This window comes from Muntiacus reevesi, chromosome 17, assembly GCF_963930625.1.
Source record: "Muntiacus reevesi chromosome 17, mMunRee1.1, whole genome shotgun sequence".
NCBI classification, from domain to species: domain Eukaryota; kingdom Metazoa; phylum Chordata; class Mammalia; order Artiodactyla; family Cervidae; genus Muntiacus; species Muntiacus reevesi.
This window is the reverse complement of record NC_089265.1, coordinates 59,836,745-59,980,923: the sequence shown is the minus strand read 5'-3', so window position 1 is coordinate 59,980,923 and position 144,179 is coordinate 59,836,745. Positions and strand designations below refer to the sequence as shown.

General features: G+C 43.0%; 1 protein-coding gene across 2 annotated transcripts; it reads right to left on the bottom strand.

The window, feature by feature from the left end:
- Positions 1–68,211: 68,211 nt before the first annotated feature.
- TGFBR1 (transforming growth factor beta receptor 1) lies at positions 68,212–139,342 on the bottom strand. 2 transcript variants are annotated; one of them, XM_065908392.1, is made up of 9 exons: positions 139,170–139,342; positions 105,916–106,161; positions 102,653–102,895; positions 97,189–97,419; positions 92,204–92,371; positions 89,336–89,492; positions 78,350–78,474; positions 77,236–77,366; positions 68,212–72,460 (listed from the first exon to the last, which is right to left on the bottom strand). In XM_065908392.1, exons 1-9 carry the CDS (start codon positions 139,252–139,254, stop codon positions 72,335–72,337), a joined length of 1,512 nt encoding a protein of 503 aa, XP_065764464.1. In that variant the 5' UTR covers positions 139,255–139,342; the 3' UTR covers positions 68,212–72,334. The 2 variants fall into 2 exon arrangements, with proteins under 2 accessions (XP_065764464.1, XP_065764465.1); XM_065908393.1 differs by having other exon boundaries at positions 102,653–102,883.
- Positions 139,343–144,179: the final 4,837 nt, after the last annotated feature.

The following is a 144,179-nucleotide window of genomic DNA, read 5'->3' as shown; positions in this document are numbered from 1 at the left end:
GGTCAGGAGTCCTCTACCCTGCTGCAGGCACAGCCGTTCAGTCCGCAGGTTTAGGAAGGCTTTGTCGCTCATCTTCCCTTTTCAGGGCAGTCTTGTAAGGTGGATGTGATTGTCCGTCATTTTATACACGAGGAAGCTCGGAGAGATGAAAGACTTGCTGAAAGGCACAATTGAAAAGTGAGTAGACCGATTCGACCCTGATTACCTGATCCACCCAGGATGGCACTGTACCAGAATCTCTCAGCCAACTCCCCTTTGACAAGCATGAATATCGTATCACCTTTAATACTTCATGAAATTCAGAATAAGTACAGAATTCTTTGACTCAAAGCAAAGCTGGGGGACAGGATACTCTGTCTTCAGACTGGTGCTCTGAACCTAAGAGAGGTCCTGGCGTCCCACGCGCACCCCGTTGCCAGCCCCATGAGGAACCCTGCTCAGTAGCCCTCACGGACTGACACTGGGTCATTCACAGTCCTAGTGGAGTTATCAGGGTCATTTGCTTTCCCAAAGCAGAAATCCAAGCTGGTATAACTCAGAAGATTTGGGGTCTTTTGGTTTGTTTTTTTAATATTTTTTACTTATTTGCTTGTGTCAGCCCTTACTTGCATCATGCGGGATGGTTTCTGCAAGGGCACAGACTCTCTAGTTGTGGACTCCAGAGCGCCGGCTTCAGCAGTTACCACGGGGACTTGGCAGCCCCACAGCATGTGGGCTCTTAGTTCCCCAGCCAGGGGTGGAAGCCACATCCTGGGCATTGCAATCCTGTGCAGACTCTCAGCCACTGAACCACCAGCGAGGTCACTCAGAGGGTTTTAAGAGTTGGGTGTTTGAAAGAATCCATGCCAGAAAATACTGTCATGCCGTCCCCTTGCTCCCCGAGCCTAGGTGAGCTGCAGATGGGAGATGAGAGGTTCTTTCTCAGGCACTCTCTTTCAGAGAGGTGACTGTTCTCCCATGTCGGCTCATTCCCATATGCACGTGGATGCAACTCTTGACCCCTATTGCCCTTCATGGATCTCTACCAGTTAGCTCAGAGTCTACACACACACACGCAAGTTGGAGGTGGGTGTCCAGTCATGTACATAGAGAAGATAACCACTCGGTCAGCTAAGGGGGAGCAGTATTATGGTTCTTCCTGTTTGGAAAGGATCTAATGACTAAGGATACTGAAGTCCTGTTAGGGAAGGCTTTTGAGTTGGCAGAGCTCTCTCTTTTTTTTTTGTAAGTTTATTTATTTTAATTGGAGGCTAAGACTTGAGGGTCCCTTGGACTGCAAGGAGATCCAACCAGTCCATCCTAAAGGAGATCAGTCCTGGGGTGTTCATTGGAAGGACTGATGCTGCAGCTGAAACTCCAACACTTTGGCCACCTAATGCAAAGAGTTGACTCATTGGAAAAGACCCTGATGCTGGGAAAGATTGAGGGCAGGAGGAGAAGGGGATGACAGAGGATGAGATGGCTGGATGGCATCCCCAACTCCATGGACATGAGTTTGAGTAAACTCTGGGAGATGGTGTGGTAGACAGGGAGGCCTGGCGTGCTGTGATTCGTGGGGTCGCAAAGAGTCGGACACGACTGAGCAACTGAACTGAACTGCTTATAGAACATGGAAAAATAGAATTTAAGATGCTTAGTTATAGAGTATTTGTGTGCTTAAGGATACTGTGTTTGTGGGGTTAGGTTGTGGCAGAGCTCTTCTGAGCATCATTCCAGGTGAATATTGTAGCCTTGCTCACTGTGGAGAAGCTGAGGCTTGCAGCTCTGAAGCCCTGGGCCAGGTCGAGAATTCTTTCAGCTGTGCTATGGGTGCCTCATCAGTAGATGCCTTGCCACCTTCTGCCCAGCCCAGGATGCCAGTTTCACTTTCACCGTCTTCTTCCTTGAAGGAAATGAGGCAGTTGTACACCTCCCTGCCCTGCGTTCTGCTCATCCCCCGTCCCTGTTGATCATCAACCCTTCTCCCTCCTCCTCGACCAGCATCACTGTTGTGGGACCTTGTTTCTTTGCATATCCAGGTCCCAGAATCACGTCCACTCAGAGCCGACTAGGACCCCAGAAGTCCCCCAACCTAACGTGCTCTTCCGTGGGTGGAAATACCGGCCCCCAGAGCACGGGACCTGCCTGAAGTCACGCGGGGACGGTTGAAGCCCTCCTCTAAGTTCATTCTGCCGCGCCTCCCGCCACGTCCGCCGTCAGAAGCCCCTTACTCAGATCACTCTGAACTCCGTACTCCTTCATGCCCAGCCTCAGTCCCCCGCAGCCGTAGCCCCAGCGGCTTGCGAGGCTGCCACCGTCCCGACACCAGAGCTCCCGTGCCTGCTCGCTGAGCTGTGGGGGGCTGAGCTCGTGACAGCTTTCCTCTGGTTAGACAGAAGCCCTGGAGGGCGGGGATGGGCAGAGATGTTACCAGCGCCAATGGCTGCCAGAGCCAGCACTGTCCTTGCCCAGAGGACGGGCATTGGGTGGAGCTCACAGTAAGGGTCAGCCAGCCTGGTGATCCAGAGACAGGGCCAGAAGCAAGTGCTGAACTGTTCTCTTGGCCAGCCGCTGATGTCTTCTGAGACAAACACAGCCTAGACGTCTCTCGGGCGCTGTGTGTGTGTATGTGTGTATCTGTGTGTGTTGGGGTTTGGTGGGGGGCTGGCGGGGGGCAGGCATAGCACAGTTGTGATTTACCTTTGTGACCTATATCACTCACCCAGGAAGTGGACAGGAGAGTTAGAACCGACTGCTAAGTTGATGATTCCAGGTCAGCCTTTACTTTTCTGTATTAATAAAGCCAGGATTTCAGGGTTCCACAGCTATTGAGAAGGTGTCCTGAGGTGGCAGTCCTCAAGTCCAGGTTTCTTTATCTGTAAAATGGGTATAATCAGGTCTCAGAAGCCCACCCCATAAGGTGCTTGTGAAGAGTCAGAGGACTGAATGAAATGATTCAGCGACACTCAGGATGTGAAGCTGACATGTAAATTGTAGAGTGCCATAGAATAGAGTTCTAAAATATATTTGCACCTGGGGTCAGTTAATTTCTGCCAAGAACCATTACCTCATACTACATGCAGAAACGAACCTGAAGCGGATCATAGGCCTAAACATAAAAGCCAGACTGAAGAAGTTGGAAAAGAAAATCTCCACAGCCTTTGGGGTAGGCAAAGATTTCTTTGATAGGATACAAGAAGCATAAACCATAAAAGGGAAAATTGGTAAGTTGATTTCATCAAAGTTAAAAACTGCTTTTCGAAGGACACTGATGTACAAAAAATTAAAAAGTCACAGGCTCGAAGAAAATATTTTCTATATCTGGTAAAGACCTGCACCCAGGATATGTAAAGTAATCTCACAACAAGAGAACAAATAACCCACATGTTTTTATCGGGGAAAGGTTTGAAGGGCCATTTCACAGAAGCTCTACAAATGGGCAATAAGCACATGATGAGATGTTCAACATCAGTGGTTCTAAAAGAAGTGTAAAAAAATAAAATAAGTGCAAATCAAAACCACAGTGAGATATCAGTGCGCACCCATAAAATTGAAGACTCAGTAAAAATGCTGGTGAGAGTGTGGAGCACCTGGGCTTCTCACATATTGGTGTGAGAAGAAATAGAAAATGGAATCAGCTCAGAACAACAGTTTGGAAGTTCTGTACAAAGTTAAACGTGACACCATACAACCCGTCAATTCCACTTCTAGAAATTTTGTCTAAAATAAGTGAAAACGTATTTAAACAAAGACTTACTCAAACATTCATAGCAGCTTTTTTCATTAATAGTCAAAAACTGAAGAAGTGTCCATCAGCAGGCTAACAGGTAAACAAATTGTGGTACGTTCATGGGATGGGCTATTTCTCAGCAATAAAGAAGGAACGAAATGCTGATGAGCCCAGCGATGTGGATGAATCTCGGAAGTATGCTAAGTGGAAGTCAGACACAGAAAGAGTTTGTATTGTATAATTCCATGAATGTGAAACCTTAAGCAAAGAAAAAGCCCAAAGTTAATCTATGGTGACAGAAAGCTGATTACTGCCTGTGGCCCAGGACGAGAGATTAACTAGGAAAGGGCACAGAGGAGCTTTTTGATGTGATGGAAATGTCCTGTGTCTTTATTATGGTGGTGGTTATAAGGGTCTGTAAATTTATCAGAATTAATCAACTGTATGCTTAAAATGAGTACATGTTATTGCATGTCAGTTAGACATCATTAAGTTGCTCTTTTTTTTAAAAAGCACATGTGAGGTCCCGTTTTTTTTGTAGAAAATAAAAGCCTTGTAAATGAATAAATGTGAGAATGCATATGTATGTGTTATTTATATTGTTGTTCAATTGCTAAGTTCTGTCCAAGTCTTTGTGACCCCATGAACTATAGCATGCCAAGCTTCCCTGTCCTTACTATCTATGGAATTCGCTCAGACTCATTCCATTGAGTCAGTGAGGCTGCCTGACCATCTCATCCTCTGTCACCCCCTTCTGCTCTCGCCCTCAATCTTTCCCAGCATCAGGGTCTTTTCCAGTGAATCAACTCTTCACATGAGCTGGCCAAAGTATTGGAGTTTTAGCTTCAGCACCAGTCCTTCCAGTGAATATTCAGGGTTGATTTCCTTTGGGAGTGACTGGTTTGATCTTGCAGTTCAGTCTATTCTCAAGAGTCTTCTCCAGCACCACAATTCAAAAGCATTAATTTTTCAGCACTCAGCCTTCTTTATGGTCCAACTTTCACATCTCTACATGACTTCTGGAAAGACCATAGCTTTGACTATAGGGACCTTTGTTGGCAAAGTGACATCTCTGCTTCTTAATCCACTGCCTAGGTTTGTCATAGCTTTTCTGCCAAGGAGCAGGTGTCTTTTAATTTCATGCCTGCAGTCACTGTCCGCAGTGATTTTAGAGTCCAAGAAAATAAAACCTGTCACTGTTTCTACTTTTTCCTTATCTATTCGCCATGACGTGATGGGACTGGATGCCATGATCTTAGTTTTTTGAATGTTGAGTTTTAAGTCAGCTTTTTTACTCTCCTCTTTAACCCTCATCAAGAGGCTCTTTAGTTCCTCTTCATTTCCTGCCATAAGGGTGGTGCCATCTGCATATTTGAGGTTGTTTATATTTTTCCCAGCAATCAGATGGGTGTGATTAATCAGTAGGCATTAAAATCTTATTTTGTTTGCTTATATTTTCTGATACTTCATAAGCTGATTTTCTCATAAAATTAAAAATTCAAATATAAAAGAAAACATAAAATCTTATTGGTCACTTATGTTCTTACAGTATATTTTTAGACATTTGTGTTTCCAACTGTTGCCCTATTTGGGATGTATCCTTTGCCCTGATTAATTTCTTACTATTGGGATTGCTCCAGTTGTTTGCTACTGTAAGCAACCTAGCAGGAAAATTATTAACTTTAAATTCTAAAGGCAAATATTAAATTTTTAAAAGCAAAAACAAGGAAAATCAGAAAAAAGTAGGCATGTGAAAAGGTTGCAAAACTTCAGTAATACAAAAAGATAAAAATTTTCAAAAACAAAATCACTAACTGCTGATGTTTATTTTCAAACTGAGTTACCTTGTTGTCCACCTTGCTTTCAGCCAAATTATATGTTCCCTTTCACTGTGGGACCTGGACACCTAAGTTAGCAATTCAGTAACTAATACTAAAAAGCAGAGACATTACTTTGTCAACAAAGGTCCGTCTTGTCAAGACTATAGTTTTTTCAGTGGTCATGTATAGATATGAGAGTTGAACTATAAAGAAAGCTGAGTGCTGAAGAATTGATGCTTTTGAACTGTGGTGTTGGAGAAGACTCTTGAGAGTCCCTTGGACTGCAAGGAGATCCAGCCAGTCCATCCTAAAGGAGATCAGTCCTGAATGATCATTGGAAGGACTGATGCTGAAGCTGAAACTCCAATACTTTCGGCACCTGATGCAAAGAGCTGACTCAATGGAAAATACCCTGATGCTGGGAAAGACTGAAGTGAGGAGGAGAAGGGGACGACAGAGGATGAGATGGTTGGATGGCACCACCGACTCAGTGGACATGAGTTTGAGTAGTCTCCAGAAGTTGGTGATGAACAGGAAGGCCTGGCACGCTGCAGTCAATGGGGTGGCAAAGAGTCTGACACGACTGAGCGTCTGAACTGAACTGAACTGAACTAGTACGATATCATACGTCAGGACATACCACTCGATGTCTTTTTAACACAGATAAACTTTAACAAGGTGACTGTGTTAGGGCTCTTTCTTTTTTTTTTTTTTTTTTTGTATTAGAACTCTTGCTTGCAAGTGACAGAAACCCAATTGTAGCTAATGCAGAAAAAGGGAATTTATTTAGGAAGGGATAGATGATTCAAGGAAAAAATTGCATAAGTGAAGTGGGAAATGGTAGGCCTGAGGTTCAGATGGAACTAGGAATTCACGTGCTATCAGAAAACCAGTTTTGACATAATAGATGACATCACTGTCTTTCGTTGTAGGCTAGTTTCTCAAGGCAGGAAACACGACCACCAACAGCAGTGGAGAACCTCCGTCTTACTGTTTGCATCACCAAAGAGGAACCAGCCTTCTTTATCAGCATGTGAAAGGACAGCATCAAAGGACAATGATGGGGCCTTCTTGATTCAGGTGTCTTCCCCAAAAGTGAGGAAGCCAGTCGGGAGGCAAGGTACTGTCGTTTGCTGGGCTCAGGTGGGCTCCCGTCCACCGGGGGCAGGACCTGTCACAGTGGGAGGAATCACATAGCTGGGAGAAAGGGGTCCAAGGGGGTCCAGAGGAAGGAGGAGGAAGCAGTTCCCAGGAGAAGATGAGCTGGGAAGATAAAATAGGTGCAGAAAAGATGAAGATCTTACACTCAAGGAGCCCTGGCAGACAAACTATCCCTCCCATATACCTTTAGCCCTTTGCTTCCGCTTCCACAACACATCTGGCTAATATCTGTTCACAACCAACCACGCGCAGGGACCTGGGGACAAAGAAATGAAGTTAACAGTTGCATACTCTTTGACTCTACATTGCTTGATTATTAATGTTGCCAGACCTGACTTTATTTTACTCATTTCAATTTTGAATATTCCACTTTTTATTTTTATTTACCTAATAAGCAGAGAAACATTGTATTTAAGGGTTTTTTACCTCAGATCTAAGAGTATTGGCCTTTAATGATTTATTATATATATTTTTTAAGTCGTTAAGGATGACTGGGGTAATTTTTATTATACCTTCATTAAACAGAAGGGCATCATCCTCTGTACCTTCTTTTTCTGTTTCTTAATAAAAGACACTTGCTTTTCCTTTCCCCTTCTTCATTCTTTTGATCTGCATTGATGTATGCTAGTAGCCCATTATTTTAGTAAAATAATTTCTTCCAAATATTTTAATCTTTTGATGTCAGTTTTGACGAGATACTTGCTGCAGTTGTTTAGAATTATTTCAATACAATCAACTGGTCTCACCACTTCCTACAAGTTCTTGTCTGCCATTCTTGAGTTCCTGCTTCAGAGCTATCATCCTCTTCCTAAGAATACACTTTGAGTACTATTTTTTTTTCCAGAGAGAATATATGTATTTGCATAATTAATCCCCATTGTCTTCACATATGAATAACTTGATTTTATATACAATTCCCGAATCATGTGTTTTTTTTTTTTAAACCTTTTCAACTGTTGTGTTAACATCTTCTAGGTAGATTTTCCTATAGTGTGTTCTAGGCAAAGTCAGGTATAAAAGATGCTCCAGAGAAAAGGCTTTCATGGTCCAATACGTGTGGGAAATGTCCCATACAGTTGTGAATGTACGAGGCAAAGGAGCATGGTGAGGGCCAGGAGACGTCTTGAGATACTGAAGGTGGTTTACTTTTATTTCCAGTGTACCCAACCTATTTGATCACAGTAATCTCAAGAGCAAGCAAGTGACCAATAATATGCTTATAGTTAGTATTTGTTAAGCACTTACTATGAGCCAGGCACTATTCTAGGACTTACTGTATGGGTATCAATTCTTGAGTTCTCATGGCAGCTCTATACGGTTGATAGACTTTTTCAACCCATTTTAACAGGTGAAAAAACTGAGGCACACCAAACTTGAGAAAACAGGCTCAAAAATGGCCAATTCAAACTCAGGCAGTCAGTTGCATATTACTCACAGCCCTAACAGTTAGCAAGTAAGGACAGAAGGCAACTTCTATATGTGTCCCATGTCCGAAAAACATAACAAAACATCTAATTTCGCCAAAAAGGAAAAAAACTTCCCACCAAACAGCTTCTGTAACAGAATTTACCGCTGAATTACTGCAAAGGCACTTTGGGGGGTAATCTGATTATCTCCAGACCAAGTGCTCAAACTCTGCTATTGGCCAATGTCCAAGACCCATCATTGAATACTCATCACCTCATCAATTCAGCCTCCTAGAATGATGGGCAAAACAACATCCAAATATTCATTGCACATCTGTGCTGGGCAGATTATACATTAGCAATTCAAATCCAGCCAGTGTACTGGCGTTCCTGCAAATGTGTCTGTTTGGGTGAGATGCCTTGTTGTCTGGGACGGATAATAAGGCACTTCGGTCTAATCTTGAAGAACAATCAGCCCATCTTGCGAAGGTGACTGTCTGTGTGTGTTCTTGCCCTGGCAGCGACGGAACAATGGCCCCACCACGCACTCGACTCAGCTGGCAGTGAAGTCCCATCCTGATTAGGGGCCGTGGCTGGTGTCAATCACCGCGGGATGCACCATTGTCCCCTGGTCCCCAACACAGTTTATTTACCGGAAAACAAAGGCTTTGGGGGGCTGTGGCTGCTTCCCAGAGATTGCAAAATAGATTGAGCTGTCAAGCGCACAAAGTAGATGAAGATTAATGAGTTGTGTGGACAATAAATATGACGAGATGACCATGAATATGCTAATGGGCATTATCCATATACACCGTAATTGCTACCAAAATTAAAAGGTAGCATGAAGAAGACGGGTCACTAGGTGACGGGGAGATAATCTTAGATGCTTGAGACGCTCACCCCAGAAAAGACCCTCTACAGGTTTCCTTACCCCCGATTAAACCATCCCGAAGCAGCATTGTTCACAAGCTGTCTGAATAGGCTCCTTTTAAACAGGGGATATAAGGAGTGGGGTGAAAGAGTAAGCCGGAAAAGTTACTTTAGGGAAAGGTGTAATTAGAATAAGAAAGGTGTTTATCAAAGGCAAGACGTGCTCAGCTGTCAGGCTCCCTCCTCATCCCCAGGGACAGAACTGATGAGGATGTCACTTGATGCTTCAGCCTCCCACCACCCTAGAGCCACAGAGACTATTATAACTACAAAAATGTTGTTTAGATCGCCTTTTAAGGAGGAGTAGGTGATCTTTCAGAGTATTCCAATACTCTGATGACTTTTAAAAAATACACATATTAGAGACCTTTGAAGTACAAAATGTTTAAAGGCAAATGAAATTCTGTTTCCATGAATGACTTGATTTTGGAAATCTGGGTCCTGTGAAACTGCGGCATGGCTGTGGCATGGCTGATTCCCACCCAGCCTCTCAGCCTGTCTTCACAGTCCTGCATGTGGCAGGTGTTCTCTGACCCTACTCACCCCATCTTCCTGTCCACCCCCGCTGTCTGTGGATGGTGATTAAGTTAGCACCTAGTTTCTATCCTCTGGAGGACCTAGGACAATGGACCTCATCCCCTGGAGATCCATGGAGCATCACCACCAATTGTAAGAACTCACCTTTGCTCCTAAAGATAGAATCTGAATATGTATTTCTTGGCCCACACCAGGTGAAGGGGAGCAGGATGAAATCAGGGTCCAAGAAGAGGCAGAAGGGTGGAAGAGAAGAAGGGAAGTCAGGAGAAAAATGCAGTCCCAGAGACGGTCTGAGGCTGACTACATGGACTGAAGTCTGCCTACCAGGGGAAAAGGGAGATTTGTACAAATAGGTGAAGCAACCGCTCTGAAGGGGTGGGGGAAAAAGACTGTTGTCCTGTTGTCCAGCCGCTAAGTCCTGTCCGACTCTCTGTGACCCCATGGACTGCAGCACACCAGGCTTCCCTGTCCTTCACCATCTCCCAGAGTTTGCTCAAACTCTTGTCCATTGAGTCAGTGATGCCATCCAACCATCTCATCCTCTGTCGTCCCCTTATCCTCCTGACTTCAGTCTTTCCCAGCATCAGGGTCTTTTCCATTGAGTCAGCCAGGTAAATCTGGAAATCATGGAGTCTACAGAACCAAAGGCACACAGGCATTTCACCCTGGTTGACAGTCATTTCTGTGTGCATACAGGTTAACAATTTTGAAACCACTGGAATGGAACAAATGAGTCTATAGATGGCAGATGGTGGAGCCAGGCATCTCATTGTTGAAGTGGAAGTTTTCAGGTAAGCAAGGGGAGATGGCTTTGAATGATCAACGTGGTGATGTGGTTGGAGATATTAGTTTGAATTCATGTTTAATGCAATATAGACACAGATGGTTACACAAGAAGCCTCCATGGATGTGTGTGTACACAGGTTGGTGTACACACATATAATGTAATACAGACACAGATGGTTACACAAGAAACCTCCATGGATGTGTGTGTGCACAGGTTGGTGCACACACACATATATTACCTTGTGTCTCAGCTGGCAAGGCGACAATGGCAACAAGTGACGCAGCAGCAAAAAGCAAAAGAAAAGTGAAATGTCAGTCATTCAGTCGTGTCCGAGCCTCTGCAACCCCAGGTACTGTAGCCAACCTGGGTCCTCTGTCCAGGCAAGAACACTGGAGTGGATGGCCATCCCCTTCTCCACGGGATCTTCCTAACCCAGGGATCAAACCCAGGTCTCCTGTATTGCAGGCAGATTCTTTACTGTCTGATCACCAGGAAGGCCCAGGAAATAGGAAAACCTGGTACCAGCTCTTGGTTCCTAATACCAGATTCCAGTAAAAGAAAGGATTCATGTAGAAATGCCTTAGCCTAGGAGGGTGTGGAAAATATACAAGATAAGCCTAGAGCTTCTTATAATGCCAAAAAGTAAGAAATTGCAAAAAAAAAAATTTTTTTTAAACCCACATTGATGGGGAGTATATCGGTGGAGAGAGGAGCAAGAAAATAAAGTAGTATTGGATTATAACCCAAAATATAAAATCAATATCCATGAGTCCAGACTGAGATAGATAAATGATTGAATAAATAAGTAGGAAAATAGAATAGACAAATTACCCATGCAGAAGAATTCCCAAGTAATTTATGTAGACGCCCCACCCTTAACAGGTGGAGTATAACTTCTCTTTGTTAGTTTTAGGGCCTCCCATAAAGAGTGCAATGTGAAAAGGGAGGAAAAGAGAAAGTTGACAGTGGGGAGATCTGAGAAACACTGCTTCAGCCAGCTGGTCAAGGTCAGCGTCAGTAGTGATAGGTCATGTCGCTGGGATGCACTCTTGATATAACGTGATGAGAGAGGCAGTTTGCATCTGTGGCCTTCCTCCCCCAAACCCGTAAACTCAATGTGTCAGGCAAGTTTCTATAAGACATGCTGCAAAATACCTGACCAGCATTCCTCAAAACAGATCATCAAAAATAAAGACACTCTAATGTTAGCTATCTCAATTTTTTTAAAATACAAATTAAAAAACAACAGCAGCAACAAGAAAAGCCTGAGAATGTCATAGCTGTCCCAGCTTTCCCGATACCACTTGCTGAGAAACTTTTTCCCACTGTGTATTCTTGCCTTCTTTGTCAAAGATTAACTAGCCATAGGTGTGTGGGTTTGGTTCTGGGCTCTCTATTGTCTTCCATTCATCCGTATGTCTGTTTTTGTGCTGATACCATGCTGTTTTGATTACTGTAGCTTTGTAGTATTGTCTGAAGTCTGAGAGGATCATGCTTTCTGCTTTGCTCATTTTCTTCAAGATCACTTTGGCAGTTCCGGGTCTTTCGTTACTTCACATGGATTTTCTTTAGTTTTGTTTGTCTGTGTCAGCGCTGCGGGCTTGCGGTTGCCGTGTGCGGGCCTTCTCAGCCGTGACGAGTGGGGGCTGCCCTCCAGTTGCAGCTCACGGCTCTCGTTGCCGCGGCCCGTCTTGCTGTGCAGCGGGAGTCCTGGGGTGTGTGGGCTTCAGCAGTTGAGGCTTGTCTGCGTAGTCGCCCCGAGGTATGTGGGGATCTTCCGGGCCCAGAACTCGAACCGGTGTCCTTTCCATCGGCAGGCAGGTGCTTACCCCTGGACCACCGGGGAAGCCCCATATGAATTTTAGGATTATTTGTTCTAGTTCTGTGAAAAATATCATGAGTAGTTTGATAAGGATTGCATTATATCTGTATATGGCTTTGGGTAGGATGGCTTTTTAACAATATTAATTCTTCTAATCCAAGAGCATGGGATATTTTTCCATTTGAATCATCTTCAGTTCCCTTTGTTAATGTTTTATAGTTTTCAGTGTAGAAGTCTTTCACCTCCTTGATCAGGTTTATTCCTAAACTTTTTATTTTGAGGAGTTCAATTTTAAAAGGTATTCTTTTTCTTTTAACATGCCCTGTCTGATATTTCATTGTTGGTATAAAGAAGTGCAACTGATTTCTTGTATTAATCTTGTATCCTGCTGCCTTGCTGAATTTGTTTATCGGTTCCAGTAGTTTTTGTATGGAGTCTTTAGGCTTTTCCACACATCATGTCATATGTGATGGGCTATAAACAGGGAAAAAACCTGACCAAGTCTAACAGGCAAGAAGCAAACCTGGGCCTTCTCTCTCCCAAAGCCGTGCTCCCACCTGAGGACCCCCACCCTATTCTGAGTCACACAGGCCCCCAAAGCCAGAGCACCCTCCTCTGCCTCTGCTGTGTGGGGTACCACTGAAGGGTGAGGGGACCCCTTCTGATGACCCTGGAAAAAGGAACTGCTTCATTTCATATGACCTACTTACAGACCCTGGTGACTATAGACCATCGATATAAATTCCTAGTTTCTATCATATTTATTTTAGTTGGTGACTATGTTTGAACAGCATAGAGATTTATGGTCAGAAAATATTAGCTCCTAAACACTGCAACCCTGCCCCCCAGTCACCTCTTTAAATTCAGATTGTTTCCCCCATTCCATCATTTGTGATCAGACTTGTACAGGTCGGCCCTAGACTGGGGATTTATTTCTGTCCATAAACAAAACCCTGATATTAGTCACAAACTATTTCTGATTCTCAGTTAACATTCTTAAACATCTTGTGTCCCAGGGGACTCTTTTCCCTATCATATGAAGATGATGTTTCAAGATTTATATCTCCCCAAAGAAGCGAGTGGATCATAAAACCTAATGTATTCCGTGGTTTGGAATGATAATTTTGCAGAGAGGTGAGGGAATATTTCACTGTGGATCATTACAATATCCGTGTAAGTTGTTAATATACTACTTACTACTTCCCTTTAAATATTCATCCAGCTCGCGTTTATGAACTGCTCCTGTGTCCCCAGGTTGGGCTGCGAGGGGGCCATGTAATGGTGGGGGGGGCAACGCTGGGGACACCTCCCTGACTTGGGTGGGGGGACTGTGGGTGGGGACAGAGGAGAAGCTGACAGAGGCAAAATGACCAGTTGTGGGGAGCACGCTGGAGACCGCAGGGAGAGAGAGCTTTGGCAAGGGGAGCGGGCGACATCAGAGTCCAGGCAGGACCCTGTACATGGACACGAGGATGTCTGTCCCTAGAGACTCGGGCAGAGGCACATGCAGAGCCCAAATGCAGAGAGGATGAGGAAGCGGGTAGGAAGGTGTATGATCCAGGGAACCTACCCTGGAGACTCGGGCAGAGGCACATGCAGAGCCCAAACGCAGAGAGGATGAGGAAGCGGGTAAGAAAGGTGTATGATACCGGGAACCTACCAGGGCAGAGGAGGATTCAAGTTAACCAGTGTTTTCTGAGCATCTCTGCCTTCATCCTCTGCTTGAGTTGTTTCCAGTCTAGTAACAGGACAGAGAGGCACATGGCAAAATGTCTTTCCAGGGGGATCATAATGAGGAAACCTGGAGGCAAAGATAAAGACACTTTGAACTCTGTCCCCCAAGAGTAATCTCAGGAAGCTTCTCAAAACGATAAGATGGGATTGTACTGTGATAAGCAGCAGTCTTCCAAAACCGGATTCAAATGCCAGCACCATCCCTTCCGACTCGGTGACTTTGAGGTGGGCTCACTTCTCAGTGCCTCAGTTTTCCTATCTGCAAGAAGCGGATAATAACATGGCCCACCTCTTAAGATGGCTGTGAGGATGCAGGAAGTGGAATACGTCCAGCATTCAGCAGAGAGCCTGAAGTGCAGGAAGTACAGTGGGAGTTGATCTTTGCCATTTTTCTACGTGGCAGCAACCTAAGGACGGTGGCGCTGGGCTCACCTGGAGGCAGAGAGGGGCCACCTGTATCTCTCAGCAAGAGACGGATGGTCCAGTCTTCATCTCAGAAAGGAGCCTAGAGGAGGTTAACGCTGGTGTCACAGCCAGGGAGCGGGGAGCTGCTTCCTACCTCCTGCCCACTGTACGGATTGTGTCCTAATGTAAGCACAGCAGCAGAGCAAGGCTTGTTTGAAACTGGGAAGTAATGTGCCTTGTATAGAGCAAAGAGGATGGCGAGGGTAGAAATGCAGATCTTGGGGGTGGGGGAGGTAATCCTAGTTCCAAGTTGAGATTTGAGATGGATTCTCCTTTCCTACATTCCATAAACCTCAGTTGGCTTTACCTTTGACTGGAATTTAAAAATCAGTGGAAGCTCTAGAAGACAAGACTGAAGAAGCACGGGCCACACCATGTGACGGTGTTCCATGAGCCCCTGGAGCCACAAGAAGCCCAGGCGTCAACGTGGGGCTGACAGAGCCCCCGTCCGTTGGAAACAAGGACACCAGAGACTGGGCATGGGGCAGTCGTGGCGGCAGCTTGCAGGTGGGGCTCAGCGTCCGGGCCTGGAGCATCAGAAAGGCAGGTTATCCCATCGTCTAGAGGGACGCAGGGGTCCAGCATCTACCCTCTGATGATAGTGGCAGGAAGGACCCCAAGTGCACACGGAAACGTTCTCCAGCCTCCGCTCAGCTGGGACACTTCAGGGCACTCTCGAGGTCAGGACCAATCTGAAGGCAAAGTGTCTGCTTGCTTCTCTGTTTTCCTAATGGAATCACAATCAGGGAATTGTATAGAGTCCATATGGATTCTATGGGTATTTATTGAGACAGAATTGTGGGGAGATAGTGGTTGGAGTAGATCAACGAGCCCAGTCTGCCAGTTCCACAGATGAGAAGATCAAGGCCCAGAAGAAGGGAGGAGAAGTCCCAGGGTTCCCTGTGCATCAGGGGCTACTCTTCAGCCCTCGCCTCCGGCTCCCAGTACGAGCAGCCTTTCTCTCCCTGCGACTTCCCTGCTGTCATAGACTCAGGGGCGCTGAAGGCTGGGAGTAGCTGGAAGGGCAGAGAGGTCCTACTGCCCACTGCGTGGATGGCGAGAGTCGCCTTGAGTCACAAAGCGGGTCAGTGTGGGCCAGCGTCCGTGCGCTCGCCCTTCGTGTTTCAGATGCAGGGACAGCACTGAGCCACTAGCCGGAGCGGCCCGCTTCCAGGACACAGAGGCCGCTCGCTGCGAGCCGGAGCAAGCCGCAGGCTCCTCGGGCTCCCCTCCCTCTCCTGGCAGCAAACACAGCAGCTTTGAGCAAAATCTCTTGTCTTTGCAAGTCGTATCGCTCAGAGCTCCTTCCCTTCCTGTCTCTCGTTGAAACGTTGTGAGCGCCTGGGAAGACAGGTGGACAAGCAGTGTGACCCCCGCTTTGCAGACGAGGCAACCCAGGCTGGGGCTTAAACACGGCGTCTGAGCATCAGAGCTGGGGTCTGAGCCCAGCTTCTATTGTGCTCTCCCAAATCAAGCGTCTTTGAGCCTCAGGAACCGCTCTTAAACTAGACTGCTCCCCGAGATTGGGGTGCCGCCGCCATGAAGGTTTTCAGAGGCTCGGGGTGGAGGAAACCCCCAGCGTCAGCCCCCGTCTCCCGGGCGCGTGCTGCCTCTGCCCCGCAGGAATCTCTGACGTGCGGACGCCGTCGCCCCCTGGTGGTGACGGGCAGAGCGCCGCGGAGACCCCGCGGATCGAAGGCCCCTCGCTGGCCCGGCGGAAGCGGCCGTGGCAGCTTCTACTCTGGGGGCCCAGGTCTTCACCGTCTCAGCTTGGCCGACTCATGAGATGCACATCACCCCGTGAGGCGGCGGCGAGGGGCTGAGGGGCCGAGCCTGAGGGCTGGGGGGGGTGTGACTTCTGCCCGCCGCTTTGGCAGGCTTTTGGCGGAGAGGCCAGCAGCCACCGGGCTTGCTGCGGCGCTCGTGCGTGTGCATTCCGGCTCAGAGCCGCCCAGCTCGGCCCTGGCTGACCCCGGGACCCAGCTCCTGCGGGGACCGCGGCGCTCCCTCCCGCCCGCCGAGCGCGGGACGCCTGCACGGCTCTGGTCCCTCCGCCGCCGCGGGTCCGAGCCGCGGCCCGCCCGAGTCTGAGGCCTTTGCTCTGACGCCCCCAGCTCGGGCACGGCCTGTGTGTTCCACGTGCGGCACGCCTGAGACGGCGCATCGGGGAGGGTGGCGGCCGCGGCACGCAGGCCGCAGGGGGCTGGGGAACACAGGTCAAGAGGTGAGAGCCGCTCGGGAAAGTGAGCTCCCCCTGCACGACGATGCAGAAGCTGCGGCTTGCGGGCTGGCCTCCGCCTGGAATGGTGTGCCTCGGAGCTGGAGCTGAGCTGCCTTTTGTATGAAAATTGAGCTTTTTGATGCACACATTTGGTATAACCTTCTTCACCCTGTGGTCAGTATGCCCCTGATGTGAGAGGAAAGGCTGAGGAGGCCTTCAGGGCATTTGCTAGTCTAATATTTATTGATCAATGGGGTTCTTTCCTACATAGATTTGCACTACATGCATGGGTTTGTAAATTAGGAAATGGTAACCTACAACTGAAATACTGGGTGTGATCCAACCTGTAACTGTACGAAGCAGAGGCCAGTGGCAGATATGGAGGCCATACATCTACTTACAACCCTGAAGACCTTCGTACCAACCCAGGACCATTTAATATTTTCATTAATGACTTGAAGGATGGAATCGAGACCCAGCTAATCAGATCTCTGCATGATACAAAGCTGGAAGGGATCTTAGCTACTTTGGAGGACAAGATTAAAATACAATCCAAGCTTGACGAATTGCAGAGAAGAACCTAAATCAATAAAGAGACAGGCAATAAAGATAGATGCAAGTTGCTCTGAAGAGAGCTGAGAAAATTAGCCAGATACCAAATGGTGATGAGAGAAATGAGTTTTGAGGGGCCCAGGAGGAGCTACCTGGATGCAAATTTAAGTCATACTCTTTGTAAAGTGAGGGCTCAGCTCTGTCATCTGGTAGATCTCAAACTTCAGTGAGTATAAGAATTATCCAGGAAGCTTGGGAAAATGCAGGTTTCCAGGCCGAAGCCCTGAGACTGTGGTTCAGTGGGTCTGAAATGGGCTTATGCTGGTTCTGGGCTAAGTGCCTATGGGTGGCCCTTTGGGAAAGCCAGAGCCCAGCAGACAAGGCTGCAGCCTGCACCCACACCACTGTTTCCCCAGTATTTAATCTGGATGCACCCATGGGACCCTCTGCAAGAAGTGGCTTCCATGGTCAAACAAACTTGGAGATACTCTCTTTTAGGAAGAAAAGCAAAAAATCACAAGCTCAGTGAGCATGTTAATGATTCCAACATATTCCGCAGTGAAATAAACAGCTTCACTTAGGTTAATCCAGAGCTTCCCAAATGTTTTGACCCGGGATCCATTTCTTCATGTGTTAATGACTTCCAGTAGCCTCTTGTGACTCACACTTAAGATACTGTGATGCCACTCAAGCCCGCTCCGTCAGATTCTCCAGTATCTCTCAGTCCTGTCCCTGCCCTGTGTTAAAACCACCTAAGGGGTGAGAACCTGAAATCCCTTTAAATTATGCTCTATCTCCTCCGCTTCCCCAGGCCTGAACTTTCCTCTTACCTTTTAAGAAGATGGGAGCAGATTAGTTAGAGCTGCGAGTCTGGAGCCTTCTCTTGCCTGGTGACAGTGCTCCGTGCATCCTGGGTCGCGGGGAGAGGAAGAGCGCCTTGCCCTCTTTGTTTGCTGTCTTCCTTGAGCTTGCATCACAGATTGCTGCTCACCTGACCATCGTCTGTTCTCTCCTCTCCCCTTGTAACAGAATCCCCCCGATTGTTGAATGCGGCCTGCGCCACACTACAAAACTGGTATCTCAGCCTCCTTTCCTGAAGAAGGGAATGTCAGTCCACTCAGTGTTCTTGGAGAATTCTCCAGTGCCTGGAGAATTTCATGGACAGAGGAGCCTGGTGGGCTAAAGTCCATGAGGTCGCAAAGAGTCGGGCACGACTGAGCGAGCGACCCACACGCAGCCTCCTTTGCAGATGGGGTGGTCCATCAGAAGTGCGCAGAAGTCACTGGGCGAGCGGTGGGTTCTGGGGAACTGCTCTATGAAGGGCTCCCACAAACTTGGGAGGCACCCTTTGTGCTCTTCCCTGCTCCCTTCTTCTTCCCAGTAGGAGCACTGGCAGCCGCCACGGGCCATGAGGGGAACGTGCAGAGGGAAGCCACTTAGGAAGGATGGCAGAGCAGAAGGCAGAAGGTTGAGACGGCGTGGTAAGGCCGTGGAGCGGCCCTGCGCTGCCCATGGGGAAAAGTGCACCCCTGTTTCACTGAAGCCGTTGTTTCCCAGGTCACTGCTACCTGCTCTTAAATGCAGCTTCAGATTCACACAGAGCACAAAGCTTTTTGGCTTTGCTAATTAGCTCAGTTGGTAAAGAATCTGCCTGCAGTGCAGGAGACCCGGGTTTGATCCCTGGCTCAAGAAGATCTCCTGGAGAAGGAAATAGCAACCTACTCCAGTATTCTTGTCTGGAAAGGCCTATGGATAGAGGAGCCTGCTGGGCTCCAGTCCACGGGGTCACAGGAATCAGACACGACTGAGCAGACGTGTCCGCCACCAGGCAGCCCAGCCACGCCGGCTCCGTGCTGACCGCGGCCCCGCGGCCCTGCCGCACCTCCGGCAGCTCTGATGTGCACGTTCCTCCTGCATCTCTGGCCCAGGCAGACATGCTCCTCGAGCCTGGCACCACTTCCTGCCCAGCCATGCCTGTGCCTTCAGCTGCCTCTCTCTTTTCTCCTTTATTGGAATTAACTGTGGAATGAAATTGACCCAGAATGACAGTTTTGAGAGCTTCACATCCCTCCAGAATGAACTTCTCTGTTGAAATGTTTGTATGTAAAACAGTCTTTTCCCTAAAGTTGTACAACCTACATTCCTGTCAGTAACTAGTTAGCAACTCCAGAGAAGAAGTGGGGACTTCACTGACTGGGGGCAGGAGGAGAAGGGGATGACAGAGGATTAGACGGCCGGATGGCATCACTGACTCCATGGACATGGGTTTGGGTGGACTCCAGGAGTTGGTGATGGACAGGGAGGCCTGGCGTGCTGTGGTTCGAGGGGTCGCAAAGAGTCAGACACGACTGTGTGACTGAACTGAACTGAACAGGACAAGAAGATATCGCTGCAGCTCCCTTCTATTTCTGACCTCGATGCCTCAAAGCAACACAAAAGTCTGGACTTGTCCTCTCCTGTTCCTTGGGAAGCCCATCTGCATGGAGCTTTTATCCAAGTTCAGACCAAGTGAGGCTGTTGCAGTTCTGGGAGCTTCGTGTTGGAGAAGGAACTAGCGTCCACTGAATGCCTGTGGGCTGACTGGCGGATACTCATCACCTTTCCCCTTCAGTCCAACCTCCTCTCATCCTCTTCCAGATCCCTGAACCAGCCTCACTGACTTTGCTCCCTGCTCTCCGCAGATATTCATGTTGTGAACCCAAATGTGCATAACGTGAACCCTTGCAAAGCGTGTTTTCACTCAGTAATACAAGTGGCATGTACATGTCTTAAAACAGGCAGGAACCCCACATAATGCATTCTACATCCGCATTGCCTTCTGGTGATTGCATGGATGAGTGAACAAACAAATGAATGCTGAGTAAATACTTGGCAAATTAAATACTTATAAGCATGTGCAAACCATGTTACTTGCACGGTGAAGAAGTTTAAGGTGAAACTTGCAGGGTTTCACTGGAGGATAGTCGGACTCTCAGTCCGATTATTAGATACTCAAAACAAAATCTACCCCTGAGCTAGTCTTTCCTGAGTAGCTCGCAGATGATATCCTCTCCTTGTAAATGAATCTACTCCCTCTAAACATTTCATGAAGCAGAAGAGGTGGGCGTCTCTGGCTGGTAAGTCATTTTTTCAGTATGCTCACCAGGTTGCTTCTCGGATGTCTTGTGCTTCATCTTCAGCATCCTTTGGCCAAATAAACCAGTCAGTGCTCAATTCTCCAATTGACTGGATAGCTCAGGGAACAAACCCTCAAATCTGATTACAGGAAAATTCATTACTTTAAGTCCTCCCTCAGGGTTCGGAGCTCATAAAAGAAACCTCCAGAGGCCCCAGCTCAGGGGAAGAAAGGCTCTGGGCTGCGAATCTACAGATCGGCAATAATTAACCTGAACTAATTATGGTCAAGCCCCAGGTCAGTCTTCCCAGATCAAGACTGCCTCCTGACAAGTGGGCTTTCAGAGGAAGAACTTTTCACTCAAACACAAAAGGAACATTCAGCAGATTTTAATATACAAAGGCAAGACCCAAATGGCCTCCTCTACCAGGCAAAGACCAGCCAGGTCAGAGGTTCACTGGCAGGGAACATAGAGCGCCTAAAAAGCAAATACACAAGGATGCTGTCCCTGGCCCTGCATATGATCAGTTCAGTTCAGTCGCTCAGTTGTGTCTGACTCTTTGTGACCCCATGGACTGAAGCATGCCAGGCTTCCCTGTCCATCACCAACTCCCAGAGCTTACTCAAATTCATGTCCATCGTGTCAGTGATGCCATCCAACCATCTCATCCTCTGTCATCCCCTTCTCCTCCTGCCTTCAATCTTTCCCAGCATCAAGGTCCAATGAGTCAGTTCTTTGCATCAGGTGGCCAAAGTATTAGAGCTTCAGCTTCAGCATCAGTCCTTCCAATGAATATTCAGGACTGATTCCTTTAGGATGGACTGGTTGGATCTCCTTGCAGTCCAAGGGACTCTCAAGGGTTCAAAAGCATCAATTCTTCGGCGCTCAGCTTTCTTTATAGTCCAAGTCTCACATTCATACATGACTACTGGAAAAACCATAGCTTTGAATAGGTGGACATTTGTTGGAAAAGTAATGTCTCTCCTTTTTAATATGCTGTCTAGGTTGGTCATAGCTTTTCTTCCAAGGAGAAAACATCTTCTAATTTCATGGCTGCAGTCACCATCTGCAGTGATTTTGGAGCCCAGAAAAATAAAGTCTCTCGCTGTTTCCATTGTTTCCCCATCTATTTGCCATGAAGTGATGGGACCAGACACCATGATCTTAGTTTTCTGAATGTTTTTTAAGCCAACTTTTTCACTCTCTTCTTTCACTTTCATCAAGAGGCTCTTTAGTTCTTCTTCTCTTTCTGCCATAAGGGTGGTGTCATCTGCATATCTGAGATTATTGATATTTCTCCCAGCAATCTTGATTCCAGCTTGTGCTTCATCCAGCCCGGCATTTCACATGATATACTCTGCATAGAAGTTAAATAAGTAGAGTGACAATATATATCCTTGACGTACTCCTTTCCCGATTTGGAACCAGTCTGTTGTTCCATGTCCATTTCTAACTGTTGCTTCTTGACCTGCATACAGATTTCTCAGGAGGCAGGTCAGGTAGTCTGGTATTCCTGCCTCTTTAAGAATTTTCCACAGTTTGTTGGAAAAACATGTCATGTTACATATGATATTCCTAAGGATTTTAAAACAAATGCTACCATAGATCTCAAGGCAGAAAGACAAACACCAAGCTATGAAAGGGATGTACTTTTTATTTAATAAATTAAAAAATGACAGAAAAATAAGAAAAAGAATATTCCAAAAGAAAAAATGGTAAATTATAAGGAGAGATAGTTCACCACAGAAACTATAACCAATGAATACAATCAACATGGTATTTTTAATGTTCAGCTTTAGTAATAAAAAATCAAACAGAGAACTTTTGTCTTAATAAATTATTAAATGATGGGTATAATGCTCATATTTGTAGAGTGATGAATCGAGCACTCTCATACATTCTTGGAGTGTAAAGAGACAGACATGCAACTTTTGGAAGGCGATTTGGCGTAGGTAACAAAAGTCTTAAAATATGTATACCCTTTAACCTTTTGCTTTAGGAGTTTTTATCCTTCGGGCAGTGGTTCTCAAGCAGGGGCGTTTTCCAGCTGGGGACACTGGCAATCTGGAGATGATGATTGTCAGGATGGCAAAAGGGTTATGCTACCGCCACTGACATTTGTGCATGCATGTCAGCATCAATTTACGATAAAAACTCTCTAGGAAGGGGATAGAAGGAACCTACCTCAGCATAATAAAGGCTGTATACAACAAACCCACAGCAAACATTCTTGGTGAAAAACTGAAAGCGTTTCCTCTAACATCAGGAACAGGACAAAGATGTCCACTCTCGTCACTTTAATTCAACATAGTTTGGGAAGTCCTAGCCACGGCAATCAGAGAAGAAAAAGAAATAATGGGAATCCAAATTGGAAAAGAAGTGAAACTGTCACTGTTTGTGGATGACATGATACTATACTTTGAAAATCCTAAAGATACTACCCGAAAACTACTAGAGCTCGACAATGAATTTGGTGAAGTTGCAGGTTACAAAATTAATACACAGAGATCTCTTGCATTCCTGTACACTAACAATGAAAGATCAGGTTGACAAATTAAGGAAACAATCTCATTCACCATCACAACAAATGGAATAAAATGCCTAGGAATAAACCTAAGGAGGCAGAAGACGTGCACTCAGAATAAAACTGTAAGATAGTAATGAAAGAAATCAAAGGTGACACATTCTACGATGCACGGAACAGCCCTCTGAGGATAAGAATTATTGGTCCAAGAACATCAATCGTGTCATTGCTGAGAAACCCTGACTTAGGGGAGAAAACTCCAGTGAGTACACAGGGATATGTATTCAAGAACAGTCAGTGCAGCACTGTGTGAAAAGGTAAACATCAGAGGCAGAGCCCAGCCAGAGAGGACTAGGTAACTCACACCCACTGCGCATATGCCGCAGAGCCCTGAAAGGGAGATAACTCTGTGCTCATCGGTATGGAAATACATGGTGCTAGGCACCTGGTTTCAGAATCACACGCCTCATACGATACTGTTTCATGTTCATTCCCTGGTGGCTCAGCTGGTAAAGGATCTGCCTGCAATGCAGGAGACCCGGGTTCGATTCCTGAGTCGGGAAGATCCTCTGGAGAAGGGATAGGCTACCCACTCCAGTATTCTTGGGCTTCACTTGCAGTTCAGCTGGTAAATAATCTGCCCACAATGCAGGAGACCTGGGTTCGATCCCTGTTAGGAAGATCTCCTGGAGAAGGGATAGGCTACCCACTCCAGTATTCTTGGGATTCCCTGGTATCTCAGCTGGTAAAGAATCCGCCTGCAATGTGGGAGCCCAGGGATCAATCCCTGGGTTGGGACAATCTCCTGGAGAAGGGAAAGGCTACCCACTCCAGTATTCTTGGGATTCCCTGGTGGCTCAGCTGGTAAAGAGTCCGCCTGCAATGTGGGAGCCCAGGGATCAATTCCTGGGTTGGGACAATCTCCTGGAGAAGGGAAAGGCTACCCACTCCAGTATTCTGGCCTGGAGAATCCAATGGACTATATAGTCCCATGGGGTCACAAAAAGTCGGACACAACTGAGCGACTTTCACTTTTATGTGTATAGAGCAGGTCTGAGTGCTTTTAACCACCATGTCATTTATCTGACAGTGGTTTTCTCTAAGCGGAAACATGATGTGTGTGTGTGTGTGTGTGTGTGTGTGTGTGTGTGTGTGTGTGTGCGCGCGCGCGCATGCTCACTCGCTTGGTCACGTCCAACTCTGCAACCTCGTGAACTCTAGCCCACCAGGCTCCCTCGTCCACAGAATTTTCCAGGCAAGAATGCTGGAAACGTGGTGGGTGATTCTAACTGTTTATTTAGCTTATCAGTGTTTTCTCTTTTCCTTTCAACAACATGGCTAATGGAGACCTTGTGATGTAGCGTTTAGGACCCAGGACTTTAGAATCAGACGCCGAGAGGCCTGGCTTGGCCCCTTCCCCGCATGTGAGGACGCAAGCGACCTGGTACCAGGGAGCCTGCGGTCTACACGCCAACAAGCGGCTGGGGCGGCCCCACCACGCCTCAGCCCGGTCCCCATAAAGCCACCTCATGGCCTGGTGTCACCTTATCCCTTTTCTCTTCCTGAAAGTCATCCAGCACCAACAAGCTTTGTTGAAACTGGAGACCAAACTTTAAATTACCTGGAAGAACTGTCCAAAGCAGTCGAAATAGAGCAGGAGAATGAACAGGGGAGACTGTGAGGAGGTGAGAGGCTGCAGACCTCCAAGAAAGCCAGCCAACGTAATTCTGAAAGTGAGGGACACCCCCTGACGTGCAGAACTGGAGTAGCTTGTTTTTTGCAGTGGGAAGGTAGGAGTAATCAGTTAGCATGAGGATGCTTTCCAGATGGAGTTTGCTTTTAAGAAGCCAGGGGGTGGAGCTAAGTGAGGGATCACCCAAGCCAGTGGTATTTGCAGTCTTCCCCGAGAAGCTGTGAAGACGGAATCTGTATGGCAAAAACAAAACAAAAAATGAATTTAAAACCAGCTTCTTATCTCCACTAGCTTGGGAGCAATGCATTGCAGGAGACCCAGGTTTGATTCCTGGGTCACGAAGATCCGCTGAAGAAGGAAATGGCAACCCACTCCAGTATTCTTGCCTGAAAAATTCCATGGACAGAGGAGCCTGGCTGCTTACGGTCCATGGAGTCGCAAAAGTCAGACACGACTGAGCAGCTAAACCATCACCACCAATAAAAGTTAAACAAACTTCTGTGTAATACCTTGTATCATTTTTTAAAAATCATTGTGCTCAGGACATAGCGGTGAAGCAATCAAGCCTGCTCCGCATCTTTGCAGAGTTTACAGTCGGCTCAGGGAGCCACAAGTTGGTCAAATAATTCCACAAATTGCAAATGTGACATGGTGAGTCAGAGCTTGGACTTTGGAGGTAGACAAACCCAGGATCTCGGCCTTGCTCGCCCGTTTAACCTCTCAGAGAGTCGTTGCTCACCCGCCAAATGGACAAGTCCAATAGCCCCACCTCACAGGGCTGTTGTAAGGCATGCAAGACCCTTAGCTCGGTGCCCAGCATCCAGTGGGTGCTCCTAGATGTTGGGTTTGCTGTTACTGTTTGTACAACTGACCGTAGGTGCAACAAGATTGGTAGGAGCACAGTGACGGGAAGATGGCATTTGTAAGACCTTAAAATGGAACGGGGCCGGGGAGGTCTCATTGAGATGGTGGGTCGGGACAGCTTCCTTGGGGAAAAGCTAAAGGGGACAAAAAGAACATTCGTCTCCACGAATTTACCAAAGCCTTGGGAATGTTTCAGATTCTCCTGGTACAGGCACCGGTGTTCTAGCAAAGCTTAGGGGCCAGGAGACCCCGCCACCATGACACATGAAGCCCATGATAAAGCAGAGGCCCCTCACACACCCCGTTCTGCCTCTCCGTCAGCAGGTGCGAGCCGCCTGGCAGGAGCTAATGAAATGTTTACTGAAAAGATTAGCTTGTCAGTGGAGCCGGACAGATGGCTATTGATCCTTTGCTCATCCATCATTCCAGTCCCCTCTGAGACGAGGTGTGGAAGCAATTCTCTCTGACCCAGGGCTCAGGGCAAGACTCAGGCCCCAGGCTCAGGGCGACAGGAAGCACGGGCAACGTGAGACGGCCGCTCGGATCTGTGATGTGATCGGGGTGATCTCTGAGTCGCTGGGAGACCCCTGTTCTGCTCCCTTGGATTATTGACCTCTGGGATCATGGAAAAGGTAAGTCTCCTGCAGGAGTTTACATCCTGCCATAATTACTTTGGGACCTCAGACTCTGTGAGACTCAATTATTCTCATCTGTGAAATGGGGGCAGTAATGCCTACCTCATGGAAGTGTTTTCATGTCTTAAATCAGGAAACAGGTATCAAAGTTCTAAGACTGTTGCAGGGATGTTTGGTTTTTAAGAAGAGAAAATGGAGGCCGAGGGGAGAACACTTGTCCTAGTCCATAGACTGTTCCAGTGTGTGGTCTTGAAGAATCTGGCATTCTTCTAAAGAGCTTGACCCTTGACCTGGGGGCAGTCCCGAGCCACTGAAGGGTGCAACTGGATAAAACAGGGGTTTAGCAAGATCACCCTGGTAGCAGGGAGGTGAGACTGGAATTGTCACAACTCAAGTCATGGGAGCGGGGGTACAGAGGGCCCTCGGAGAGTGAGTATACAGGGCTTGATGATTAATTGCCTGGGCAGGAGAGGTGGGGGGAGGGGTGACCCCTGTGCAGGGCGGCACTTTCAATGACACGGGAAGCCCTCAGGGAGAAGCAGACAAAGGAAAGACGGCGAGCTCAGTTTGAACACGGCGAGTGTGAGATGCTTCTGAAAGTCCCAAGTGAGATGCCTGCCAGGTGGCTGGAGATGATCCTGATCCTCAGGAGTCAGATCTGGATGCATACCATCTGAGGGTCACTGCCGTCATCGTCAGCACCGCCTCCACCATCATCATCACCGATGTCATCACTGAGTTGGCAGTGGAAGCCACCCGTCTGGATGGGGCTGACCGTGGAGGATGTTTGAGGAAGGGGCAGATGGAAGAAGACCCCTGGAAGGTGAAAGGTGGTCCCATGGGAGCCAAGGACCATGAGGCTCGGGAAGGAGGGAGTCATCAGCAGGAGAAAATTCTAAAAAACGGGGTCATATTTAAAAAAGAAACTAAACGCACATCTCCTGATTTAGTAGCAAGGAGCTAGTTTTGAATTCAGGGAAGAACATTTCTGTAGGGCAATTGAGAGCGGGCAGGAGGCTGAGAATATACAGTGACGCTTGCAGAGGCTTCCGGTGTGGCGGAAGAATCCCCGGGAGAGGGAGGTGGTCAAGGCCAAGAGGCCAGAGAGGAGCGAGGGCCCAGAGGAGGCGCAGACCGGGCCCGGGTGGGGACGCGGGACCCCGGGTGGGGGACGCGGGACCCCGGGTGGGGGATGCGGGTGGGGGACGCGGGACCCCGGGTGGGGGCGCGGGACCCCGGGTGGGGGGCGCGGGACCGCTGCGGCTGCAGGGCGGCCCCGCAGGAGGGCAGGTGAGCCCCGGGAAGGAAGGGAGCGAGGCAGGGTCCCCGCCTCCACGGTGTCCACCTTCTTGAGGAGGGAGGGGCAGTCATCTGATGAGAACAGGCCGGGACGGGCGAGGGGCTTGAGGAAGGTCGGGAGCCTGTGTAACAGGCGCCGTGGAGAATGGAAGAGAGAGGTGACCCCGGGCACCGCCAGGCCAGGCCGGGAGGACGCCCAGCTGGGACGGAGACCGCGAGCCTCTGCAGGAAGGGAAGAGCTGGGTTTGCATGAAGCCAAGGATTCTAATGGACAGGACGTGGGAAGAGGGGAGAGAGAGAAGTGTCTGCAGGCCCCTCGGGTTGCTGGGCTGGGGGATGCTGGGTGCCCTTCAGCCCGGCTGCATCCCTGCGGAGGGGCCAGGGAGTGGGCCTGCGCGGGCGCTGGTTTTACAGCAGGCTGCCCTGAGACCCTGCCTGCGCCCCGACCTCGTCACCCCCACCTCTGTCTACCAGCATGAAAGGTACCAGACGTGAGCGATGCGGCTCCAGTGTCCGGGCGGCACACGGAGGGCCCCGCCAAGGAGGCGCTGCATGTGCGACCCCGGGCAGTCCTCTCCTCCTTTTTCCTCTGCCTCAGTTTCCCCAGCTAGACACTAAGGTTGTTTCCAGGAACCTGTAAGGACCCAGTCAATGTGGACATCCTTTAAAAAGAAGTTTCCCTTCTGAGAGTGTTTTTTATAACCCGAGGTACTAGAGGGGAGGGAGTGGGGAGACCAGAGCCGAGCTCAGAAACACAAACCCGTGTTAACAGCGAACCAGCCAAACAAGATCTGAATGTGCAGCGTTTCCTGTTAATTAATGGCTTCTTTTGAGGTTATTAAGTTAGACTGGCTAGGTGTGTGGCCTTTCTTTCTACTGCCCTTCCAATTAACAGGCACTTTGCTTGGTAAATGTTAATTTAGAGTAATTGGGCGTGCAGATGAGGGCGTGCGGGGGGACAATGCTCCCTTCACTGTAGGTTAATTGCTACTAAGTGTTCCTGCAGCCCTGGTCCCCCGTGATTAACCGCCTGGGAGTCCAGGCCGAAACCCCTGGGGGTCCGCAGAGGCTTAACCCCTCACTGACCGAGGTGAGAGCAGTCTTTCTGGGTTTGTAAACAAGGCCTGTGCCATATGCGTCTCACCTGTGAGGAGCTGACCCTCAGATCTCTTGCCACTGGTCTGTTCCGAAAGTCAGCTCTCTGTGAAGACATGTTGGCAAATTGCAGCAATGAGGACGGACCTAGAGATTATCACACTACAGGAAGGAAGTCAGACAGAAATACGTGATGTCACTTGCATACAGAAACTACAAACATGAACGTATTTACAAAGCAGAAGTAGATTCACAGACATAGACAACAAACATGGTCACCAAAGGTGAAGGGAGTGTTATTGGCTATAATTGCCGTGCTGTACATTAGGTCCCCAAACTTGTCAATCATGATGGAAGGTTACATCCTTTGTCCAGTATTTCCCCACAGCCCAGTCCCTTAACAACCATTCTATTGTGTTTCCATTGGTTTGGCTTTTTTAGATCACATTTACATGATGTATATTTGAAATACATGTCATACAGAACTTGTCTTTTTCTGCCTGCCTTGTTTCACTTAGCATAATGCCCTCAAGCTTCATCCAAACTGTTGCAAATAGCAGCAGGATTTTCTTCTGTTCTCAATTAGTAATACTCCATTGTATTAATGTGTGTGTGTACATGAATAACTTGAAAAGGCAAACAGATAGGACACTGAAAGAGGAACTCCCCAGGTCGGTAGGTGCCTGATGTGCTACTGTAGATCAGTGGAGAAATAACTCCAGAAAGAATGAATATTCAGAGCCAAAACAAAAACAACACCCAGTTGTAGATGTGACTGGTGATGGAAGTAAAGGCCAGTGCTGTAAAGAGGATTATTGCATAGGAACCTGGAATGTTAGAGCCATGAACCAAGGCAAATTGGAAGTGGTCAAACAGGAGATGGCAAGAGTGAACGTTGACATTTTAGGAATCAGTGAACTAAAATGGACTCGAATGAGTGAATTTAACTCAGATAACCATTATATCTACCACTGTGCGCAAGAATCCCATTGAAGAAATGGAGTAGCCACCATAGTAAACAAAAGAATCTGAAATGCAGTACTTGGATGCAATCTCAAAAACAGAATGATTTCTGTTCATTTCCAAGGCAACCATTCAATATCACAGTAATCCAAGTCTATGCCCCAACCAGTAATACAGAAGAAGCTGAAGTTCAATGGTTCTATGAAGACCTACGAGATTTTCTAGAACTAACACCCATAAAAGATGTCTTTTTCATTATAGGGGACTGGAATACAAAAGAAGGAAGTCAAGAGCTATCTGGAGTAACAGGCAAATTTGGCCTTGGAGTACAAAATGAAGTAGGTCAAAGGCTAACAGGGTTTTGCCAAGAGAATGCACTGGCCATGGCACACACCCTCTTCCAACAACACAAGAAAAGACTCTACACATGGACATCACCAGATGGTCAATACAGAAAATCAGACTGATTATATTCTTTGCAGCCAAAGATGGAGAAGCTCTGTATAGTCAGCAAAAACAAGACCGGGAGCTGACTGTGTCTCAGATCATGAACTCCTTATTTGCAAAATTCAGACTTAAATTGAAGAAAGTAGGGAAAACCACTAGACCATTCAGGTATGACCTTAATCAAAACCCTTATGATTATACAGTGGAACTGACAAATAGATTCAATGGATTAGATCTGATAGAGTACCTGAAAAACTATGGATGGAGGTTTGTCACATTGTATAGGAAGCAATGATCAAGACCATCCCCAAGAAAAAGAAATGCAAAAAGGCAAAATGGTTCTCTGAGGAGGCCTTACAAATAGCTGATAAAAGAAAAGAAGCTAAAGGCAAAGGAGAAAAGGAAAGATATACCCATTTGAATGCAGAGTTCCAGAGAATAGCAAGGAGAGATGAAAAAGCCTTCATAAGTGATCAATGCAAAGAAATAGAGGAAAATAATACAATGGGAAAGACTAGGAATTTCTTCAAGAAAATTAGAGATACCAAGGGAACATTTCATGCAAAGATGGGCGCAATAAAGAACAGAAATGGTAGGGCCCAACAGAAGCAGAAGATATTAAGAAGAGGTAGCAAGAATACAGAGAAGAACTGTGCAAAAAAGATCTTCATGACCCAGATAATCATGATGGTGTGATCACTCACCTAGAGCCAGACATCCCGGAATGTGAAGTCAGGTGGGCCTTAGGAAGCATCACTACGAACAAAGCTGGTGGAGGTAATGGAATTCCAGTTGAGCTATTTCAAATCCTAAAAGATGATGCTGTGAAAGTGCTGCACTCAATATGCCAGCAAATTTGGAAAACTCAGCAGTGGCCATAGGACTGGAAAAGGTCAGTTTTCATTCCAATCCCCACGAAAGGCAATGCCAAAGAATTTTCAAACTACTGCACATTTGCACTCATCTCACACACCAGCAAAGTAATACTCAAAATTCTCCAAGCTAGGCTTAAGTGTACATGAACCGTGAACTTTCAGATGTTCAAGCTGGATTTAGAAAAGATAGAGGAGCCAGAGATTAAATTGCCAGCATCTCTTGGATCATGAAAAAAGCAAGAGAGTTCCAGTAAAACATCTACTTCTGCTTTATTGACTACGCCAAAGCCTTTTACTGTGTGGAATACAGCAAACTGTGGAAAATTCTGAAAGAGATGGGAATAGCAGACTACCTGACCTGCCTCCTGAGAAATCTGTATGCAGGTCAGGAAGCAACAGTTAGAACTGGACATGGAACAACAGACTGGTTCCAAATCGGGAAAAGAATACATCAAGCCTGTATATTGTCACCCTGCTTATTTAACTTTTTTTTTTTTTTAAACTTCTATGCAGAGTACATCATGGAAAATGCCGGGCTGGATGAAGCACTAGCTGGAATCAAGATTGCTGGGAGAAATATCAATAACCTCAGATATGCAGATGACACCACCCTTATGGCAGAAAGTAAAGAAAAACTAAAGAGCCTCTTGATGAAAGTGAAAGAAGAGAGTGAAAAACTTGGCTTAAAACAACATTCAGAAAACTAAGATCATGATATCTGGTCCTATCACTTCATGGCAAATGGATGGGGAAACAATGGAAACAGAGACTTTATCTTTGGGGGCTCCAAAATCACTGCAGAGATGACTGCAGCCATGAATTTAAAAGATGCTTTCTCCTTGGAAGAAAAGCTATGACCAACCTAGACAGCATATTAAAAAGCAGAAACATTACTTTTCCAACAAAGGTCCATCTATTCAAAGCTATGATTTTTCCAGTAGTCATGTATAGATGTGAGAGTTGGACTATAAAGAAAGCTGAGTGCTAAAGAATTGATGCTTTTGAACTGTGATGTTGGAGAAGACTCTTGAGAGTCCCTTGGACTGCAAGGGATCTAACAAGTCCATCCTAAAGGAATCAGTCCTGAATATTCATTGGAAGGACTGATGCTGAAGCTGTAGCTCCAATACTTTGGCCACCTTATTCGAAGAACTGACTCACTGAAAAAGACCCTGATGCTGGGAAAGATTGGGGGCAGGAGGAGAAGGGGACGACAGAGGATGAGATGGTTGGATGGCATCACCAACTCGATGGACATGAGTTTGAGTAAGCTCCAAGAATTGGTGATAGACAGGAAAGCCTGGTGTGCTTCAGTCCATGGGGTCACAAGGAGTTGGACATGACTGAGGAATTGAACTGAACTGATGTGGCCTCCTGATGTGAAGAGCTGACTCATTTGAAAAGATCCTGATGCTGGGAAAGATTGAAGGCAGGAAGAGAAGGGGACGACAGAGGATGAGATGGTTGGATGACATCACCGACTCGATGGAGATGGGTTTGACTAAACTCCGGGAGTTGGTGATGGATAGGGAGGCCTGGCGTGCTGCGGTTCATGGGGTCGCAGAGAGTCGGACATGACTGAGCAACTGAACCGAACTTGTGTGTGTGTACATCACATCTTTGTCCATTCTTCCTCTGATGGACACTTGAGTTGTTTGCATATCTTGGCTGTTGTAAATACTGTGGCTATAAACATGGAATGGAAATATCTCCTCAAGATCCTCTTTTCATTTTCTTAGGGTATATACCCAGAAGTGAGATTGCTGGATCATATGATAATTCTGTTTTTAATTTTTTGAGGAACCTCCATACTGTTTTCCATTAGTAGCTGTACCATATGTGGATTCTTTGAGTATTATTTATTCAAAACACAAAAATTTTAAAATATCATTTGTCCCACAGGAATCTCCTAAGATCCTAAGCACCTCTGTGATGGACTCTGTAAACAGAGAAATAAATCAGAAACAGCCTCTGTGCACACACACACACACACACACACACACACACACACGTGTGTGTGTGTGTGTGTGTGTGTGTAAGACTGACAGACAAACATTGCTAGTTTGGAGACAGGCCTACCCGGAGTGGAGGATATGACTTCTGATCCTTTCTTGTAGAGCTGGTTTATTGGTTCTGAACTCTTCTGCCTGTTGCTTGCCCGTAAAACTCTCTCTCTCTGCTTCAGATCTGAATGACGGCTTGGCCGCGTATTCTTGGTTGCAGACCTTTTCCTTTCAGTACTTGAGTTACCGTGTTCCTCTCCCTTCTGGCCTGCAAAGATTTTTGCTGAGAAGTCTGCTACAGTCTTTGGGGGTTCCCTTGCTCACAGCGGGTTGCGTTCCCCGCGTTGCTTTTATAGTCTCCATCCCTCACTTTCGTCGTTTCAGCTCCGCAGTGTCTTGGTGTGGTCCTCCTCCCGTTGATCTTGCTCAGGGCTCTGCGTGCCTCCTGGGCTTGGCTGTCTGTTTCCTTTCCCAGGTTAGGGAAGTTTTCAGCTGTTACCACTTCAAGTAAGTTTTTTACTTCTTTCCCTCTCTCTCTTCTACTTCTGAGACCCCTATTATATGAATTTTATTATTCTTGATGCTGTCCTATAGGTCTCTTAGACTATCCTCATTTTTGAAAATTCTTCTTTCCGTTCAACTTAAGTGATTTCCATTGACTCTGTCTTCTAGTTCACTAATCCCTTTGTTTGTATGATCTAATCTACTGTTGATTCCCTCGGGTGTATTTTTCATTTCAGTTATTGTGTTCTTCAGCTCTGTTTGGCTATTTTTTATGAGCTGGGCAGAATTCAGACAGACCACAGCAGTAAGGAAAATCAGGAAGACACAAATTTGACAGTTCCACGGGAGCCAAAGCCACACAGGAAGCAGGCCCTGTAGATCACCTCTCTGCGCTGAGACTGACCCTGTCTACCCCCCACACCCTTTCCAACACACATACCTTTTTGCTTTTCCCACCAACCCGGCTGGATTCCTGACTTTTGCCATCTATTTAGAAAGGATAGGAAGTTGAGAGGAGATGCTCGCCAGTCTGCAGTACTTTCCCTCACCAGGTCGTTTCAGGGCACTGGAGTCCAGCATGGGGCATGGCAGTGGGGGAGAGGAAGTGGGCAGAGAGCAGACAGACCATTCAAGGAGCATCCAACAACGTGCTTCATTCTCCAGCAGAGACGCCTGCACGGAACGCTTCCACAGGCTGCTCTCGGGTTGGGATCATGGGCGGGGCCCCCGGGCAGCTACTGGAGCAGCAAAGCCAGACCTGCAAAAGCTCCAGAAGGGTTCAAGATGGGGAAAGGGGGATTTACTGGATGGAACTCCTCACGAGGAGATTATTCTGTGCGGTTGCAACATTTCAATAAATATTTTTAGGGAGAAAGAAGTAACGAGTCCTCTGAAGAACATGCTTGTAAGAAGAAACCGCCATGGAATGGAGTGAGTGGAGCTTCTCTTTTGTTGGGGGTGGTCCCGTGTGTGTGTGCGTATTTAGAAGCAGAGCTCAAATTGTCAGGACAGAAGAGGAAAAACTGAGCGAGGGCTTTCACTAGCAATCCTCCTTCTCTAACAAAGTTTGGCCTCTTCTTTCAATAACAGCTCTTTGGCACAGCGCCATTTAACTAAAAATGGAAAGGGGGCACTTGTATGTATGTACGTGCATGTGTATATGTATAATCTCATGCATGTGTGTACTAGTCCATGCGTGAAATATCCCTGGAAGGATTCAGCAACGTGTTCATGTTGGCTGGAGGAGATCTAGAAGGTCAACGCCCACTCATTCAATATAAGTTTGAGAAAGAACCAAGAAAAGGTGGGCAAGTAGCAGAATCAAAAACACAATAGAAAGTTTTTCTGAGCTGGGGGATAACATAAATCGACAGATTGAAAGAGCCCACCAGGTACCAAGCAGGTAAATATAGATATCCATACCCAGACACTTGCAGAAATTTCAGAACCCCAAGAACAATGAAAAAGTCTTAAAAGCTTCCAGATAGGGAAACAAACATCAATCTCAAAGGAATAAGAATCTAACATCAGATTTCCCATCAGAAACACTTTTAAACCATGTCTTTAAAACTCCAAGGGAATATGAATTTGAGCCTAAAAACTCCAGGCCAAATCAGCAATCAATGTGGAGAAGGTACTTTGAGTTCTGCAGAGAAAGCTTATAACAGATGTACTAATGTTTACCAATTACCCAGAGAGGTACTTGAACAGAGCAAAAGGGGCAGAAGAATGAGATTTCAAGAAACATGAGATTCAAACAAACTGATAAAAACCAGTGATAACTGAGTAAAAGTAAGGAAAATAAAAATGAAATTAAAACACAGCTTTGAACATTGACAGTTGTATGGTAAGGGTTAAGTACCTGTGATTCACTTTCCTTCTCTATAGATCTGATCACGTTTTGTATTGCAGTGATTAATATTTATATAACCACAATATGGTAAATGCTATTTTTATCGAGTATTCAGAAGTTCAAGCCTAGAAGACTTGACTGTAGTTCCAGAGCAGAATGTAAATGTTACAAACAATGAAAGTGTGAAAGAATGAAGATCCTATGTATTGACGTGAAGGAACCCGTGACATAAGAAGCGAGTTGTAGGATAGTATGACTAGTGTGAAGCTACACACATATATGTAATGTTACTAATATCTATTACATGCATAGGAAAACACATGGGAAACTTTTATTCAAGTTTATTTTCTACGTTGCTGTGTCTTTTGAATTTTTACAACCATGTCTAACTGTGGTAATTAAAACATGAATACTAGTTTGAAGACTTACTTATTAGCCTACCCAAAGGACTCAGGGTTTTTGGTAAGGTCCTGAACAAAAAGACTGATTGAGTAGAAAGAACTACATTTTGTGAAACCCACAATCTAAAGCTGGACAGAAACCTCAGCTGTTCTAAATCTTACAAAAACAAAAAACAACAGAAGAAACACCCCAGACCCAGAACCGATCAAAGAGCAACACTGCCATCTACTGACGACTTTTGGAGAATAAGTTGCCTTGAAAGGCTTGTTTTATAAATATAAAACAAACAAAATCCTTGTGAGACCTGCATAGACCCAAAATCTGGTTTACCTTCTCCAGGAGCATGAATTAGTAGCAATATGAGTAAGAAATCAGGATCATACAGAGAGACGCTTGGGAAAAGCATGGACAGCAGGTTCGGAAGTGGAGTTCATTCCCCCGAGTAAAGATCTGACACAAAGGACGTGGGCTCAACTTCTGACACGGCTCTTCTGGGGCAAAGGCTTGATGTGTGGGACCAATAAGAAGGAGTGACAGGGTACCAGAAAGACCTTTAAGAAACACGACTTCCTTAAAATAACTTCTGTTGCCCCATGAAATAGATGCACCCCTGCTCACTGCAAATGGGGGCCCAGAGAGGCAGGATCTCTGTCCTGGAAAGTGGGAATAGAGTGTCTGCATGTCTAAAGGGAAATTAGAGCACATGGTCTTGGCAGGCAAGCACGGGTGCAACAAATACTTATCAGGGTTCTATTATATGCCACATACTATGCAAGTCCCCTCACACCCTAAGGCACAGACCCTCAGCCTGACTTACCCGTGGACATTGATGCATAGCCAAAGCATCAAAGAGTCTAAGAGAACTCAAACTGTATCTGGTAAGCCACCCTGCCAAACCCAATCCAACCTGCATTTATCACGCTTACCCATGCCTGGGACACACGCCTTAAAAATCCAGGCTCTACAGTCTAATGAACCAAACTCCTGTTCCTTTTTGGGTTGAAAATATTAACACCCCCAATAAGATCAAAGCAGACTGCATTCACTTATTGGTTTAAGAAAGAAGGTAAAAACGTATATTAGAATCACAAAATATTAGAGCTGGAAAGGCTTCCAAAATCATCTGGTTCACTAAACTCATAAGCTGGCCTGGGATCAGGAATGCTGTAAATAAGAATTCTGGTTGCTTTTTAATTTGGAAGGGCAATAAGAAAAGAAATGGAAGGTGAATGATAGGTACACAGTTTGTTTTGTATGGTCCAGGGTCAGTAAATATTTATTTACGTTATAAATAAATACTAATAAATATTTATTGAGCATGTAAAAATATTCTTCACTTTAAATAATTTAAAATTTAAAACCAACTTAATTTAAAATTTGAAACCAAACTTCCATCTTACTAACAGTGCTGGATTCTAAGAAAAGCCCACTTTTTTGTTTTGTTTTGTTTTAATGACATCAAGTGTGAGAAAAAGAGAAAATAATAAAAGGGTAATGAAAGTAGTTGATGGAACTGGTAAACAGAATAGCGAGAGAAGCCACCCGGAGATGGGTCGGGTGGTGAGTAAGGAAAATAAGAAAGGTCTTCTCTAAGAGCACCTGCGAGGTCCTGGGGGTGGGGCTGGAACGCCTTTTTAAAAAGCTGGCACACGCTTCATGTGGGGACTCCCCAGGATGAAGGACTTTGCTTTTATAATATAAATATCCAGCTTATTGGATGGATTCCGTCAGATCAGTTATATTCTTTTAGGATTCCCTTAGCTGGATGATCATTCATTCAACAAATTCTCCTTGGGGTTTGCTCTGCTCTGGGCTACGCCAGAGGTTCACAGAAGTGAACGAGACAAGGTCCTCATCCTTGAGGTATTCCTATCTAGTTGGCAGAGATCTGCCTTGGAACCACTCGAGGACACAAAATTTATACAAGAGCTTAGAGGGCAGCATGGGACGGATGACATGGCTTCATAAACAGTGTGGTGGGAACATAAAGCAGACCCTCCCAGAAAGGGTACTGTGCTTCTGACAGGACACATCAAACTTAGGCCAGGCTCCTGCGAAGACAGGGTTCCCGCGGAGCTGGGGGTGAAGAGGGGAAGTGTTAGTCACTCAGTGTCCGAGCCCCTGTGACCCCGTGGACTGTGCCCGCCAGGCTCCTCTGTACATGGACTTCTCCAGGCAAGAATACTGAAGCGGGTAGCCGTCCCCTTCTGAAGGGGGTCTTCCCACCCCAGGGATCAGACCCGCATCTCCTGAACTGCAGGCAGATTGTTTACCATCTGAGTCACCAGCGAGTTAGCATCCAAACAATCCTGCATCTATTTTGTTAGTTCTCACGGGAGGTACTCGGAAAGGGACACGTGTGAACACCATCTTCTTGCTTCAGTGCGAAGAGGGAGAGCGTCCTAAATATCCCCAAGGGGCTTAAATCAGTAAAGAGGTGCAATTAGAAGTTAAACCAAATGACTTGGAAATACTGCCGAGGTCAGTGACCTACTAGCAGGCAGCGTGAGTGAATGCGGAGGAAATGACATCTGAGCTGGGCCTTGGGGATGATCCAGTTGGCAAGGCAGAGGAAGGGGCATCTGTGGTCCCAGCAGCCCAGCAGAGCCTGAGCAAAGAGGCAAAAAGCAGGGTGTGCTGGCGAACATGAGGGTGACTCCATAGGACTGGCACATAAAGTATGCTGGGGGGGTGGTGGGTAAGAGTGGCAGGAGAGTTTTTTAAAATAGATGTCTGCTTAGTCGCCTCCCACTCTTTTCGAGCCCGTGGACTGTGGCCCGCCAGGCTCCTCTGTCCATGGGGATTCTCCAGGCAAGAATACTGGAGCGGGTTGCCATGCCCTTTTCTAGGGGATCTTCCCAAACCAGGGATGGAACCCAGGTCTGCCTCATTGCAGGCGGATTCTTCACCATCTGAGCCATCAGAGAAGCCTCAATAAAAATAGATTTATTGAGGTATAATTTACACAGTATATAATCACCCACTATATGTGTATAATTAATGAATTTTACTTAATTTATAAAATAGTGAATTCATCACCTAAATCCAGTTTTAGAACATTCCTGTCATTGCAAAAAGTCCTCTGGTGCCCGTCTGCAGTCTTTTGGTCATGCGTATTTCACGAGCCATGATGGTGTTGAGGTCCATTCACGTTGCATCAGGTACCAGTGGTCCATCCCTTCTGATTACTACGTAGTAACCCTTTGAATAAATATAACACTTTAAAAAAAAATCAGTATCAGTGGTAGACATTTTGATTGCTTCTGTTTTGGGCTTATGATGCACAGTGCTGCTATGAACATTCACCTAGGATTCTTTGTGTGGATGTTTTCATTTTTCTTGAATTAGGGTGCCAGATTTAGCAAGTAAAGGCAGATGACGGAAAGTGTGAGTTAAATCCATTTCATCTGCCTTCTCTAATCAAGGTCATTTAAAGACGTGCATGTTTTCCACGTGGCAAGTGATCCAAAAGTGAGATGTTTGTCCGAGTTATTTTCTAGGAGCTTGTAGTCAGCAGCGTCCGGTTAAAGCTAAGCCCCTTTAAACTTAGTGGAGAAGCCAGCCTTTCCACTGAGCGTGAGCGAGCATGACGTTTGACCACGCAGAAGCTGACGTCATCACGCCCGCCTGCGCCGAACGGCACTACGGCTCCCGGGCCTCAGCCCCACAGCGACTTCTCCCTCAGTTCCACCTCCGGTTTCTTCCTCAGCCCCACGGCGGTTTCTCCCTCAGTTCCACCTCCGGTGTCTTCCTCAGCCCCACGGCGGTTTCTCCCTCAGTTCCACCTCCGGTGTCTTCCTCAGCCCCACGGCGGTTTCTCCCTCAGTTCCACCTCCGGTGTCTTCCTCAGCCCCACGGCGGTTTCTCCCTCAGTTCCACCTCCGGTGTCTTCCTCAGCCCCACGGCGGTTTCTCCCTCAGTTCCACCTCCGGTGTCTTCCTCAGCCCCACGGCGGTTTCTCCCTCAGTTCCACCTCCGGTGTCTTCCTCAGCCCCACGGCGGTTTCTCCCTCAGTTCCACCTCCGGTGTCTTCCTCAGCCCCACGGCGGTTTCTCCCTCAGTTCCACCTCCGGTGTCTTCCTCAGCCCCACGGCGGTTTCTCCCTCAGTTCCACCTCCGGTGTCTTCCTCAGCCCCACGGCGGTTTCTCCCTCAGTTCCACCTCCGGTGTCTTCCTCAGCCCCACAGCGGTTTCTTCCTCAGTTCCACCTCCAGATTCCCAGCCTCTTGCCTTTGGGAGGGCAGACGTGAGATTTGTCGTCCGACCTCCCTGCTCGGCTGCCTGCGAAGTAAGCCCTCTGCCCGCTGCAGGCCTCGGTGTCCCGGGAGTTTGGTTGGTTTCCTGCGCGTCCGGCAAGGTGAGCCAGCCGGGAGGTGAGTCGAATCGGAGCTTTGGCCCGCGGTTCGTCGGCCCCTCGCGGGGCCTGAGCGCCTGTGCGCGAGTCCAGGCGGCGGCCCGGCCCGCTCCGCTAGCGCCGGGGACTGCCCTCGGGAATCCCCAGGTGAGGTGCCGCTGATCTTCGGCGCCTAGGCTTTGCTTCGCAGCGAAAAGATGGTTTTCGGGGGTTGGCTGTGGAAGATGTGTTTCGGGTGAGTAGCCTCGGTGAAGAGGCGCCCCTGTGCACAGCTGTTTCGTGTGATCTTGACCGAATCGTGGCTGGCGGCCTACCCGGGGGGAAGTGGGCAGGCAACGCGGAAGGTTGCGGCTGCTGACCGAGGTACCTGAATTAAAGGCCCAGGGCTGTTTCTCCTCCTTTCTTGTTTGTTTGGGTGTTTTTGTTTTGTTTTTTCTCCCGGTCTGTTTGTTCTGCTCTTGTTTGCCCACGTCTGTCTAGGTTGGTCTGAGTTAATTGTTAATAATTGGCCATTAGGCATTGAGCTCCTCGGAGCCCAAGAAACACCAAGCAGAGAGGACCTGTAGAGAGATTTCTCCGCTATAACCACCTGGAAGCAGAGCCCCTTCCTAATGGAAAATGTTGGTTCAGCTCCTCTCACAGCCCTCTAACCGGTATTCTTTGGAGATAGGTGACCCTGGGTTATGAATCCCTAGAAGAGAAAGGAAGAGATGGTATTTTTTGTAACACTGTATATAACCACAATATCCTTTAGACTCCAGAGAAAAATGGCCTGAAAATGGATTCATAAATTACAATAAAATCTCACAACTTGATTTATTTTGTAAATGGGAAGGAAAACGAGATAAAGTATCTTTTATATAGTCTTAGGTTATTGTGTCAGAATAAACCTGTGCAAAGACAATGAAAGATTATGGCCCAACAGGAAGGGCAGGAAAAGAAACAAATCAAATTTCACTTGATTCTAAAGAAAAGGAGGAGGGCTAGCTGTTAATTCTAATACTTGGAGGGCTCCTTCCCCAGCCCCACACGCTGGTGCTGCTGCTGCCTCAGACTGCCCCCAATCCCCCTCTAGTCCCTGCTGGTGTTTGTGGGTAGAGAAATAGGAAGTAGGACTGGTCTTCCCCTGTCATACCTGCCAGGGTACTCCATTTGGCCAGGAAGCTACTCAAACTCAAGTGGGGCAAAATCCGTTAAGGCAAGTCTCCGTTGAGGGATGTGAGTGCTGAAACCGGGCAGCTTGGTGGGGTTGATCTTTGTCCATTCTCCTTTTTCAGCTTCAGATTTATTTAATTGGAAGAACAATATGCCAACTTAGATGACCTGAAGAGTTGGAAAATTTTTTTTCATTAATTTTTTGCAAGCTATTACCCAACCTAGGCTGATGTTCAAAATTTGTTAACCACCCTCCTCACTTCAGAATGCAAAAGGTGCTGGATAAAGCCTGGGAGGAGGCAGATGGACTTCCTTCAGAAACCCCTGGTAGCTAAATACAGGCTGCTACAAGCACAGCTGAACCCACAGTGGGTCCTGTGTGGGATGTGATGCTGAGGACAGGCCCAAACTTGGACGGTCATCAAGGCTGCATTGGTGCATGGTTGTGAAGAGGCGGCCAAAACAAAGACGCCTTAATAAAGCCCAGGAGGGAATACAGAAACCAAATGAAGATCATTCAGAATTTCCATTAAGCCTATAGGCATATACAGATGCAGTCCCTGAGGCACCAGAGAATTTGAAGATGGTTAATATGACTTTTATTGGTCAGAACATCCCTGACAGGAAAGTGTAAAAGGTGGAAGGGGCTTTAGGAATGCATATGTCTCAACTTGTTGAATTTACCTTCAGAAATTTTAACAGCAGGGACCAGGTTCCCCTCTCCACATCCTTTCCAACATTTGCTATTTGCAGACATTTTGATGATAACCATTCTGACAAATCCATGGGGTATCTTTCCATTTATTTGAATCATCTTCAGTTTCCTCTATCAATGTTTTATAATTTTCATAGTATGCATCTTTCACCTCTTTAGTTTATTTCTGTTTTTTTTAATGCAATTTTAAACAGGATTGTTTTACTTTCTCTTATTATTAGTGTATGGATATGCAACAAATTTCTGTATATTAACCATATATCCTGAAACCTTGCTGAATTAATTTATCCTAATAGTTTTGGTAGAGACTTTAAGGATCTTTATGTAAAGCATTATGTCATCTGCAAAGTAGTGACAGTTTTACCTCTTCCCTTGCTGTCTCTGTGTGGTTTTTGTTTTTTCTCATCTGATTGCTATGGCTAGGACTTCCAATACTATGTTAAGTAGAAGTAATGAGCCCTGTTGGGGATGTGAGTGAGTCCTGTTTGAGAGGAAGGTGGGAGAAGGGGTTCAGGATAGGGGAATACATGTATACCTACAACCAGTTCATGTTGATGTATGGCAAAAAAGCATCACAATATTGTAAATAAATATTAAAATAAATTTATCTTAAAATAAATTAATTAACTTTTTAAAAATGTAAATGCACACACACTTAAAAGAAGTAGTGAATGGACATCTTTTCCTGTTCCTGAATGTAGTGGGAAGACTTTTACTTTTCACTGTTAAGTATTATATTGATGTGGATTTGTCATAAACTGTTTATTATGGTGATGCCCCCTCTATACCCACTTTGAGAATTTTTATCATGAATGGATGTTGAATTTTGTCAAATGCTTTTTCTGCATCTATTGAGATGATCATATGATTTTTATTCTTTTGTTTATGTGGTATAAAATTGATCTTTTTGTTGTGATTGTTGAACCATCCTGAAATATTGACCTGAAATCTTGACCCTGAAATAAATCCAACTTGATCGTGGTGAACGATTCTTTCTATGTATTGTTGAAGTCAATTTGCTAATATTTTGAGGATTTTTTGCATCTATATTCATCAAGGATACTGACCTGTAATTTTTTTTGTACTGTGCTTGGTTTGGGTATCAGGATAAAGGTTTCCTTATATAATGATTTTGGAAGTATTCTCTCCTCCTCAGTTTTTTTTGGAATAGTTTGAGAAGGATAGATGTAAGTTCTCCATATGTTTGGTAGAATTTCCCAGTGAAGCAGTCCAGTCCTGGACTTTTGTTTATAGGGAGTTTTGTGTTGTTGTATTATTATTATTAGGGGTTCTGTTTCACTTCCAGTGGTTATTAGTCTGTTCAAATTATCTGTTTCTTCTGGGCTCAGTCTTGGCAGGCTGTTTGTTTCTATAAATTTGTCCATTTCTTCTAGGTCGTCCATTTTGTTGGCATGTAACTTAATAATATTTACTTAATGATTTTTAAAAATTTGTTTGGCATTGATATTTCTCCTCTTTATTATTTTATGTAAGTCTTCTCTCCTTGGTGAGTCTAGCAAAAGGTTGATCAATTTTGTTTCTTTTAAAAAAACTTTAGCTCTTGCAACTCGTTCTTAGGTTCATCTTTTCTATTTTTTTATCTCATTTTATTTTCTCTCTGATTTTTCCTTCTGCTGACTTTGGCATTTGTTCCCTTTCTAGTTCTTTTAGGTGGAAATTTATGCAGTTTGAGGATTTTCTTGTTTCTTGAGAAAGACGTATACCACTGTGTTTCTTCTCAGAATTACATTTGCTGCATCCCATAGATTTTGAAAAGTTGTGTTTTCATTTTCATCTTAAGATGTTTTCTGATTTCCTCTTTGATTTTATTGTTGAACAATTGGGGTTTTTCTTAGCAGCATGTTGGTTACTCTCCACATGTTTGTTCTTTTCTTGTCTTTCAGTTGATTTCTAGTTTCTTGCCATTGTGATTGGAAAAGATGCTTGATATGATTACTACCCTTAAACTTGTTGAGGTTTGTTTTCTGACCTTGTGTATGATTGATCCTGGAGAATGTTTCATGCACTCTTAAAAGAATATGGTGTCTTTTTTTTTTTTAGATATGACACCCTGTAGGTATCAATTAAGTCCAACCGGTCTATTATGTCATTTAGGATCTCTGTTACCTTATTGCTTTTTATCTGGATGGTCCATCCATTGATGTCAGTGAGATGTTAAAAGTCTCCTACTATTACTGTATTCATTTCTCCCTTTATGTCTGTTAGTATTTGTTTTGCATATTTAGGTTCTCCTGTATTGATTGCATGTATATTAATGAGCTTAATAGCCTCCTCTTGTATTAATCCCTTTATCATTTTATAATGCCGTTTATCTTTTCTGTAGCCTTTATTTTAAAGTCTATTTGGTCTGATATGAATATTGTTATCTCAGCTTTCTTACTGTTTCCATTTGCCTGGATATCTTTTTCCATTGTCTCACTTTTAACCTGTGTATATCTTACACCCTGAATTGAGTCTCTTGTAGACAGCATATTGATGGATCTTTTTTTAAATCCAATCCTATCTTTTGATTGAGCATTTAGTCCACTGGCACTTGAATTAAAGGTATATACTTATTGCCAGTTTATTCCTTGTTTTCCAGTTGTTCTGTTGTCCTTTTTTCTTCTTCCCCATCATGTTTTGATTATCTTTTGTAATATGTTTGAGTTCTTTCTTTGATTTTTGTGTATCTCTTGTAGGTTTTAGATTTTGTGGTCAACATGGTATTTGTGTATTTTGACCCAAAATTATATCTGTCTGCATCAAACTGATAGTTATTTAAGTTCAAACACATTCTGAAAGACCTACATTTTCTACTTCCCTCCCCAACATTGTCTTCATGTCATATTGTACATCTTCACGTATACCCCTTTATGTTTATTGTGGTCACAGTTGCTTTTTCAGTTTTTTGGTTTGTTTTTCAGTCAGTGCACTAGTGATCTTCAATCCCTACTATATATTGACCTTTTTTACTGGGATTTTTCCTTTTCTAAAGGTTCTTGCTTCTCCATTTAGAGAATATCCTTCAGGATTTCTTTTAGGGTGTGTTTCAGTCGCTCAGTTGTGTCTGACTCTTTGCGACCCCATGGACTGCAGCACACCAGACCTCCCTGTCCATCACCAACTCCCAAAGCTTACTTAAACTCATGTCCATAGAGTCGGTGATGCCATCTCATCCTCTGTCGTCCTCTTCTCTTCCTGCCTTCAATCTTTCCCAGCATCAGGGTCTTTTCCAATGAGTCAGTTCTTCATATCAGGTGGCCAAAGTATTGGAGCTTCAGCTTCAGCATCAGTCCTTCCAATGAAGATTCAGTTCTGACTTCCTTTAGTATGGATTGGTTGGATCTCCTTGCAGTCCAGGGGACTCTCAAGAGTCTTCTCCAACACCACAGTTCAAAAGCATCAATTCTTTGGCACTCAGCTTTCTTTACAGTCCAACTCTTACATCCATATATGAAAAATAGCTTTGCCTAGGTGAACATTTGTTGGCAAAGTAATGTCTCTGCTTTTTAATATGCTGTCTAGGTTGGTCATAGGTTTTCTTCCATGGAGAAAGCATCTTTTAATTTCATGGCTGCAGTCACCTCTGCAGTGATTGTGGAGCCCCCCAAAATAAAGTCTCTCACTGTTTCCATTGTTTCCCCATCTATTTGCCATGAAGTGATGGGACCAGATGCCATGATCTTAGTTTTCTGAATGTTGTTTTAAGCCAACCATTTCACTGTCCTCTTTCACTTTCATCAAGACACTCTTTAGTTCTTCTTCACTTTCTGCCATAAGGGTGGTGTCATCTGCATATCTGAGTCTATTGATATTTTTCCCGGCAGTCTTGATTCCAGCTTGTGCTTCATCCAGTCTGGTATTTCACATGATATACTCTGCATAGAAGTTAAATAAGCAGGGTGACAATACACAGTCTTGATGTACTCCTTTCCCGATTTGGAACCAGTCTGTTGTTCTATGTCCAGTTCTAACTTGCTGCTTGACCTGCCTACAGATTTCTCAGGAGGCAGGTCAGGTAGTCTGGTATTCCCATCTCTTTCAAAATTTTCCAATTTGTTGTGATCCACACAGTCAAAGGCTTTGGTGTAGTCTGTAAGGCAGAAGTAGATGTTTTCCTAGAACTCTCTTGCTTTTTCGTTGATCCAACGGATATTGGTACTTTGATCTCTGGTTTCAGCTTGAACATCTGGAATTTCATGCTTCATACTGTTGAAGCCTAGCTTAGAGAATTTTGAGCAGTACTTGCTAGTGTGTGAGACGAGGGCAGTTGTGCGGTAGTTTGGGCATTCTTTGGCATTGCCTTTCTTTGGGATTGGAATGAAAACTGACCTTTTCCAGTCCTGTGGCCACTGCTGAGTTTTCCAAATTTCCTGACATATTGAGTGCAGCACTTTCACAGCATCATCTTTTAGGATTTGAAATAGCTTAACTGGAATTCCATCACCTCCACTAGCTTTGTTCATAGTGATACTTCCTAATGCCCACTTGACTTTGCATTCCAGGATGTTTGACTCTAGGTGAGTGATCACACCATCATGATTATCTGGGACATGAAGATCTTTTTTGTACAGTTCTTCTGTGTATTCTTGCCACCTCTTCTTAATATCTTCTGCTTCTGTTAGGTCCCTACCATTTCTATCCTTTATTGTACCCATCTTTGCATGAAATGTTCCCTTGGTATCTCTAATTTTCTTGAAGAGATCTCTAGTCTTTCCCATTGTATTATTTTCTTCTATTTCTTTGCATTGATCACTTATGAAGGCTTTCTTATCTCTCCTTGCTATTCTCTGGAACTCTGCATTCAAATGGGTTTATCCTTCCTTTTCTCCTTTGCCTTTAGCTTCTTTTCTTTTTTCAGCTATTTGTAAGGCCTCCTCAGAGAACCATTTTGCCTTTTTGCATTTCTTTTTCTTGGGGATGGTCTTGATCACTGCCTCCTGTACAGTGTCATGAACCTCTGTCCATAGTTCTTCAGGCCGTCTGTCTATCAGATCTAATACCTTGAATCTATTTGTCAGTTCCACTGTATAATCATAAGGGTTTTGATTAAGGTCATACCTGAATGGTCTAGTGATTTTCCCTACTTTCTTCAATTTAAATCTGAATTTTGCAATAAGGAGTTCATGATCTGAGCCACAGTCAGCTCCCAGTCTTGTCTTTGCTGAGTGTATAAAACTTCTCCATCTTTGGCTGCAAAGAATATAATCAAACTGATTTTCTATATTGACCATCTGGTGATGTCCATGTGTAGAGTCTTCTCTTGTGTTGTTGGAAGAGGGTGTTTGCTATGACTCAGCCTTTGCCCTGCCTCATTTTGTACTCCAAGGCCATATTTGCCTGTTTACTCCTGGCAACCTAGGATATTCTAGCCATATTTGCCTGTAAGAATACTGAAGTCAAAGTATCTCTTGACTTTCTACTTTTGCATTTCAGTCCCCTATGATGAAAAGGACATCTTTTTTGGGTGTTAGTTCTAGAAGGTTTTGTAGTCTTCATAGAACCATTCAACTTCAATGTCTTCAGCATTACTGATCGGGGCATAGACTTGGATTACTGTGATATTGAATGGTTTGCCTTGGAAATGAATAGAGATTATTGTGTCATTTTTGAGATTGCATCCAAGTACTGCATTTCAGACTCTTGTTTACTATGATGGCTACTCCCATTTCTTCAAAGGGATTCTTATCCACAGTGGTAGATATAATGGTCATCTGAGTTAAATTCCCCCATTCCAGTCCATTTTAGTTCACTGATTCCTAAAGTGTCGATGTTCACTCTTGCCGTCTCCTGTTTGACCTCTTCCAATTTGCCTTGGTTCATGGCTCTAACATTCCAGGTTCCTATGCAATATTGCTCTTTACAGCACTGGACTTGACTTCCATCACCAGTCCCATCCACAACTGGGTGTTGTTCTGCTCTGGCTCCGTCTCTTCATTCTTTCTGGAGTTATTTCTCCACTGATCTCCAGTAGCATATTGGGCACCCACCGACCTGGGGAGTTCATCTTTCAGTGTCCTCTCTTTTTGCATTTTCATACTGTTCATGGGGTTCTCAAGGCAAGAATACTGAAGTGGTTTACCATTCCCTTCTCCAGTGGACCATGTTTAACAGAACTCTCTACCATGATCCAGCCATCTTGGGTGGCCCTACAGGGCATGTCACAGTTTCATTGAGTTAGACAAGGCTGTGGTCCATGTGATCAAGTTGGTTAGTTTTCCGTGATTGTGGTTTTCATTCTGTCTGCCCTCTGATGGAGAAGGATAAGAGGCTTGTGGAAGCTTCCTGATGGGAGAGACTGACTAAAGGGGAAAGTGGGTCTTGTTCTGATGGGTGGCTCCGTAAATCTTTAATCCAATTTTCTGTTGATGGGTGGGGCTGTGTTCCCTCCCTGTTGTTTGACATGAGGCAAAACTATGGTGGAGGTAATGAAGATAATGGCGACCTCCTTCAAAAGGTCCCTGCAGCAGGCCACCACCGATCCACACCACCACTGGAAACTCCTGGACACTCACGGACAAGTCAGGGTCAGTCTCTTGGGGTGTCACGGCTCCTTTCTCCTGGGTTCTGGTACACACAAGGTTTTGTTTGTGCCCTCCAAGAGTCTGTTTCCCCAGGCCTATTGCTGAATTCTTTTGTTTTTTGCGTGTCTGATAAATTCTTTGTCTCCCCTTCTATTCTAAATGATGATATCACTGAATAGAATATCCTAGGTTGCAGGTTTTTCCTTTTCAGGAGTTTGAATGGATCATACCACCACCTTCCAGCCTGTAAATTTCTGCAGAGAAATCAGCTGATAGCCTTATGGAGCTTCCCTTGTAATTAACTCTCTGTTTATCCCTTGCTACCTTTAGAATCCTCTCTTTAACTTTTCTGTTTTAATTATGCTATGTCTTGGTGTGGACCTGTTTGGGTTCATTTGTTACCTTCTGTGCTTCTTATTCCTGCATATCTGTTTCCTTTTTTAGGTTTGGGAATTTTTCAGTCAAAATTTCTTCAAACAGTTTTTTATCCTCTTCTTTCTCTCTCTCTTCTCCTTCTGGAACTCCTGTTAAGCATATGTTGGCACGTTTTATTTTACACCATAAATCTCATTTGTTGCTTTCATCTTTTCCCCACTTGTTTATCTACTGTTATAATTGGGTGATTTTCCTTTATTCTTTCTTCCTAAAAATGACTTGTGCATTCTTCTGTATCACTGAGTCAGCTCCTCATTACTTCTAGAGTGCTTTTATGTCAGAAACTAAATAACCTATTTTTGATTAGGTTGTCTTTATAGTTTCTAGTTCCTCATTAAAATGACCTGTGTTTATATAAATATTCCTAATTCCATTAGCATTTTTATTACTAATTTTTGTACACTCAAGGTGTCTGTTTTCTAGGGTTTTCCCTTGTTCTTTCTATTGGGAGTAGTTCCTCTGCCTTCTCATTTTATTCTCTCTGTGTCTGTGAATTTAGGTGAAACATTTATTGTGGTCTAAGGGTTCTTGTATGGGAACATTCCTCTGTAGACAGCATGTATCTAGTGTCAGTGGCGTGATGTCTTGATTCAGTGTGGACACAAGTCACGTCTTTCCTGGCCAGGATCTGCTAGCCGCTGTCACTTTGAGAGAGAGTGTGACTGGTGTTGGAGGAGCTAAATCCTGCTCGGGATATGAAGTGGGACTTCTCTGCCCAACGTCTCCTGCAGCCCTGCCAGGGGTCTGGGTCAACTCCCAAGCTGCTGGAATAGAAACTCTGAGGGTCAAACTCAGGTGGGATCTATTCCCTTTAAGTGTTTCTCCTTCTCCCCACACTGGGGCTTTGGTCCAAAGGAGGGGACCCGAGAACTCAGGGACGCCTATGTGCTTACAGAGGTGGGGTGTGCTGCCTGTGTAGGTATTTTAGACTCTGCTCAGTCATAGCTCAAAATCATGTCTTTTGCTCTTTGTGGTTTTCCCAGATTTAGTGCAAGGTCGTGTCAGGGAGTGAGCAGAGCCAGAGCATTCACCAGGCTGGGACTGGGGCTTGGGGCATTGTGGTTGCAGGAAAGCGGCTCACGCTGCCATTGGAGGTCAGCACTGCTTTCCTGGGGCTGTTTGAGTAATGGCCACCGCCTCCCTTCCTGGGCCACACCCCAGGCCACCTCTGTGTCACTAGATAAAGTATTTTCCCAGGACCTGGTCACCCTAGATACCCTGCTAAGCTATGTGTGGAGTGAGTAGGGCAAAGGTTTTTGCCCAGCTCAGACCGGGGAATGCAGAGAGGCAGCCACCACTAGGGCGGGGCGAGCCAGCATCTGCACTCCTCGCAAGGAGAGTCTATGTTTTCCAGCCTTTCTGTCTGTCCCAGTGGCCCTCTCATCAGTGAAGGGCGCTTGTCTCCTCTGTGTAGGACCCCAAGCCCAAGATTCCCAGACTGGCTCCACCCACTTGCTCTTCAGAACAAGAGTCTGCCTGTAGTCTTTCTTTTCCTCTTAGCCTCCTTTCAGAAGCATTGGTCGACCCCAGTGCTTCTTTTCTTGTCCTACCCAGTTATTGGGAATCTCCTTAAACCTTGGTCATGTAGTTCTTCTGCCAGTTTCTAGGTTGATTTCCATAAAAAATTCTATATATGTCAATGTATTTTTGATGTGTTCATGGGGGAAGGTGAGCTTTACATCATTTTACTCTATCTTGATCCTTATCCCATCCATCTATATTTAACTTTTGAAGAAACTGTTCTTCAAAAATGAAACTTTTCCAAAGGGACTGTGTACCATTTTACATTCTGTCAGTGTATTAATATTAAGATGCAAGGGACACAGGTTCAATCTCTGGGACAGGAAGATCCTCTGGAGTAGGAAATGGCAACCCACTCCAGTATCCTTGCTTTGAAAATTTCATGGATAGAGGAGACTGGCAGGCCATAGTCCATGGGGTTGCAAAGAGTTGGACATGACTGAGCACTCACTCATGCAGTGGATTAAGATTCTAGTATCTGATCCTCACCAACACTTACATTGTCTTTTAAAAAAAAAAAAACAACAAGCTATTATAGTCATTCTAGTGTGGAGTGGTTGTTTATTATGGTATTAACTTTATTGATAGTCATAAGAAATTGTTTATTAGCCATTCATGTATCTTGGGGTAAACATCAGATTTTTTTAAGACTTTTTAATTGGATCGTTTGTCTTGAGTTATAAGAATTCTCTTTTATCAGATACATGATTTGTAAACTTCTCTGCTCAATCTTTGGTTCATTTTTAACAGTAAGTTTTAAAAATTCTGTTGCAGTATAGTTGATTTACAATGTTGTATTTCAGATGTACAGCAAAGCAGTTCAGTAATGCGTATACATACAACTCATTCTTCTCCAGATTCTCTTCCCAAGTGAGTTATTACAGAATCACGAGCAGAGTTCCCTGTGCTATACAGCAGTAGGCCTGGCTGGTTATCTATTTTATGTGTAGTAATATGCAATGTTAATCCCAAACTCCTAGTTTGTGCCCCACCACCATGTTTCCCCTTTGGTAAGCATAAATTTGTTTTCAAAATCTGTAAGTCTATTTCTGTTTTATAAATAAGCTAATTTTATCATATTTTAAAATTAGATTCCACCTATGAATTATACTGTTACTGAAATCACAAATCCATGTGCTCAACACACAGTGAGACCCATCAATACTAAACATTATAGTTTGGAACAGAGAAAGATTTATTACACATTCATCCAAGGAGATGGGTGGCTCATCGCCTGAGAACCCCAAAGTTAATTACTAAATGCTTTCATCAAGTCCCTTTAAAAGCAAAAGGTGAGAGATGGACATGGTTAGTTGTTGCAGAATTCTTGGTATCAGATCCTTTGTTCTTGAGGTCCGGTCATGGTCAAATAACAATGTTCCTATAAATCTCTACCAGATAAATGTTATTCTCTGTCCTGATGAGAAAGAGCGAAGTCCCAAGGTGTGACTTTCACCCTCCAAGGTCCCAGCCCTGGCTAAGAGGAGGCAGAGCTCCGTCGGCAGCTCCTTCAGGGCCAGGTGCCCACGTCCTGCCCAGCTGTCATCCCCAAGGGAGACACGTACCCACCCCAGCTGACCCTCAGCCTCCTCAGGCCACCCAGATAGGGGAGACCGTGTCTCACAGACTGTGACCCAGACAGCCATTGCTGTTAGGTTGCAGAGACAGGGGTGCACGAGAGGTTCACCGCTACCACAAGGCCTGGGCCTCGGCCAGTAGCGGGCCTTCGTAAGGACCCTGGAGCCCTCAAGGACACAGTCCCCAGTCTGTTCCCTGGGCCCTCCAGCTCAGCCACTGGCCCAAGGCTGGGTAAGCAGGAGGGCCTCCAGGACAAGGCCTGAATCTACCTCTTACCTCATTCTCTACCTGATGACCCCCGCACCATCGACCCTTGACTGAATTACTTCCCCAGTGGTTCCTCATTGACAGTTGCCAGTGGGCAGGGCCCATTGCACCACTGTCCAATAGCTGAGCAAGACAAGTAATGGTCACTCATTGATGCTTGCTTGTGGACAGGGCCCATGGAGGCACTCAACAGTGGCTGAACAAGACCTGTTGCCTAGTTGCAGTGAGCAGAGTAACGAGGCACAGCAGTGGCTCTCACCTGCTAAGGACTGTGCTCATCCTGCCCTGTTGCAGTATCATATGTTTGACCTTGTCTGACTGACTTCACTTAGTATTACAATCTTCAGGTCCATCACTGTTGCTGCTAATGGTATTGTTTTGCTTTTTTATGGCTGAGTAATGCTCCGTTGCATATATGTACCACATCTTCTTTATCCAGTCATCTGTTGATGGACATTTAGATTGCTTCCATGTTTTGGCTGTTGTAAATAATGCTGCAGTGAACATTGGGGTGCATGTGTCTTTTAGAATTATGTTTTTTTTTTTCCAGATACATGCCCAGGAGTGGGACTGCAGGATTATATGGCAGTTCTATGTCTAGTTTTTCAAGGAACCTCTACGCTTTTTTCCACAGAAGTTTAACCAGTTTATCTTCCCACCAGTAGTGTAGGAGGTTTCTCTTTTCTCCACACCCTCTCCAGCATTTATTGTTTATAGACTTTTTGATGATGGCCATTCTGACTGGTGAGATGTAATACTTTATTGCAATTTTGATTTGCATTTCTCTAATTAGTGGTGTAGAGGCACCTTTTCATGTATATTTTGGCCATCTGTATGTCATCTTTGCAGAAATATCTATTTAGATCTTATGCCCATTTTTCAGTTGGTTTTTTTTTTTTTTTTTTTTTTACATATGGCTGTGTGAGATGTTTGTTTATTTTGGAGATTAATCCCTGTTGCCTGTTCATTTGCAAATATCTTCTTCCATTTTTTTCATTTTGTTTAGGTTTCACTTGCTGTGCAGAAACTTTTCAGTTTAATTAGGTACTATTTGTTTATTTTTATTTTCATTATTCTAGGAGGTGAACCAAGAAAGATCTTGCTGAGATTTATGTCAAAGAGTGTTCTGCCTATGTTTTCCTCTTAGTTTATAATGTCCAGCCTTACATTTAGGTGTTTAATCTATTCTGAGTATATTTTTGTGTAGTGTTAAGACAATGTTCTAATTTCATTCTTGTACATGTAGCTGTCCAGCTTTTGCATTACCACTTATTGAAGATACTGTCTCTTCTCCACTGTATGGTCTTGCCATCTTTGTCATAGATTAGTTGACCATAGATGCCTGGGTTTATTTCTGGACATTCTGTCCTGTTCCGTTGATTTATATTTCTGTTTTGATTCCTGCAGCTTTGTAGTATAGTCTGAAGTCGGGGAGCATGATTACTCCAACTCCATCTTTCTTCCTCAGGACTGTCTTGACTATTTGGGATGGGGGAGTTGTGTTTCCATACAAATTGTAAAATTTTTTGTTCAAGTTCTGTGAAAAATGTCATTGATAATTTGATACAGATTGCACTGAATCTGTAGATTGCCTTGGGTACTGTGGTCATTTTGATAACATCAATTTTTCCAATCCAAGAACATGGTATATCATTCCATCTATTTGTGTCATCTTTAATTTCTTTCATCCAGCATCTTATAGTTCTCAGAGTATAGGTCTTCTGCCTCCTTGGGTAGGTTTATTCCTGGGTATTTTATGTATTTATGTATTTATTTTGATGCAATGGTAAGTGGGATTGTTTCTTTAATTTCCCTTTATGATCTTTCATTGTTATTGTGTAGGAACACAAGAGATTTCTCTGTATTAATTTTGTAACCTGCAACTTTACCAAGTTCATAGAACTCTAATAGTTTTCTGATAGCATCTTTAGGATTTTCTTTGTATAGTGGCCTGTCTTCTGCAAACTGACAATTTCACTTTTCCAATTTGGATTCCTTTTGTTTCTTTTTCATGTCTTGTTTTCCATGACTAGGACTTCCAAAACTGTGTTGAATAAGAGCTGTGAGAGTGGGCATCCTTGTCTTGTTCCTGATCTTAGAGGGACTGCTTTCAGCTTTTCATCATTGATAAGGATGTTAGCTGTGAGTTTGTCATATATGGTCTTTATTATGTTGAGGTAAGTTCCCTCTGTGCTCACTTTTTGCAGAATTTTTATCCTAAATCAGTGCTGAATTTTACCAAAAGCTTCTTCTGCATCTATTGAGATGATCATATGTTCATATGGTTTTTGTTCTTTTGTTTGTTAATGTGGTATATCATACTGATTGATCTGCATTTATTGAAAAATCCTTGTATCTCTGGGATAAATCCCACTTGAACGTGGTATATGATCCTTTTAATGTATTAATATTGTTGGATTCAGGGTTTGCTAGTATCTTTTTGAGTATTTTTGCATCTATGTTCATCAGTGATATTGGCCTATAGTATTCTTTTTGTATCATCTTTGCTTGGTTTTGGTATCAGGGTAATGGTGGCCTCATAGGGTGAGGTAGGGAGTGTTCCTTTCTCTGCAATTTTTTGGAAGAGTTTCAGAACAATAGGTGTAACTCTTCCCTAAATATTTGATACAAGTTTCCTATGAAGCAATCTGGTCCTGGACTTTTGTTTGCTGAAAGTTTTTAAATCACTGTTTCAATTTCATTACTTGTGATTGATCGGTGCATATTTTTCATTTCTTCCTGGTTCAGCCTTGGAAGGTTGTACCATCTAAGAGTTGGTCCATTTTTTCCAAGTTGTCCATTTTATTGGTTTAATAGCTCTTTTAGTAGTTTCTTAACAGCCTTTGTATTTCTGTGGTGTCAGTTGTAACTTCTTTTTCATTTCTAATTTTATTAGTTTGAGCCCTCTCCTTTTTTTATTGTTGAGTCTGGCTAAAAGTTTATGAAATTTGTTTGCCTTTTTAAAGAACCAGCTTTTAGTCTCATTGATCTTTTCTGTTGTTTTCTTTCTCTATATTGCATTGGTTTCTACTCTGATCTTTGATTTATTTCCTTCTACTAACTTTGGGTTTGGTTTGTTCTTTCTCTGGTTGCTTTAGGTGTAAAGCTGATTTGTTTATTTGAGATTTTTCTTCTTTCCTGAGATATGGTTGTATTATTTACTTCTCTCTTAGAACTGCTCTTGCTGCATCCCATAGATTTTGAATTGTCTTTTCATTGTCATATAGTTTTCAGAGTACAGATCTTTTGCCTCCTTAGGTAGTTTTATTCCTAGGTATTTTATTCTTTTTGTTGTGATGGTCAGTGGGATTGTTTCCATAATGTCTGTTTCTGATCTTTCGTTGTCATATAGAAATGCAAGAGATTTCCATGGATTAGTTTTTTATCTTGCAACTTTACCAAATTCATGGATGAGCTCTGGTAGTTTACTCGTAGCATCTTTAGGATTTTCTATGTATAGTATCATATATCATGTGCAAATAGTGACAGTTTTACTTCTTATTTTCCAGTTTAGATTCCTTTTATTTCTTTTTCTTCTCTGATTGCTGTGGCTAGGACTTCCAAAACTATGTTGAATAAAAGTGGCGAGAGTGGCATCCTTGTCTTGTTTCTGATCTTAGAGGAAATGTTTTCAGCTTTTCACCATTGAGTATAATATCAGCTCTAGGTCTGTCATTGAGTATAATATCAGCTCTAGGTTTATCATGTTGAGGTGTTTGCAACTGAACAACATGTTGAGGTATGTTCCCTTTATGCCCACTTTCTTGAAAGTTTTTTATGTAAGTGGTGCTAAATTTTGTCAAAAGTTTTTTCTGCATCTGTTGAAATGATCATACGATTTTTATTCTTCAGTTTGTTGGTGTAGTATATCACATTGATTGATTTGCAGGTATTGAAAAATCCTTTCATCCATGGGATAAATCCCACTTGATCTTGGTGTATGATCCCTTAAATATATTGTTGGATTCAGTTTACTAGTATTTTGTTGAGTATTTTTGTGTCTATGTTCATCAGTGATATTGACCTGTAATTTTCTTTTATGGTGGTATCTGTCTAGTTTTAGTATCAGAGTGATGGTGGCCTCATAGAATGGGTTTGGGAGTGTTCCTTCTTCTGCTTTTGAACTAGTTTCATAAATTTTCATACTCTTTTTTTTTTAATAGCTTCATAAAGATGTTACATGGTCTCTAAGTGTTTAATAGAACTTTTCTGTGAAGCTGTCTGGTCCTGGATTTTTGTTTGTTAGAAGTTTTTAAATCACAGTTTCAATTTCAGTACTTGTGATTGATTCCTTCATATTTTCTGTTTCTTCTGGCTTCAGTCTTGAGAGATTGTACCTTTCTAAGAATTTGTCAGTTTCTAAGTTGTCCACTTTATTGGCTTATAGTTGCTTGTAGTAGTCTCTTATGGTCGTTTGTATTTCTGTGGTGTCCATTGTAGCTTCTTTTCCAATTCTAATTTTATTGATTTGTACCCTCTTTTTCTTAATGAGTCTGGCTAAAGATTTATCCATTTCATTTATCTTTTCAAAGAAACAACTTTTAGTTTCATTGATGTTTTTATTGTTTTTTTATCTCTTTTATTTTTGCTGTGATCTTTATGATCTCTTTCCTTCTACTAATTTGGGGTTTGGTTTGTTCTTTCTCTGGTTCCTTTAGGGGTAAGGTTAGGTTGTTTATTTGAAATTTTTCTTGTTTCATGAGGTAATATTGTATTGCTATAAACGTCCCTCTTAAAACTGGTTTTGCTGTGTCCCACAGGTTTTGGATCGTCATGCTTTTGTTTTCATTTGTCTTTAGGTATCTTTTTTTATTTCCTCTTTGATTTCTGCAGTGATCCATTGGTTGTTACCAACATGTTATTTAGCCTCCACATGTTTGTTAGTTACATTTTTGTGTGTGTGGTTGATTTCTAATCTCATACCACTGTGTTTGGAAAGATGCTTTGTATGACTTCAATTTTCTTAAATTTATCAAGGCTCAATTTCTGGCCCAAGATGTGATCAATCCTGGAGAATGTTCTATGTGCACTTGAGAAGAAATTTTATTCTGCTGATTTCAGATGGAATGTTCTATAAGTACCAATTAAGTTTAAATCTACTGTGTCATCTAAAGCCTGTGTTTCCATATGGACTCTCTGGATGATCTGTCCATTCATGAATGTGAAATAAGTGTTAAAAGTCTCTCTATTATTGTGTTACTGTCAGTTTCTCTTTTTATGGATGTTAGAATTTGCCTTAAATGTTGAGGTGCTCCTTTGAGTGCATATATATTTACACTTGTTATATCTTTTTCTTGGATTGAGCCTTTGATCATTATGTAGTGTCCTTTGTCTCTAATAACAATGTTTATTTTAAAGTCTATTTTGTCTAATATGAGTGTTGCTACTTCAGCTTTCTTTTGATTTCCATTTGCGTGGAATACCTTTGTCCCTCCCCTTTCACTCTGTATGTGTCCCTAGATCTGAAGTGGGTCTCTTATAGATAGCATATATGTGGGTCTTGTTTTTGTATCCACTCAGCCAGTCTCTGTCTTTTGGTTGGAAAATTTAATCTATTTATATTTAAGGCAATATTTATATGTATGATCTTATTGCCATTTTGTTGTTTTTGTAGGTCTTTTCCCTTATTCTGTTCTCTTATGATTTGACATTTATCTTAAGCATTGTATTTGGATTGCATTTCTGTGTGTGTGTGTGTGTGTGTGTGTGTGTGTGTGTGTGTGTGTGTATCAATTGTAGATTTTTGGTTTGTGGTTCCCATGAGGTTTTGAGACAGAAGTCTGTGTATCTACAAAATTGTTTTAAGTTGCTGATTTCTTAATTTCCAATGCATTTCCAATATTCTGAATTTGTACTCTCCTCACAATTGCTGGTTTTGATATATTTGTGTGTGGATGATTTCCTATCTTTATATTTGCTTTTCGTGGTGACCTTTCCCATTTGTAATTTTTTTTGTTTGTTTCTAGTTGTGGCCTTTTCTTTCCACCTAAAGTTCCTTTAGGATTTGTTGTGAAACTGGTCTGGTGGTGCTGAATTCTCTTAGCTTTTGTTTGTGAAACTTTTGCTTTCTCTGTCAAATCTGAATGAGAGCCTTGCTGAGTGGAGTATTCTTGGTTGTAATATTTTTCCCGTTCATCACTTTAAATATAGTGTGCCACTCATATTCTGGCCTGCAGAGTTTTTGCTGAAAAGTCAGCTGATAGCCTTATGAGGATTCTCTTGTACATTATTTGTTGATTTTTTTTCTCTTGTTGCCTTTAATATTTTTCTTTGTCTTTAATTTTTGTGAGTTTGATTAATATGTGTCTTGGCATGTTCTTCCTGCAAAGATGGGCTCAATAAAAGACAGAAACAGTATGGACCTAACAAAAGCAGAAGATATTAAGAAGAGGTAGCAAGAATACACAGAAGGAACTGTACAAAAGAGATCTTCACAACCCAGATAATCATGATGGTGTGATCACTCACACTCACCTAGAACCAGACATCCTGGAATGTGAAGTCAAGTGGGCCTTAGGAAGCATCACTACGAACAAAGCTAGTGGAGGTGATGGAACTCCAGTTGAGCTATTTCAAATCCTAAAAGATGTTGCTGTGAAAGTGCTGCACTCAGTATGTCAGCAAATTTAGAAAACTCAGCAGTGGCCACAGGATCGGAAAAGGTCAGTTTTCATTCTAATCCCTAAGAAAAACAATCCCAAAGAATGCTCAAACTACTGCACAATTGCACTCATCTCACATGCTAGTACAGTAATGCTCAAAATTCCCCAAGCCAGGCTTCAGCAATACATGAACCGTGAAATTCCAGATGTTCAAGCTGGTTTTAGAAAAGGCAGAGGAACAAGAGATCAAATTGCCAACATCCGCTGGATCATCAAAAAAGCAAGAGAGTTCCAGAAAAACATCTATTTCTGCTTTATTGACTATGCCAAAACCTTTATGTGGATCACAGTAAACTGTGGAAAATTCTGAAGGAGATGGGAATACCAGACCACCTGACCTGCCTCTTGAGAAACCTGTATGCAGGTCAGGAAGCAACAGTTAGAAGTGGACATGGAACAACAGAGTGGTTACAAATCGAAAAAGGAGTACGTCAAGGCTGTATATTGTCACCCTGCTTTTTTAACTTATATGCATAGTACATCATGAGAAACGCTGGGCTGGAAGAAGCACAAGCTTGAATCAAGATTGCTGGGAGAAATATCAATAACCTCAGATATGCAGATGACACCACCCTTATGGCAGAAAGTGAAGAACTAAAGAGTCTCTTGATGAAAAGTGAAAGAGGAGAGTGAAACAGTTGGCTTAAAGCTCAACATTCAGAAAACTGAGATCATGGCATCCAGTCCCATCACTTCATGGCAAATAGATGGGAAAACAGTGGAAACAGTGGCTGACTTTATTTTTGGGTTCCAAAATCACTACAGATGGTGATTGCAGCCATGAAATTAAAAGACACTCACTCCTTGGCAGGAAAGTTATGACCAACCTAGACAGCATATTAAAAAGTAGAGACATTACTTTGTCAACAAATGTCCATCTGGTTAAGGCTATGGTTTTTCCAGTAGTCACGTGTTGATGTGAGAGTTGGAGTATAAAGAAAGCCGAGCGCCAAAGAGTTGATGCTTTTGAACTGTGGTGTTGGAGAAGACTCTTGAGAGTCCCTTGGACTGCAAGGAGATCCAGCCAGTCCATCCTAAAAGAGATCAGTCCTGGGTGTTCATTGGAAGGACTGATGTTAAAGCTGAAACTCTAATACTTTGGCCACCTGATGTGAAGAGATGACTCATTTGAAAAGACCCTGATGCTGGGAAAGATTGAGGGCAGGAGAAGAAGGGGACGACAGAGGATGAGATGGTTGGATGGCATCACCAACTCAATGGACATGGGTTTGGGTGGACTCCGGGAGTTGGTGATGGACAGGGAGGCCTGGAGTGCTGTGGTTCATGGGGTCGCAAAGAGTCGGACACGACTGAGCGACTGAGCTGACTGACTGATGCTCTTCCTTGGGTTTATCTCGTATGACACTCTCTGTGCTTCCTGGACTTGAGTGTCTCCTGTCTCATGTTAGGGAAGTTTTCAGCTTTAATATCTTCAGATATTTTCTCAGGCCCTTTCTCTCTCCTCCTCCTGGGATGCCTACCATGCACATGTTGTTGTGTTTAATATTGTCTGGTGATCTCTGAGACTGTCCTCATTTCTTTTCATTCTTTTTCTTTATTGTCTCACAGTAGTGATTTCCACCAGTCTTGTCTTCCAGCTTACTTACTCTCTCTTCTGATTCAGTCGCTCTGGTATTAATTTCTTATAGTGTATTTTCATTTCAGTATAATATTGTCCATCTCTGTTTGTTTGTTCTTTGAATCTTCTAGGTCATTGTTAAGCATTTCTTATGTCTTGTCAGTGTGCCTGAAATGTTTTTCCAAGATCTTGCATTATCTTTATTATCATTACTCTAAATTCTTTATCAGATAGATTGCCTATGTACAGTTGATTTAGTTGTTCTTATGGGTTTTTAATCTTCTTTCATCTGGAACTTCTTTCTCTGCCATCTGATTGTGTCTGACTTTGTGTGTTTATGGTCCGCTTTCCCCAGGCTGCAGGATCACAGCTCCTCCTGCTTTGGGTGTCTGCCCTCTGCTGGGTGAAGTTGGCCCCAGGCCTTGTGCAGGCTTCCTGTCGGGAGTGACTGGTGCCTGCCCACTGGTTGGTGGAGCTGGGCCTTGTCCTTCTGGTGAACAGGGCCGTGTGAAGGGGTGTGTTTAAAGGTGGCTTTGACCTCAGTATGGCCTTAGGTGGCCTGTCTGATGACAGCTGTGTCCCTCTCCTGCTGATCGTTTGGCCTGAGGCCTTCCAGCACCGGCGCCTGCAGGTTGGTGGATAGGGCCAGGTCTTGATGCCAAAATGGCGACTCCCTGGAGCACACCTGCTGATCAGTCTTCCCTGGGGCCTCTGCCCCCAGGGTCCTGTCCTCCCGGGAGCCGCAGCCAGCCCCCACGTCCCCAGGAGGCCCCCCACGGCCTGGCTGGGTCTGTCCCAGGCTCCCCTGGAGCCGCTGCTTTGTGCTGGGTCCCCGTGCACGTGAAGCCTCGCGTGCGCCCTCCAGGAGTGGAGCACATCTCCCCAATTCCCGTGGAGCTCCTGCCCCCAAGCCCTGCTGACCTTCAGAGCCAAATGCTCTGGGGGTTCCTGCTCCCGTTATCAACCCCCAGGCTGGGAAGTCTGATGTGGGGCTGAGGACTGTCACTCTTGTGGGAACACCTCTATGATAAAATTATTTCCCAGCTTGTGGGCTGCCCACCTGCTAGGTAGAAGATTTGATTATGTGGCAAAGGTACCGCTCCTACAATCTCATTGTGCCTTCCTCTTTGTCTTTGAAAGCGAGATGTCCTTTTTTGTAGGTTCCGGTCTTTTCTGGTTGTTCGGCAGTTAGTTGTGATTTTCATGTTTTTGTGAGAGGAGGTGAGCTCGAGTCCTTTTCCTCTCACTGAAATCGCGGGGCTGCCTGTAGTTTGGGTGCTTGCTGCCCGTCTTCTCGGCGTGTCCGCCCTTGTCCCCATGGTGTGGAGTGTGCAGGTACCGCGGCCCCCGTGTGCTCCTGGGACAGAAGCTCACGGGGCTCGCAGTGGCCATAATGGCGCGTGCCCCTCTCTAGAGCCCACCATAGTGTCCGGGACTCAGCCCCATGCCCACAGCTCCTGCAGGAGCTGTCCTGGGGCCTGAGAGCACTCATAGGGAAGGAGCTCCTATGTGGTCCTGCCCCATCCTTGGACGGCCCCCAGGAAGGGTGGCCAGCCTCACTGGTGAGCCCAGGTGCCTTCTGAGTGTACCCGCTGTGGCCACAGTCCAGACTCTTCAGGCTGTCTCCACACAGCCAACCCCAATCTTCTCCCTGAATCTCAGCCTCTGAAGCCTGAGCTTCAGCAACCAGTCCCCACCCATGGGTGAGCATCTCACACCGCGGAGCATAGGGTGGTGCTGCCAACTTTCTGTTACTGTTTTGCTGCACTCTCCTCCTAGACTCTGACGCTCCCCCTCCATCCAGGCTGGTCTCTCTGCCCGCAAGGGGGCTACCTAGGGTGCAAGGACACGTCCTCCTTCACAGCTTCCTCCCTGCAGTGGGGCTGCCCCAGGTCCTTTATTTTTCTCTTTCCTTTTGTTCTACCCAGTTACATGGAGGTTTTGTTGCTCTTTAGGAAATCTGTGGTCTTCTGCCAGTGTTCAGTAGATATTCTGTGTGAATCATTCTATTTGTAGATGTGGGTTTTTTTTTTAAAAGATTTCTTTTGATGTGGACCGTTTTTTTTAAGTTTTTATTGAATCTGTTAAAATATGAATCTGCCTGATGTTTTGTTTTTTTGGCCCTGAGGCATGTGGGATCATAGCTTTCTGAGCAAGAATCAAACCAGCACCCCTGGAAGGCGAAATATTAACCACTGAACCACCAGGGAAATACCTGTAGATGTGTTTTTAATGTATTTATGGGAGGAGGTGAACTTCATGTCCTACTTCTCCACCACCTCAATCCTAACCAACACCAATTTTTTTAAAGCTTCAGTCAGTCACTAAAAGATTTTAATTCTGAAGTCCAGTTTTTCAACATTTTAAATTTTGCTTCTGGCATCACACTGAAGTCTTTACCTAAACCATGAAGATCCTCTCCCATTTTCTTCTAGAAGTTGTATGTGAGGTGCCAAGTCGCTTCAGTCATGTCCAACTCTTTGCGACCCTATGGACTGTAGTTTTCCAGGCTCCTCTGTCCATGGGATTCTTCAGGCAAGAATACTAGAGTGGGTTGCCATGCCCTCCGCCAGGGCATCTTCCCAACCGAGAAATGGAAGCCAGGCCTCGTGTCTGTTGCATTGGCAGATTGGTTCTTTTTTTTTTTTTCATTTATTTTTATTAGTTGGAGGCTAATCACTTTACAATATTGTAGTGGGTTTTGTCATACATTTTGAGGCAGGTTGGTTCTCTACCGCTCGTGTCAGTGGGGAAGTTCTAGAAGTGGTACAGCCTTTGCTTGTGTCTTTTGGTCTTTAATGAGCTAAAGTTCTAAATAATTTTCTCTTTCTGTCTTTGCACACCTCCCCCCAACCCGCCCCATTTTGGTATATGCTGTTCCAGCACCACTTGCTGAAGACCGATCTCACATTAAAATGGCTTGGCACATGTCAGATCAATTCATCATATACGTAAGGGTTTATTTCTAGACTGTTAACCCTATTCTATTGTTTTATCCACCTATCCTGATGCCAGCAAACACTGTCTTAATTATTGCAGCTTTATTAACTTGAAATTGGGTAGGGTAATTCCTCCAATTTTGTTCTTTTTCAAAATAATTCTGGCTGTTTTAGATACTTTGCATTTCTATGCAGGTTTTAGGATCAGTTTGTCTATTTTAAAAAAACAGAAAAGCCTGCTGGACTATTGATAGGGATTAGGTTGAAGCTAGAGAATAATTGGGGGAGAATTATCATTTTAAGAGTATTGAATCTTTTAGTCCAAAAATATGGGATGTTTCTCCATCTATTTAGATCTTTAATTTCTCTCTGCAGTTTTTATACTTTTTCAATGAAATTTATTCTTGTATTCTTGATGCTGTTGTGAGTGGAAGTTTTTAAGAGGACTGTTCATTGCTAACAGGGAATTTCAGTTGATTTTTATATATTGATCTTGTATCATACAACCTTACAATTTTTTCAGTTAGTTTTTTTGTGGATTCCTTAGGATCACAGGAGATCATATCATTTGTGAATAGTTTTACTCTTTCAAATTTGAATGCCTTTAATCTTTGGTGGGGGCTGGGGGCAGGTCAGGAGCTGGATAGAACCTCTACTACGTTATATAAAAATGAGTGAATATTCTTGATTGCTCCTGATTTTAGGAGAAATACTCTCTTTCACCCTTAAGTTTATTAGCTGTAGGATTTTCATAGGTTGAAAATATTCTTCACTTGGGTTGAGGAACATGCCTTATATTCCTAGTTTGGGTTTCTATCACAAAAGAGTGCTGAATTCTGTCAAATGCCTTTACTTGTCTCTGTTTAGCTGAACATGTGGGTTTTGTCATTTTATTAATACAGTAGACGACATTCTGGGGCTTCCCAGATGGCTCAGTGGTAGAGAATCCATTGCCTGCCAGTGCAGAAGGCCAGGAGACATGAGTTCAGTCCCTGGGTTGGGAAGATCCCCTGGAGAAGGAAATGGTAAACCCACTCCAGCATTCTTGGGTGGGAAATCCCATGGACAAAGGAACCTGGCAGGGTACATTCCACGGGGTCACAAAGAGTCGGACAGAACTCAGCGACTTACCAGTACAGCAGCATAGCTTTTTGGATGTGAAATCAAGCTTGCAGCCCCAGGATATCCGATTTAGTCCTGGTGTATAAACCTTTTTATTTGTTGCTGGATTCAGTTTGCTAATAGTATGAAGGACTTTTGCATCTATCCTCATGGAATTTAAATATCTTTTCAAATGTAGGTATTTAAAACTAAATTTCCCTCTCAGTACTGCTTTAGCTGCATATTGTAAGTTTCCATACGCTGTTTTACTTCATTTACATTCTCTAGCTTTCCTTGATTTCTTCAAGTGTTTAGAAATGCATTAAATTTCCAAATATCTGTTGGTAACTCCTAACTTAATTTCAAGTGGTTGGAAAATATATTGATACTTTCTGTGACTTCAGTCCTTTCAAATTGTTTTATAGCACAGCATGTGGTCTTTCCCTGGAAAATGTTCCATGTGGAGTTGAAAAGAATGTATGTTTTGCTGTGGTGGTTGATCTACAAATGTCAGGGCAGGTTGGGTGATGGCATTTTCTTTTTTGCTTTTTTTCAAGTTCTATCAGTTATTGAGAATGTAGTATTAATCTCCAAATGTTATTGGTGAATTATCTATTTTTCCTTTCAATTCTGTCACTTTTTTCTCCACATATTTGTTTTTAGGTGCAGGTTTTTAGGTACATTAACATCTAGGACTTCTGATAGCTCAGTTGGTAAAGAATCCACCTGCAAAGCAGGAGACCCTGGTTTGATTCCTGGGTTGGGAAGATCCACTGGAAAAGGGATAGGCTACCCACTCCAGTATTCTTGGGCTTCCCTTGTGGCTCAGCTGGTAAAGAATCCACCTGCAATGTGGGAGACCTGGGTTCGATTCCTGGGTTGGGAAGGTCCCCTGGAGAAGGGAAAGGCTAGTCACTCCAGTATTCTGGCCTAGAGAATTCCACAGGGGTTGCAGAGTTGGACATGACTGAGTGACTTTCACTTTCACAACCACCAGTTGGAGAAAGTTAACTACATGCTCTCCACAGGCATGTAGGCTCCAGACAGCTTGGAAGCAGAAAGTTGATGATTGAGAGTCCTCAAACATCTCCCTGTTGGCTCACCACTCACCAACCAGAACTGTGCATGAGCTGATCAATAACCCTGTGACCCTCTCCCTCACTTTGTCTTCCTGAAAATCCATTGGGGAGTTTGGGTCATTCAAGCATGAGCTACCATTCTTACTTGTCCCCACAGTGGGTGCCTTGCAATAAACACTGGACTTTTCTTCACCAGAACCTGCTGTCACTAGATTAGCTTTACTGCGTGCACATGAGTGAACCCATTTGGTAGAGTAACAGATCTCCCTGATATACTGACCCTTTATCATTTGAAATGTCCTCTATTTCATTTCCAATCCCACTTTGTCTGACATCAAGATATCCGTTCTGGCTCTGGCTTATGGTTACTATTGGCATGGTGTATATTTTTCATGCTGTTACTTTTGTACTATTTGTCTTTGAATCCAAAGTTTCTCTTGTAGACACCATATAGTTAAGTCTTGGTTTTTTTATCCATTGTAACAATTTCTGTCTTTTGGTTCAAGTATTTAGTCCAGTCATTTTTAATGAAATTATTGGTATTGTTTGATTTGTGGCTACCATTTTACTATGTTTTCCAAATGTCTCATATGTTTTTGCATTTCCATCTTTCTATTACTGCCTTCTTCTGTGTTAACAACTTTTTAGTGTGCCGTTTAGATTTCTTAAACTGTATTTTAAGTGTTTTAGTGGTTGTTCTAGGGACTAGTGTTTTAGTTAACCACAGTCTTCAGATTGATGCTGGTGTAATTCCAGTAAAAAGGAGCATTTGTTCCCGTGCAGCTCCGTTTCCTACCCACTCCTTTGTGCTAATATTGTGATGCACGTTGTGTGCATGCGCGCTGGCGCTTCAGTCGGGTCCGGCTCTTTGTGACCCTGTGGACCACTGCTTGCCAGACTCCTCTGTCCACGGGGTTCTCCAGGCGCACGGAGTAAGCCCCACGCCTCAGCGTCCAGCAGACCCTCAGGTGGTCCCCGTGTCCTGGCTGCCGTAAACAGTGTGGCAGTGGACTCTGCAGCGCGTGTATCTTTGGGGTCGTGTTTTCCTCTGGATATGTGCCCAGGAGTGGGATTGCATCATATGGCAGCTCTACTTTTAGTTTTCTAAGGAACCTCCATACTGTTCTCCATAGTTCGTGTACCAGTTTACATTCCTACTAACAGTGTGGGAGGGTTGTCTTCTCTCTAACCCTCTCCAGCATTTGTTGTTTGGGGATTTTTGGTGATAGCCATTCTGACTAGTGTGAGGTGATTTCTCATGGTAGCTTTGATTTGCATTTCTCTAATAAGGAATGGTGTTGAACATCTTCTCATGTGCCTACTGGCCATCTGTATGTCCTCTTTAGAGACACGTCTACTCAGGTCTTCTGCCTTTTGAGTGGGTTGTTTGTTTTGATACTATTAAGTGTCATAAGCTGTTTGTAAATTTTGGAGACTAATCCGTTATTAGTAACATCATTTACAAATATTTTCTCCCAATCTGTGGGTAGTCTTTTCGTTTTGTTTATTGTTTCCTTTGCTGTGTAAAAGCTTTTAAGTATGTCTCATTTGTTTGTTTTTATTTCTATTATTCTGGGAGATGGATTGGAGGCATTGCTGTGATTTATGCCAGTGTCCTCTGCCTGTGTTTCCCTCTGAGTTTTGCAGTGTCTGGTCTAATGTTAGACCTTTGATCCATTCTGAGCTGATCTCTGTGAGTGGCACTAAGGAATGATCTAATTTCATTTTTTTCACATGTGCTGCATTTTTTTTCCCACCTTTATTTTTGAGAGCTGGGTTAGTTTCATCCAAATCCTGTCATTCTCAACAGTCTGTTTCCTTTCTCTTCTTTGAAATACTTAAGTTGCCAATATCCCGTTCTTATAATTCTGTTCTTTTGTATTAGGAAAGAAAACAGTCATCTTAAGTTTCTTCTTTTTTCCATCTCACATTAATAATCCTTCATTTTCACAATGATTTAATATTATTTAACTGAATATTTTCTAACCCTTAAAAGTCATACATGGCTGAGCCCTCACTTTTGTAACATCAAATTTTTCTACTCACTTCTCAGAATAGCTGCAATGTTTTCTAAGTTCTCAATTATGAAATAAAGCACAGAGTTGCAAGATCTGTCCACCAGGTCATGTATGTAATATCGCTTTTTTCAAAATAGAAAACCCCAAGGGCTGAAGAGGTGATGAAAAGACAAAGCTATTTCTGTTTTCTTTGAATCTGTGATGTTTTAAAAGTAATCTAACTTTCTTCTAATTGACAAGAAAAAGCTCTACTTCTGCCTTTATTATGAAGGAAAAAAAAATCGCTAAATCCGGTCTCTGAATTGAGGTGACTAGTCTTTAATGCAAGAACAATCCAATCTGCAAAACCTCACCTAGAGTATGTTGCGGGCTTGGGGATGACATCTCCTTTTTCTATCACTACTTCCTCAGTTCTCTTACCAGTCAAGTTCTCACTCTCAGGAGACTAACTGTTCAAAAAAACTCAAAAACAAAACAAAACATTTCTACAAATTATTTCTCACAATCCTTAATTTAGGAAAAGAAGGAAAAATTTGGAAAGAAGATGAAAATACTTTAAATTTTCTTTGGAAATCATTGAAAAACTTTAACACAAACGTAGCAGATTGCTGAGCCAGAGACAGAGCAGTTCACGTGCAGATGTGTCACTTCGTGTCCACCAGTAGAACCACCACCCACAAGCATGTGCAAAGAAGCTTCTACACATAAAGATGCACCTTTGGACAGGTGGGCAAGTCTCAAACATGTTCTAATACTGCAACTTGTACCGAGTAGTCATCCAAAGATTCTAGTCTGTATTTATATCAGTTACATTTCATAATAGCAGGACTCTCTCCAATATACACACTTTAAATTATGCCACTAGCACTTGGGAAAAAAAAGTAATTTATTTGCATTGCTTCCATTTTTTCTACTGTAGTGTTAGGACTTGACATAAGCATTATTCTTCTACCTATTTACAGTTCGTTCAGAATATTACTACAAATACAGTATACAATTTATAAAAACTTATGGGGAACTGCAGTTTTCATTTTCCTCACCTCTTTACAGGTTTCTCAAAATCATTCAACGTAAGTGAAAATTTATATGGACATTTTTTGTACACATCTTAAAGGGGCAGAGATTACAGTGATAAAGCCAAAAGAATTTTGCACAAATACAATAAAATACAGAAAACAAAGTATAGATGTTATTTGGGGTACAAATATAAACAATACAGTACCATTTGAGTAATTTAGCAACATAATACTCATACTTTATAGAAATAAAACTGCAAACCCGGAGAATGCTCTGACAAATATTAAACATCATATATACAATGAGGTAAATGTACCTTGGTCTCTTGAGAGGTAATTTAAGTTTAAAGCAATTGACATTTTGAAGCATCTCCTTGACATGTAAAGAAATATCAAACACCCCATTCCATTGGCACAATGTGAAAAAGGGATATCAAAACAGTTCACGATACTCAATTCACAAATCTTGTTTAAAAATAAAAACATTCACTGAAGTTCTTTTTAAGCTTTAAGAAACTGGTTGAATGTTGTCAACCACTTTTTTTTTTTTTTAAGTTTACAGTTACAAATAAGACTGCATAATAGGGCTAAAGGTTTAAATGTAATGACAATCCTCAGAATGTCCTAGAAGTCCAGCATTTCTGGAGAGGGCCCATGGGAATCACAGCATTCCAAAACAGACACAAGATGCTGCAGGACACGTCATGAGCTATTTTTTAACACTCTCAAAAACATCTGAACTGGCATTTTTCTGCCAAGCTGTGACAGAACCATTATTTGGACTCTCACCATCTGGAGCCAGAACACTGCCATGGTCAAGAAATAGTTTACTAACAATCACTCTTTCAGTGGAGGGGTAGAAATAAACTCTTGATATGACATGTCTAACGGGATCTTCATGTTGTTCTGAGTTTTAATTAGCACTTATCATCTTGTTTTACAAAATGTTCTGTATGTGACAGTTCTTTAAGGTAGAGGGGGAATAAAGGTTAACTCAGGCATGAGCAGCAAAATGGCTAAGTGACCACTGACATTTTTTAAGAATGGAAACTTGGAGTTCTCGATGACCATGGCACTGTGTCCTGACTCAAGGCACTTCCCGAGCACCATCATTACAGCGTAACTACAGGCTCAGCTCTTTGGACCTTACCCTGTCCTGTGGAAGACACGCTGGCCACTGCTTCGGGCACAACCCCACTGCCAGAGCTGCCCTCTGCTGCCAGCCCACTCAGAGGCAGGACCAGCGGCAAGGCAGCCTGGGGGACAGAGAGCCAAGGGTGTGAGGAGACAACCAGGGATGTCTGCACCCCAGGAAGCCGTGCGCGCCCCCCGTCCCCGTTCCTCTGGGGGCGCTGGCAGTGGACGTGGACAGTCTGCCTGAAGGGTACTTTAGCCAAGTTGAACCTTGGAAAGTGAGCATCTGAAGAAAGACAGTATAAACACAAAGGCTTGTGTTTTTAAGTATATTTCTCCAGTCTCAAATTTTTCTGCAGGAATAGCCATAGCAATCATGATCCATAAATATTTTCATTTTCAATACTAGCCAATTGGGGTTTGTCAAACCTTTGTTAGTCGGAAAAAAAAAATCAGCTAGAGTAACATGTAAACCCAATTTAGAACTAAATTCCAACTTTTAAAAAGTTCCCTGATTCATCAAAAGTAGATTTTATCCATTTAGGCTGAACAGTAAAATTGTAACTCATTTTTTGACTTAATAAAGAATATCTTCAGCAAAAGTTGGTTTTACCTTATATGAAACTGAGAAATCATATATCACAACTTTAAATCAGACAAGAACTTTTGGTATGTTCTTAAAATTATATAAAAATAGTTTTACTGATTAACATGCATTGGTCCCCTGGATTTCATAAAGCAGATCTGGTAGGCTTGTAAATGGCCAAAAAAAAAAAAATAATAATAAAGTAAAAGTACCTGATCATAGAGCTAGAGATTATTAAACAGGAAACAACACAATTATAAAAACAAACCTCTCAAACTCACTCATTTGCTTTGATGAAATCATGGTAACTACAGAAAAAACTCAAATTTGGACTCAAAATATTAACCTCTAAACAATATTTTCCCCATGTTGTTTTTAAACACATGAAATTGACACTAAATTCCTATGAAGTATGTCATTCATTCTAAAATTACTTTGGCTTTAAGACCAAACAGTCTTTCAATTTTTTTCTATGTATAAGAAATAAGACGTTATCAGAATGCAGCTCAGTCAGCATAAATGGCCACTATCTCTTACTGACCAAAATACTGTAAAGGTTACTCTGACCCTTTCATCAGGAAACTGATAGCTCTATAAGGTACGGTCTTGCCTCACAGCTACGATAGACTCTCCTCCCTCAGATTAAGATCACAGTGATAAAGAGGACTTTGAACAATTGTAGAAATCCTGCAAAGACTTTTAGCACTGGAAGTAAAACCAGTTATTATAAGCTAATTTCAACTTAATGTGAGAAGGCCATGACAGATTTGCTTTAAACATTTAATTTCACCATAAACATCTGTAAATGGAGAATCTATCCTTGGAATATTCCTTAGCTATCACTTTCCCAAATATTGAGGGTGCACCAAATTCACTCCATAGCCATATAAATTAGGCAGTTGCAATATCTGCACAAAGAAGGAAAGACTGAATTAAAAGCTGCCTTCCTCAAAGTGTAGTGCGACCTCAAAACCACACTGACTCTGACCTTAGTAAACAGACAGAAAGCCCACAGGACAGTGACTCCTACACAACACGTGACTCTCACATACCTGCTACTATCCAAGTCATCAACTGCCTTTACCTTCCTAGAAAGAAGCCTATCTAACATTAGCCATACTCTAACTTTAAACGTAATTCATTTCTTAAAAAAATAACACTGTCTTTGATCGGATAAAGAAAAAAATGGCTTACAGAATGCCACACAACTTTTCACAAGCAGCTAGACAAATTTTCCCTTAGAAAAATTTGTCTGTGTGCTACAGATTTTAAGTTATTAAAGTACTATAAGCATCAAGAGTGCCACTTGATTTTTTTAAAGTGTACTTAGACAATACAATTAAAATGCAAAAACTTGTTGAAAATACTTATGACCATGATAACAATTTACCAATTAATGCCATTTCATTTCTTTAGTGGTTTAAGCACATTTTGGTAGGAGAAAGGCATTTTCAAAATGGAATACCAAATAACATACCAGAAAAACTCTTCCAGAAAACAAAACAGAGTAAGTCTGGGTTATCCAGGTAAATAAACTCTTGAATTAAAACATGACAGGTTTACGACACAGACTTTAAGCAATTCTACTTGTTTCCATTAGAAAGACACAGAAGTGGCACTTACTGGTATAGTACAATCCCATTTTGAAGGCATGTAATGTTCTGAATATGTGAAAGAACAATAATATACAAAATACAATTGCATAAATTATGTTCCTCACTGCTATATGAGGTCATTTTTAGACTCAAGAGTTTATAAGTGTTAGTTTTAAGATCCTGAAAATTATAGAACAGTACATTCAAAGTCTAAATCAAAGAAACTCTTTAGTGGTTCAGAATCCTCTGAGAATGTACTAACCAGGAGAAATCACTTTCTTTAAAAATAAGAAATGTTTCATGTAACTCAGCCATCCAGCTCCTTTACCCTTAAAGATGATCTTCAGCACAGCAGTTACCTAAAGTTAAGACCAGCAATCATTTAAAAAACAAGGTTTGTGTTAATAAAAAATAAAGGTAGCCTACACAACGTTTTGTAACTGTCCTGGGAAAGCGTTCATAGCACACAGAAAAGACTCCAAGTGGCGGTTTCCTGGGTCTGAAGAAATCCCGGGATGTCTTAGTTCACCTTTCTACATCGCCGTGAAAGGAAGCCACATCCTTCTCTTCCCTCTCAGTGAGGTAGAACAACTGACCTCCCAAATTAAAACCCAGGAGCAGATGTGAAGAAGAAGCAGAGTTCAGGCAGAGCCACAAAATTTACATTTTGATGCCTTCCTGCTGACTGAGTTGTGACAATGTTTTCTTAATCCGCAGGGCTGTAAGCCTAGCTGCGCCATTGGCATACCAACATTCTCTCATAATTTTAGCCATTACTCGCAAGGCCTACAGGAAAAGAAAAGAAAGATCATTAACGCATGCACCACTTTTCAACGACCTGGATGATAATCTTTACCTGTAAATTTTCTTTTTAAACGCCATACAAGGAATTCTGTTTCAGCAGTATTTGTAATAGCAAATGAGTAAAGATGACCTAAATTCCCCTCAGCAGGATACTGGTGCCAGCAGCTGGAAAGCAGATGGACAAGGGAGGATTGACTTTGCAGCCTGAGAAAGCTGAATCCTCAAACAGAGCTGTGCAAGGCAAAGAGGGAACCTGCCTCACATGAAACGGCCCCCAAAACCGAGGAATTAACTTACATCCTGTATCCCCGAGGTGACGTTCAGGGCAAAAATAGAATCAGCCAAAGAAGCTAGAAGCCCAGATACCTGCCCTGCCCTGCCCCGACTTCACACAGCTGGGTGACCGCCCACCCCATCCCCACAGAAGGCTTCAATCTGAGTGCAGAACAGACTGCTGTCTTGGGGAAATGAGGGCAAAATTCCACATGGACAACACACTGAACGCCAAGACGACAAACTTTCTCCCCAGAACGTGGCCAGCGACTTTACATACTCCTCCAGGTAAGAGACCAGAAGAGTCTTCAGCCCAAGAAGAAAAGCCTAGAGAGTGACGTCAGTGGTTTCCCAAAGAAGCAGTCCAGTTCCTTCACGCTCAGCCTGCAGTGACGACGAGCTGCATTCATGTGCACAAAGCTTCCCATCAGCTCTCAGTGCTGCTTTTATACTTGGAGCCTGAGCCTGACCAAGCATTTCAGGGAAGGAACATGAAACGCAGAGACTGATACAAACAGAAAAAACACAAGGTGTACAGAAGACAGTATCAACAGGCCATCATTAATATCTTCAAAGAGATTAAAGAAAATACTGATACTGGACTTACCAATACTTTTTTGGGTTTTGTTTGGTTTGGGGAAAGTTTTATAGAACTACAAGATAAACCTGAATAATAATAATAAAACCAAAAGATAAAAGTGGATTCCTTTCCCAGAAAGTAGAGAAAAGAGAACAGAGAGATGGGTAATAAGAAAGAAAACACAAGAAAATCAGAATGCCTGTTCAGGATGTCCACATTCATAACCAGAGCTGAAGAAAAAGAACAGAAGAAAATGGAAGGGAACACATCAAGGAAATACTTGAGGAAAATTTCCTAGAAATGAACATTTGTTTTCAGGTAAAAACGACCAAGGGTTCAGGACATGCATAAAATCATCCGGCAAACTGAGTGCCATAAGCCAGATACCGTCCTCCACGCATCTAGTAGGGTACTAACAGACACAGCAGTGATCTCACAGAGAACAGCTCCCCTCTCACAAAGCTCACGTTACAGAGGGCTAAAGCATACAGTTAACAACTAAGCAAAACACATGGGCTGTCAGCGGCAAGCGCTGAGGAGAAACATCAGTTAGGGAGGAGATAAAGTATGCTGGGGAAAAGTGCTATTTTAAATAGGTTGACAGGTAACGTCTCACTGGCAAGGTAACATCTGAGCAAAGAGCTGGAAGAGGGGGATGATGAGCAAAAGAAACTTGAAGACATGGGATTCAGAAAGGCATTCACCACGACAGGCAAGAGAGATCACAGGTGAAAGGTGAAGGGATAGCCAGGATGAAAGCTGGCCTAGAGCCAGCTTTTCAGACCAGAAAAGGTCAGAGGGCTCTGAAAAACACTTCCGTAGGTATCCTGTCAGTTTCAAATCCTCGATGTGTTTCAGGGGAGACTTGTAAAACCCAAGAAAAGTGAAAGATTGAGTTAGTGATACAAAACTAGCCAAATAGAGAAAAAACCTAAAATGACAGTGATGGCATTAATTCAACACACTGTGACAGTAATTGCAACTTGCATGCATGTTTTTAATGTTAACTACTAACTTTCCTTCATGCTTAATTAGCCATCTGTTTAATAGTAATTTGCTCTAATTTGCTTATTGAATGAGTGCATGAATAATTCCAGTTTGTAGTATCAAGATGAAATTTTTCAAAGACAAAATCTAGCCCAATTTCATTTGTTAAACATTCCGTGAGCACAGAATATATTTTGTCTGGGCCTGAATACTTGATTTCATTGGAGGTAGCCAAGAAGTTCTCTTGATCTCACAGGTATGTAGACTGAAGTCTACATTAATTTAAGATGTAAAATAAACTACTTAAGTGAACAGCTTTTTATTCTTCCTACACTACAAAACATCAACTCTAAAGGGAAATGCTTTACCAATATTATAATAGTATCATAATAGTGGTGGTTGTTCACCCAGTCATGTCCGACTCTGACTCCAAGCTTCCCTGTCCTTCACTATCTCCCAGAGTTTGCTCAAATTCATGTCCATTGAGTCGATGATGCTATCCAACCATTTTATCCTCTGTCACCTGCTTCTCCCGCCCTCAATCTTTCCCAGCATCAGGGTCTTTTTCAGTGAGTCAGCTCTTCACATCAGGTGGCCAAAGTATTGGAGCTTCAGCTTTAGCACCAGTCCTTTCAATGAAAATTCAGGGTTGATTTCCTTTAGGACTGACTTGGTTTGATCTCCTTATTGTCCAAGGGACTTCCAAGAGTCTTCTTCAACACCACAGTTTGAAACCATCAATTCTTCAGTGCTCAGCTTTCTTTATAGTCCAACTCTCACATCCATATATGACCACTGGAAAAACCATAGTTTTGACTATACAGACCTCTGTTGGCAAAGTGATATCTCTGTTTTTAATATGTTGTCTAGGTTTGTCATAGCTTTTCTTCCAAGGAGCAAGCATCTTTTTTAATTTCATGACTGAAGTCACCGTTCACAGTGATTTTTGAGCCCAAGAAAATAGTCTTTCACTGTTCCATTCTTTCCCCACCTATTTGCCATGAAGTGATGGGACTGGATGCCATGGTCTTAGTTTTCTGTATGTTGAGTTTTAACCCAGCTTTTTCACTCTCCTTTTTCACCTTCATCAAGAGGCTCTTTAGTTCCTCTTCACTTTCTGTCATTAGGGTGGTGTCATCTGCATATCTGAGGTTACTGATATTTCTCCCGGCAATCTTGATTCCAGCTTGGGGTTCATCCAGCCCAGCATTTCACATGATGTACTCTGCATATAAGCTAAATAAGCAGGGTGACAATATAGTCTTGACAATACTCCTTTCCCAATTTTAAACCACTTTGCTATTTCCATGTCTGGTTCTAAGTGTTGTTTCTTGACTGCATACAGGTTTCTCAGGAGCAGGTAAGGTGGTCTGGTATTCCCATCTCTTTCAGAATTTTCCACAGTTTGTTGTGATCCACACAGTCAAAGGCTTTAGTGCAGTCAATGAAGCAGAAGGTTTTTTTGGAATTCCCTTGTTTTTTCTATGATCAAACAGATGTTGGCAGTTTGATCTCTGGTTCCTCTGCCTTTTCTATATCCAACTTGTACATCTGGAAGTTCTTGTTTCACATACTGTTGAAGCCTAGCTTGAAGGATTTTGAGCATTACCTTACTAGTATGTGAAAAGAGTGCAATTGTGTGGCAGTTTGAACATTCTTTGGCATTGCCCTTCTTTGGGACTGAAATGAAAACTGACCTTTTCCAGTCCTGTGGCCACTGCTGAGTTTTCTAAATTTGCTGGCATTTTGAGTGCAGCACTTTAACAACATCATCTTTTAGGATTTGAAATAGCTGGAATTCCATCACCTCCACTAGCTTTGTTTGTAGTAATGCTTCTTAAGGTCTGCTTGACTTCACACACCAGGATGTCTGGCTCTAGGTGAGTGATCACACCATCCTGGTTATCTGGGTCATTAAGACATTTTCTGTACAGTTTCTCTGTGTATTCTTAATATCTTCTACTTCTGTTAGTAAAAGTTAGCAATTGAGGATAAATTAAATATTTTCTTATAAATTCTTTGAAAGTACAACTACAAAAATATTTCTAAAACTTTTTGTAAGAGCTGAGGTTGAAAAGCTCAGATACTGCTAAAAAGCAGTTTCCACAAATTCCTGATGAATAGTCAAATTAACAGCAAAATGAATAAAATGTAAGATCATCTGAACCATCTTCACAATCATCCAAATCCCTTATTTTACAAAAATGCATATTAAGGTCCCAAGAACTGAAGTGCCTTGCCTGAAGTCAGACTCTGAAATACATGGCAGCCAGGTTGATCTAGAATACAGGCCTCCTGATTCCAGCCAGCACACAGCCCACTGTCCTGGGCTGCCCTGGTTTACGTTTTGTCTGTGCGGGGTCTTCCCTGCTGCGCTTGGCTTTCCTCTAGTTGTGGCGAGCGAGGGCTGCTCTCTGGTTGTTGCGCATGGACTTCTCACTGTGGTGGCTTCTTGTCGCAGAGCACAGGCTTTTAGGGCGTGTGGGCTTCAGTCAGTTTCAGCCCCGGGCTCTAGAGCTCAGTAAGTTGTGGAGCATGGGTTTAGTTGCTCTGTGGCCTCTGGGTGTCTTCCCAGATCAGGGATTGAACCCGTGTTAACGGCAATGACAGGCAGATTCTTTACCACTGAGCCACCAGGGAAAGCCAGGAAGCTTTAAAATGCAGGAGCTTTCTTTCACTGGCAGGTCCAAACACTATTCTAATAAACTGATGGCCACTAAAAAGGTTCCATGGCCTTTGCAATGTACTTGAACATAAAAAACAAATTACTCTGTTTTTACTCACTGATTTAATTAGCTATGAAAAATAAAGGAATGGGAATTCTTACTTCTGTTTTCCTTAAAGAAAAGTAGCAAATTTCCACATACTAACTAGAAGCAGTTTAGAAAACTGTATAGTACCCAAAATAAATACTCACTTCACAGCTCTGCCATCTGTTTGGAATATTTGGCCTTAACTTCTGTTCACAAACAACTTTTCTCATTTCTTCAACTGATGGATCGGAAGGTACAAGATCATAATAAGGCAACTGGTAATCTTCATGAATTCCTACATTGGTAAAGAATTTAAAAAAAAAAAACCTATTTTGAAAGATTTACTCAGATAACGTCAGAACAATCTTTGACCAGACAGGAAAGGAACAGCTGGAGATTCTGTCACAGTGTCCCATTACTGAAACGGGCGACTGGACAGCCTGCACTCTCTCATCCATGTCTGCATCTACAGCCCACCTCCTTCAGTCAGTACTGAGCCCACACTGTGAAACTAAATTTTGCAATACAATCCGCAAAGGCTGTGTTAATAATGGCTAACTGAGCTGTGATGACCAGACTGACATTTTGTCCTAGATGTCTGTACTGAAATGAAAGCCTTTATTCTGCAAGTGCATAACCTCAGCTGGTGAGGGGATGCACACTCTCACTAAGGTGTGAGTCCTGCACGGCAGGCCCGAGTGCAAGTCCCTCCTCCACTTGTGTCTGTTAATAACCTGTCCTATTTGCTACTCCACCCCTCACTGCCTCAAAAACCTGAGGCCTTAGTCTCAGGTGAGCCTGGGTTCTCAGGAGAAGACTGTTTCTCAAGTAAACATTCAAAGTGCTCAATCTAGCACAAACGTACTGTAAAAAGTAATGCAGTGATAGTGTATTTGCATTTTGCATATGTAATTTCCACTATCAGATGGAGAAAATCATGACAATATCAAGGGTAAAAAAATCAGTTTGACTCCGGTACCTGCTAGAAATAGCTTCCTGGGTGGCCTCACAAGCAGTCATTCATTCTAAATATCTATATTGCAAGATAACAAGGGGTTGGTTTCTGTTGCATTCCAAAATTCCAAGTGGAACTAGAAAAAGATCACACTGGAATAAAGCTGCTATCAGGATAGAGCCATGCACAAGGACAAAGCATGTGGTGTCATCTCTCTGGCACTCTCATTGGTCACTGGGTAAACAATTTCATTCAATAAGAAAGACAATTCTTAATCAAGTTTTGTTTGTGACAAAATATTGGGGGAAGGGAAAGAAATTTACCACCGATGGAACACCGTCGAGCTACTTCCCAGAATACTAATCCCATCGCATAGATGTCAGCGCGTTTGAAGGATTCAAAGTGTTTCATATTTATGGAATCATCTAGAACTTCAGGGGCCATGTACCTAAAAAAGAAGTCAGCACTTCATTTTATGCAGTAGTAACATTGCTTTTTAAACTGTTCCATCGTCTTTCTTTTACTCCTGGGCAGAGGCCGGTGGGGTGGGGAGCAATATTAACTGTGACCTTTCCTCCTTTCACTGTGGTTCTGCTGCTTTTTAAATTAAAAAAAAAATTATTGAAGTATAGTTGGCTAATAATATTGTTAATTTCTGCTATACAGCAAAGTGATTTAGTTAATAATATATATACACACACAGCAAAGTGATTCAGTTATATATATAATATATATATACACACACACACACAGCAAAGTGATTCAGTTATATATATTTATATACACACACACACAGCCAAGTGATTCAGTTGTATATACATTCTTTTTAACACAGTATTTTCCATTGCTGTTTACATCGTCTGTGACGCACGCAGGATGCGGCTGACCCGTCCTGCATGTGACGCCTTTTGCATCTGCTGACTCCAGCTTCTCACTCCCAACACCCTCCCCTCCAGCAACCACAAGTCTCTTCTTTATGTCCCTCAGTCTATTTTGCAGATAGGATCATTTGTGTCATTAGATTCCACACAAATATGACAAAATTTGTCTCTTTCTGACTGCTTTCACTTATCATGACAATCTCGAGTTGCGTCCATGTTGCAGCAGAGGGCACGGTTTCATTCTTTCTATGGTTGAGGAGTATTCATTGGGCGTATCCACCACATTTACCAGCTCATCTGTCACTGGACATCTAGGATGTGTCCACGTCTTGTTTATTGTGGAATAATGCTGCTGTGAACATAGGGGATACGTGTATCTTTGTGGATTAGAGTTTTTTCTGGATACATAGCCAGAAGTGGGACTGCTGGACCACATGGTAGTTCTTCTGTTTTTCGCTTTTTCCATATGGTTTCCTATAGTGGTTGTACCAACTTACATTCACAGCAACAGTGAGAGAGAGTTCCCTTTTCTCCACATCCTCTCCAGCATCTGTTATTTGTAGTTTTTAATGATGGCCATTCTGACTGGCCACTCACTGCAGTTCTTATTTGCATTTTTCTAATAATTAGTGATATTGAGCATCTTTGCATGTGCCTATTGGCCATTTGTATTTCTTCTTTGGAGAAATGCCCATTTAGGTCTCGTGTCCATTTTTTTATTAAGTTGCTTGTTTTTCTGTTGTGGTTGTTGAGTTCTATGAGCTGTTTACATATTTTGGAAATTAAGCCCTTACCAGCTGCATCATTTGCAAATATTTTTTCCGATTCTGTAGGTTGTCTTTTCCTTTTTTTAATGGTTTCCTTTGCTGTGCTGAAAGCTTGTAAGTTTGATTAGGTCCCATTTGTTTCTTTACTTCTCCTGCCTTGGGAGACTGACTTAAGAAAACACTGGTATGATTTATGTCAGAACGTTTTGCCTATGCTCCCTGCAAGGAGTTTTTGATGTCACGTCTTAAAGTCTTTAGGCCATTTTGAGTTTATCTTTATGTATGGTGAGAGGGTATGTTCTAACCTCATCGATTTCCATGTGGCTGTCCAACTTTGCTAACACCATTTGCTGAACAGACTGTCTTTTTCCCATTGTATATTCTTCCCTCCTTTGTTGAAGAGGCCTTAAGGGTATGGGTTTATCTCTGGGCTATCTATTCTGTTTCACTGATCTGTTTGAATGTTTCTGTGCCAGTACCATGCTGTTTCGATTACTGTATCTTTGTAGTATTGTTTGAAGTCTGGGAGGATTATGGTTCATGTTTTGTTCTTTTTCTTCAGGATGGCTTTGGCAATTCTGGGTCTTTTATGATTCCATATAAACTTTAGGGTTATTTGTTCTAGTTCTGTGACAAATGTCATGGGTAATTTGATAGGGATCACATTAAATCTGTAGATTGCTTTGGGCAGTATAGCCATTTTAACAATATTAATTCTTCCAATCCAAGACATGGGATAACATTCCATTTCTTTGAATCATCTTGTTTCCTTTGTATCTTGCTACCTTGCTGAATTAATTTATCACTTCTAGTAATTTTTGTGTGAAGTCTTTAGGGTTTTCTGTATATATATATAGAATCATATCATCTGCATATAAGGACAGTTTAAATTTTCCCTTCCAATCTGGATACCTTTTATATCTTTTTCTGACCTGACTGCTGTGGCCACAACTTCCAGTACCACAGTGTTTACTAGAAGAGGTGAGAATGGGCATCCTTGTCTTATTTTAGATTTTAGCAATAGGGCTTTCAGCTTTTCACCTTTGAGTATTATACTGGCTGTGGGTTTGTCATAAACAGCTTTTATTATGTTCCCTCAATACCCACTTTTTTGGTAAAGAGTTTTTGCAATGAAGGGATGTTGAATTTTGTCAAATGCTTTTTCTGCATCAATTGCGACGATCGTGTGGTTTTTATCTTTTGTTTATGAGGTGTATCACATTGTTTTGTTTATGTGGAATCATCCTTGTGAACTTGCAGTGAATCCCACTTGGTTGTGGTGTATGACTTTTTTGTGTGCTGTTGGATTCAGCTTGCTATTTTGTTAAGAATTTTTGCATCTACATTCATGAGATATATTGACCTGTATATATCTTTTTTGGTGGTTCTTTGTCTAGTTTTGATTTCAGAGTGATGGTGGCTTTATAGAATGCCTTTGGCAGTGGGCATTCTATAATTCCCACCTCTTCAGTTTTTTTGAAGCATCGATAAATTATTTTGTGTGTCTCATGGAACTCACCCATGGAGCCATCTGGTCCTGGATTTTAGTTTGTTGGAGGTTTTGAAATTACAGATTGTATTTCACCTCTAGTAATCAGTCTGGTCAAATCATGTGTTTTTCCTTAATTTTTTGGTGGACTGTATGTTTCTAGAAACTTGTATGTTTCTTCAGTTCAGTCAGTTGTGTCTGACTCTTTGCGACCCCATGGACTGCAGCACGCCAAGCCTCCGTGTCTGTCACCAACTCCCAGAGTTTACTCAAACTCACGTCCATTGAGTCGGTGATGCCACCCAACCATCTCATCCTCTGTTGTCCCCATCTACATTGTCAAATTTGTTGTCATATAATTGTTCATAGTATTCCTTTATGGTTTTTTGTATTTCTGCAGAATCAGTTGTTATGTCTCCTTTTTCATTTATTTGGGTTCTCTCTCATTTCTTCTTGGTGAGCCTGGCCAAAGAGTTGTCCATTTTGTTTACCCTTTCAAAGAACCAGGTCTTGGTTGTATTTTTTTTTCCCCCCAAAAATCTCTCTTTTATCTCTTTCCTCTCTGATCTTTTTTTCCTTCCTTCTGTTGACTTTAGGTTTTGTTTGTTCTCCTCTTAATTCTTTAAGTGGTAGACTAGGTTGCTTATTTGATATATTTAATGTTTTTTTGAGCAAGGCCTGCATCGCTGTGAACTCCCCTCTCAGAACTGCTTTTGCTGCCTCCCATGGGTTTCCTTTGTGAAAATGCCTGCGCCAGGTCTCAGCTGCTGCACACGGGGTCTAGTTCACAGATGGAACCTGGGCTTCCTGCATTGGGTGTTTGGAGTCTTAGCCACTGAATCACCAGAGAAGTCCCATTCCATAGGTTTTGTATGGTTGTTTTTGTCATTTGTCTCAAGGTATTTTTAAATTTCCTCTTTGATTTCATCATTGACCCATTGGTTTTTTTTTAGTATTGATAGTATGTTGTTGAGTCTCTATGTAACTTATTTTGTCCCCTCATTTCTTTTTCTGTGGTTGATTTCTAGTTTAATGCTGTTGTGGTCAGGAAAAATGTGAGATAACTTCTACACTCTTAAATTTGTTGGGGCTTGTTTTATGCCCGAGAAGGTGATCAATCCTAGAGAATATTCCAGGTGCAGCTAAAAAGGATGTGTTTTGTTTTTTAATGTCCAGAAAATATCAATTTACCATAATTCTGTTGTGTTATTTAAGATCTCTCTTGCTTTACTGATTTTCTGTCTAGAAGATTTATCCCTTGATGTGAGTGGGGTGTTCAATCAAATCTCCTACTCTTCTTGTTTTCCCATTAATTTCTCCCTTTATGTTTGTTGGTATTTGTTTTATGTATTTAGATACTCCTACATTAGGTGTGTATATGCTGATGAGTATAAGATCCTCTTCCTAAATTGATCCTTTTTTCAATAGTGTCCTTATCTATCTTTCTTTATGGTATTTGTTTGCAAGTCTGTTGTCTGACATGAGTGATTCCCCACTTTCATCACTTTTGATCTGTGTGTCCCTCTGCCCTAAAGTGGGCCTTACAGGCAGCCTGTGGTAGGCTCTGGATTAAAACAATAAATCTGCCACCCGGTCTTAATTCTTCTATTTTAAAAAATTAATTTTTTTGAAGTATTGTTGATATACAATGTTTATTTCTATTGTACAACAAAGTAATTCAGTTATACATTGTTTTCCATTAGGTTTACCACAGAATATTGAGAGATCTGCTCTCTTTGAGAGTTTATCTTTATTCTCGTTTTTAATTTCATATTTGGGGAGAGCCAATTTGTGTGTTTCAGGCGTAGAGCAAAGTGATTCATTCACACACACACGTATCTATTGCTTTCCCACACAGGCTATCACAGAGTGCGGAGCTGAGTTAGTCCCCTATACTATGCGGCAGGTTCTCGTAGAGTATCTGTTCTTTATATAGTACTGTGTGCGTGTGCCGTGCTGTGTCTGACTCTCTGTGACCCACGGGCTGCAGCCCACCCGGCTCTTCTGTCCATGGGGACTCTCCAGGCAAGGATCCTGGAGTGGGTTGCCGTGCTCTCCTCCAGGGGATCTTCCCACCCTGGGGATCAAACCCAGGGCTCCTGCATTGCCGGCAGATTTCCCTTCTGAGCCACCAGGGAAGCCCAGGAATGCTGGAGTGGGCAGCCTGTCCTCCTCCAGGGATGCTCCTGATCCAGGAATTGAACCAGGGTCTCCTGCATTGTAGGCAGATTCTTTGCCAGCTGAGCTACCAGGGAAGCCCACTGTGTGTATGTTAATCACAAACTCACACTTCATCATCCTTTCCACCTTGCCCCTTTAGTAACCCTAAGTTTGTTTTCTAAGCCTCTGACTGTTTCTAAATAGATACGTCCACCTGTGTCATTTTTTAAGACTGCACATGTAAGTGATATGCTATTTGTCTTTCTCTGATTTACTTTCACTTAGTATGATAATCTCTAGGTCCACCGGTATTGCCACAAACAGCATTTTCTTTTTTAATGGGCGAGGAATATTTCATTATGTGTGTGTGCTGTGTGTGTTTGTGTGTGTGTGTGTGTGTGTGTATACACACACTGTATCTTCTTTATCCATCTGGACATCAGATTGTCTGGTCTATTGTAAATAGTGTAGCAATGAACACTGGGGTGCATGTGTCTTTTCAAAGTATAGTTTTTCCCAGATATATGCCTAAGAGTGCGATTGCTAGATCATATGATAGTTTCATTTTTAGTTTTTTAAAGAACCTCCATACTGTTCTTCATAGTGGCTGTACCAGTTTTCATTTCCACCAACATTGTAGAATTCCCTTTGCTCCACACCCTCTCTAGCATTTATTGTTTGTAGGTTTTTTTAATGATGATAATGGCCATTCTGACATCTCTGAGGTGATACATCCTAGTACAGTTTTGATTTGGGCTTCTCTAATTAGTGATGTTTAGCACCTTTTCATGTTCTTTTTTGGCCATCTGTATGTCTTCTTTGAGGAAACGTCTACTTAGATCTTCTGCCTGTTTTTGATTGGGTGGTTATTTGAGCCACATGAGCTGTTTGTAAATTTGGGAGACTAAAAAATAATCCCTTGGTGGTCATTTCATTTGCCAATATTTTATGTCATTCAATGGTTGTCGTTTTGTTTTGTTTATGGTTTCCTTTGCTATGCAAATGTTTGCCCCTCTGGTTTGACTAGAGTATTTAGTCCACTGACATTTAAAGCAACTATTGATATATACATATTTATTTCCATTTTGACTCTGTTTTCCCATTGATTTTGTATTTCTTCTTCGTCCCTTTCTATTTCTCTGTTTTCCTTTAGTGGTTTGATGATTTTCCTTTGTGTTATACTTATTTTCTTTTTGGTTTCTGTGAATTTACTGTGTTTTTCATTGGTGGTTACTCTATTTTTCAAATACGTTAATCCTGTCCTATCTCTACTTGCCTTAGATAGGTAGGCATACAGGCTCAAACATATCTGTCCACTTTTATATCTTCATGTTCATTCTTTTGCTGTTCATTGTGGTTATCACTTTCACAGAAATTTGTAAAATCTGTGTGCAGGCTTTATTTCAGTAATTTGCTTTTCAGTTGTGACTTTTCCTCCTTTTCCCCAATGCAGCATCACCCCTTTTCTTTTTTTTTTTTTAAATTCATCTGTATTTGTTACAACTTTTTAAAACAGAATGTGACTTGAGCACTACATTTCCATTCACAAAACTTGCTCCAAGTTACTTTTCCAGCGGCTTTACAACATGCCTTAGCAGGCTTATAAGTTTGCTACTCTAAACAATATTTTTCTTTGGAAAACAAGCCCTAACCCCTTTTCTGTAGGGGAGACTTTCCAGGGTCCCCTCAAGAAGGGTTAGTGTTTTGCTGTGTACTTTCAGTTTTTGCTTTTCTGTGAAATTCTTCATCTCTTCCCACATGATCACCTTGCTGCGTAGAGGATCCTAGGTTGCAGATTTTTCTCTTTTAGGGCTTTGAATATATCTTGCCACTTCCTTCTAGCCTGCAACATTTCTGTAGTGGAAACAGGTAATAATCTTATGGGGGAATCCGTTGTAACTAACTTTTTGTCTTACTTCCTTTAGAATTCTCCTCTTTACCTTTTGCTGTATATAACGTGTCTTGGTGTAGGCCTCTCTGAGTTTACCTTGTTTGACCCTCATTGCCTCCTGCACCTGAATATGTGTTTTGTTCTTTAGGTATGGGAAAGTTTCAGTCACAATTTCTTCAAATTCATTTTCAACCTCTTTTTCTCTTTCTTCTCCTTCTGGAATTCCTATTATGCGTAGATTGGCATACTTTATCTTAGCCCACAGGTTCCTTTTTTTCACTTGGCTTTCTGTCTGCTGCCCCAATTGGGCAGTTTTCATATTCTATTTTCCAGGTCACATATTTGTTCTTCTTAATTATTTACTCTGCTATTCATTGCCTTTACTTCAGTTTTTGTGTTTGCAAGTGAGTTTTCTATTTTTTCTTGGTTCTTGTTTATAGTTTCTAATTTCTTTTTCACAGTCCTCTGTATTTCTGTTGATAGCTTTTTTCAATTCCTTCAGTATTTTCAGTCTTCTTTTTGAAATCAGTGCCTACTAGGCTGAAGAGGTCTGTTTCATTGTTCTTTCAAGGGAATTCTCTTGGTCTTTCAACTGGGAGTGGTTCCTCTGTTTCTTCATTTTACTTATATTTCTCTTCTGTGAGTTTCAGTTCAGTTGCTCATCATGTCTGACTCTTTGCAACCCCATGGACTGCACATTCCAGGCTTCCCTGTCATCACCAACTCCTGGAGCTTAATCAAACTCATGTCCATTGAGTCGGTGATGCCATCCAGCCATCTCATCATCTGTTGTCCCCTCTCCTCCCACCTTCAATCTTTCCCAGCATCAGGGTCTTTTCTAATGAGTCAGTTCTTCCCATCAGGTGGCCAGAGTATTGGAGTTTCAGCTTCAGCATCAGTCCTTCCAATGAATATTCAGGACTGATTTCCTTTAGGATGGACTGGTTGGATAGCCTTGCTGTCCAAAGGACTCTTAAGAGTCTTCTCCAACACCACAGTTCAAAAGCATCAATTCTTCAGCACTCAGCTTTCTTTATAGTCCAACACTCACATCCATACGTGACTACTGGAAAAACCACAGCCTTGACTAGATGGACCTTTGTTGACAAAGTGATGTCTCTCCTTTTTAATATGCTGTCTAGGTTGGTCATAGCTTTCCTTCCAGGGAGCAAGCATCTTTTAATTTCATGGCTGCAGTCACCATCTGCAGTGATTTTGGAGCCCAAGAAAAAGTCTCACTGTTTCCATTGTTTCCCCATCTATTTAACATGAAGTGATGGAAGCAGACGCCATGATCTTAGTTTTCTGAATGTTATTTTAAACCAACTTTTTCACTGTCTTATTTCACTTTCACCAAAAGGTTCTTTAGTTCTTAGCTTTCTGCCATAAGGGTGGTGTCATCTGCATATCTGAGGTTATTGATATCTTTCCCAGCAATCTTGATTCCAGCTTGTGCTTCATCCAGCCTGGCATTTTGCATGATGTACTCTGCACAAAAGTAGGGTGACAATATACAGCTCTGACGTACTCCTTTCCTGATTTGGAACCAGTCTGTTGTTCCATGTCCAGTTCTAACTGTTGCTTCTTGACCTGCATACAGATTTCTCAGGAGGCAGGTCAGGTGGTCTGGTATTCCCATCTCTTGAAGATTTTCCAGTTTGTTATGATCCACACAGTCAAAGGCTTTGGTGTAGTCAATAAAGCAGAAGTAGATGTTTTTCTGGGATTCTCTTGCTTTTCTGATGATCAAACAGATGTTGGCAATTTGATCTCTGGGTCCTCTGCCTTTTCTAAATCCAGCTTGAACATCTGGAAGTTCATGATTCACATATTGCTGAACCTGACTTGGAGAATTTTGAGCATTACTTTGCTAGCATGTGAGATGAGTGCAATTGTACAGTAGTTTGAACATTCTTTGGCATTGCCTTTCTTTGGGATTGGAATGAAAGCAGACCTTTTCCAGTTCTGTGGCCACTGGTGAGTTTTCCAAATTTGCTGGCAGATTGAGTGCAGCACTTTCACAGCATCATCTTGTGAGTTTAGGAGAAACAGTTGTCTGGATGGTCTCTGAGGACTGTCTACAGGTGGGAGCCCCGTGCACCTTGTGTGGGTTTAGTAGTTGTGGTACAAGGGCTGTCTTGGTGTGGGCACCTGTCACTTCTCTCCTCGGCATACTTGTCGTTACCCCTTTGACAAAGGGTATGCAGATACCTGGTCCTGGTGTTCCTGTTCCTGGAGGTGGTGTCCTGCTCTCCTGCTAATGCAGGGGAAAACGGCCCTCACACATGGTGCCTGGCCTCTAAGGCAGCCCAGGCTTCCGCTGCGTACACCCTCAGATGCGGTCACATCAGACTCTAACCCCTTCAGGATGTACATCCCATCCCAGACCCTGTCAGATCTGATTTCTGAAGCCTGAGCCTCCGCACATAACTGAGATCATATTAGACTCAAGAAAAATAAGTATCTCCAGTGGTTTACTCCAAATCCCATGAAAAGCTGCAACAGCAATTTTATGCTCTTTGCCTTATGATCTTTGCTTCCAATGACCCACATCCTAGGCGTCCTACAATACACCACCTACTTTGCTGTGTGCTATGCAGGGACTATGTATTTCAGTCTAGAAGTCTTCTCACTAAAACAGGAGAAAAGGAAAGGCAAGGACATACTCCAGGGAACAAAATAATAGACAAAAATGAATGTCAGTCCTTATTGATCCCATATTGCACAGTTCTGAGGTTTCAAACATCCTACTAAGGTTACAGATTAGGACTCACACAGAGCAGCAGCAACCACTGCCTGGAACCCTGAGTCAGGAGATCTGAGAGTCCCCACTGAATCCATAAATACAGCTGAGATAGAATAAAGCTCAGCTCTGTTCAAGTCCAGCGAAGCAGTTTGAGGGTATGTGGGGATGAAATGCTGTGATACACACAGCAAAGCGTTTTGGGTCAGAAAGGCCTAGGTCCAGCTCTCAGCTCCTCAGCTTTGCACCCGTGAGGCTGGCTGGTCACAGTAACCTGCACAAGCTGGTTCCTCATCTGTGAGCTGAGGGCAGTGATCCTTACCTGCCTGGGCTCTGACTACTCATGTGTGTGTTAGTCACACAGTCACGTCCGACTCCCTGTGACCCCATGGACTGTAGCCCACCAGGCTCCTCTGTCCGTGGGGATTTCCAGGCAAGATTTCTGGAGTGGGTTACCATTCCCTTCTCCAGAGGATCTTCCTGACCCAAGAATCAAACCTGGGTCTCCCACATAATAGGCAGATTGTTTACTCACTGAGCTACCAGGGGAGTACTCATAGATTCAACAAATACTTATTGAGGACCTACTATGTTCTAGGCACTGTGATGGACGCTGGGAACATACAGATCAGTGAACAGTTATAATGTGCTAAGTGGTCCAGATTTAGCATGCAATGTGGGTGCCTGACAAGGACATCCAACAGTCCAGAAAAAGATTCCTCTGGGAAAGGGAGATGGAGTACAAGGTAAGGAAATAGGAGGGGAAGTATATGCTCTAGGACAGAGGCTGGGCCCACAAACTGTGGTACTTCCTGTCAGATCAGTGGCAGCATTACATTAAAAATAAAGTGCACAGTAAATGTAATGTGCTTGAATCATCCTGAAACCATCTTCCCCACCCCTGGTCCTTGGAAAAATCATCTTCAAAACAATGAGTCCCGGGTGCCCAAGAGGGTGGGGACACAGCACATGTGAAAGTGTGAAGAGATAGAGCTATGCTTTTAGGAAATAAAAATATAAAAACAGCTGGGCTGCCTACAGCAGAACATGTGAGGAGGACACTAAATGATGGAGTATACCTAAGAGACACACTAAAATGACCGGTACACAGTAGGTACCCCAAAAATATTAACTACTCTTATGATAACATAACTAATGGTAGTATTTTCTGGAAAGGCTACCTTTCATCAGCAGTAACCTTTGTAAGCTAGCTAACCGTGACTTCAGAGCAGGCAAGACCATGAGATCTTCTACCTGTGAGCAACCTCATAAAGTACAAGGTTTGAGTTTCAGAAAAGTTATGTATCTAGAAATGAGAAGGAAACGAAGTCAACTTCAGAACATAAGAACAGCCGTGTTCACTCTGTGATGAGTGTACCTTTTTGTTCCCACTCTGTGGTTTGGAGCAATGTCGATGGTATCTGTGGCCGAATCGTGCCTTACTGCCAATCCCAAGTCTGCAATACAGCACGTGCCATTCTTCTTTACCAAGATATTCTTTGATTTCAAATCCCTATGAGCTATCGCTGGTTTTCCTAAAGAAAAAGAAAGTTAAACATGGTCGCTTAAAGGGTGATACCAATCACAAATCTCCCCTTTAGGTCCTCCCATCCCAGTGTCTGAAGTATTTCACCCCCATGACTGCAATACCCGGGCCCTTACTAAACCACCTTACATCAATCAGAGCACAAGAAGTTGATGAAATTACATTTCAAAGGAAACAGATGATGTTCAAAAAATAGAAGTCTAACACTCACAAAAACCAGGGGGTTAAAGATACTAATTTGTTGATACCCTGTGAATCTTTTTTTATAGGACTCCTAGGTACTAATATTCCAGTCCAAGAACCAAAAATCTACATCACCTCTTTTGCCTATCAGCTGCAATATATTCATTAAATGTGTAATGCCTTTAATACTAAATACTAGAAAAAGTGCTATTATAAAATAATTACACTGTGTAAAACTTGGAACCCTCAGAGGCTGCTGGTGGGAATGTACAATAAAATAGTACAGGCCCTTTGGGGAAAAAAACATCTGGCAAGTTTCACAAATCATTAGTTACTGTCTGATCCAGTAACTTCACCTCCAAGCATATACCCAAGATAATGGAAACGTATCCACACTAAAACTTGTACATCAGTGTTCATAGCAGCATTATTCATAATAGCCCAAAGTGGAAACAACAAATGTCCATCACTGATGAATGGATACCCAAAATGTGGTAAATCCATATAATGAAATAATGCTTGGACATAAAAGGGAATGAGTTTCTGATAGTGCTGCAACATGGATAAACCCTGAGACTATACTGAGAAAGCAGCTAGTTATAAAAGACACATATTGTATGATTCCATATGCTCTGTCCAGAATAAGCAAGTCTATAGATGGTCATAAAGAGTCAGACACGACGTAGTGACTGAACAATAGATGGAAAGTAAATTAAAGGTTGCCTAGGGCTAGAGAGTTCAGAGGGACATGGGGAGTGACTGCTAAGGACCACAGGGTTCTTTTGAGGTGATGAAAATGTTCTTGAATGCTCTTAAAATGTGGTGATCGCTAGACAAAACTGACGATGCTAAAAACCACTGATTTGTACACAAATGGGTAAACTGTATAGTATGTGACCTACAACTCAGTTTGTTGCTGTTCAGTCACCAAGTCATGTCTGACGCTTTGCGACCCCTGTGGGCTGGAGCAGGCCAGGCTCCCGTCCCTCACTGTCTCCTGGAGCTTGCTGAAACTCATGTCCGTGGAGTTGGCGATGCCATCCGACCGTCTCACCCCCGCCGCCCTCTCCTCTTGCCGTCAGCCTCCCGGCATCAGGGCCTTTGGCAGTGAGTTGGCTCTCTGCACCAGGTGGTCAAGTACTGGAGCTTCAGCATCAGCCCTTCCTTCCAATGAATATTCTGAGTTTTGTTTTAGGACTGACTGGTGTGATCTCCTTGCAGTCCTAGGGATTCTCAAGGGTCTTCTCCAGCACCACAGATTGAAACCATCAATTCTTTGGTGCTCAGCCTTCTTTATGGTCCAGCGCTCATGTTCATACATGACTACTGGAAAACCACAGCTCTGACTACACAGACCTCTCTCCGCAAAGTGATGTCTCTGCTTTCTAATACGCTGTCTAGGTCTGTCAGCTTTCCTTCCAAGGAGTGAGTGTCTTAATTTCATGGCTGCAGTCACTGTCCACAGTGACTTTGGACCTCAAGAAAAAAATCTGTCACTGCTTTCACTTTTTCCCTCTCTATTTGTCATGAAGTGATGTAACTGGATGCCATGATCTTCCTTTTTTGAATGGTGACTTTTAAGCCAGCTTTTTCACCCTCGTCTTTCACCTTCACCAAGAGGCTCTTTAGTTACTCTTCACTTTCTATCATTACCATCATTCTGAGTTTGTTGATATTTCTTCTATCAGTCTTGATTCCAGCTTGTGATTCATCCAGCCTAGTATTTCACATGATGTACTCTGCATATAAATTAAATAAGCAGGGTAACAATATACAGCCTTGCTGCACTCCTTTCCCAATTTGAACCTGTTGTTTTTGAAGTCTATTTTGTTTCATGTCCAGTTCTAACTGTTGCTTCTTGACTTGCGTACATGTTTCTAGGGAGATAGGTAAGGTGGTCTGGTATTCCCATCTCTTTAAGAATTCTCTAGTTTATTGTATGTGACATAGTATGTGAATTATAACTCAATAAAGCCATTATAATCAACAATGACTTTGCAAAGACGAGGCTGGCTGAACTAGTGAAACAGCATGTGTGACGTATATAGTAAAGCTGGTCTGGGGTCAGCAAGTGGACAACCATTAGAGCAGAGGCTGGCTGGCATCGGATGCCTTACACAGCGCAGCACTGACTCACGCAGTCCCTGCCCTAGAGTCAAACAATTATCAGACGGTCAGAAACATTTACGTAGCATGCTGGATGTTACAGAGCATTTTCACATTTCATTTGGTATTATAGATAAATTCCAAAATCAAGATCCTCAAAGATCACAAGACTAAACACTGCCTTTAAGAATGTACCAAAATACCAGTATTGTTATAACTACTAGAGAATCTCTAATCAAATTCCTAGATTCCTAACTCTACGTTAGATTTTCAACAGAAAGCTAAAATATTCTCATATAAAAATTCATTTTAAACGTTTCCACTTCGGCTGACTTCTTGCAAACATTTTGTGAAAAGACATTAGACCCATGGGAATTTAAAAGCTTAAATAACAGGACCGCTTTGAGTTACCTTGGGTACCAACTATCTCCATGTGAAGATGGGCAAGTCCACTTGCTGTGGACAGGGCAAGTTTTATCATTCCTTCCACAGTAACTGTGTATCTGTTCAAATAATCAAAAAGGGATCCATGCTCATGATAATCTGACACCAACCAGAGCTGAGTCCATGTGCCATTGTCTGCCAAGTAGAAAAACAATATTTCAGATAGGCTATAGAACATTTATGATGTATCTATTCAAACATGATCACTTTTTACTCTCAGTCCTGAATCACACAACTGCAACACATTGGTACCTTACATTTGTATAGATTTCTTTCATGTTTCCTTGCTTTTCTTCTTCATATATTTTCATTTATTTTCAGTTCTCTTATACGTTTATGTTTATATCCTTTAGGTCCTTAAATTAAGTTCCCTATTCTTGAGATTGAGGCAAAGACAACTAGTCCATTCAAGAGACAAAGAATCATAGTGTAAAGAGAGTGATCTCGAGTCCACACAAACAGTAGCAGGGATGGACTCTTTAATACATAGACGAGTGCCTGGTCCAGGTCAGTTGCTCAGTGATTGCTCCTGGGAGCTGGGAGGGAAACAACGAGGGAGGAGGAAGAAGAGAGATACCCGGAGCCTAGCACGGCCACAGTGGGAATGGAATATTATGGGACAAATGAATGTGACCTTAAATGAGAAATGCAGGCTTTAGTGACAGACTGTGTATACAGTTCAACAGGAAGCCAAGTAAGATTACTACAACTCCAAGGTCTCCAGCTTAGAAAACTATCAAACAGTAGTATCACTGACACATGGGGAAGCTGAGAGAGAAACTAAAAATGTCAGGAGGGGAAAAGGCTAGGACTGAATTTAATTTTACACAAGGTAGTTTTAAACCTCACCAGCTAGGAATGTGCCTTTTTCCAAAAGTTCAATTAACTGTAAACCGATATGTGAAATGAAAATGTGATTTCCCTCAGGAGCCATGGTAAAGGTTCTGGCTGGGCTTCTTGGCTAGGCTGGTCCACGAAAGTCCATTTAACCTAGAAGTAGCTGAAGAACCATATATTTCACAAAATCAGGATAGCAAAACAGTATTACAACAATACTAGGAGGCAGGGCATTTCAGTAAAAGATGCTTTACTTGGAGTCATTCTGACCTGGGTTGGAATCCAGGGCCTGGCCGTTACTGACTACGTGACCTTAGACTGGTTAAGAAACTTCTTAGCCAGTGAGCCTTTGTTTCCTCTTTTACACTACAAGAATACGTTAACTTTTCAAGACCACTAAGATTTTAAAAATAGGATAAAGTTTTTAAAAAGCATTTAGCATGGCACACAAGAACTTCCCTGTTAGTTGTATAACAAAAGATACTCAAAGTGACATAAAACACTTTTTTACTTTGAAGGTTGTTACTTAAAAGACAGCAACTCTGATTAGAAGCAATTAAGGAATGAAATGTTTTCAGAAGATTCTGGAGGAGATTGCTGAGTATTTTCGAAAGGATTTAGATATTCATGATACTAGTTCTTTATAAGTTCATTCATAAACTTCATAAACTGATTCTGTTCAAACTTGTACCTTTCTTTTCCCTTGATACAGGTATATCACTGAGTACATATGCATGATTATTAACCATAGTTGAATTCTGGAAGGTTCACAAACACAAGAAATAAATTCGGAACACAGTGTGATGAAGACTGGGAGATTTTTTGAGGTAACTGACAAGAGGTGGAAGGATATACTAGAGGCTGTGCCCACATAAAGGGTTGTCTGAGTTGGAATTAACTAAATTAGGAGGAGGAAAATAAAGGAAAAGGGAAGAGGGGGCTGGAGGGGAAGGTGGGGGGGGTGGGCAGGCCTAGATTCTAGGCAGAGCCGTTGACCCCTGACAAAGAAAGAAGAGGCAAGAGCCAGCGGGGTCGCCACTCCCCACGGTGACCGCTAGGTGGCAGCCCCAGCTTGGCAGCTGCTGGAGCCAAAGAGGCGTTCGGGGCGCAGCCAGTCGGCGTGTTAACAGCTTGGACCAAGCCTCAGACTGCAGCTCTTACAGTCACTGCCACCACTGAAGTTGAAACCAGAAATGTGAGCGAGTTCTTTGAGGGAGAAATTACTATTTGTAGAATTAGAGCCTTCATATGAGTTAAGAAGGGTTTCAGAAAACAAAAACACCTATTAGGAAATAAACTCACCCAATCAATCAGAAAGTGGGAAAAAGACCTAAACAGACATTTCTCCAAAGAAGACATACAGATGGCTAACAAACACGTGAAAAGATGCTCAACGTCGCTCATTATTACAGAAATAAAATCAAAACCACAGTGAGATGTCACCTCACACCAGTCAGAATGGCCCTCATCAAAAAGGCTACAAACAATAAATGCTGGAGAGGGTGTGGAGAAAAGGGAACGCTTGCACTGTTGGTGGGGATGTAAATTGACACAGTCACTATGGAAGATGGAATGGAGATTCCTTAAAAAGCTAGGAATAAAACCACCATATGACCCAGCAATCCCACTCCTAGGCATATACCCTGAGGAAACCAAAACTGAAAAAGACACTTGTATCCCATTGTTCACTGCAGCACTATTTACAATAGCTACAACATGGAAGCAACCTAGAGGTCCACTGACAGATGAGTCCGTTCTGATGAGATGGATAAACCCAGAACCTATTACACCGAGTGAAGTGAGTCAGAGAAAAGATAAATATCGTATTCTAACACATAACACAGAATCTAGAAAAATGGTACTGAAGAATTTATTTACAGGGCAGCAATGGAGAAACAGGTTAGAGAATAGACTTACAGACATGGGGAGAGGGGAGGAGTGGGTGAGATGTATGGGAAGAGTAACACGGAAACTTACGTTACCATATGTAAAACACACAGCCATGCGAATTTGCCGAGTGGCTCAGGAAACACAAACGGCTCTATCAATCTAGAGGGGTGGGACGGGGTGGGAGGTTCAGAAGGGAGGGGATGTATGTATGCCTGTGGCTGATTCAGGTTGAGATTTGACAGAAAACAAAATTCTGTAAAGCAATTATCCAATAAAAAAAAATTACAAAACTCCATAGTCACAGAATACATTAATAATAAAGACTGCTTTAAAGCACTGGGGAAGAAGCAAAATGGTGTCTAAGAAAGAAGAAAATGAAAACTAAGGACTTGGTCAGACTACGAGCACTGGTTTTGTTTGTTTTGTTTTTAAATTAAATAACACCAAATGGGTAGTATCTATTGGTAACAGCTGCTTACATCCATCATCACCCCTAGGTCACAAAAAGTAGATAATCACATATATATGCCTCCTGATGAGGTCCAATAGAAAGAATACAATATGTAGAAAGTACAGAACATTTTCAGTCAGAAAACCAATAAAATAATCAGATTCAGTTTCTAATTTTAACTACCAGTTTTCAAATTATACAAGGAGCAAGTTCAGAGATACTGTATGAATTCAATTAGCAAATCTAGAATATGATAAGCTCTATAGGACAAACAATCCAGTTCAACAAATAAACTGCAAGAAGAAGAAAAAAAAAGACAAAGGGGAACCCTAGTGTTTTTAAAGGACTTAAGAAAAATATCAACCAAATGCAATGGATCCTAAAGTGAATAACCAATAAGTAGACAATTGCAGAAATATGAAACTGACTAGATATTTGATGGCATCTTTTAAACTGACAATGGTAGTATGGTTATGTTTCATAAAAAAAGATGCCCTATAATCTAAAGTTGCAAACTTTATTCAAAATATTTATGCAAAATAAATATGAATATTTATGCAAAATATTTATAGTGAAAAGATGTATTGCTGGGATTAGCTTCAAATAATTCAAAGGGGGCAGAGTAGACGGAATCAGAACTCAAACATGATTTGCAATGAACTGATAATTTTTGAAGCTGGGTAATGGGAATCCACTACCCTATTCTCTACTTTTCTGTATACTGGAATTTTCTATAAATAAAAGTTTCAAAAAACAAATAATGTTCATTGTAAATAAATTTGAAAATACAGAGAAACAACAAGAAAAATCAAAATCATCCGTGAACACCAATTAAAATTAAACACTATTAACATTTTGAAGAAATAAATATTGTTGAAGAAAAGGGGAAGGGAGAAGAGTAAAAAGATGACTATGGCTATGGCCTTTAAAAGAGAATGAAAGCATTTTTCTAAAAAAAAAAAAAAAAAAAAAAGCAATGCTAGGAAATACATTTGATTCAAAGCAAGTATGACGAGAGCTGAGTTTAATACAAGCCTCGGGCAAAGCTATGAAGGCAGGGGTTGTGGGCGCTGCTGTAATCACTGAAGCCAAAACCCAAGTGCGGCCACTGCGCATCCTGACTGTCCACGCACAAGGCCTCCTCACTTGCTTCAGCGTCTGACCCGACCCCTGGCCTCAGTCACCCGTGCACCACGGGCAAGACAGGGTTCATCGACGTGGTTACCACGGCGGTTTCAGAGAAACCATTTCTCTGAGTTTACTTAAAAGACTAATCTATTTAGCCCTAGAAATTAAAACAGAGAATACAGTTGAGAAGTTATTTTTATTCTCCCTATAAATAAGCTCATTAGGAAATACTAGAATGCCCTAATGGTCAGGAAAAGATTAAAACGAAACATATCTGAGCTCTAGTCTATCTCAGAACTCTGGGCAACTAGAGCTGATAATTTTTTTTCTCTGTTATGACTATATTCAATATCTAACTTCCCAGAACCAAATTAACAAAAGCATATAGTTTCACTTTTTGTCTTTTTAAATAGCTCTTTATACTTTATGAAGTAATTAGAGGTTTAGGAACATGTCAAGAATCAAGAAAATCTTTTAGAAGTTCCTGTTTCTAAAGGCTTCTAATGTACTCTGTTTTACTTAATAGGTCTAACCAATATGACAGATACCCATTTCTCATCAAATATGACAGTGTTTAATAGTCTTATGTGTAGAAGGAATTAAAATATATTTTGTTACACTCACAGGAGAAGCAAATGTCACCGACCTTTATTGTCTGCTGCTATAAATCCCAAGATGTTTTCGTGACGTAACATGACAGTCTGATAAATCTCTGCTTCACGGAACCATGAACGTTCTTCTCTAGAGGAGAATATTTTAACAGCAACTTCTTCTCCTCTCCATTTTCCTCGCCAAACTTCTCCAAAACGACCTTTGCCAATACTTTCTTGTAACACAATAGTTCTCGCAATTGTTCTCTGAACAAGCAATGGTAAACCTAAGGATAAAAATAAACAGCATTCAATATAAAATATCAGTATGTGTTTCTAAACCAGGATAGGTGTTAAAGAATGACCCAGAAAGGTTTAGTAACTTAAAATCTCACTGAGGAAATAGAGTAAATTTGTGAAATCAGTAATTCATGATAAAAAGGAAATTAATAAAAGGATCCAGAAACTCCTAAGAGTCAAGGTAGGCTTTAAAAGATAAGCTGAATTTAGACTGTGGTTTACAAAAGGGATAGGACTAAAGAAGAAGAGAAGGTAAGGTGTTTAGGTAGGAGGAATATGCCAGCAAAAGCAGAAGGAAGGAAATGGAAGATACACGTTTAGGGAACCAGCTTAGATAAGCAGAACGGGGACGTGTGTAGTAAAATAGCAGAACAGGGAAGCTGCGTCAGAATGTGAGGAGTACTGAACGCCAAGCTCAAGATGCCCAGAGAAGAGCTTGGGGGAAAGAGGGACTGGCAAACATTTCTGAAGAGGGGCCATGGATGGGAAGAAATGATTTAAAAATCTTACTTCAGAAAGATGAGTCTGGTAAGTTTTAAGAATGGAAGGGAAAAAGCATGTAAACACCAAAACCAAGAGAAGTGAATTATTGTCTAACTTTTAAAATGGTCACAGAAACCATCTCAGGACAGGCAGTTTACTCATTTATGTGCTAGGGACTGGCTCCCCACACAACTCTAATAGCTCAAAGAATGATGCCAAGTAACTTACCTTGGTGATGAGATGTTGGCAGTTTTCTCACCAAAAGAACTTGCTTTATTTTAACATAGAGTTTAATATTTTACCACACTTCATTTATATAAAAGTATTTAACTACCTATAAAATTTAAGTAACACTATGCTAATTCACTTAATGGCTCATGGACTAAGAACTGTCGCCTTAAATTATACCGGCACTGGCCATTACAGCATCAGCACGCCTCGTGCTCTGCACTGTCTGTAGAGTCTAATCTGCATAAATCTGTGTCACACGTAAGCTGCGCTGAGTTGCCTACTAGATCCAATTGACCCAATGGAGGCAAATGCAATTATCTGCTCTCTTTGGTTTCCAGTGTGAAATGCTTATAAATACAAACATTAAATCTTTGTCTCTTTTCATCTTTAAGCTTCTCAAATAGGTCTTTTTCCTTGCTCTATCCATCTGCCCCTACTTCCTGCAAAGTAGTTAGCAGTCTAATTGTAAACAGTTGTTTTTACAAGGAAACTGCTGGTTAAAAATAAACCTATAGAAATTAAATGAAGGCGCCCATTTGTATTATGAATAACCAGTTCCTGACTATGTCGTTTACAGTGGACACTGACGTACTGACAGTGCACACAGCAGACTAAAGTCTCTGACCAGGGCCGCACCAGGTACTTAAAAAGGTGCCAAGGATACGTGAGAGTTCATTTCAGGGGCTTTACTGGGGGTCCAGCAGTTAATCCGCCTGCCGATGCGGGGGACGCCAGTTTGATCCCCTGGTTCAGGAAGATGCCACCTGCTGCTGGGCAGCGAGGCCCACGCGCCACGACGACCGAAGCCCGTGCACCCAGAGCCTGCGCTCGCAACAAGAGAAGCCACTGCAGGGAAGCGCGCCCCGCCAGCTGCCGCCAGAGAAAACCGGCGTGCGGCCGCGAAGGCCCAGCGCGGCCACGATCCCGCGTGCTGTGCCCAGTCGCTCAGCCGTGTCCGACTCTGCGACCGCAGGACCGCAGCCCACATGGAACGGAATGTGGCTCCTCTCTCCACGGAGATTCTCCAGGCAAGAACACTGGAGTGGGCTGCCACGCCCTCCTCCAGGCAATCTTCCGGCCTAGGGATCAAACCCGGGTTTCCCGCATTGCAGGCGGATTCTTTACCATCTGAGCCACCAGGGTTTTATTTATTTATGTATTAATAAATATTGAAAACACACAGAAAATAAGGTTCCTTTCAGGAGGCTGACCTTGAAGTTAGAACAGCAAGGAACAAAAAGAAAGTTAAAGTGAAGTCGCTCAGTCGTATCCAACTCCTTGTGACCCCGTGAACTGTATCCCACCAGGCTCCTCCATCCATGGGATTCTCCAGGCAAGAATACTGGAGTGGGTTGCCATTTCCTTCTCCAGGGATCTAACCAACCCAGGGATCTAACCCAGGTCTCCCGCATTGCAGGCAGACGCTTTTAACCTCTGAGCCACCAAGGAAGCCAAAAAGAAAGGGGAATAGCAAATGGGAAGTCTGGAAACACCTGACACGTTCAAGACTCGTGTAAATGGTACAGTCAAGAAAGGCTAAGAGGACAAGGAAAAGTCTGTCTTCCCCTTCACCACTGAGCGAGGCAGAACCAGAACACAAAGTCAAGCATCAAAGTCCCTGCGTCGTGTCAGACTCTGCGACCCCGTGGACTATACAGTCCTTGGAATTCTCTAGGCCAGAATACTGGAGTGGCTAGCCTTTTCCTTCTCCAGGGGATCTTTCCAACCCATAGATTGAACCTGGGTGTCCTGCACTGCAGACAGATTCTTTACCAACTGAGCTATCAGGGAAAGTCAAGATTTATCATATTTTCTGTATTTGGTTACCACAACCCACATGAGTATCTGAGCATTAAAAAAAAAGTAATAGTTTTCTTGTAAAGACAAAAATTAACAGGCCTAAGTTAGGTCTCAATGTTCTCTGCTTTACTTCTGTACCTTTCAGAACTGCTTGAGAGGAAGCTACAACAGGGAAAAATGCATGGTCCAAGCACCTTCACATGCAGTGAACAATGGAAATAAGATCATAACAATATGCATACATTAAAGAGATCATAAGCATGAACAAGACATAATAAACACTGGGTTAAGAGACTCACATTCTCAAGAACTGACATACCCATGTGCATGTCCACACACACTCTTCAATCTAACGACTGCTTAAATAGATGAATATGCTTAAAAATAAGCACGTGCACAACCTACGATTCAGATTCACGCAACAGGGATGAGGTTAGCTTTAAGCTGGTACAGAACCCAGCTCTCTGATGTCTCCCGCAATTCCGAAGTTAAAGAGTACAGTCTTTGAAAGAGCGCGACAGTGCCCGTCCTCAAATATGGTGCCAAGTAATAGACATTTGAAATCATAGCATAAAATGTTGTTTTACCTTTTCCTCAAAGACTGAAAGAACTAAAAAGGGTATTAATTCATTGCTATTAGACTTACTCAGAGGCATGAGTTCCATTCATGAAGTGGCATTCAGGCTTTATAATAAATAGGAGGAAAAGCACTTTCTGCTGTCATTCAACAGAAGATAGTTTCTGTCTGGATAAATCTGGAAGTCATTCAGCACAGAATAAACTATGACAGGGAAAGAGGCCTTAAACTAAAGCTTGTTTGTAAAATGCAGCAAATTCATAACTGTATGTCAGATTTTTTCCCAAATACCTTTTCAGTAAGAGAAACACTTGTCATTTGGATAAAACTTTAAAAACAATCCACCAAGCGCTTCGGTGCTCTCACGCAAACATACCATTTCATTTGAATCTCACAACAAACTCAATGACGTATACAAGGCAGGATTCATTACTTTCATTTTAAAGATGAAATAACTCCAGCATGAGACATCAGCTAACGACCCAAAGCCACAGAGCCGGCAGACAGCGCAGGCAAGTTTGTACATGGTAGAAGGAGGCATGAAAAGGAAAGAAGCTTTCAGTGGAGCTGGGTCCCTGACAGATCTAGAAATATAGATAAAACGGAAAAAGGACCATTCCACTCTTTACTTCATATCTGTATCTTAAAAGGTGAATATATTCTTATTTAGAAATCAGCTGCCATCCAGACAGCAGTTTCTTTTAATCCTTTAGGAAGACTGGCTCCCCTTGAGGCCAGATACCCAGCACTGCCAGGTGACACGCGCGGCTCCGACTCCCCTGGGTTTAAGTTTGGCCACAAGAGAGCAGGTCCAAGGGATTGATATTCCAAATGATCTGAAGCCACCCTAGTTTTCCGTGACTTTGGTCCTTGCTTAAGATATTTTTTTGTTCCAGGATAACTCCTGGAATAAGCCAGATATTCTTTGAGAACCCTTTAACTCAGAATCAAAGGGGAACCCCAGGGAAGCCGTAAAATAATCTCTGGCCACTCCTCCACCATTTCTACCACATCTTCAGAACTAAGGCTGCTCTTTCTAATCCAACTTCTAATTGCTTCCCTCCTCATAGGAGTCCCAGGAATCCCTACAAGGCTGCCTTAAGAGACCTGGGCTCCTTCGTAAGCCTGTATGCATCCTAGTAGTCATGGACAGAAATCATGGAATATTTATGGTCAAATTCTACAGAAGAAAACTTTAGGTCATGAAATCGGTTTCTTCATACTTAAATGAACACATATACATATACATCCCTTAAAATATACCTCGATTCCCTTGAAATAAAGCATTTTTCATTTTGTGAACTTTTTTTGTATCTGTGATTTTATGCTTCAGAGCCATATGCTTCCCCTAGTCATAATTTTTGCTTTAAAGTTCCTTTAATCACTTGATTATATAATTTGTGAAATTTTCATTATATATATATATATTTAAATCTTTGTATCCATGAATCTAGCCCTTATTTGAAGTTAATCTGCTTCAGACAATTGGGTAATCTATTTCTGATCCTACATAAATCAACAAACTGAGAAAAGCAAATATCAGAAGGGCCATGGATCCATAAAGCTGTATTTAATAACAAGGTGGTCAGGCATTTTCTTAAGGGAGAAAATGACAAAAAATTCTTTCATTTAATAAAAACAACAACAAGAAATAGGCCCGAGCCAAAGACAGCAATTTCTTGTTAAAAAACCAAATAGCCTTCACAATTTCAAACACACTCTCTGTCACACCTGCTTTCAAATATAAAAATAAAGCTGCTAAGCAGTCCTGAAGAGAATGAGTAACTGCAGATTATTTGAGCATCTCTGAACCTCAGCCTCAGCCTCAGCAGAATAACTGTCCTTCTCCTTTTTGTCTTGCGCGGGCGTGAGAAGGTGAGAATGCTCTGAAATTTACAGATGTGAAGGTGACTTACTGATGGAATGTCGACAAGTCAGCCACTTCTAATTTGTCCTTCCTACGCTAGCCACAGTCAGATATAAGCCTAGCTTAAAGACCTATGTTAAGGTTCAGACCTGGGGTAGTATTCACACTAGCCCAAATTTTTACAAATTTAGCCAACTGGCTTAACCAACTAATAAATACAGTTAATTTTAAAAAGACATTTTAGGAAAAAGAAACACATTACCTGATCCAGAACCCGACGTTGTCATGTCGTAAATTAAATCTTTTAGCGTCGTGCCCTCTGAAATAAAAGGGCGGTCCAGCGAGGGGTCCTCTTCGTTGGGCACTCGGTGGTGGATGACGGTGCGGTTGTGGCAGATGTAGACCATCAGCATAAGTGAGATGCAGACAAAGCAGACGGGCCCGGCGATGACCGCTGCCAGCTCCACGGGGCCAAGGCCGGAGGACGGCTTTCCTGCAAAAGGGCCTCAAATGAAATCAACAACAGTGACACTGGAGGCGGCGTCCACAGTTTTCCGATCCTCCTCATTTCCTGCAGTTGGTCACTACCGTTAGTCACAGCCTCATTACAGCAGCTCAGGGAGCTCAAACCCAGAGCAAGTGAAGCACTTCATCTTCTCCCACTGGCTCCCCTTTTACGATCACTAGCTCCGTCAACATCCACTTAGTCTTCCTGTAGCCTTGAGCCTAAACAACAAGGCCAGGTACTGCAAACATTGACACCCAACTCCCCACCTCCCATCACTCTCAGATCACTAACAGAAGAACCGAAAATCTGGAACAACTCTCATTAAATATTTCTTGAGTCACTGTCTTTTCTTTTCTTAAAAAAGCAGTTTGGCTTATCTTCTTATTCCAAGGCCAGTATATATGCTCATAGCAAGAAAAAAATTAAGTATAAATACAGATGAGCAAAAGTTAAATTTATCTACAGCCTCACAATCCGCCTAAAATTCATCTTTGCATGTTCTGTGTATCTATATATCTCCATCAATTTTTTTTCCATGCAAAAATATACCATTTTTTAATAGAGTTTGCATGTGTATACGTTCCAGTTTATTTTAATCACTGAGCCTTTTAATTCAAGATCATTTTTTATAATTTAACAATTTAATTTGCATTGCTTCAGAAACACATTAATTATAACTCTTTAGGCATTCATTCTGACACTTACTGGTTCATGGCCCACCATTTCCTTCACATCACATCTTTATCATATTGAGATCTTTATTGGACTGATTTCTTATAACGAGTCCTATCTTTCAGAAGGAGTACATGAGTGCATACACACTGAATACTTGATTATCTAAAGTTAGCTGCTGCCTTTACATACGAAAAATCTTGGCTCATCTAAAGAATTTTGGGTAACAAGCAATATATGATATTTCATTGCCTCCTGGTATTTTTTTAAAAACATAATAATTTGAACTTTTTCCTTTTATAGGTAATCAGTGTTCACTTGTACTGAATGTGTACACATTTTTCCTTTATTCTTGAAAATTGATGGATTTTTCATTATATATATTTGGTTAAGTAATTCTTCATTAATTTTACATAGTATTCTCTCTTTTGTCTGTCCTTTTTGCCTTTTTCTGGTTTTACAGTAAGCACATTGGATCATCTAGATCTGTCCTCTGTATCTCTTAATTTGCTCACCCACTGTCTTTTTTCTGAATTGTAACACAATTTCTCAAGCTTGTCTTGCCTTAAGCTTGTCTCACACTTGATTATAAAATTATAGTATCCAGTCTGCTGTTCACTTTCAATATTGCATTTTTTAAAATAATTTATCAATTGAGCTTTTCATCTGAAAGCAATCTTTAACCACTGTGAAATGTTCTCATTTCACTGTGAACTACTGAAAACAGACCTTGGACTCTCTCAAAGTTCTTCCCTCTCATGTGTGTCTAAGTCTGTTTCATAGGATGACATCTACTCTCATTTATCCAGTTCAGTTCACTTCTTTTGAACCATGGAATCTTTCCATTTGGTAAAATCATTTGCTGTCTGATTATCAGGGACCTGGGAATGACGGATCTGTGTATTTTAGCATTAGAAATAAAGTGAGTTCTTCATAAGGTTTTGTGAGTCTCCATTCTGATATTTCAAGCCATTTCAAACAACAAAAATGGGAAATTCTGAAATCATTATTCTCTTAGTCACATTAGAATTGCAAATAACTATATAAAAGTCAGAAAGAGTACGGTCTGACAGAGCTTTGCCACAAGGACCTTCCTCGTGCTGAAGATCTGGTTCTACTTTGCGGTCACCACGTGAACTAGGTGGAGGACTGCCTGCCTCCGTGACCGGCAGGACAGGCCCTTTCCTCGGAGCTCCAGCAGTGCTTCCTGCTTTAACTAGTAGTTGTTTCCTGCTTTAACTAGTATGATGCTTAAACCGCCTCTGAGCGGACACTGCGCGCTGGGGTCTGCGCCTCTGAGCACCGAGCGCGGCGCTCCCGAAAGGAGAACCGAGAGCCCGCCCCGGCAGCCCAGCCTCGCGCCAGCCTCTCAGCTTGAAGCGCTGCTGGGATTCTGCCGCAGCTCCTTCAGCTACTTCTTTGCCTACAGGTGGACTGTCATCATCTGCACTGTAAACTGCAGTTCCTGACGACTCTGCATGCATGTAGGTGACACTTCTTCCATGAATTCCCCTAGCATTAATACAGCTTTTCCTCAATTCTGTATTCCCTCATTATAGTAGCTATTTGGGAAAAGGGACAGATCGCCATATCACATCATGCAGTCGCTCAGTCACGTCTGATTCCTTGTGACCTCATGGCCCGCCAGGCTCCTCTGTCCATGGGGTTCTCCAGGCCAGAAGACTGGAGTGGGCTGCCAGTTCCTTCTCCAGGGGATCTTCTCAACCCGGGGATGGAGCCTGGGAACCCCACCCTGCAGGCAGACTTTACCGTCTGCGCCCCCAGGGGGCCCACTGGGAAAAGTGACGGCAGGGTTAGACCGTGAGCTCAGACCAGCATCCTTACCAGAATCTCTACTCCAATCCAGTTTATGAAGTTTTCTAATTTCTGGCTCTCCTAGGACATTTTAAAATGTAAACTATGGTGAGGGACCAAAAACCGAGAAATCACATGGGATAATTTATACATAAAGATCATAAAGCAAGGTGAAATCACAAAGTGAAGGTGTCTGGATTGCTGAGTTGCTCTCCATTCCCTGATTACTGATTGCTTTCAAAGGCTGGAGCATTATGCAAGTAGGGACACTCTCAGGATCTACTGCTGTGGCGGCCTGTGTGAGGATTCTCTAAAAGTGCCCACTACTCTTTTAGGCACGACAGACCTCAGAGAAAGTCTGTCTCGGCACCACCTTCTCAAGCAACACACACCCAGGAGTAAGAATATTGGCTACTCTCATGACTCTGCTAGCATGGACTCATTACATTTTGCCTCTAAACTGAATAAACTGGGATAGTCTAAAAGCTTTTCTTATAGTATCAAGAAAAAAAAAATCTTATACAACTTACCAACAGTTGGAAGTTCTATTTTATTGCAGTGGTCCTGATTGCAGCAATATGTTGTAGTTACATGCCCAGTTTTTGAAGACGGTGCACATACAAACGGCCTGTCGCGTGGAATGAGGTCAATCTCAGCTATGCACATGCTGTTATGGATGACTTTGTCTGTGGTCTCTGTGACAGAGACGAAGCAAAGCCCATCTGTGACACAAGTGAAATTGTCTTTTGTACAAAGGTGGCAGAAACACTGTAACGCTGGAAAAAAAGAAAAAAGATCCTATCAGAGGAAACTGTCAAGGTTAACAATTTTAAATCATCCCATAGTCTCTGTACTAATATTGACACATTCCTGATTCTAATTATACAGGTACACATTGAAATCTGGACCCAGATTTTTTTCCTAAACCTTTTTGGTTTCCAAGTAGAGAAAAACTGTTACTTGCAATTTTATCTGTGCAAGGCGAGCATTTGTCCTCCCATTTAAAACGCAGTACACTGAAATGTACAAAGGTTATACTTACTCTTATCAGTCCAAAAGTAGGGATTCACAGATTCCCTCCTCTGGGGAGCGCAGTATGAAAATCCTACCTCCTCCTCACTGTAGGTTGGACATCTCAGAGTAAGCTTATGGTAACAGAGTAATGGAAACAGATTTGTATTGAGCCAGGCATTCCCTTCTCCTGTGCAGACTCCAAAAGAGACATGTATCTCCCAATCAGGATTAGAGCACTTTCTCATAAGCAAGGTAACCAGACATGTGCGCCAACCACAAAGGCAACTGGCTATAAAATAACTGGAGAAACACCTGCCTCAGGCCCACTTTTATCTATTTGATCTTTATGGCTCAACTTGAAGAGTAATTCCCTAAGGGAAGTCTTCTAATTATAATCAACACCTTCCCATACACACAGAACCCTTCGCTAAGCTTGCCCACAGCATAAGTGTTTCCCAAAGCATTCACACTGCTTACCGGAACCATCTTCTCCTCTCCCTCAGATTCTGTAAATCTACATCTAGAACTAAGCTTGGTACACAACATTCAAAAACCGTGAAATGAGCGGGAGATCACTGTGTTCTCATGAGAAGCACAGACACATCCTTGAGTCCAATCACACATCGGGAAAGGGAAGTGTCCAGGTTTGCAGAATGGCATCTGCGGTGAGGCCGCGGAGGTCTGCTGTAACTAGAAACAGTGGCTGGGCAGACAGGCAGGCCGGAAGAAAGCTAGCTCCTCTCAACAGCTAATTTGGCATGCAGGAAAGGGTTCACTCAGTAAGTCCAAGCTGCTCAAACTTCACACGTCCGCAAGAAAGGCTGGTCTTCAGGACTGGTCCTTGGCCAGCTCCTGGGAGATGAGCTCTGACACCCTGAAATATCTTCCCTCATAAGAGTGCCATGTGACTGAGCCTTTGTGACCGAGCCCCTGGACACCAAGGCTCCAGGGAACTTCGCTGGCTGGCAACACTCCCACGTGCTGCCGTCCCTGAGTAAGTTCTGAGCACACCGGTGACGCTGCACTGGGAGGGGCATCGGGAAGCTGACCCTTGGTTTCTCCTGGACTCTTCCCCATGTGCCTTCCCTTTTCCTTTGGATGATTTTAATATGTCTTTCCACTGTAATAAATAAAAACCATGAGTATTAACAACTTTTCTGGGTCCTATGAGTCCTTCTAGTAAATCATCAAGCCTGAGGAAGGTCTTGAGGAACCCCACCTCACTTGTTAAATCCAAACTCAGGGACCATCAGCATCACCTCTAGCAGCTGCTTCTCGGCTGCTGGCTTAATTAAGCATGCTTTATTATCTTTACAGACCAGCAAAGTTTTAACTTAGTCATTATAAAAATTCTTTTCTTTCTTCATAGATAGTTCAGCTCTTTGAACTAAATCCTCCCAAGCATGAAGATAATTCAAGAAAAGTACAAGAAAGATCTAACATTTAAAGACTGTTGAAAGAGACAGTCGTTTATTCATGGTGAGGTTTGGTGGTGATTGTAGGCTCCCTGGGTGTAATTTCCTAAGGAAGGATTCTGAACTAGGAATCCACAGACTGGCTTCAGCAATACACGAATCCCATGAAATTGTAGGCCAAATGTTGTATGTATTTACATTTTCAAAAAGAAGGTTTCAACAGAACTACAAAGTGGTCTGTCACCCACAAAAATTTAAAACCACCACCACAGAAGACTGTCATTATTCTTCTGAATCCTGTTTACTCATGATTAGTCATTCAACCAATGTTTTCTAAGCATTAGCTTTATCAGTTACTCTACCAGAAGTTTAGTATACAAAGATTAATAATTCATGGTCATAGCCCTTGAAGAGCTCCAATGATCAGTGAGGCAGAACATTACAAAACAGTGTGGTAATTTCTATATATAAAAATACTGTCATGAATAGTCCCCCTGTTCTAGTATCTTCATTGCTCCCTCAGAGTATATGAAACAAGAGCGAAACAGTGGGTCTAACTTCTACTGTGGAGTTCCAACTTACTGTTCACATTACAAATGCCATCCAGAGTCACAGACTTCTCTCATCATTATGATGCTCATATATTTCATGACCTTGATCTTTACAGATCCTATCTCCCTGCCCAGTTTAAACCCACCCTCTCATATTTTACGATCCTATTCAAACAAGATCTTTTCCATGATGTGCTCTAAACCTCTCCTTACCCACAAGACAACTGGGTGACTCCTTTCCATTTTTCTTTCACAGCTCTCTTTACATACACTTAGGTTAACACAGTCTATATTTTGCTGTTAAAGTGTCTCTCATTAAATTAAGAATAGAGGCTTTTAAAATTGGTTTTGTTTTCCCATCTTTGAATCCTGAACTCGTGACAGCAATCAGAAAAACATTTGCCAGGGGCTTCCCTGATGGTCCAGTGGTTAAGACTCGGTGCTGCCATGGAGGGGGTACAGGTCCAATCCCTGGTCGAGGCTATTCCACACAGCCAAATATATATATATTCTTTTCTTGCCAAAGAAATGTTTCCCAAACAGGAGGTCACAAATATGTTGGAAGAAGAAGGAGAGTCTAAAATTGTGTACAGCAGTTTTTTTAATATATTTATTTAAAACATACTCTTAAGATGAATAATGAATAGTCAGTATGGATAGGCAAAAAGATATGACACTGAAAGATGAATGCCCCGGGTCGGTAGCTATCCAGTACAATACTGGGTAAGAATGGAAAAATCGCCGCAGAAAGAATGCAGAGGCTGAGCCAAAGCAGGAACGAAGCTCGGCTGTGGCTGCACCTGGCGGGGAAGCTAAGTCCGATGCTGTAAGAACAGTTCTGCACCGGAGCCTGGGATGTTGGTCCATGAACTAAGGTGGACCGGACGTGGCCAAACAGGAGATGGAAGAATGAACATCAACATTTTCAGAATCAGTGAACTAAAATGCACGGGAATAGGCAAATTAAATTCAGATGACCATTATATCCACAACTGTGGGCAAGAGTTCCTTTGGAGTAGGCCTCACAGTCAACAAAGAGAGTCTGAAATGCAGTTGGTTGCAATCTCAAAAATGACAGAATGATCTCAGTTCGTTTCCAAGGCAAATCATTCAGTATCATAGTAACCAAGTCTATGCCCCAGCTGCTAAGGCTGAAGAAGCTGAAGTTGAACGATTCTATGAAGACCGACAAGACCTCCTAGAACTAATGCCAAAAAAGAGATGTCCTTTTCACCTGGAATGAAAAGTAGGAAGTCAAGAGATACCTGGAATATCAGGCAAGTTTGGCCTTGGAGTACAAAATGAAGCTGGGCAAAGGCTAACAGAGTTTTGCCAAGAGAACACACTGGTGATAGCTAACACTCTCTTCCAACAACACACGGGACGACTCTACACATGGACATCACCAGGTGGTCAGTAGCAAAATCAGACTGATTATATTCTTCACAGCCGAAGATGGAGAAGCTCTATACAGTCAGCAAAAACAAGTCCTGGAACTGACTGTGACTCAGATCATCAGCTCCTTATTGCTAAATTCAGGCTGAAATTGAAAAAAATATAGAAAACCACTAGGCCATTCAGGTATAACCTAAATCAAATCCCTTATGGTTTTACAGTGGAGGTGATAAATGGATTCAAGGGACTAGATCTGGGAGAGAGAGTGCCTGAAGAACCATGGGCAGAGATCCGTAACATTGTACAGAAGTGGTGACCAAAACCATCCCCAAGAAAAAGAAAACACAAGAAGACAAAGTGGTTGTCTGAGGCCTTACAAATAGCTGTGAATAGCTGTGAAAAGAAGAGATGCGAAAGGCAAAAAGAGAAAGGAAAAGATATACCCAACTGAACAAAAAGCTCCAGAGAATAGCAAGGAGAGATAAGAAAGCCTTCCTAAGTGATCGATGCAAAGAAATGGAGGAAAGCAACAGAATGGGAAAGGCTAGAGATCTCTTCAAGAAAACTAGAGACACCAAGGGAACATTTCATGCAAAGATGGGCACAGTGAAGGACAAAAACAGCAAGGACCTAACTGAAGCAGAAGAGATTAAGAGTTGGCAAGAACACACAGAAGAACTGTACAAAAAAGATCTTCACGACCCAGATAACGACAATGGTGTGATCACTCATCTAGAGCCAGACATCCTGGAGTGTGAAGTCACGTGGGCCTTAGGAAGCATCACTATGAACAAAGCTAGTGGAGGTGATGGAATTCCAGCTGAGCTATTTCAAATCCTGAAAGATGATGCTATTAAAGAGCTGCACTCAATATGCCAGCAAATTTGGAAAACTCAGCAGTGGCCACAGGTCAGTTTTCATTCCAATCCCAAAGAAAGGCAATGCCAAACAACATTCAAATTACCATACAATTGCACTCATCTCACATGCCAGCAAGATTATGCTCAAAATCCTTTAGGCTAGGACTTCAGCAGTATGTGAACCGAGAACTTACAGATGTACAAACTGGATTTAGAACAGGCAGATGAACCAGAGATCAAACTGCCAACATACGCTGGATCACAGAAAAAGCAAAGGAATTCCTCCCCCCCCACCAAAAAAATCTACTGTTTCATTGACTATGCCAAAGCCTTTGATTGTGTGGATCACAAAAAAGTGTGGAATATTCTTAATGAGATGGGAATACCAGACCACATTACCTGCCTCCTGAGAAACCTGTATGCAGGACAAGCAGTAGCAGAACTGGACATGGAACAACAGACTGGTTCAAAATTGGGAAAGGAGTATGTCAAGACTGTATATTGCCACTCTGCTTATTTAACTTATATGCAGAGTACACCATGTAAAATGCCAGGCCGGATGAATCATAAGCTGGAATCAAGACTGCCAGGAGAACCATCAACAACCTCAAATATGCAGATGATACCACTTTAATGGCAGAAAGTGATGAGGAACTAAAAAGCCTCTTGAGGAAGGTGAAAGAGGAGACTAAAAAGCTGGTTTAAAACTCAACATTCAAAAAGCAAAGATCATGGCATCTGGTCCCATCACTTCATGGCAAACAGATGGGGAAACTGTGGAAACAGTATCAGATTTCACTGTCTTGGGCTCCAAAATCAATGAGGATGGTGACTGCAGCCACAAAATTAAAAGACACTTGCTCCTTGGAAGAATAGCTATGACAAACCTAGACAGTGTATTAAAAAGCAGAGACATCACTTTGCTGAAAGAGGCCCACATAGTCAAAGCTGTGGTTTTCCCAGCAGTCATGCATGGGTGTGAGGGATGGGCCACAGAGAAGGCTGAGCGCCACAGAACTGATGCTTTCAAACTCCGGTGCTGGAGAAGACTCGTGAGGGTCTCCTGGACAGCAAGGTCAAACCAGCAATCCTAAAGGAAGTCAACCCTGAATATTCATTGGAAAGACTGACGCTGAAGCTGAAGCTCCAATACTTTGGCCACCTGATGAGAAGAGCTGACTCACTGGAAAAGGCCTGATGCTGGGAAAGATTGAGGGCAGGAGGAGAAGGGGGTGACAGAGGATGAGATGGTTGGATGGCATCACTGACTCAATGGACATGAGTTTGAGCAAGCTCCAGGGGACAGTGAAAGACAGGGAAACCTGGAGAGCTGCAATTTTGGGGGTCACAAAGAGTCGGACATGACTTAGCGACTAAACAACAGAACAAATATGAATGGTAACCATTCTGGATCATGAATAGCCACTCCTGGTGGCTCAGCAGTGAAGAATCCTCCTGCAGGAGACACAGGAGATGCAGGTTTGAACCCTGGGCTGGGAGGATCCCCTGGAGGCGGAAATGGCAACCCACCCCAGCATTCTTGCCAAGAAAATCCCATGGACAGAGCAGCCTGGTGGGCACAGTCCTTAGAGCTGCAAAGAGTCAGACAGAAACGAGCGGCTGAACACAGACACACACATCTAAACGAGCGCTGTCTGTCAGCCGGCTCTCACGGCGGCTGCTTCGGCTGGGTCAAGACCTCTTTCAGGTCAGATGTCCTCGTGGCACGCCAAGAGCGAGAGGTTTTGTAACTGAAACGGTAATTGTAACTGAAACGGTAATTGTAACTGAAAGAGTGAAGAGTACAGGGAACTTGAATCATCAGAGCCGATGATGATACAGGCACGGTACAGTTACTGTATTTTCAAAAGCCAACACCACACACACACTACCAGTACTGCGCGGGTCCCGTCTGTGCAGTGACTGTGGCTGCAATGACGTCTGTCCATCCTCACTCCCAGCACTGTTTTGGAGAGCCATTTAAAGATTTCAGGGATGTTAACCTCGTCTGAAAGTGACTGTGACAGCTGACATCTCATTAAAACTGGCGTTTGAGGAATGCACACTGGCAAGTGTTTGAAGAGGTATGAGGTCTGATAAACCTGGACTTACAAAGCCATGAAGAAATTAATACATAACCACCCTGCACAACATTACCTCTGAGAATCGGCACTTGCAAGCTTTTAGTATCACTGAACTTAAAATATATAGATACAGATTTAAAATGGAGTCAGACCCAAGGCTATTTTTTCTACTGTGAAACCTAAATATCATTCATCTGTCACACTGAATAATTGTATTAATTTGAATTTTGTTGGTTTTGTGGCTCTCTTTATATTTAATTTGCAGACTTGGTTTACGGTTGTCAATGAGCCAAGAACAAAGATTTTATATCTACTTTCATGTCTATACAACTTTCAACACTATGAAAAATACATTTGTATTTTTCTCTTAAAAGTATTGCAAATTTGAGATAGTCTGTGCTAAAAAGGGGCTTCTCTTATTAAGAGTTTTTCAGTAAGAAGAAAATGTCTCTAGACAACGTTCAGTCGCTAAGCTGCCTCTGACTCTTTCCAACCCCAGTAAGTTATCGTCATGAACAGGAGTAAGTATGTGTGGCTCTTCTCTATGCTGGTATCCGTATGTAACTCCAACCTTTCGGGAGCACAGCTTCTTGCTGGCTTTTCTACCAGACAGCAAAGGGAAGAACCGAGCTCCCTGCCGGGCGCCTTTCTGCTCCCTCGGCCCTCTGCCTCTGTGCCCCGATCTCTACTAGCAGCCACAGCTTCCTCACCTGTAAGACGCACACTTTCCACACTGTTAGCATTGTGGAAATCTGCACACCGTGTCACAATCAAGGTCAGAAAAGACCCACAGAACTGCAGCCTGTAGAGAAAGGCAGGGCCTGACAGAGCCTCACAGCCCATGCCTGAGCACGGAAGGCGCCACTCGGTCAAGCCCCGTTGACCGTCTGCGGGGCGGCTCTCCTGCAACCGCAGTGTAACTTAGCGGGATCCCTCCTAAGACGTCTTCAGAGATTTCTCTGATTCAGCACTGCAGCGAAGTTACTGTGTTCACAGAACACTGCCAGCCCCATGCCAGGAATATAATTACTAGTAGTAGGATTTTTCAAATATTGCAGAATAAATCATAGAATTATCGAGTTTGAAGATGGTGTGATGTGAAGGACTGTTAGAAACCAAACATTTAGCTCTCAAGGGAAGTGGCAAGAGTAAAAAGAGCAGAACGTACGGGGTTATCATTTTGATTATATTCCAGTATCGGATAAATTCCAAGTTGAGATTATGGTTCTTAGTTCCTTCTCTAAAGGAAATTTCCATGATTGCTTCATATCATTGTATCCAGAGGTCACACATTAAGGCACTATCACTTCTACCTAATACGAGGGCTATCAACAGTTGATTCACAAGCCCTTAAATCTGACAATGAAGAGACTATGAATAGTGTATGAAACAAGGCCTACTGATGAATTAAAATTAAAATTCCTATGAGCCCTACTACGGGCTTCCTTAGTGGCGCTAGTGGTAAAGAACCCACCTGCACGTTAGTGCAGAAGACGTAAGAGACGCAGATTCGACCCCTGGGTCAGCAAGGGCCCTGGCGGAGGGTGTGGCGACCCATCCCATTATTCTGGAGAATCCCGACAGAAGAGCCTGGGGGGCTACAGCCCACAGGGTCACAAAGAGTTGGATATGACTGAAGCAACTTAGCTCACAAGCCCTACTGATGAAATAAAAATTAGTGCCAGGAACTTTGTCTTCCCAGCCCTTACACTTCTTTTTAGGCATATCCTTCAATACTCTGTCCCTTAATCTCACACCAGTCAGATCAGCCATCATCAAAAAAAGTCTACAAACAATAAATGCTGGAGAGGATGTGGAGAAAATAGAACTCTCTCGTACAGTTGGTGGGAGTGTAAGTTGACACAGCCACTATGGAGACGCCTTAAAAAACTAGGAATAAAACTACCATGTGTGAGAGTGTTAGTCGCTCAGTCATGTCTGACTCTCTGCATCCCCATGAACTGTAGCCTGCCAGGCTCCTCTGTCCACAGAATTCTCCAGGCAAGAATACTGGAGTGAGTAGCCATTCCCTTCTCAGGGGATCTTCCTGACCCAGGGCCTAAGCTAACCCAACGATCCCACTATAGGCATACCCCCCGAGAAAACCGTAACTGAAAAGACACACGTGTACCCCAATGTTTACAGCGGCACTACTTACAAGAGCCCAGATGCCCATCAACAGATGAGCGGATATACAGCCGGATATCACTCAGCCACAAGAAAGAACAAATCTGAGTCAGTTCTAATAAGGTGGATGAAACTAGAGCCCGTTATACAGAGTGAAGTCAGTCAGAAAGAGAAAACTAAGCATTATGTATTAAACGCATATATATGGAATCTAGAAAAACGGTATTGATGAACCTACTTGCAAGGAAAGAATGGAGATGCAGAAATAGAGAATGGACTTGTGCACACAGCAGGGGAAGGGGAGAGCGGGACGAATGGAGAAAGGAGCACCGACATAGACCCACCATCACGTACCAAGCAGACAGCCGGTGAGAAGCTGCCGGGTGACGCAGGGGTTAGGGTTAGGGTTAGGGGGAGCCCGGCCTGGCGCTCTGGGATGGCCCGGGGCGGCGGGCGCAGGCTCAAGAGGGACATGTAGATAACTATGGCAGAAACCAACACAACCTTATAAAGCAATTTTCCTCCCATTAAAAAAGAAAACATAAGGAAAAAATACTCTCTTCCTTTTCAATACTTGCCATCTGGGCTCTTCACCCTTTCATCTCCCATCCTCGCCCACCGAGAACCAGGCTGAAACTCCCTGCTGGATCCCCTAGCGACGCCCCTTGGGCTGAGCCTGCCCTTTCCTCCTCATTTGAGGGCGGCAGACACACCCACAGCGCGGGTGCCCGCGCTCAGCCTCCGCGGCCCTCAGCTCTCCACGCTCCTCGCCGTGCCCTGGTCTCCAGACTCCAGACTGCCTGCCGGGGCGTATTCCGCTTGGCTTACCTGCCAGTGCAGAGTCAACACATTCAAATCCAAACACAGCATCGTTACTCCAAGAATCGTATCTGTGATCAAAAGGCCTCTGGAAGGATTCAGAGGTTTCTTCCTTGCTAAGACATAAGACAGATCAGCCGCCAAAACGGAAAAAGGGGATGAAGACTTCTGACCAGAGCCTGGATTCCAATCTTTCCACCACTCTGGTTTTTCTAGAAATGACCATTCTTTCCATTACCCCATTGTATCAGGATTACTTTTTACAGCACAAACTATTCCCAAAGGTAAGAAATACTCACCAGCAGGCAGGGAAGGAACAAACACACGATGCCCTTTACTGTCTGCCTAGCTAGACGAAAAGCAGAAGACCACGCCACTGCTGGCAAAGGGGAAGGCAGAAGTTCAAAGTTAAATCCTTTCCAGTACTAATGTCCAGCCCTGTTCCCATCTAGGCTGCCTGTCCACTTCAGCTACTCAGAGTAACCCAGCTTCCTTTCTCTGCACTCCCATCTCAAGGAGGCCTGTCTTCTCCTTTTCTCCCTCTTTCAAGTCTAGGGAACCACACAGGTTCTCTTCCTTTTAAAATATGCAGCCTATCTCTATAGAACAAGGCTACAATCCTGTCTGCACTCCCTGCAGCCTACTGCTAAGGCCTCTGTTCCCCAAAGGGCTCAGGAGCTCTTCTCAACTCCAGGCCTCCCGGTTGCCAGCATGAGTGTTAAAAATAACAGCACCATGCCTTATTGCCAGAGGAAGTTCTCCTTCGGGATGGATAACACCTCACTCCCAAATGTTGGGCTTCAAAAAAAAATCTGATTGTCCAAACATTTCTTCAGATAAATACCATTTACTTCTGCCACCTTTAAAGCACTTAAGAGGCATCATTTATATAATTCAACACATGAATGCGGGCACTTTGAAATTCTCAATCACTTTTCCACAATACTTCCATCTTCTAGGCTCCAGAGCTCCATGCATTAGCTGATAGAACGTTAACTGGCATCAGAGGAAAAGCACGCTAAGAAGCGCTGCCTGAACACCAAGACGGGATTTAACGGGCGGTCACTACAACGGCCTCCCTTAGGCTCAGAACAAACCGCACAGGCGCAGGCTAGCTGCCCGCAGACCGGGGGTCTGTCTAGGAGCAGATCTAAAGAGGCGACAGCGCTCCCCGTTAACTGTAGCCATGGTGACGGGGAGGCAGAGGGAGGCTCTGGGCACAAAACCCCACGACGTCCAGTGTGACCGGTGACCACAAGTGTGACCTGAAGGCCAACCTGCCACGTACATGAGTCAGAGAACCAAAGCGTTAACTCGACAAAGTGTGACCTGAAGACGCCACAGATGTGAAGACAACCTCATTTTATAGATGTAGCGACTGAGTCAATTTCTCTTACTCCAATACTAAATCAAATCATGAGATCAGGATGTGGTAAATTTTGTTTCATAAAGAGTCACTTTATAACTGCAGCTCCTCCCTACAATGGACTTGGCTGCTCAAAAGGTTATCACTTCCCTGTCATTAGAGATATTTAAGCAGAGGCTTAATGACCAAGTCAGATTTTTTGAAGTAAGGATTCTCTGTACTAAATGAAAACTTAGTCTAAAACTCCACCATCCTTTAAATAGTAAGATCCTATTACCTTAACAAGTTATATCAAACATTAAATATCTATGTTTTCATTTCTTGACCTAGTTCAACTTAAGCTCTTCAGGGTACCAAGACCCTGGTACACAGGAGAGATGCAGTATGTGTTTCTTAAATTAGCAACCAAGGAGCAGCTCGTGAGCACGCGGACGGCTGCTACTAGCCGCGTGTGCTGGCCGCTCAGTGCTGGCCAGCTCTCTGTGGCCCTGTGGACTGCAGCCCGCCAGGCTCCTCGGCCCGTGGGATTCTCCAGGCAAGGATACTGGAGTGGGTTGCCATGTCCTCCTCAAGGGGATCTTCTGGACCCAAAGGGTCTTCACAAAATGGCCACGCGAGCAAATTTTCTTTTGCCCCTTTCTACCTTACTACCGTCATTTTAAGTCCTTTTGCAATTTCTCAGCGCTCTCCTTGCAACTGTCCAAAATTCCCATGTAGATATCTCTTAGGTCCACTTGATGTACATACCCACTGCCCAGAATAACTTCCTTCATCATATAAATGGAGGACGAGCTGGCTCTGTCAAAATTAGAGACGAAGAAACCCTCTGATTCACAAGGAATGTAGCCTATAGATAACTCATGCATGTGTGAAGTGGCTTACATACACTTACCTAGCAGGTAATGTCCTCATCAGTTCTACAAGACTGTAATCTTTCCTATGCATCTATCAATAGAACTGGTAAAATCACTGTAAGAGGGAAGATCATGCAGCCTCACAAAGACTGACCCCAATGAGCATCTAGTAAAAATCCACACAGTGCATTACACTGAATGTGATATAGTAACATTTGTGCTAAAAAAGGAAGAGAGAAAAACTCATACATATATTGGGTTGTAAATGTTACAAAGTATCCCCTTTCTTGTTGCTCAGTCCCCAAGTTTTATCTGACTCTTTGCAAGCATGGACTGCAGCACACCAGGCTTCCCAGTCCTTCACGCCTCCCAGAGTTTGCTCAAACTCATGTTCATCGAGTCAGCGATGCCATCTAACCACCTCACCCTCTGTCACCCCATTCTTCTCCCTGGAGTCTATAAAAGAAGCAGGTAACACTGACTTCCAAAGAAGGGAACTGGGTACCCAGAAGACTGGAGCAGGAGGAGACTTCTCAGTATAAACCTATTTTCGCTTTTTGAACTTTGAAAAATTAGTGTATTGTATCTATTCAAAGTTACAAATAAATGTTTAATATGCCCCTCTGCACTCCATCCCCTTTCCCTATTTTGTCTTCAAAACTCCAACTCAGGATATTTAACCCTGAGGAATACAGTCACTTCATGTCAATATCAAGCCTGTTCTTTCTTGAAAATAATTTGCAAAGATGTATCAAGAGCCTTTAAAAGTCTGTATCTTTTAACTCATTAATTCTACTTCCTAGAATTTAGTCTAAGGAAACAAGAGATGACAGCAAAGATAACAAGCACATCGATGTTTGTTATAGCATTTGTTGGAAACAATCTATATGCGTGACAACAGGGTTAGCGGAAACTATACAGCCTTGAAGTCTGGTAATTTATAGAAGTACGTTTAAGGACAGGGAAATAATCATCCTACTGAAGCTGTATACCATGTGATTATAATTTCATTCCTATCGAGGGATCTTATTTTTGTTTTACTCCATGAGTTGAGGGGGCCATGTTAACATACAGAGCAGATGCGTGCACTCTGCTTCACTCTAACCCTTGGAAAAAAAGTGGACAAACTTGTATTTATGATGGTGAGTGATAAAAAATAAATGAATTTATTTTCCCCAATCTAAACACACTTATAGTTTCTTACTGGATTTTATGTTGACTAATGGGTATTACAAGAATACAGTAGTTAATTTCATGGAATTCAGAGACAAAAAAGCCCCAAGTTCGAATCCTATCTCTGCCAGTTAGCCTCTAAGTTGCTTAACTTTCGGAGCCTGTTTCCTAAATGCATGGCAACAGCAGTCTCAAAGTTTGAGGGTTAAATGAGATAACAGAATATTTAGTATAGTGCCTAGCACATAATAAAATGCTCAAAAAAATTCACTTATACACTCATTTTTTAACACTACAAAGTGTCAGTTCCTGTTCTAGATGCTGGACAGAGAATCAGAACAAACCTCTGCATCACTCTAGGAGGCAGTGCTGACACCATATAAACATGCGCACACACAACGCGGAGCATGCACGGTGGCCATCTCTCACTCCATTCACAAATGCCCACTCAGTTTTCAGCAATGTGGCTGCCCGAGCAAAGTTATTTAGTCCAAGAACTTCACTCCCACAGCCTGTGAGGAGTGCCCACGGGGAACCGTGTGTGCAGTGCCAACCCAAATTAACAAGTATGTATGCTCATTTACATATAATGCCCCTAATGATCAAGAATCACAACTCGTTAATCGTAAAATGTTCACACTGGAAGGCAACTGACACTAACCCTCTGGTGGCTCCGATGGTAAAGAATCTGCCTGCAGTGTTCGATCACTGGGTTGGGAAGACCCCCTAGAGAAGGGAATGGCTACCCACTCCAGCATTCTTGCCTGGAGAATTCCATGGACAAAGGAACCTGGTGGGTTACACTCCATGGGGTTGCAAAGAATCAAAGATGACTGAGTGACTGACACTTAATAGAGTGACAATAACTATTTTAGAGATGAGGGAATGGGGGTGCCCTAAGAGTTACAGCAATATAATCTAGATTTATTCTAAAAACCACAAGGAACAAAAAGGGTTATCAGATGATCTAAGGTGGTCCTCCCCCAAGTAGACAAGACAAAGGATTCAACCCCTTCCACTTAGAGAGCGAGAGTAACTGTTAGCAGGAGACACTCTGAGCTGGTTGCATAGGCACCAAGATGTCATGATGCATGTCACTAAACAGAAGTGTCAAGTCCTTCTGGGCTAGCGGAATGGGGCACGCAACAGCTGTGGTAAGAGAAGTAAGGGCAGAGGAGATACACCTGGGCCAGCAAACAGCCAGAGGCCTACTGGAGCCATAGCTAAACGTCTGAGGCGGAGGGCAGTGCGGTTGGCAATTTCAGAAGCAGACAGTAAGGCGTGAACACACCTGACCAGAGCAGAACGCCGCGTGTCGCCTGCGGAGGAAGGAGGAGTGCGCCTCTGGGAGGACAGAGATGACTCGGACGAGCAGCCGCTCCAGGAGCTCGCGGTAAGTGAAGAACACGCGCAGCTGACGAAGGCTGCCCAGGCCAAGTGCTGAGGGAGCAGAGGGTCGGGAGACGTCTCGGCGACGACGTCTGAGCGGCGCTGAGCAAGGCTGGAGGGGGTCACGCATAAGGGCACTGCACCCAGACTCGGGAACGGGAGAGCCACAGGCAGTTCAGGGAAGCGTAAATAGATCCCATAAACCAAAAAATGGAGAAAGCTCAATACCTGCTCAAAACAAAAGTCACCATACAAAATGTTACCAGCTTTTCTTAAACCAGCAACAAACAGAAAACAGAAATTCTAAAATAAATCATTCACAAAGCATCCAAAGAAATCCAGTGTCTAGGGATAAATCTAACAAACAATATGTTAAGACTTTCACAGTGAAAGCTTCAAAACATACATATAGCCAGTAAACACACGAAACGATGCTCAACATCACTCATTATTAGAGAAATCCAAATCAAAACTATAATGAGGTGTCGCCTCAGGTCAGAATGGCCATCACCAAAAAGACCTACAGCCAATAAATGCTGAAGAGGATGTGGAAAAAAAGGGAAACGTCTTGCATTGCTGGTAGGAATGTAAATTGATACAGCCACGATGGAGAACAGCCCAGAGACTCCTTAACAAACTAGGAATAAAAGCACCGCAGGACGCAGCAACCCCACTGCTGTGCACATACTCTGAGAAAAGCACAATTAGAAAGGCACAGGCGCCTCAGTGTGCGCGCAGTGCAGTTTACAACAGCCAGGATATGCAAGCAACCTGGGCGTCCGTGGACAGAGGAGCGTGTGAGGGGGCTACGGTTCGTACACAGTGGAGTATCACTCAGCCATGAAAAGGAACAAATCTGAATCAGTTGAAGTGAGGTAGATTAACCTAGAGCCCATTATGCAGAGTGAAGTTGAGTCAGAAAAAACAACTGTTGTATATTAATGCATATATATGGAGTCTAGAAAAAAATGGTCATGATGGACCTATTTTCAGGGCTGGAGTAGAAATAGAGAAGGGACCTGTGCACACAGCAGGGGAAGGGAAGTGGGAGGAAGTGTGAGCAGCGCTGACACTTGCACACCACCGTGTGTAAAGCAGGGGGGGGGAGACGCTGCCGTGGGGGCACAGGGAGCCCAGCTCGGTATTCGGAAAACCCGGACAGGTGGGATGGGGGGTCGGGAGGGAGGGGTGCGTGTGCACTCACAGCCGACTCTCACTGTTGCACGGAAGAAACCAGCAAGCACTGGAAGCCGAGCATCCTCCAATGAAAGGTTTAAGATTACTTGATAGAAATTATGAAGAATCTAAAACAAAAATTTATTTACAAATGGAGGAACATGTCAGTCTTCTCACTGGACAGTTCAACACTGTACAATGTTATTATTTTTCAAAGTGATCTGTACATTTGACAAAATCAAATCAAAATGCTACCGTTTAGGGGAGGGTGTGTGTATGTATGAACTGATAAGTTGATTCTAAAACTTATATGGAAAAACATCCCAAGAATGGCCAAACCAATCTTGAAAAACGATGCTGTTGGAAGACCTACACTACTGGATATCAAGATCCGTTATAACAGTGTAATACTAAGACAGTAAGGTGTTGGCACAACGGCAAACAGAGCAATGAAACAGAACAGAGAGTCCAGGAACAAACTCTCACATACAACCACCTGATTTACAGTGCAGGTGACGACATAATGCACCAAACACTACACTGGATCTTAGCCAGAAGGCCGAGGAGCGATCACAGTGCTAGGAAAAGGCAGGCATGACCAACAGACAGTGCTGGGTCAACTGGAGATACATAGTTTTTAGATGAAAAAAAAAAAACCTCACACCAAAATCAACTCCCAACACACTGTGCATCTCACTGTGAAAGGTAAAATATGAAGCCCTTTAGATGAAAACACACAGAAAAACATTCTCAAGACATTGAATCCGGAAATATAATCAAATAGGACTCAAAAAGCACTCACCTTACATAAAAAAAACTGAAGTGGGACTACATTAAAATAGTTACAGCCCAACAAAAAGACACCACGCTCCCCTGCCGTGTGTCTACGCTGCCTTTTTCTTTTCTTGTGAAAATGAAAGAGTTTCAGTCGTGTCAGACTCTCTGCGACCCCGTGGACTGCAGCCCACCAGGCTCCTCGGTCCATGGCATTCTCCAGACAAGCGTAACGGAGGGTGTTGCCATTCCCTTCTCCAGGGGATCTTCCCGACCCAGGGATTGAACCAGGGTCTCCTGCATTGCAGGCAGATTCTTTACCACCTGAATCACCAGGAAAGCCATCAGGGAAGCTCAAATAAAAGAAATTTTCTTTTTTAGATTTCCCAAATATTTGTCTATTTTAATAACATGTTTACAAAGAACTAATTTGGAGTTTTATGTATCAAATCTATTTTTCTCATTTTTTTCTAAATCCTTATTTTGTTTGTATTTCGTCTCCAGATTGATTTTCAATCTTTCACTTTCAAATTTTCCTTTAGCGACACTCCCACCAGGTTTGACAAACTCTTGTTCATTTATAATGGCTTGTAATTTGACAACTGCAACAACAGATACACGATTTATTTGGGGTTTTTTTTTTTTTTTTGGTTGTTAATTTTTGAGTTTTCTTTGTAGACTTCCAAATTATCAAATCATCAATTTCCTGGAAAACTGAAGAACTGTTTTATAAGATTATTATTAATGATCATGAAACTGGAATACATTATGTTATTATTATTGTTATTCAAATACTGTTTTCTTAATCTACAAACAGTGAATTTATCAATGTCATTTTGTATTTTTAACAGTTCTGCTCTTATGTATTTGGACAATATTTTATTAACTCATAAAGATTCATGACATTTGAAAGATGGCACCTCTATCAAAATAAAATCTTTTTTCTTCCCTTTAATGCTTTTGTTCAGCTCAGTCGCTCACTCGTGTCTGACTCTTTGCAACCCCACGGACTGCAGTGCACCAGGCTTCCCTGTCCATCACCAACCCCCGGAGCTTGCTCAGACTCCTGTCTGTCAAGTCGGTGATGCCATCCACCATCTCATCCTCTGCCGGCCCCTTCTCCTCCCGCCTTCAATCCTTTTCAGCATCAGGGTCTTCTCCAGTGAGTCAGCTCTTCGCAGCAGGTGGCCAAAGTATTGGAGTTTCAGCTTCAACATCAGTCCTTCCAATGAATATTCAGGACTGATTTCCTTTAGGATGGACTGGTTGGATCTCTCTGCAGTCCAAGGGACTCTCAGGAATCTTCTCCAACAGCACAGTTCAAAAGCATCAATTCTTTGGCACTCAGCTTTCTTTATAATCTAACTCTCACATCCATTCGTGACCACTGGAAAAACCATAGCTTTGACTAGACGGACCTCTGTCAGCAAAGTAACGTCTCTGCTTTTTAATGTGCTGTCTAGGTTGGTCATAACTTTTCTTCTAAGGAGCAAGCGTCTTTTAATTTCATGGCTGCAGTCACCAGCAGCCAATCACTGCTGGTGATTTTGGAGCCCAAAAAAATAAAGTCTCTCACTGTTTCCATTGTTTCCCTATCTATTTGCCGTGAAGTGATGGGACCAGATGCCATGGTCCTAGTTTTCTGAATGTTGAGCTTTAAGCCAACTTTTTCACTCTCCTCTTTCACTTTCATCAAGAGGCTCTTTAGTTCTTCTTCACTTTCTGCCATAAGGGTGGTGTCATCTGCGTTATCTTTTGTAGCTTAAATTTTGTCAGGTACTAATCTTACCATATCTACTTTTTTTTTGGGTCAGATTTGCCTTTTTGTATTTCGTTACTTCAACCTTTGATGTCATTTTAAGTGTATCCTAAAAAGGTTTGCTAGATTTGTAGGCCTAATTTCAATCAAAGAATCTATTTTCTTGAATTCAAACCTTTGTATTTACTAAGCATTCATGAACTTACAACTGCCATACGTTTATCACTAATTAACTTTGATTTTGATTTTATTTTGGTCAAAGTTGTATATGTATAGAGTTTAAGGTTGTCAAATAGTTCTACAAGACTGTTACCCACCTTTCCCCTCCCCCAGACAAAAGGTGACAATTCCCCAACGCTCAGTCAGTCAGTTCAGTCGCTCAGTCGAGTCCGACTCTTTGCGACCCCATGAATCGCAGCATGCCACTCAACCCTTTCTATTTCCTGCTCCACAGAGGTAATCACATTTTTTTCTACTCTTAATTCAGTCTCTTGGTATTTAGTTTTATGTCATTCCCACCCCTTTGCAAAACAAAGGGAAAAAAATAATAGAATTTAGTCAAAAGAGGTATGATAAATACTTTAAAAATCTGAGACTTGGTGAACCACAATTTACACAGGCTATAACGTTCTTGTCTTCTCTTGTCTGAAATATTCGTCTCTCTTGTCAAATAAAATATCAAAGAAAGCAATTCAATTCTAATTACAGTCTCCTAGAGAAATACAGCTGAACCGAACCAAGCAAGGACAGAAAAGTCCAGTCAAAATGGAGAGGCGTTTATTTTGTGTACATTGTCATAATGCTTCTAACCTTCGGAATCTGTGGCCTCCCCTGGGGCATGAGGATTCAAGCAGCTAGCGCTGACTTCTTTCAGAGTAATACTTACCCTTTTAAGACTAAATTATGTGTATTTAAAAACTGGAGCTTTGGGGATGCACTGTAATCAATGTAATAACGTTTTCACACCTCAAAATTTAGAGTCCCAAGACTTAGCATTAGGAATACAGGTTTCAAATTGTTAGTAGCATTTTGGTTACTGAAGAAGGACTCTAGTAGGGATTGGTTATTAAAAGCTAAGAGTCTGTTAAGGCTTGATGTTGCTTATCCTTTGGAGAATAGAAGATACAACACAGAACTATGATGTCTATACGTAAGTCAATAGTGACTAGGCCTTAGCAATGGCTTAAAATGGTTTATATGTAAGTATTCCCATTTGCTTCATGAAATTTTTTTTCCTAGTTCCAGGATCTCGAAGCTAAATTAGATGCAAGAATCCAACTGTTTAGAGCAGCTATTTCCTTAGGGCACACCATCTGTTTGCAATGCACAGCTAATTCTGAGTCTGTTGACCCTTTAAGAGTATCCCCTGACTCCTAAAACCCAATTTATTAAAACTCCCTCTTTCCCCTTCTCCTACCATAATGAAAGGGTAGGCTGGATCTGACAAAATTTAAGTGTTATATGAGAAAGAGTGGAATGGCCCCAACTAAAAGAATATTGATGAGGCCATGTTTGGAGTTTTTGGGTTTTTTTTTTTTTTTAAGGATAAGGTAGAAGAAACAATTGCAATCTTGGGGAGAAAGATATATAAGAACAAATACTCAAGATTATAAACTAAAACAAGAAGGAAAAGAACAAAAGTGAAATTTACCATGGAAAGTGAGAAAGTGAAACAACAGAAAGAAGAAAAATAGAGAAAAGTCACATACAGTGCTAACTGTGAGCACTTTCAAACCTGCAGCGTTTGCAATTTAAGAAAGGAGGGAGACAGAGTAAAGAAAGAAAAGAGGAGGAAAATGTGAGGCAGACCTGTGGTTCTCACTCCCTGAAGAATGTCAAGGAAAGGGCCTAGAATGTACATGCCAGAGGAATCTGGACCCCCGGTTGTTTTATTTCCTTTGGCTGTAGCAAGTACTGCTGATTTGTCTGTGTTCAGAGAGACAGATATCTGGGGTGAGGAGATTATACAATTTTTTTAGTTCCCCCCCTCCAACATTATGAACATTTTCAAACATTCAGAAAAATTGACAGAAATGTGAACACCTCTATACTTACCATTTAAATTCCATAACAACTACTATTTTGTTATATTAATTTTATCATTATTTATCCATCTATGCATCTATCTGTTAAGGGTCTAATTTAATAGTATTTAAAGCACTCTTCCCAGGTGGCTCAGTGGTAAAATATCTGCCTGCTAACTCAGGAGACGCTTGAGACACAGGTTCGATCCCCAGCTCAGGAAGACGAGTAGAAAATGGCAACCCACTCCAGTATTCTTGCCTGGAAAAATCCATGGACAGAGGAGGAGTCTGGCAGGCTAGAGTCCACGGGGTCACAGAGCTGGACACAACTGAACACACATACCACACCAAGAAAACCTTCCGCAAAGTCAGACATTAAAAAAAATCACCCTCCCTGACGGGGGCTTGAGTCAGCAAAGGATGCTACGTGAAACCGCAAGCAAGGAGGGAGCTGGATTCCTGCTCAGTCATTAGCTGAATTACTGTCCTGAAATCATTTTGCTTATCCTGAAATGCCACATAGCGTCTGAGCTTCAGTTTCCTCACTTACAAAGTTAGACAAAATGATAATCATGGTCTCATGGTCCATCTTTAGCCTAAAAATTCTACGATTCTATGAAAAACAATTTTCTTAATAATAACTATCCTTTACTTCGTGTTTTTTAAGTGCCAGGAGGTATGCTCCAAGCTTAGGAGTACAATCTCATTTCATCTTCACAGGTTCCTTAAAATGTCTGAGATACCACACTCATGAAAACTGTCACCTGTTTTAGCAACACGCAGCCAGCCCGCCCTGGCTCCAGCTGCACTTCCTCTCCTCAGGCTCCGTGCTCTGTGACCAGCATCAACTGCACATGGTTCTGTGGAACCAGCTGGAACTCGCAAGCAGAAATTAGCTCTCCTCATTGAGACACATGAGCAAACTCTAACCCCTGCTCTGTAATTTCTCTCCAAACGTGAAGTGAGATAAAATAGCTAAAACTACATTAACTTGTTTATTTTGGTAAAATAATTACACATAATTATGTTGAAGGAAATCTACAATACACAATCTTGGTGTTTTTATTTAAATCTGTTATACAATGAATAACAAAATTTAAATGTCAGTGTTTCAACTGGAGCAAGTACTCAAATCAACAGCCATGTGCTAAACAAAGAGAGCCAATTAGAGCACATCACGGGTCGGTGGGAGAATGAACACGTCTAGGGGAACAGCCCCATCCACATATTGTGTGTGTGTGCGTGCGTGCACACGTGCCTGTGCACAAATGAAAGCCACTGTTACTGCTTTTATCTCTATATTCCTCTGCAGGTTTAACTATCTCTTTCATGGTCAGTGCTCCCAAATATGTATATTGGTCCTCATTTCCAGAAGAAAAAAAAAAATTGCTTTTGCTTTTTTCCATGGGAGCTACTTGTATCTCCACACATACTGAAAGATCTTACATTGTAGAAATGTAACACGAGGCCTGCCCAAGGTGTCCCAGAACTATAAATACACACTATTACGTAACCAGTGAGGTTCACACCTAGGAAATCTAGATGGAATGGTTATCCTAAGCAAGTGAACAAAAATAAGGAGGTTCAGCCCTATTGGTTAAAACAAGGAAACAGCGAAACAGGTCTAAGTAATTCAGCAACTGCAGAATAAGCAAGGAAGTGATCTACTCAAGTCATGGGAACTGATAAACCCAAATTCTTCCCTTTTTCCCAGTGCCTCTTACACAAAGCCCTTTTCGGCTTCCCTGGTGGCTCAGCTGGTAAAGAATCGGCCTGTAACTCTGGAGACCTGGGCTTGATCCCTGGGTTGGGCAGGTCCCCTGAAGAAGGGAACGGCTATCCACTCCAGTATTCTGGCCTGGAGAATTCCAAGGACTGTATATAGTCCATGGGGTCGTAAAGAGTCAGACACAACTGAGCAACTTTCACTTTCTTACACAAAGACTTCAATAACAGATTCTGCTAAAGAGCAGGGAGAAACTGTTTCCTCCAGTGAAATAATCATGCCTCTAACCAAAGACTGCGACTTACCGTAACACGTGTCAGTATCTTTTACATGAATATTGAGGTTACCATACAACCAGCACATGCAGGGCCATGATCTGCAGCTAAGTGCAGTCTCCCCAAAGGCAGTCATCATTCCTGTAATTCATCACCCAGAAAGGAGGCAGCTCTTCAAACAGGAAACCCAAGCAAAGACTCTCCGTGGGCCCTGCTGTCTTGGGCCGGTGGGAAGAGGCAGATGTCTGGATCTGTTCAGTTGGTGGCGGTACTCAGACTCTGTCTGCCGCACGGAGACGCCAGAAGATAAGGGCCTGAAGACAAAGTCTTTATAAACCAGGATGGATGGTTTTATGTTGCTTTCCATCCATTATCCTCTAGCTTTTAGGAAAGCCTGATTTAAACATTCCAGTCTTACTTCAGCTGTTCCACTGGAATTAAGGTGAGACTAGTATGTCGAACTATGGACGGAGATTCGTGACATTGTACAGGAGACAGGGATCAAGACCATCCCCATGGAAAAGAAATGCAAAAAGGCAAAATGGTTGTCTGAGGAGGCCTTACAGATAGCTGTGAAAAGAAGAGAGGCAAAAAGCAAAGGAGAAAAGGAAAGATATTCCCATTTGAATGCAGAGCTCCAAAGCATAGCCAGGAGAGATAAGAAAGCCTTCCTCAGCGATCAATGCAAAGAAATAGAGGAAAACAACAGAATGGGAAAGACTAAAGATCTCCTCAAGAAAATTAGAGATACCAAGGGAACATTTCATGCAAAAATGGGCTCAATGAAGGACAGAAATGGTATGGACCTAACAGAAGCAGAAGATATTAAGAGGTGGCAAGAATACACAGAAGAACTGTACAAAAAAGATCTTCATGACCCAGATAATCACAATGGTGTGATCACTCACCTAGAGCCAGACATCCTGGAATGTGAAGTCAAGTGGGCCTTAGGAAGCATCACTACGAACAAAGCTAGTGGATGTGATGGAATTCCAGTTGAGCTATTTCAAATCCTGAAAGATGATGCTGTGAAAGTGCTGCACTCAATATGCCAGCAAATTTGGAAAACTCAGCAGTGGCCACAGGACTAGAAAAGGTCCGTTTTCACTCCAATCCCTAAGAAAGGCAATTCAAAAGAATGCTCAAACTACCGCACAATTGCACTCATCACACATGCTAGTAAAGTAATGCTCAAAATTCTCCAAGCCAGGCTTCAGCAATACGTGAACCGAGAACTTCCAGATGTTCAGGTTGGTTTTAGAAAAGGCAGAGGAACCAGAGATCAAATTGCCAATATCCACTGGATCATCGAAAAAGCAAGAGAGTTCCAGAAAAACATCTATTTCTGCTTTATTGACTATGCCAAAGCCTTCGACTGTGTGGATCACAATAAACTGTGGAAAATTCTGAGAGAGATGGGAATACCAGACCACCTGACCTGCCTCTTGAGAAACCTGTATGCAGGTCAGGAAGCAATAGTTAGAACTGGACATGAAACAACAGACTGGTTCCAAATAGGAAAAGGAGTACGTCAAGGCTGTATATTGTCACCCTGCTTATTTAACTTATATGCAGAGTACATCATGAGAAACACTGGGCTGGAAGAAGCACAAGCTGGAATTAAGATTGCCAGGAGAAATATCAATAACCTCAGATATGCAGATGACACCACCCTTATGGCAGAAAGTGAAGAGGAACTAAAAAGCCTCTTAATGAAAGTGAAAGAGGAGAGTGAAAAAGTTGGCTTAAAGCTTAACATTCATAAAACTAAGATCATGGCATCTGGTCCCATCACCTCATGGGAAATAGATGGGGAGACAATGGAAACAGTGTCAGACTTTATTTTTGGGGGCTCCAAGATCACTGCCGATGGTGACTGCAGCCATGAAATTAAAAGACGCTTGCTCCTCGGAAGCAAAGTTATGACCAACCTAGATAGCATATTAAAAAGCAGAGAAATTACTTTGCCAACAAAGGTCCATCTGGTCAAGGCTATGGTTTTTCCAGTGGTCATGTATGGATGTAAGAGTTGGACTGTGAAGAAAGCTGAGCGCTGCAAAATTGATGCTTTTGAACTGTGGTGTTGGAGAAGACTCTTGAGATCTCTTGGACTGCAAGGAGATCCAACCAGTCCATCCTGAAGGAGATCAGTCCTGAATATTCATTGGAAGGACTGATGCTGAAACTGAAACTCCAGTACTTTGGCCACCTCATGCGAAGAGCTGACTCATTGGGAAAGACACTGATGCTGGGAGGGATTGGGGGCAAGAGGCGAAGGGGACGACAGAGGGTGAGATGGCTGGATGGCATCACCGACTCGATGGGCATGAGTTTGAGTAAACCCCGGGAGTTCGTGATGGACAGGGAGGCCTGAAGTGCTGTGATTCATGGGGTGGCAAAGAGTCGGACACGACTGAGCGGCTGAACTGACTGAGTGTGTCCTTAAGATTAGAGAAGACAAACAGTAGCAGCAGGACTAAACTAAATGCTCAAGCATGTTAAAGAGGAAGAGTCAGGGCTGCCAGCTGCACTTGCAGCTACTCCCTACTTTGCAATCTTCATGTCTGGGAGCTCTACTTTATTAATGAAGGTGGTAGCCTCCTCATGTGTTCTCAGATATAGGCAATGAGATCTATGTAAGCGCTCAGGTTCCCGTATGGCCCTCACTGCTAGAAAACTCAAAGCTAATTATTAGCTCTACTACTAACACTTTCCTCAGGTGAAAAAGTTATGGCTAATTGTTCTTATTTTCCCCTTTTACTTACTGGTTCTTATCTTTTTGATCACTAGCTTTGGTCTTACTGCATGTATTTTTATTTCAAGCTTCCTAAATCCTTTTATGGAAAGTGGCCAGAGGACAAACCAAGCACTGAATCAGTCTTTCCCAAACAGTGAGTTACAAAAGGTGCTCATCCTGAAGTCATGGATGCTAGGGAAGTGGAGAGGCTGTGCACGGTAAAAACAGCAGGAAGCCTGGACGACAAGTGTAAGTACAGAATTCTGGAGCAGAAAAAGAGCTTGGATATAATCAACTCCATCCTCTCACACAGCGCAAGAAATGTGATCTACAACTTCTGGACAGGAGGCTATCTCTGCCTACCACCTCTGCCTGCACATTCGCAGCGAGAGGGAACACAGTACCTTATAAGGTTTCCCTTTGGGACTGCTCCCCACTGACACCATGTCCTTCCTTATACTGAGTGAATCTGCTTCTCAGTCTGCCAGTTAATCATAGCTCTTCATTACAGAGACATATATTTCCTCTTCCAAAAGACATTCCTCCACTTATCTAAATGTATAATAAGTCTCATTCATTGAATATTTATCAGTATCAGGCTATCTGCCAGGTACTCTAAATATGGACCTGCAACGCAGGAGGGAGCAGTATAACATGAACTGAGCGAGGCTCCAGATCTAAGCTGGGAATGCAGGGTCAAAATAAATACTTAAGGTCGTTTGGGGGGCATAAGAATCCACAAGAATGAGACGGAAGGCAAATGCTGATATCATTTCTCTCCCTAAGGTCCTCTCCCATTCCAACCATTTTGCAGTCTACTGAAACCATTTCACTTGCTATTTTCACCTCAAACTCAACATGCTCAAAGCAGAATTCATTTCTCTTCAATCTTTCTCTCACCAAATTTCTTACTAGTTAAAGGAATTATCTAGATATAAAAACCCTGGAATCACTTTTTTTTATATCATGGAGTCCTTCTAAAAACCAGTACTCCACCTTTTTACAATTAAGAGCTACTGCCTTAAATATTCAGTAAATATTTACTGAGTGTCTATGATGCACCAGGCACTTTCTTTGCACTCAGGATAAGCTGATGAACAAAACAAAAATAGCCACTTTCATGAAGTTTATATCCTAGTAGTTAGAAGGAAACAATAAACACAGTAAATTAGTAAGTATGATACACAAACAGTATTTTAGAAGGCAGTGTTAAAAAAAAAAAAGAAAGAAAAAGAAAAGCAAGATAACGGCAGTTACAGAAGTGTGGTCAGGGTTAGCCTCTTTGAGAAAAAGGTGACATGTGATCAAAAACACAGAAGAGGTGAGGGAGGAAGCTCCGCAGATCTGTGGGGGACAGTCATGCAGATGCCCTGCTACCAGCCCCTCCGATTTCTCTGAAATGTCACAAAGCCATTCCCGAGTTAATCAGACCTACTGCGGAGCTCCCAGGTAGCCACCCTGCCCCATCTCCTCTTTGGTACGGTCAGACACTCCTTTTCCACATTAAAATTACTAAAACCATCCACCTGATTTTCAAGGCTCACAATTCTCTTGAGCCTACCCATAATGTAAATATCACGAATTTTCATTCCTCCCCTTAAATTCCTGAAATTTAGCATGCTCCTTCTTCACTCACATCATCCTCCCCTACCCAGGAGGACTTTCCCTCTGCCCCTCATCCTGTCTAAACCTGTCCTGCAAGACACGGATCAAGTCCTATCACCTCTGTGAAGCAGTCCCTGAAGTTCTATTACTGAATCTCTATTCATCATTATTACCCCAGCATCAAACTCCTTGAAAGCAAGTGTGCCTCTTTTTCTGTATTTCCACTGTGTTGGCCATTACTAAATATGTGCTTATTTTAAATGAGTTATTTCTTCTTCAAGTCAAAGTTCTGCCATCTTAAAAACATGTTTATTAGTTTTGATAAACTACTAAAATGGAATGATTAAAGAATGTTTATATTATACAAAAAATGTATGGAGGAGGAAGAATAAGCCAAACGTTAATGATGGACAATGATAGCTTTTTTCTTTTCTCTGACTCAAATTTTCAGGTCTGTGTCTATGTTAATTTGAGAAGCATAAGAGTCTGCTATGAATATAAACAAATCAACACAAATAGTGAGTGATCAATTGTCACTAGACTCACTGGAAAAATTAAAATTATCTATGTCAAAGACTGCAAGATCTGAGTAACCTACAATTTCAAAGAGGTGAACTGTAATAAAGACCAGGGAATCCCATAATAAAGACAAAGTGAAGCAAATTCTGATGGTTTAAAAAAAAAAAAATCCTTCCTGACACAGTGAGCATAACAAGGTGTTTACTGTGTATGAAAGCAGCATGATGTAGAGCAAAGAGTCCACACTCTGAAAAGCTCAAACACAGGCTCCACTCACTACCACCATGACCTCAGTTTCCTAGTCTGTAAAATGGAAACACAGAAGCTCTATTTTACCAACTGTCACCAATACAAACTAAGTTCCAATCTGAGCAAAATCCCGACAAAACTATGCCTACGCAGGCAGATGGAGTTAATGGTAATTAATGCGCAGTCATTTGAGTCTCAGTAGTTGGATTACTGTTAGTCACTATCTGCTCCATCTGAAGGGTCTTCCTTTTACAAATGTGTTTATGATTAAAATATGAATGACAAAATGTTAACATCTTTGAAAAATATTTAAGAGAACTAAAAAGAATCTTGGGTTAAAACCAATATCATCAAAATCTAGTTATTTCCGGAGCACTGGTCACTGGACTTGGGAACAAATGGACTTAAAAAGACTCTTCTGGAAATTAACTGGTACATAGTAAGAAGTTTTTGTATTATTACACAGCTATCATCTAAGGTTGGTCATGCAAATTAAATGAGACAAGACAGAATTCCTGGCACATTCTTAAAATAAGTTCCTTTCAGATTGGTAAGATGATGCAAGGTCCACTAAACCTTTGAGAAATGTGAAAGCAACCTATTTGTATATCCTGTAAGTCATAATTTAAGTTATAAATCATTCTTTATAATGCTTATTGCTCTCAGATTCCCAAACTGAGAAAGCAGCTGTCAAAAGGCCAGATCTGATCTATAAAACTGGACCCATAAAAACCAATCAGGCTTATTCCTCTAGCACATGAGAAAGTTTCTAAGGCAAAAAGCCTACAAGTCAATCAATCCTAAGTTCACACCAGAAAAAGATAACCATAAGAAACCTACTTGCACTATCTGGACTGAAACTGTACAGTTAAACCTGGATCTAATTCAAAGAAGCAGCAAATCTTAATATTTATGGAGACTGCTTGGATTTGATACTGAGAAAACTACATTAAGAAAGGCAATAAATGTTACCCTAAGTATTGGAGTTAGGCTGGTTCAAGACAGACTATACATTTTAGATTCCAAAAGTTTTCTTGAGCCAGTTCTATGGGACAAGGCACGAAAATTTCTGAGAAACATGCCAGTTTCTGCCCTCAGTTCCAGAACCAGGAAGCAAAGACGTGACCCAATCACATGATATCAAACCACAGTCTGTCTGTTCAGAGAAAGTTGCATTATGCAATCCACGACCAAGAAAGAACAGCAAAAGGCATGAGGTTTTTGGACATGTGCAGGGGATTCTGTGGTTTGAAAAGACATGTTCTCACATCAAAAGGGCAATCCACTGTATACTGGCATTTTCAAAACCCACTTCATTAGACATGAACATATCTAATACAATATAGCACTACTACAAGAACGGTACTGAGTCCAGGTAATCATTTCAATCAGGCCTAGGAGCTTTCAAGCGAAGTCCACAGGAGCAGCCTTCCCCACAAGAAGATTGGCTTCCCTTTTGATTATTTTTAACTTATCAGTTCCCCGTTTAATTTCAACATTTACAAAGTAGATCCTGGCGTTCCAGTGGTTAAAACTCCACACTTCCACTGCAGGGGGCACAGGTTTGATCCCTGGTCAGGGAACTAAGATCCTGCAGGTCAAGTGGAAAAAAACAAAATAAAAATAAAACGTATTTACAATGTATTACCCATTAAAAAATGTTTTTTTCTTAAAAAAAAGAAGAGTTCATCTAAAATTCTAAACCTAACCACCATGTACTACAAGGCCTACACCCCACTTCAATTAACCCAAAATTTCTTCCAAATTAATCTGTCTACATTTCTTAATCAACAAACACTACACCAGGTCTGCTTTTTATTTTTTTCCAGAAGTATAAAAAAGATACTAACATTCTCTTGAGGACTTTATAACTTATAATTATTCCCCCTCTCCCCCACTTTCAGAACTCACTTTTCTCAAGCTCTGTGAAATTCAAGGTTGTAACTTCACTTACAAAAGTCACTCCATTAACTCTGTTCCTCCCTGATCCAAGTCCTTCATATCTCAAAGTGCCATATAGGACACAAGATCCAGGATTAGAAAAAAATCAAAGTTCCTGTCCTGGTTCTTACCTACCCTGAGAAATTCACCTAACCCATGTTTTTCCATCTGTAAACTGAGTGACTTATGACTTTCAACATTCGAATGCCTAGCCCTAGTGGGCATCCTATTACATTATTCTCTCTTATCCCACTTATATTTCATTTCTGCTTCAGTCACATATTAGAGAATTTTTAGAATTGGGGAATAAATAATAGTGGTTAATATATCCAAACCCCACATTTTAGAATAAGGAAATTATAGAGTAACTTGCCAGCCAGACAATAAAAGCTTTTGCTTTCTGCCTTAGGGAGCTGGGGGACATAGTTTACAGAGAGAGAGAGAGTTTAACACTAATCACACCCCCACTCTGCCTCAATGAATTCCAGCTGCCTTTCAAAGTCCGTTTAAGTCCTCAAGTGTCCAGGAAGCCTCCCTCCCCCAGTCACTTACTTCAGCCTAGACTACTCACTTCCCTCTTCGAATACTGATGCCTCTCTGCAGGGGTGACATTAAAACTAGCACCACCGTGGGACCAACCAATCAGAAAGGATGTCTGACCAATCAAAACACAGGTGGCCCAGTGGGAATTTCTGGCTGAACATCAGCCCTCCTATTAATAACGATACAAAACAGCAACCTCAAACTCTAATACCATTTTCTCATTTGATCTCCACAATCTCATAAACTAGGCAAAGTAGGTATCATCCCCATTTTCTGCATAACTAGAAGTTACATGACTTTTCTGATTATACACAGAATTCTCAATACTGTATAAACTGTACTTACATATAACAGCATAATTACTAAAGGAGTACTCAAGTCAAATAGAATTCATTTAGTCAACAAGTACTTAAATGGAACAAAATATAAAACATAGTGCTAGCTTCTAAAACCAGAAGGAAATTAAAAGCATGACCCTTGGCCTCTGGGTACTTATAACATGCTCAAGAGAATATTTAAGTAACACTGTAAGGTGGTAGAAAGAGAGAACACCAAGTGTAAGTCCTATGCAGTTCAAGCAAACAGTTCACAAACTAAACCAGTATAGGAAGTCAGGACTAAAAACTTCTCACACTCCCAAAAGGGGCAAAATTAAATCTGTAGTAAAAAGGCTGAAAAATCAGGAGTGGGTGGGAAAAGAGAAAACACTGGAATCGAGGGTTTGCCGTAGCAGAATGAGTGATCCCTAGCTAGATACAGAAATGGCCCTAATCATAAGCCTCAAGTACTGCTCTAAGCACTCAATACAAATGGGAAATCTTATAAACCCCTTGTGGGGATGGCTGAGGAAGGTTAGCTTGGCAGCAGCCTACAGAAAAGTCTAGGTGAGAGAAACTCTGGAAAGCAAATGGATTTGAGGGATAATAGGCAGGACTAAAGCTGATAGCTGCGTATGAAGAAAGAAGATACGTTCAAGAGGTATTAATGTAAAGAATAGTTGGGTTTGGGCATGTTTTCATAGAAAAAGTTACAAAGTGACAGGAAGCTAAAGCATTCTCACATGGGAAATCTATGTAAACATAATGGTGCTAAACTGTGTACCAAAGACAAGGGACCAATTTCCCCAAAGAAATCTATGTTGGACAGGGCAGAAGGTGGGCAGAAAAATATAAAACTGATACCCAGACAATAAGGAACAACTGCAGACTCTTAAAAATGAAGGTCAAATTATTTTTTTTTTTTTAAATTGTGTGTATTTATTTGGCTGCACTGGGTCTCAGCTGCAGCATGTGGGATCTAGCTCCCTGACCAGGGATCAAACCCCAGGCCCCTGCACTGGGAGCTTGCAGGGCCAGCCACTGGACCACCAGGGAAGTCCCTCAAGTTATAAATTTTAAAGAGCATTTGAGCTTCTTCAGAAGGCATGAAAGGATGAACGGAAACATCAACATAACCAAGGAGAGCAGGCAGACCAGCTGAGGTAGTCTAGACTTAAGGATAATAGCGCCTGGATCAGCTTTGTATTGTATGCATGCCAGTGTAGTCTGTAAGCTCCTCCAGGGCATGAACTGGGCAACGCTTTGTGTATCTAGTAAGCTCAATTCTGTTATTTGAATACATGAACACTCTGTGTGCTAAGCTAAGTGGAAAAGAGTGAACTATGCTATTTGAGTTAATTAGTGGTGTGGAAATGTTACTTATGCTTGATGCATAATTATACTGATTCTCCTACCTATCCACATATCTATCTTGCCCCCCTTCTCATGCAATGTCAAATATCCACTGTATCCTCAAAGGTAGGCCTAGCCTGAAGGGACTATAAGAATGTACTTGAAGGGAATTTCCTGGCAGTCCAGTGGTTAGGACTCCACGCTTCTACTGCAGGGGGAACTAAGATCCTGCATGCCATGCAGTGTGGCCAAAAAAAAAAAAGTACTTGAAATCAGAAAGAAGTCAAATTGTTTTTCTAATTGTGAGGACAAAAATCTCAAAATGAATATGGGCAATGCCAGACAGGTATATACATTAAAATGTATAGGTTTTGGACCCTGAAACCTCTGCCGCAAACCCTAAATGCAGCTTTTAGCAATTGAGCACTCATCCGCTCCACACCTGTTTTCTCTTCTGTAAAATGGGGCAATCGCCACCAGCCCTCAGGGTTTAGTTGGGAGGATCAGTACTTCGGGGTACTTTATGCCTCTGTATCATAATAAGCTTTTAATAGACAGTAGCTATTAACAATAACTGGCATCCTAAGTCTTGAAATGTTTTTAAAACATTCTGTGTTCAGTGAGAGAAATAAAAACGTATTCACTTTGTTTTAGTTGCTTTCACTAAGGCTCCACATTTCGGTTTCCAGTCGTACAGTCTGCGTGCTAACAAAGTTTTTCACTCCCCCTTCCATTGGGTAGGTGGTGACCCCATACCCCAACCTGATTTAATATTTTGGAAAACCTAACAAATACTGTACCTCGAAAACCAGCTACACAAACGACCGATTCAAACTACTGTCACTCAAGAAATCGAACCTCTCTACCGATGTTCCTTCGAGGAAATAAAAGCGTTTGATCAATTCAGAGTCATTTCCATTCAAACATTCCAAACCCCGCAGAGTGAGCAAACCTTGAAGTTTCTACTACCAAAACAACCCGCAGCCTTCTGGTGAGCGGACTCCACTTCAGCGTTCCCCAGACGCACGAAAGAAGAACCAGTCCACACATCTTACTGCCTCCTTGTCCTCACACACAGCTTCGCAGCAGCTCCTCTTCCAAAGCCGCCCCCGGCTGGAGAAGCAGCCCCACTCGGCCGGGTCAAGCCGATGTCAAAGGCCAGGGAGGCCTCGCTGACCCCGAGGGTCTCCGCCACACACATCCCCTCCCACTGCTGGGGGAGGCCTGGAGGCTCAGAGCGCACACCCCGCCCTGGGAGCGTCCTCCGACCCCTCAACCCCGCCCGGGCCCCTGGAGCCTGGAGGACCAACTCGCTCGGGGTGCGGTGCCTGGGACAACGCCACGCAGCGCCTCGCGGGAACCGGGGGGCAGCCCAGCTCTGCCGGTCTCGGCCGGCCTCACACCCTCGGCCCTCGGCCCGCGCGCCCATTCGCTCCCCAGAGGGCAGCCCCGGACCCCGGACGGCTTCGCCCGACGCCGCCTCCCCGCGAAGAGCCAGCCACCGCGGTGGCTGCGGGCTGCCGGGCACGTTCACCCGCGCTCGGACCCACGCCTCCGCCCCGCCTCCGCTGCCCGCCCGCGGCCCGCGAGGCGGCGGCCAGCCCAGGAAAGCCCGGCCCGGGTGCCGCCACCTGCGCCCCCGGCCCCGCGCCATGTTTGAGAAAGAGGAGTGAGCCAGAGGCCGGGCCCGGCCCGCGCGCCCCGAGGCTTCCCGCCAGCCCTGCCGCGCCGCTGCTCACCCGCTGCCTCCGGGACCAGCGCGGCCGCCGCCGCCAGCACGAGGAGGAGCAGCCGGGGACGCGGAGTAGCGGCCGCTGCCTCCATAGTCCCGCCGCCACCGCCTGTGGCCCGGCCCGGCCCGGCCGCCGCCTCGCCTCAACAAGCCTCGCCTCGCCCCACCTCCCCTGCCGCGGCGGCGGCCTCGCTCCGGCCCTTTGTAACTGCTCGGGGGCTGCCCGTCCATTGGCTGCAGGGCTCCCGCCGGCCCCGCCCCCCCGCCGTCTGCGAACCGCCGAGCGGGACCCAACCCGAAGCCCCGCCCACGGGCCCGCGGGGGAGCCAATCCGGAGCCGCAGGCGCCGGGCTGCTGGCCACGCCCCCAGGCTCCCCGGGGGCCGGGGAGACAGACCCCTGCCGGAGCCCGAGCCGCCGGGAGCTCGAAGGCCGGGTGGGGGCAGGGTCTAGCGAGCCTGGCACAGCCTTCCCTCCAGCCGCAAGGGCGAGGGCTAGCCGGTGGGTGTGTCTGGGTGTGAGTCGCTTTCGGAAAAAGGCTGTGGCAGCTCTATTCTTCTAGCCTCTTTTCTTCTCATTTAAGATCTGGGAGCGAGCCTGACCCTGATTCACAGTCCTGCACCGTCAGTCCCCCACACATTCACGCAGACCCCCGGTATCGTCGGGCAGGCTTCAACTTCCCCTCTCCAGATCCATGCCTCAACTTTCAACACCAACCCCCCACCCCAAGATCCTACCTCGGTGCCTTTCAGATACGACCCAGTCTGCTGTTTCCTCCCACTGTCATTGTCGACCCCCAAACCTAGATTGCCCTCACCCCGCAAAAAAAAAAGTCTGAAGGGTCTCCAAATCCTGGCCTCAGATCCCCGCCTCAGACACAGATCCCGAGCTCAGACACACCCCTGAACTGACTCCCGCCCCTCTCCGGAGCTCAGCTGAGCCAGACTGGACTCCGAACCACACTCCTCTCCCCTCTCGCTGCCCGATCCAGGTGAGGAAGCGGAGGCTCCCACCCCCATCCCCCAAGGCCCGGGGTTCCCCCTTCCTAGCAGGCTGCACCCGGGAGCGGAGGAGGAGCAGGCATTACTTTGAGCTGCCTCTGACACGCCTGCACAGTAATTCTGAGGTGTCACTAGAAACCCAAATAAACTCAGCTACGTTTTCATTCTGAATTCCTAATTTGCTGTGAGACGCTCCACCCACCTTTCCTCTGGGACGCCAAAATGAGCTCCAGATTTGTAATTCTTCCTGTCAGACTAGTCCTCTCTTCAGACACAAACACAGCCGAGGAGGCTGTTACACAGAACAGAGAACATTTTTCCACAGAACCTTTCAGGGAGAAAATTTTATTTTCTGTGTGATTCGAACTTGGAATTAAATCAACCTTGGTAGCAGGAATCAGAACCAGCCTCTACTGTCGATTTGTAAATTGGTTTAGGGCTGCCGGGGTGAGCATTTACACGCCCGTGGAGACCTCCCTCCTGAGAATTAAAGGGGCAGGGTGGGGGTGCTGGAACGAGGTCTGAGACGGGCGCTACTCCCCTCTGGCTTGAACACCTGTTTGAGCAAGCCAGTTAACCCTTCTGAGCCTCCATTTTGTCATCTATAAAATGGAAATAATATCTATCTCCCAAGTTTTAGTGAGAGACAAGTAAGGAGCTGGTGTACATACACCAGACCACCTAGCCAGGGGTGTAGCTACTGCTGGATCCAAGGTCACAGCCTGCTCTCTGGGGGCGCCTGAGATCGCCAGCAGGAAGCCTTGTTCTTAGCTCCCTGCAGCAGGCAGGCGAAGCCCAGCGAGCCGGCCCGCCAGGGTCCAGGCCCCATCTGCTTCCCCATTCTGGTTCCTCAGTGGGGACTTGGAGGATCAGTCAGGACTTTGTGATGTCTGCAGTCTCTAGACTTCTTTTTTTGCTGCTCTACTCTCAATATCTTACTTAAGATAAACACTCAGAGATACTCACTGTGTGAATGAATGCATGATTTATCTCAGACAAGCGATTGATTTTTTCTCACTATTGTTTTTCATCTCTAAAATGGAAATATAAGAATACCTTCCCCATTTATAAATAAAAGGGATCAAATCACGTCTTAGGCCCCTTAAATGACGTAATGTGTCTGAACAGTGTCTGGAACATAGTAAATATTTAGTAATGTCATTTCCTCGGCCCATCCCATTCCAGCTCTGTGTGATTCTAATCAGTATTCACGTTGATGGTAATCCACGCTTTTGCCTTACAGAGCCTCAGTTAATCAGTGTCGGGATATCTTCTGTGACACCCTTCCAGGGCCTTCACATTTTCCGCGAAATTGAGTGTGTTTATTAGGAAACTGAGGAACAGGAAGGAGGAACAAGACTATTTTTAAATTTTGTTTTCCTGAATGTGGAGGAAATTTCCATGAGCCACAGACCCATAAACAAACTACGTTAGAATGCAGTGATAAATTATAAGTTTATAACCATGGTTCTCAAATTTAATATGTCTCCAAATTACCAAGGGAGCTTTTTAAAATGCAGATTCCTGGTTTCAGTTCTAGGGAATCTGCTACAGTTCATCTGAAGGAGGTTCAGGAGTCTGCACTTGTAATAAACACCCCCAGGGAATTTAGTTGCTGATGTCACCAGGTCACGCTTTAAAAGACACTTGGTTTAGGAAATGTGACCTTAAAATTCAATTTTAAAAATGCATGTGCTTATTTCAGCTTTTGAAATAGGGGTGGGCAATGGAAGGAAGGCTCTGCTGAAACTCTGGCTCTGCCATTTCCTAGATGTAGGATCTGTGCCTTCTACCCCATCTCTCTGAGATTTTACATCACTCTGGTGTAAAATGAGATAATGACACTGACTCATATATTTGCTATAAGGCCTAAATGTGTTCTTGCACTTGAAGAATCTATGATGTGACTTCCCTTCACAGTTTCTGTAGGTCCTCAAAAAGAAATGCAGTTTGTCCCCTCCAACGCTGTGATTTAAAGGGGAAGAAAGTGAGGATCAGTCCTCCAGCAAGTCGTTTTCAGAGCTAAGACTGGGAGATTCTCTAGTCCCTCCAATCTGTCTCTCTCTCTGTATGCAGAGTACATTGCTTGCTTTGCTTTTCATCATTCTTCACGTAAGATGTTTTCTCTCAAGTAGAGAGCAGAGACTGCTAGTTGCCTCATCTACGTCCATTCCCACATTCACTTTATAACAGAATCCTCATTTCCTTTGGCAAAGCAGTTCACCTAACTAAAAATTTCCCAGGCTTGGCTCCTAGATATGGTCATGTGACAGATTTCCGGCCAAAGAAATATAATCAGAAGTCTACCGAGTAGAGCTTCTGGGAAAGATGTTGTTTTCCTCATAAAGAAGAGACAGACACCCCACATTCTCACCCTCTTTCTGCCTGGAACACAGCTGCAGCGCCTAGAAGTGCAGCAGCCATCTTGTGAACATGAGGGTGATGGCCATGACTAGGAACAATGAAGAGGAAAACAAAAGACAGTCTGGGTGCTTGATAAATTCCTTAAGCAACTGTACCAACTCTGAAATGCTTACTCCTGGAGTTCTTATTTTATGAGAAAAATAAACATATTTTTTTTAAACTCTAGAACACTTCAGTTCTAGCCCTATGCTATCTGCTGCTATATATTTTCTTTCTATCTTAATTTTTAACCCACAAGACATTATCGATTTTTACCATTATTGAAAGTAAAAGTCGCTTAGTCGTGTCCAAATCTTTACCACCCCATAGACTATACAGTCCATGGAATTCTCCAGGCCAGAATACTGGCGTGGGGAGCCTTTCCCTTCTCCAGGGGATCTTCCCAACCTAGGGATGGAACCCAGGTCTCCTGCATTGCAGGTAGATTCTTCACCAGCTGAGCCACAAGGGAAGCCCATACCATTCATTATTATCTATTGCTAACTCTTGGTGCTCTGAACTAAATGACAAATCACCTCAAAACTTAGAGGCTTAGCATAGTAATCATGTATCATTTCTCACCAGTGGGTAGAGAAGGCAGTGGGTAGGCTGGGCAGTGTTTCTGATGTAGGCCAATTTAAGCAGATCTCAGCTGAACTCACACTTGAATCTGCTGTCAGGTCGCAAATCAACCTGATACCGAAAAGATCTGTAATAGTCTCAATCACTTTTCTATGTGGTTTCTAATCCTAACAGGCTAGCCCTAAGCTTGTTAACATGACAGTTCAGGGGGCCAAAATAGCTTTTAAATGGAAGTTTACAACTAGCACAACATAATTTCTGCCTCATCCCATTGGTTTGGGCATGAATTAGGCCGAGCCCAAATTCAAAGGGTGGAGAAATAGACTCCATCTCTTGATATAAGGGGATGCAAAACCAGATTGCAAAAGAGCATGGAGACCAAGAGGGGAATAGGTGTGGCCATTTTAAAAACATTTTTACCACCTTTTCTGATCTTCATTTCTTTTTAACTCTAGATTTTTCCATCTCAGGTCACCTTCATTCTGCGTGAAGCACATCCTTTTGTATTTCCTTTAGTGAGAGTTGACTAGTGGCAAACAATTTTGGTTTTCGTTTGACTGAAATCTCTATATTTAATCTTTGTTATGGGACAGTGTTTTCACTGGATGTAGAATTCTAGGGTGATAATTGTTTTCTCTCAACAATTGGAGACATCATCCCACTGTCTCTGGCTTCCATTGCTGTTTTTATGAAATCAGGTATTAGTTGATTTCTCTTTTGTAGATAATCTATCTTTTCTCTCTGCTTTTTAAATAGACTTTATATTTTAGAGATAAAATATTTATAAATAAATAAATAAAAATTATAAATAATTTGTTGACTCGTTGAAAAAATTTCCTCATAAAACTACACTGGTAATTTTGTCAAAAATAACTTGATTGTAGGTTTATCTGGACCTTCATTTCTTTTACAAGGGTTTATTTGTCTATCTTAGTGCCAATATCACTAGTAGGTCTTAAAATCTTGTACCATTAGCTCTCCAACTCTGTTCTTCTTCAATGTTGTTTTGCCCATACTAAGACCTTCACAATC

Bases quoted from the DNA above. Each gene is read 5' to 3' on its own strand.
- TGFBR1 (XM_065908392.1), bottom strand. From the start codon at position 139,254: ATGGAGGCAGCGGCCGCTACTCCGCGTCCCCGGCTGCTCCTCCTCGTG. The intron at 102,896-105,915 runs GTAAGTTGTATA...ATTTCATTTGAG, and splicing joins AATAGAACTTCCAACTGTTG to GCCCTTTTGCAGGAAAGCCG. The intron at 77,367-78,349 runs GTAAATTTCTTT...TTACCAATGTAG, and splicing joins TCGACGGTGTTCCATCGGTG to GAATTCATGAAGATTACCAG.